The sequence below is a fragment of the Macaca fascicularis genome, chromosome 3, assembly GCF_037993035.2.
Source record: "Macaca fascicularis isolate 582-1 chromosome 3, T2T-MFA8v1.1".
Classification (NCBI taxonomy): Eukaryota; Metazoa; Chordata; class Mammalia; order Primates; family Cercopithecidae; genus Macaca; species Macaca fascicularis.
The window spans coordinates 88520148-88664326 of record NC_088377.1 but is presented as its reverse complement, the minus strand read 5'-3'; the positions used below and the strand labels follow the sequence as shown (position 1 = coordinate 88664326).

General features: G+C 40.3%; 1 protein-coding gene and 3 long non-coding RNA genes across 8 annotated transcripts; 2 read left to right on the top strand and 2 right to left on the bottom strand.

Annotated features, from left to right (window-relative positions):
- Positions 1-3941: 3941 nt before the first annotated feature.
- On the bottom strand, positions 3942-20771 carry INHBA (inhibin subunit beta A). Of its 3 annotated transcripts, XM_045389045.3 has the most exons (4): positions 20646-20771; positions 20091-20146; positions 15321-15889; positions 3942-5924 (listed from the first exon to the last, which is right to left on the bottom strand). In XM_045389045.3, exons 2-4 carry the CDS (start codon positions 20117-20119, stop codon positions 5032-5034), a joined length of 1491 nt encoding a protein of 496 aa, XP_045244980.2. In that variant the 5' UTR covers positions 20120-20146; positions 20646-20771; the 3' UTR covers positions 3942-5031. The 3 variants fall into 3 exon arrangements, with proteins under 3 accessions (XP_045244980.2, XP_065398158.1, XP_015302992.1); XM_065542086.2 differs by lacking the exon at positions 20091-20146; XM_015447506.4 differs by lacking the exons at positions 20091-20146; positions 20646-20771 and adding an exon at positions 18369-18472.
- LOC102114831 (uncharacterized) lies at positions 9268-32825 on the top strand. The gene is made up of 5 exons (XR_010585690.2): positions 9268-9427; positions 25998-26181; positions 29289-29386; positions 31324-31403; positions 32368-32825. It is a non-coding gene; the product is annotated as an uncharacterized lncRNA (long non-coding RNA).
- On the bottom strand, positions 23379-24432 carry LOC141410011 (uncharacterized). Its single transcript, XR_012433212.1, has 2 exons — positions 24245-24432; positions 23379-23946 (listed from the first exon to the last, which is right to left on the bottom strand). It is a non-coding gene; the product is annotated as an uncharacterized lncRNA (long non-coding RNA).
- A 12454-nt stretch (positions 32826-45279) lies between the features above and the next one.
- On the top strand, positions 45280-132460 carry LOC141410010 (uncharacterized). 3 transcript variants are annotated; one of them, XR_012433210.1, is made up of 4 exons: positions 45280-45431; positions 46113-46388; positions 50819-50901; positions 51973-53181. It is a non-coding gene; the product is annotated as an uncharacterized lncRNA (long non-coding RNA). The 3 variants fall into 3 exon arrangements; XR_012433211.1 differs by lacking the exon at positions 45280-45431 and adding an exon at positions 132321-132460 and having other exon boundaries at positions 45567-46388; positions 51973-52007; XR_012433209.1 differs by lacking the exon at positions 45280-45431 and having other exon boundaries at positions 45567-46388.
- Positions 132461-144179: the final 11719 nt, after the last annotated feature.

Here is a 144179-nt window from a genome sequence, read left to right as displayed (position 1 = left end):
AAATTCCAACTCTGTTGGTCCCAGTAATAAGACTAAGTACATTTTTTCCCCATGTATATAGTTCTCTAGCTCTAGTTGCTTCATGCATTTCCAGTTTTCTAACTGGAAAGGAAAGGAGGAAGAAGGAAAGAGGGAGGGAAGGAATTAATATCTCTTTATTTCCTGTGAGTAGTTGCCACTACACTTGAAGAAATGGGAAATCAACAAAAGAATAAAATATAAATATTGCTGATCCAAGCATCTGCAGCCCATTAACAGCCTCTGCCATGGCAATATCTATTCTTTTTCTACTTGAGCTCTCTCACTCCAGCTTTTGTTCTCTCCCACATTCAGTCTGTTTCTCATCCTCTTCTGGATAATTACAGTAAAAACAAAATTATCACCCAGCAAAGGATGTGTCAATATGTGTGCAAAGTTGATCATGGAAAATAAATAAGACATAAAATAAAAATAAAAATAAAAAATACATCCCAAACAGGTCTTTTTATTTAACATAAGGCCAAAGAAGCTATCAGGCGTTGCTGAATACTGTCCACTAACTGTACAAAATATTGACTGCATGCCTCGCAAACACCAAAATATCCGCTGGAATGCCATAGAAATAAATAACTTCTGCTATAAACACATGAAAACATATCAAACTGTTATCTCTTTAAACATATTGTAAATAAAAAAATTACCAGTACTTCTACACAATAAATATTAAGAAACCATTGACATAGTTGAAATGCACTCATATAAATTAACAACTTTAATTACATTAGCCAAACAGACATTGGTTAAAGAACTGCATGTAGTATGCAAAAAAACAAAACAAAACAAAAAAACAGAGTAAAAATCCAACAAAATAAAAACAAACAAACAAACAACATCAACCACAGAACATAAAAAGTTTTAAAATAAAACGGGCTTCAGATTATCTTGGCTTTCATAATTATATTTTTCTTTTAAAGAAAAATATCAACCCATTGTCAATGCACTGTTTTTCAAAGCATTTAAATAGAGGGTAAAACCCATTGGAAATTAATACAGAAGAAATGATTCACTTTATGCATAAAAAATAAATAATAGTATAGCTGAGACATGTGGTTTGCTTCTGCTCTTGAAGATGTGAACAGCTTCTAAGCATTCGTTTTCTCTGACCCATACAACAGCTTCTCAGTGATACAGGGTTTAATTTAAACACATACGATGTCCATCCCCAAGCCTTCTGCCCACATCTACAAGTTTTATTTATTTTGTGGGTTTTCAGGGTGACTAAGTTTTTCTCTACCTTGAAAAGAGAAGTTGCCAAAAGGTGCACAGGAAATCATTTTTTTAAGTGAATATGATAATATAGGTCCATGCTTAATACAACTGAGACATATTTGTTCTCTGTTTTTTAGAGTCACCTCTTAAAAGTCCAATCCCACAATGGTGAAAAAATAAATAAATAAGAAGTATTTGTTCTACCTTTAAGGAGACTGCAGGGATTCTCCTTGAAAATGGAGTATGGAATCAATCTTAAATAAATATGAAATTGGTTGGTCTTCTGGGATAAGAAATTCCCAACTCAGTGTGCTGAAATTCACCTGACTTTTTTGGAAAAATGAAAATAGAAAATGTCAATTTGGTCCATAAAATACATATTACTATTAAAAGATATTTGAAGACAAATCCTTTTCAGAGCTTCTAAGATTGGTGTGGGCAGATTTTTAAGAGCCTAGAGTTTAGCCTTAGAGAAAGAGCGAGGAGATAGTAAGCTAAGATAGAGCCACCCTGGTTTCAAAAAAAAAAACATACTACTAAGAATCCCATATGTTAGCATTTAAAGCCTTTACTTTTGGCCTCATGCTGCTAGGTGAAAGGGTGATTGTTCACAGGGCTTGTATTTTCCAAGATTATTAAAGATGGTAAAATACTATCTTTCAATGTTATCAAAAAATGGTAGCAATTTATACTTCTATTTCAAAGCCATATAAATTTAACAAAATTAAAGTTTGTGGGTGTTTGATAACCCAATCATTCAATATCCAATTAAAATATGGAATAAGTTTCAAATAAAATATGGAATTACATTTCTCTGCTTCTGATAACTGTGGTCACTAATCAACCCCTATGTTATCCCCGATATGTCTAGGACTTAGCTTAAAAAGGTAGCAGATATATTTGAGATGAATGGGAACTATACATGGGTATCAGCTTTCTTTGCAAATTTCTGCTTTTTCCATATCCTTGACCATCTCTGCTACTGCGCAGTGAACCAGGACTTAATTTCTCACACTGTTTCTGCAGGTACCAGTACCAAAGAAGATGCAGTTCAAAATACTGCCAGTTTTCCATGAAATTTTGTAAAGTTGAACATGGCCATCTACTCTTGCCTTAACACTTTTCTCACCACACCCACCTTCCCACATGCATGATATCCAAGGTCAATAGACCTTGATTAGAATCCACTCTCAAGCTTCTCATGCAGTGCATATTGTATTTTCTGCATAAGAAAGGGCGGCCTCTAGAACACAGTAAGTGTATTTGCCCTGTAGTGACATTGCCTACATATAGCCAAGTGTTACAGTATACCAACTGAGTATATTTTTCAAGGAGAGCTAAACCACCTTTTGTAATCTTTGGTTTCTCACTGATATCTTCCTTTCCTATAATTAATTTATTTTAATCTACAAATTGACATAGGGCTAAAAGCTTCAATATTTTACAAAATATTAATTAATGTAATTGTTCCCAATTGTTAGAAACTTTTTTCCTTTTTTCAAAATATTTGCCAACTTCACACAAGTCTGTAAAAATAAGGCTCTGTATTTTCAAAAGCACATACATGAATAATTTATTAGCTATTCTAGGCAAGCTAAATACTAGAATAAACTAGATAAAAACTTGGCTTTAAGCATGTACTTTGATATTTATAAAACAAAGGTTGTTGTTTTTTTTTTTTTCCTCTCTGCATCTGAATCGATACAAATTTACACATGAAGAGTTTTGGCTATAAATTAAAAATTTAGAGATTTTTTACTACTGCCCTCATCTCTGCCTCTTCTTAACTGTTCTCTTCCTTACTCTCCCTCTCTTAACACCTTCTCCCAAATTAATTATCTTTTAGTTAGTGGCGACATTATTTTTCCCAGCTGGTACAGGTAATATTTCTCATAACCAAGCCTTAATCATTTTTTAAAAATACACTTAACTCTAATTCTGACCTAAATATTATATTTTTCTGAAAAAGCTTCTGATTTAAGATTGATTCCAGTAGACACTAAGTTGGAAAAACTTCCGCCCAGAGTTTTGATTATCATCCTGTTTTCCCCATAGGGGAAAACTTGTAGAAGTGGGAGGGGGCACAAAAAAGAGGAGGAAATTTGATCCCTGTACAACAAAAGAGGGCCTTGCTGAATATTCACTGGAATTTTCAGGCTTTTTCCCATCCGAATTTTTGAAATGTGCCCACCTAGTTCAGAGTAAAAGCAAAAACTATAGCCTATCCTTCTTAAAAATACTGTGTTTTGCACACAAACATTCATTGCTTTAAGAACATTAAAAAATGACAGCCTGAAGTGCTTAAAATGTGTATGGACATGGTACAATACATGTATATATACATACAGATATGCATATGCACAAGCAATGTATATATACACATACAAGCATGTAGTTCCATGAATTTGATTGAACTTGATATCCAACAGTGTACAACTACTGTACATCCAGTATGAAATGTCCTGTTTCATGGATGTAAAAGGAGTCAAAAACCAAACTTCTCAGGTCTTTTAAGCCTGAACACAATCCACACTACTCAACCTTGAATCCCAACCCCTGACTCATTGATGGTGAATGATACCAACCACAGACAGACTGTTTAAAGGCTCACACAAATGTCTTTGGTGTATGTGTCTATTTTTTAAGGTACAAAATAATAATAATAATTATAATTATAATAATAAAAATAGCTATTTTGTGTGCTGTAGCAGTTCTTTTATAGCTCACATTAAGTGCAGCTCTTAAACCCCACCCCCACCCCCACTCAAAGAAAATACTTGTTAAATAAGGATTAGACAGGTCAAACACCATTGTAGTGCAAATAGTAAACGATTAAAAAAAAACAACAACAACATTTACAAAATATAGAAATGTTTGGATCCAACAGATGGACAAACATATTCCTTTCAAGTATCTCTCCTTGAAGAAAATAAAAATTAATCAGATTACTTCCAATACAAAAAAGTCTCTCTTTTTGTTCTCTCTCAGGTAAACAGTTTCAAACCTATTAGGTTGCATAGTTCTAAGATCATAAGCACCTTAACGAAATGTAACTTGGTATTCTTTTTTCCTTGATCTTTCATTCTTTCCATACTTGTTCTCAATTTTTTAATGTTGTTTGTTTTGTTTTGTTTTGTTGCAAAAGTGGTACAGAAAAAGGAAGTGTGACCACCTGCACACGATTGTTCTTTTACCAGTATGTGTATATATGTAATGTGTGGGAATGCCTGTGTGTGTGTGTGTGTGTGTGTGTGTGTGTGTGTGTGTGTGTGTGTGTGTATGCTGATATACACAGAGATAAGTGTCACACAGACATACCTTATGACCTGGGTAATTGGGTAGGAAAGTGCCTGTGATGGGCCCTTTCAAACTCATGGCTTTCTAGATGCTATTTGGGTTGCTCTAGTCCGCACTACTGCAGACTAGATTAGTTGACTCAAGGCTCACAAGGGAACCACAAGGGGGGAAAGGACAATACCCCATTTAAACAACTGATGTCATCAGTGTGATTTCAGAAGAAATAAAGGGTACTCCATTCTCCCTTTGCCTCTCAATTCCTGTCTCTTTCACTGCTTCATCTCTGAGCCCTGGCTAAGGATTTTTTTCCACATCTTCCTTCATCTGTTTCATCAGGTTTTGTTTTTAATTTACTTTTGTTTTTTTGTTTTTTTGTTTTTTTAATTTATATTTATCTGGTTAACTCAGAAACCTTAAAAATTTCTTCATTTTGCCACTGTCTTCTCTGGACAACTCTTGCTCCCTTTCCCCCTGGACTGGGCAACTCTATGAGCACCCACACTCCTCCACGATCATGTTCTGAATGTCCTTTTTGATGATGTTTTGACCATCATCATAGTACAACATGGACATGGGTCTCAGCTTGGTGGGCACACAGCACGATTTGAGGTTGGCAAAGGGGCTGTGGCCCCGCATGCGGTAGTGGTTGATGACTGTTGAGTGGAAGGACAGTGAGGACCCGGATGTGCCTGCTATATGGCTCGGGCACTCACCCTCGCAGTAGTTGGCATGATAGCCAGAGGGAGCAATGATCCAGTCATTCCAGCCGATGTCCTTGAAACTAACAAAGAACTGTTTCTTACAGCAGATGTTGACCTTGCCATCACACTCCAAGCCCCGCCGACGCCGGCGATGAGGGTGGTCTTCAGACTGCCGGGCCTGCAGCATGAGGAAAGGTCTGTGCGACTGCTCCTTCTCCTCATCTGCTCCTGCCCCACCTTCACCTCCACCCTTCTTTTTCCCATCCCCCTCCTCTTCTTTCTTCTTCTTCTTGCCCAGGAGCACCAGGCTGGCGCCACTCTCCTGGCACTGCTCACAGGCAATCCGAACGTCCAGGGAGCTTTTTCCCTGATCCAGCAACCGCTGGATGCTGCTGGAGACAGGGAAGACATGCCAGGTGCTCTTCCGAGCGTCTACCACTTTTTCAGAGAGCAACAGTTCACTCCTCTCCCCCTTTAAGCCCACTTCCTCGGCCTCTTCCCCTGTGTCCAAGCTGCCCTGCGGGTGCTTCTGCTGCTGGAAGAGGCGGATGGTGACTTTGGTCCTGGTCCTGTTGGCCTTGGGGACTTTTAGAAAGAGCCAGACTTCTGCACGCTCCACCACTGACAGGTCACTGCCTTCCTTGGAAATCTCGAAGTGCAGCGTCTTCCTGGTTGTTCCTGAAGACAAAAGACAGCATAAGAGAAAACAGTGACACCTGTTAATTCCAACATTTACATGCACTCACAAATTTCAGGCAAGCAAGAGTCTTCTGTGATAGATCCTCTCAAACAGGGGTCAGCGAATGACGGCCCATGGGCCGAAACTCTTTCTGTACTGCCTGCAAACTAAGAATGGTTTTTATACTTTTAAGTGGTTAAAGAAAAGTGGTATTTTGTGACATGTGAAAATTGTCTGAAATTTAAACGTTAGTGCCTGTAAATAAAGTTTTGTTGGAGCATGGTTATGCTCATTTCTGTACATGCTGCCTACAGCTGTTTTTGCACCAGAATAACCCAGAGCTGAGTAGCTACAACAGACTCTGGCTCACAAAGCGTAAATCATTTACTCTCTGGCCCTTTATAGAAAAAAGGTTTTGGACCCTTGCTTTAGAATGAAGAGGGCCTGTGATTCTGTGTCTGTTGACTAATTGCTTAACCTCAGTTTCATCTTCTATAAAATAGGAATGACATAAGGACATGTGACCTGTTATCTCCAGGTTTAGGAAGATCAACTGAGATAACATAAACGAAAAGACACTGTAAGCTCTAGAGAGCTAAGGAAATATCATTCTCAGACAAAAATGCAGCCCCTGGCCTCGCCTCACTATGTAGGTCTGTGCAGTCGGGACACACTGAGTCAGCTTCCTCTTCCCCTGTCACAGCCTGATTCCTCCCCCATCACCTCTTTGCTGGGTCACTGCAGCAGCATGTTCTTTACTTTGCCTCTGCAACACTAAGGCAGGCCTCCTCTCCAGTCATTTCTCCATGAAGCAGCCAAAGGCATCTTTCTCACAGGTGGATCTGATCACATCACTTCTTGAAAGTCCTTTACTGAATTCCTATTGCTCTCAGTATCCAACAGAAAGTGCCTGGGACTTTGGGCTCTGTACATGCTGTTCCTTCCTTGAATGCCAGCTCTTGCCCAGTCCTGGTCTCTGGGGTGTAAGGCCTTGAGAATTCCACCCCCTGTCTCACCCGCAGGCAGTGACACCTGCTGTTCCTTCTGCCTCAAGTGCTCCTGCCCCAACTCCAACACATCACCCTTAGTGCTGCCTTTAATAATGTTTCAATTTTCAGATTGTTTGGACAACACTTCCTCTAGGAGGCTTCCTTCACATCACTTCCACCGCCACCCTCCTGCCAGCCTGGTTTAGAATGCCCAGGGTCTAAGGTCACTATCATAGTCTAATGTTCAGCAGAAAGTAGGCAATGACTTGATTACTTATTAACAAGTGGAGGCGTCCTTAGCATTGAGTTCTATTAAATTAAGAGAGCCACCTTGTACCTCTGAATCCCCGATGTTTGCCTCTGACCCATTAGAGTGCAGCCTAATGGGCACCAGAAACAAATGTCAAATAGCAATCGCTGCTAATGGACAGGAAATCCCCACATTGTCAGGGCAGTTGAATTTAGCAACCACTCAGTTCTAGCCTAACTCTAAAATTAGAAAGTCACCTATTTCCTTCTCTTTTCGTAAGCACCTGTATGTTTAATGATGCAGCAACAATTACTATGAAAGCAGGTATCCAAACTAAAATTTTTTGATTAATCAAATATGTTCTCTCACTTCCTTTTTTCCCCCTTTGTGGCATATGGAAACATACCCTCTTTTCCCTGACCATGGACCTCCTTATAACTGTCCGCTGTACATGTATCCCATGCACAAATCTGTGAACAATCTTCAAGAAGTTCATCTTAGAACTCGCAACTCCCTGGGAGGATCTCCCTGCCTGAATTTCTATAGTTAACGGAAATCCAGCCATACTTATCACTCGAGGCCCTGAGATGTTTACGGTACTATAAATTTTAGGCACAGTTTCAAGTTCTCTGCAGCAGAAGGCAGGCTTTTCTGTGCATTGCGTACTGTAGATTCTGTTCTTAATTTAACACACTCTGCACACTGTGATTATGATAGTGGTAAATTCACTGAGGCAAGGGCCAAGCAGGGCTGCAGATGGATATGAAAGGTTCTCTGGCATCTTTCTATAAACTTACGAGGATGCTGGCCATGATGATGGTGGTGGTGGTGGTAAGGGGAGTTCCTCTGACTCCGACCTCATGTCTTTGGCAGGAGTTGAAATGAATAATAAAGCTGGGTTTATGATTAGATAGAATACAGCAGAGAGCAGTTAGAGGGAGAAGCTGTCTTATTTTAGGAAGCATGATGACTTATTTTTTCAAAATCTGAATTCTATATTCCCCTTTGCTAAGAATTGGTGGGGGTTTGTTGTTGTTGTTTGTTTCTTAACAAAGTAAAGAGAAGATTCCCAGAAGCAGAGCTTAATCATTTACATCTAAAAAGGCAATCAGCAGTTGATTTTAGGGTGGCAGCGTCCTGCCAAGGCCTTAGGAGAAGACCGAGGGAAACCTCCCAAGCCTCGGATAACTGGCCTGGAGGGTGTGCACGTTACCTCCAGCATGGGCACATCTGCCTTGCCCCATGGAGAATGTTAACAAGCTACCTGCTGTTTTCCCTTCTGCTTCTATGCGGGACAGCTTCTGAAATCCTAAACTGCACAGGGTGTCACTCCAAAAACAGAGAGATAGTAGCTGCTAAATTAGAGAACCCAGAGGGCACAAGGTTGGGTTTTGTTTTCCAGGAAAGAGTGTGAAACTGGAGCATCTGACTAGTGCCCCACATAGGGAGGCTCACTGGGTTTTGGGTAACTCATCCCCATGGGATCTACTCTGCTCTCGTCCACACCTGCCAGAAGGGGTCAGGGTGAAGGCCGATGGACAGCAGTACTGACCCGCATGAAGTGGAATTTCCATGAATAACATCCAGATGTTTGGGTGGGGGTGCCGAGGGAGGGTTAGTTGGCTGACTAGAATTAGGGACAGCCGCGTGCAAATTGCTTTTGTAGGGTTAGAGAGGCTGAGGCTGCTGGCTTCTAGTCACACAGCCTACAGGACAGCCCCTCATTTCACAAGAGCAGGTTTCTGATGCATGATCTAGCCCCACCCCTTCTTCACAGGCAGCTGTACTTGGAAGCAAATGATTTAGTGTTCCTGAGAGAGGATTGTACAAAGAGAGTACTCATTAGAGGGGGCTCAATCTGTCAGGTGCTGTTATATTAGGATCAGAGAGTCATCATAAAATGACTTTCATGCTGGTCTTGGCTGATAATTAACTGCATGGCATCGCCTGCATATTATGGAGAGGCATCCGTTTAATTATCTGAATTGAAAGACTCTGTTCCCTGTATTTGCATCCACTGCCTGCGTGCTTTCTCTCTCCCCCATATTTCTGACATTTGGATTTTCCCCCTACTAATTGACATGCCTGTCGCCTCCTTCTCCTGGTGTCCATTTCTGGAACTGCTATTTGTATATTGCATGATATTTTATCAGGAAAAAAAATAAAACAGATCTAATTTCATGAAAATGCTGTTGCCATAATGCTCAGGAGAACAGGGGGAAGAAAGAGATTCAAGTCCTCCTAATGTCTACCTTATATGCAGGTACATTTTACAAGTTCTATTGTATTCTGACTTATTAAGCAGTGCATATTTCTTTCTTTTACATTAGCTTTCATTGCAGAAGGGGGTGGGGAGATGAGACTGCTGGAAACTGACGTGGGATTGATGTTTATCAGGGCTGCAGGCTTCAGAAATATATTACAGCCTCGGAATGTCCTAGGTATGAAAAATATAATAAATAACAGGTCAATTTATTATATTCCCTTTATCTTTATATTACCTGAAAGAGATGGCTATACTGCAGTGACACTTTCAAGATGCCCCAATCCTCCAATCTCCTTGCATAACAATTTGGAAAAGGGAAGGTTGACTAAGGCTGGGATGTTCAGGATCAATTTCTAATCAGTTTTAGTTTTCACTTGAATATCTCATGCTGTAAAATCTTGAAATGAAAGCCTTCCCATAATGCGCCGTGAGCAGGTTCTGCATTAGTTTGTACAGGTGCGACCTAGGTTCCTGCACTATTACCTAGCTAGCCAGATATAGCTGGTCGCTTTGCTAACCTTTCATTACCTACTCTCTGATAATATTCTTTTCATCCTCTGTGCTATTTTTTCCCTCCCGAGGCTTGTGAGCAAGGCTGTATCACAGCCTGCTCTGCCTGAGTAATTCACTAAGAAAGTCCCACGCAAACCCATGTGGGTGATAATATTTCATCACTTAAACCTCTATGAGCTCGGTGGACACATACCAAAGAGAGAGAAAAAGAGGTGCAGAAAAATAGGCAAAGAGAAAATTTGTACCTCACAGGGAATACCTCTGAAATGCTGCCGGGTGGGAAGGATTGGACAGAGGAGAGACTGTGTAAGCTGGAAGGAAAGATACCTGGAAGGGTGTTTGCAGCACATTTTCCTTTGCTTTCAAAATGTTTTGAATAAGTCAATCATGAAGGCATGCCAAGGGTTAAGCAGCTAAGCCCCTTGTTGTTCCCTCCCCCTACACTAAGATGCAAAATGATGGACTCATCCAAAAGTCCAGCATCTCAGATTTGTGGGTGTATGAACATTTTCAGTTAAATAAGCAACACACACATGCAGTGTTTCGATTTGGTTTTGTTTTCCTCACCAGGGTCCTGCCTGAAATATGTTGCTCTTTTACATATGGGCAATAATTATGTCTCTAATGTGAATGTGGAAAGCCTCGTTGTTTACAGAACATATTTAAACTTACCATGGGGTGGGGGTTGGGGGAAGCCTCCCTGTAAAAAGCGTCTGTTCCTTTAATTTTCCATTCTTCATCAAGATTTCACTGTGCCTAGATATGGTATAGTCAATAGTAAGGGTATACACAACTACCATTTACAGGGTGCGTTCTCTGAAGCTCTAACTTTGCATTTGGACTGCTTCCAGGGGTTTCTGCAGAAAGCAGCAAGTGAGGTCTTAAGGTTATTCCTCCTTTGACCTACAGTAGAGGATCTTTCCTGCAGTAGAACTATAGGTTTGGCCATAAATTATCTTGATTAATTTTTTAGCTTTAATGTCCCTCCTTAGGGTCCGTTATTGATTTATAAATGCCCAGCCACAAACATCCATCATCCGTGCCTCTTCCATTAAAATGGTGATGAAAAAGGTTAAATATTTCAGGAGAAAGGGGTTTTAGATTCCTACAAGTAGCAAAAATTCTTAAGGTTCGACCCACAAAATTTCAGAGACTTCTTCCAAAGTTCCTGAGAACTTTGGCACTTTTGATTTTGGACCTAGGAACCAGTCGAGTATGAAGAATTCTGAACTACAGCTAGGAGATCATGTGCAAGTATTTTTTAGCAGAAGAGGGGCCAAGACAAATATGTGTTTTCAAGAAAAGTGCCTGGGAAGGTATTACTGCAGTTCTTTAAATATTACAACGGACTTTCCACCCTGGCATCTCCGCCACCCCCAGCCCAGTCCATCCACTGCACAGGCCACAGACCACTATTAATCTCTTTCCCCATCTTTCCCCACCATTTCTCTCCACACCCTCAGTTCGGAAACAAACGCATCCTCAGAAGCTGAACACCATGTTCCCACAAGGCATTAAAGAAAGAACCTTTTTCCTCCCTGTTTGAAGTCACTTGTCATTTGTCGCTGGTGGAAACTGTTGATAAGGCGGAAAACTAGGCAACAAAATCAGGGGAGACGGAAGATGTTTTTGTTACGATCCGGGAGACCGTATTAGGGAGAGACTTGTGAGCAAATCAGTATCGCTGATGATTCATGGTCACATTTCTCCCTGCTCTGCTTTGTTTGCTTTTGAAATTTATCACTCGTCTGCCTTCCATAGAGCTCCGGAATGTTCACATGTATCACTAGAATTTCCATTTCCTTTCCTTCTGTCTCATTTAATGTATTACAGGTAGTCATGCTTCTCCCATCTCATAAATTCCTAACTTTTTCTGCAGGATGAGAGGGAGCAGGAGGTAACTGATAATCACCAAGATTACTGGGCGCTACAGACGGGGTGCTTCCAGTAGGCACAACTGCCTTTCCCTGGATAAACTGACAAGGAGCAAAAGTCTTTGGAACGCGCCCTCTTGTGGCCACTCTTCCCCATTATTCACAGAAGAGAACGTGTAACCCCTAAAGGCGTCCCTAAGGGATGGGTGATTCACAGAAAAGTTCGGACGATGGGCATGGAATGGTGGGAGTCAGCTCCATTTTGAGATGGCTTTCTTGGGGTGGGGAAAATGGTCATCCAAGCAAGGCTTCTTGGAGCCCTGTCTGGGCGGTGTAAACTTCGAACTCAAATCTTCCATACATAGTATCCTCCAAGGGGTAGACTTAGGTGTTGCACTCAACAACACCTAGGCTACGTGAGCACATCCATTTCTTGGTGTTTTGTTTGTCTTTCTTTTCCTGGTCTTTCTACAACAGGTGCTATCAATTGCTAAGCTAATTACCAGAACCTATATCCAGGTTTGAAAGCATATGGAGACTCAGAGGTACATTATTACTATGCATCGATTGACCAGCTACTGTCATGAGTCAAAATAAAGTAAAAATAAACTGTATCAGCCAAAAAGGCCACTGAATTTAGCTTCATTGACATTTATAGCGATAGCTTGGCTTTACCCATCCCTTCTGTCTTTCCTTGTGAGGAACTCTGTAGGCCTTAAGGTAAACATTGGGGGTTTTGTGCCAGCCATGCACAGAACACACTAACCTTGGTGAGAAATCTTGGGTGATGTGACATACATAAAAATAAAATCATTTTTGTTGGTTGGGACACATTTCAGAGAGCCTTAGAGTGATTCCCTGCTGTTTAGTCAATAACAACTCGCATCAGCTTTACAGAAATCGGGCACTTTCTACCTAAGCAGGATGGGACAAACTCAGTTAAAAGAGTCCCAGGCACTTCAGCTTTTGCAGGCTCTCTACTTCTGTAGCCATGCCTTGGCTTTATCCAACAATCAAGGAGAGAAAAGGCAAAAAGTAAACGTAGCCTCAAATTGAAGAATCCTAAGGTTGAAAGGGGCCGCGATGGGTCTGCATTTGTGGCATGCTCATGGGTGACAATGTCTGGATTCTATGCTGCACAAAATGGTTATAAGGGAAAGAAAAATACATGGCTTTTTCTATTCTCCAAAAACTCTTGACATTCCACATAGTTGGAATGTCATTAAAGTTGAATTATTCCAAAAGCAGCAAGACATATGTCTTTGCTATTCATGTTCATATATTTGCTACAATCATTCAGATGATAAATATCTTTTCCTTGATTAGCAAAATCAGCAGCAAAATGCTCACATGGTTTTCTGCTTGAAGAGTAGACTGTCCATATAGCAATTATTAAATATGTGAAATTATATTAAATCAACTTGAAGTTGATGTGTGAAATTCCTCAGAGAAAAATAAGCAATTGTAATAAACGTTTTCTAAGAATTCAAAGTCAAGTTGTAAAGTCAACCAGGAGTTTCCCATTACAAATCTTAAACTTGACTCAACGTGAACGTCCAATGAATCGCTTTTTAAAAAGTCGCTTATTTTCTTTCAAACTAAACACCTAACCGAGAAGTAAAAAATGACAAAATCTCATACAACTGAGAGAAGATTGGCACTGAAAGGAAGACCACACATAAGCAAGAATGTAAATGGTCAAATTTTTTCACTGCCAAATCTCTAAATGCTAAGAGAGTGATTTGCTATACAAGTCCAGTAAGTCAGAGAGAGGGGCATATTGCTAGTAACAGTCGTGCGGTTAAAAGTGGTCAAAGGCATAGGCGTACTTAGTCGTATGACATAGTTAAAGGCAACTGGATAGGAGCTGTCATTGAATCCATCATGTGTGGAGGTTGGTATATAAAGACACGAAGCAACCCTCTAGACCACTGAAATCTGTTTCACACGCGCAGCCAAATATCATAAATATTTTCTTTTGTATCTTTTCCCACCATGAAAAGTTGAGAAAAAATGGGTGTCAACTTGAAAAGTTCTAACCTAGCTTTCTTCCTCAAAAAGCTTCAGAAGATAAAGTCCTAATGATCATGCCTTTTGGGGCTGGGTTAAGAAAGGGCTTTAGGGAAAGAAAGTAGGACCTTCCCCAAGTGAAAGAGGCTTCTGGTGAGAGAGCCAAACTGGGAAGCTTGTAGGACACCAGTGCTTCTCCTGCAAGGGGAAGCCACACAGCCAGCAGGCTATCTGCACCTCCAGAAGGATGCCCCGGTCTTTCATGGTTTTCTTGAAAACAGAACATCTGAGTCAACAGGTTTTCAGGATTGGAAATTCTGAGTGTTGCCTTAATTGTTTATACTGCTGCGGCAAACTTTTAAACAAAAATGCTGGGAGTCCCTGCACATACTTTACTGGCCATATGCTCTACCAAACAAAACAATGGCATTCCTTTCAAATGGAGTTGGCAAAGGATACAGTTCTTTAGCCTGGCATTACCATGAAAGTAACACGGTATTAACACATCTGTGTGCCTGACGTGCATGGGCTTGCAGGCATGCAAAGGATCTGTGTCACTTAACTATAAAAATAGCCTGGCTCCAAGTCCATGGGCCCATACTTTTGACAGGTATTGCTATTCAGCAACAGGTTAGTGTGGTCCTGGGCCAACGATTAGAACCTATTTATTAAAGTTCTTCCTCTTAAGGATTGAGTGAGTTCAGCATAGTATCTGAGAGTACTTTGTCAAGGTTGCGTTCCTTGGCAGAGAGCTCTCAGTAACTTTAGAAAGAACAAAACTGGTTGTTTTCTTTTTTTTTTTTTTCCTTTCAGAGAGCAAAAGTCAGTGTCCCAAAAGTAACTGCTGGTTCAGTGACAACCGTCCCCCAAAGTAGCTCTTCCCTGTCTTGAATGTGGTGCCTGTGCACTTATAGACAGTTTCTAAAGGTAAAAATGACTGTCACTCATAAATATGCCCTGTTTCTCTAATGTGGCCCCAGATTGGACTTTTAAAGGGGAAGGTTTGTTTTAAGAGAGTGACTTCATCTGTGCCATTCCACTCCAATCCTGGCACACTCACCCCTCTACCCTCAATAAAAACTTGGATGGGGTCCGGAAGCCTCCTCTGCTCCCCAAGCACCCGAAAATGCCGCGGCTTTCATCCGGCTGCTCAGATCTGGTTTCACAGGCAGGGCAAGGCAGCCCCTCACAGTCTGCCTTCCAGCTCAACATTGGCCCCGAGCTTCCTCTCTGTGTGACCGGCTGAGTTTAGCAAGTGTAAGCCAGTCATCTCCAGGCAGAGCTCGACCGAGAATTCCTTTTCTGTAAAGTCCTCTCCCCCTCCCCTGCCTGCCCTCCGTCCGCTAGTCCGCTACCATCACCTAATAACTAATAACCTTCCCAGGCAGTTTCCAGCTGGAGGGAAAAGAAGTTCCTCCTGGGACTGTCAAAGAAATATATTTTACCCTCCTACCCCCCACCCCTCCCCACCCCCTGCCAATGCCAGCACCAACCTGACTCGGCAAACGTGATGATCTCCGAGGTCTGCTCCATAAGTTCATTCATTTCTGCTCTCCTTCCAATGTCATCCTCTATCTCCACATACCCGTTCTCCCCGACTTTGCCCACATGAAGCTTTCTGATCGCGTTCAGAAGCGCCGCCTTGGGCACCGGCTGGGTGACATCGGGTCTCTTCTTCAAGTGCAGCATGTTTAAAATGTGCTTCTTGACGGCCTCCACCATCTCTGGCTGAGAGTTGGGTACATCCTTTGGGAGGGCGGCCAGCGCACAGGACGGACAGTCGGGGGCCGCGCTGTGCCCCTCGGATCCTGGGGTGGGGGAACTCCTCACTATAATCCAGCAACTTGCCAACAGAAATCCTCTCAGCCAAAGCAAGGGCATCCTGGCAGCAAAAGTTGTTGTGATTGCCTTTTTAAAAGGCCCTGCTTTTCCTCCCCCCTCACGCACAGGTTTTTTTTTTCTTTTTTTTTTTTTTTTTTTTTTTTTTTTGTGGGTTTGGTTTTTTTTTTTTTTTTTTTTTTTGGTTTTTTTTTTTTTTTCCTTCTCCTCTTCAGCAAATTCTCTGGAACAAGAACAAAAAGTTTTCTGTGAAGTTTTGTTTGCAGGTTCCTCTCTGAATGCAGTCAGTGCTGTAGGTTTGTGGCTGTCAGGGAGGAGAGTTCTGACTGTCTCCGAGTAAGAGAGAAGGAAGGAGGGAGGGAGGGAGGGAGACAGGGAGGGAGGGAGGGAGAGACAGGGTGGGGGGGAGACAGACAGAGACAGAGAGAGGATGGGAGGGAGAGAGAGACAGGGAGAGAGGAGAGAGGGGGAGAGAAGAGAGAGAAAGAAGGGGGAGAGAGAGGGAGAGAGGGAGGGAAGGGAGGGGAAGAGGGAGAAAGGGAAAGGAAGAGAGAGAGAGAGAGAGAGAGAGAGAGAGAGAGAACGGATTGGCCCTAAGTAAGTGAGTGAATGGAGAGGGAGGGAGTTTGCTGTGAGTAGGGCTGTGATTAGGGAGGGAGGGACAGCCCGTTTTCTGACAGGCTGCTCTCCTTCTGCTCTTAGCTTCCTCACAGACACCTCTCTTCAAATATCACCAATTTCGGGGGTTCTACTTTCTCTTCTAAAATAAATTCTCCTAATTTTGTTCACTATTTTTTTTTTCTTTCTCTGCCCAGTCTCCTGGTTTCACCTTCTTCCTTTTTTGGAGGGGAGAAAAGAAACCCCAAACAAACACAGTGTCTCAATCAACAGGGATGACTTGATTGAAAAAGTCTGTTCCCACCGCTCCTCCACCCTGCCAAGCCACAGCCCTAGGTGGTAAAATGCCCTCCTGACCAGGGAGGTCCAGTGGACAGGTAGTGGAGGTCAGGAAAGAGTAGCTCAGGGGTAACAGAGGGTGCCCGGGCCAGTGGATTGTTCTGGTCTGATGGGATCCAGGGAGATGGTCGTTTCCCCCCATTCATTCATATTTAAATGTTCAGGTCATCAACACTGGCAGGCGATCTGAGGAGAGCGCAATGGAACTTTTGTTTGGGGTCATATAATACACTCCACTCTTCCCAACTGTGAAATGCAGCAGGGCACTGAAGGACCAGAGGGCAGGCAGCCTGTCACAAGCCCAAGTCCCAGAAGCGCTCTCCCCGTCGCCTTCAGCTGCCCCCTTCTGCCGGGGATCCACTCACTCTCACACATTACAGCCTACCACCGCTCGCGGGACTTCACAGAGAAAATGCAAAATTCTCTTGGCCTTTCCCACATCCTTTTATAAAAAGAGTGCACTCGTATGACTTGAATAACTGATCCTATGGGAAAAGACTCTCTAAAATATATTGGCAAATTATTTTTCTCTGTCATGTGGTAGTTTTTTCAGCTTGCCCCAAGCCTGTCCCGACCAGTGCATTCATAGACAGCCTCCTTGACTGCTTCTTGTTCCCTCAAAGGAACAGTGCAGATAAAATCATCATGGATTTTAGTGTGCACAGAAAAAGAAAAATGTGAATTTTTTAACAATGCCTTTCTAAGGCTTAAAAAAATTCTTCCCCCTCCCCTTTTTTCATTTTCTGTCTTATTGCTTTTATCTTGCAGAAGAATCTTTAAGGGGTCCATCTGTTAAAGCGTTCCTTCCCTCTCGGTTTCTTTCCCACACATAAGCCCTCTTGGTTTCTGAAGATACACTCAGCTTATATCTGACACCTAGTGTGTTCATAGCATTATAGTCAAGCAATGCAGTTTAGGTGGAAAGAGTTAATAAATATCATTACTACAAGCATAAGATCTGAGTGCAAGGGGAAGAGGGCAAGAAAATTGTGACACTAAGTTAAAATTACAGTTTTCACAGGTTAACAATGCTCTCTGAATTGTATATACTGTCTCCTTTTCCAAAACAACTATTTGTAAGACTTTTTCTGTTACAAGTAACCTAACACCTTTGGGGTTTCAGCTCCAGAAACATCAATTACTCCACCATTATTGTTGAAACTTTGTCAACATTGCCTAAAAAGCCTCATATTTTTTACGGGGATGGTGAAAGAGAATGGGGGAGGCAGGGGACATTTGTGTTATAATGGTTTTATAAAACATCTTTGTACTATAATACTTAACATCATCCACCTATTTGGAGTCACATATACAGTATCCAAAACATTTTGTAGTCCAATTAAGTTTTACAAGAAAGTCTGAAATACAACCAAAAGTTTAATGACTCTAAACAACTCAAGAGTCCTAATAGCAGCATTTAGATAACTGCAAGTTATCAATATTTGGATTCTCTCTGCATCTGAGTACGTGTGTGTTCCCTGAATTTACTGTTTGCGAATGTAACTCTTAAAAATAGCTTTCTCTTTGGCATATGTACTTGTATATATGTGCTGAGTGGGTTGTATAAACATATAATCTATTTGCATGCTCTAGGACTATTAAAAGCTATATTAACCTGCCTGAATAATATAAAAAGGTACACATCACAATGCACATTGGAAATGCCAATTAGTTGTAAAATTCCTCCTAGCTATCCTATCTTTGAATGTGTAAAGAGCTCAGAAGTAAGAGTTAAAAAGCATTACCTTTCTGGTCCCCACTCTTCCACCAGCCGGCTCTTGTATCATGTGGTAAGAGCTGTCTGAGCTCCTCTTCATGGTATTGGCACTGTGAAGTTTTATACTGTACTACTTATTTGTACACCACACATTGGTACCACTGAAACAGAGGAGGGCTGGGGCTTTGTTTGGGATTGGTTGGAATCAGCATGACATCAGCAGATGACTGGTTTTTCCAGTGTGAGACATTTCATAATTCATTATCTAATGGAAAGCCCTTCCTGGCTTCTGAGACACTACTGGGTGATGCACTGAGCCAGTGAAACCTCTGGCTAGGATTACTCTACCTTTTAGAAAAATATTGGAATCAAATAGATATGTCTCAATGAGTGTGTCCAACTTTCAACTTTTCTTTTACTACTCGCACACACGTCTCGTTATATTCAGGTTCAGTTTTATGTCTTTACATAAAACATCTGTTACTTCATGAAGTTGCTTCTATTTACAAAGTATTTTATTGTTTCTTTCAGGAAAGAAAATTGGTAGTGTTCTTTATATGGATTCTAATTTTGTTTTTTTTAAATAAGCTATTTCATTGAGGAAAAAATTGGGAAAATCTGTATAATCATATGATGATGGTCTCCCCCCACCGCAACCAACTTACACTATTATTTTACATCTTGAAATTGAATGCCTGCTTCATAAATCAAGAACTTTGGAAATAGTCATTCTCTTTAAGTGAACTTCATAAGTATCCTTCCCAGGTCTTTAGAATCCATCCTAACTAACCAAACACACACACACACACACACAACAACAACAACAACAACAACAACAAAAATCCTCATGCATCATTCTTTTTTTACCAGAACTTCAACTCCTATAATTTCTAAATTGTTACAAATATAACAGGAGATTAATGAAAAGAAGTGAACACTCCTTGAAACAGGGGTAAAGCTGGTCAGGCTTTTTGGGGGCGGGGAGAGGTGTTGGCAAGTCTGGTAAATAACACAGGAGGAAGAAGTCCTCTGACAAGAATGGTGAAGGGTTGTTTGAAGGAGTATAGTTGAAGCATAAGCCCAGTTCTCATGACAAGTTGGATAAAATGTGCAAAATTGGGAGCTAATGAGAGCCATATGACCAGATATGTTGTTTTGTATGCAGGATTTAACATGCATAAAATAAACTTTTCACTGTGCCCGCAAGCAAAATATAGAGGCTCTGGCCTCCTGATGTGTGGCTTAAGCAGGTTCCATTAGGACACCAGAAGTTTTCTGTGTAAGAGGGTCTCTCTTGGCTAGATACAGAGAAAGTGTGGGTGCTGAGCTGCATGGGGGTGGGGGGAAGGAGTATTCTAAGAACTGCATATGCAGAAATGAAGTAGGAAAAAAATCATTAAGTTGTAGAGCAAGAGAGTGAATCTGAGTGGCAAAGACAGAAATAGGATTAATGATGGTGAACTCCAAACCTGCCCCTCAGTTTAGCACTAGGTGAACAGAAACCCTTTATAAGAAAGGAACTTCTCCACCCTTCATGCTGAGAATTAGTGGAGTCAATGACCTTCAGGGCATCTAAACTCACCTCTGCCCCGCACATGAACCCTAGTGTCCTGATAACATCCCCTCCCCCCCCCCACACAAAGTTGTGTGTGTGTGTGTGTGTGTGTGTGTGTGTGTGTGTGTGTAGGTGATGGGGGCGGTGGTGCACAAAACAAACCCAGATCAGATCCCAGTTCCTCTGCTCACTCACCGTGTAAACTCAGGCCTCAGTGTTCCCATCTATAAAATGGGATCCATAATATGAACCTGTGGGGGTCAAGGGCAGCCGTCAGATAATAATAAGTGATACTATTTCTGAGAAGCCTGGTGGCTCTTCTTAAACACGGGTGTCACAGAAATCTGCAGCACTCTGACCAGAGGAGCCACAACACAAGTGTGACTCTGAAACTCCGCTGGCCATCTGATGCCACCGAGTGCCCACCTGCCAGACCAGCCTACCAGCCGCGCTGCAACCCCCCTGCAACCACCTGCACCACAGTGGCAATGCCTCCTCGCTCGGTGCAAATCAAGGTGGGGGTGGTGGAGGAAGCAGGCAGGTTAAAATAGCTTCTGTGGAATATTCTAGACTGGGAATCAGCTTTTCCCTGCGGAACTCAAGGGCCCGGGGCACAAGCTGGTCAGCCCAGTCCTGACCAGAATCTCCTTCTCCTTCCTTGGTTTGGTTTCTCTTTCACTTCCCCCTCCCCCGGAGCTTCCCCGCACCCCAGGCCCTTCGGGTCCCGGCTTCTCGGCCCTGCTACTGTACCTTGAGCAGCACCTGCTGGCAGCTTCCAGGGATCACGCCGGAACGCGGCCGCTGCTCGAGCCCAGCTCGCGGGATGCCTGGAGCCAGGGCCAAGCCGGTCTAAGCGGCAGCCTCTATTTTTACCCTGAGCACCAGCAAGGGCAACTTCTTTTAAGAGCAGCTCTTGATTTTTTCCCCCCTTTTGGCAGCTAAAGAATTCAGGGAGGGGAAAAAAAAATCACTGTTCAGTGAGTGCAGCTGGGAATCTCTGAACCCAGCCCTCACTGCCAGGGACTGAAACCACAGCAAATGTCAGGGAGCGGGACCTGCGGAGGGGCCGACTGGCTCCCCGCGGACAGAGGCGAGCAGGGAGCGCTCGCGCACCAGCTAACTGCCCCCTTCTGAGTGCAGAGCGCGGTCCTCCAGCGACTGCACTAGCAAAGTGGCCCGCTGCCACCGCGTTATTCACCTAGTGGAGGCGGCCTGATTTACTGGCGACTTCACAAACCCAACTCCACGCTGGAGCATTTGCATGGCTCTGTTCTCGCCTCGAGGAGCAGCCACTAGCGAACCCGGTGGAGCAGCTTGCTGCGAGAAGGAGCCGGGAGGGAAACTGTGGTACCTTATTTTACTGTAATTGCAAAAGGAACGATGTGCCAGAGATTTATATTTAGAAGTTGTATGTTTCTACTTTTATGTAAATGGAGCAATTAGGGCCTGTCTTGCTGCTGCTAACTCCAATGCGTGTGCATTGCTGGGGAGCTGGTGTTTTCAATCACAATTAGTGAGCTGGTCAAAAAACAAAGTTCGTTTAAGGATAAGAGCTCAATTGTGCGAATGGGGGAGAGGCCAGCGTTCGTGTGCCGGCCTGTGGCTTGCGGTGACACCTAGCTTAGGGCCATGGCCAACCCTATAGTGGTGTTTACCTGTGGCAGCAGCTGTCCCTGTTCAAAGTTGGCATAGATGAGGAAGCAAGAATGTTCACTTTTCTTCTCAAGCAAACCGTCTGTCCTTCAGCTTTCATCCACGCTATTAATTGGTGTCTTTCCTCACTACTCCTTGAGCAAGGAGACAGGCCCAGAAAAGCGGAGCGGGGGGGTGGGTGGGGACATTTTTCAGGGCTCTATTATTTTAGCTGCTGCTCACGGATTGCTGTTATTCAGTCAAAAATATAAGCCAGGAGACGTGAACACCCCAAGCAGGTGACTGGGATGTTGTTCTCTGATTCAACTGAAATGACACAAGGCTGGGGGTTCAGAGGCATGGACAAGAGTGCTGACGAGTCCGGGTGTTTTCGTTCCTTCCTATGAAAAAATCTGTTTCCAAAAACGCATGATTTCTGGTTCATCCCGTCTGGGAAACCAAACATAAAACGTGACTATGGAGAGAAATCAAAAGGTGTTCCCAGCAGCTAATGTGTTATTCTGGGGCTCAGGCCGGAAAACCTGGCCTTCTTGGTGAGGGGTGACTCCCTCAAGAGGCAGCTCAGAATCCAGAGAATGTGGTCAGGATCCAGAGTACTATCTGCTGCAGGGAGACTGCCAGAGTCTGTGATGAAGAAGGGTCTCATCAAATGGTTGACATTGAACATGGGATTGGCAAACACGGCCTGTTTCCTGGACAGCCACAGCCTGTACATAACTTGGGCTGAATGTTAGGTAGAAAGAGTTGGGACAAAGGAGAAGCAGTGTTTCACATTCAAAATTGAACTGGGAAGCTGTTTTGCTTTCAAGTTAAGTCAATGAATGAATAGCTCTAAACAGAGAGAGAGAGGGAAACATTAAAAAGTCCCCTGAAATTCATTGAGAACAACAGGGTCAGAAATGGTTAATCTGAAACTTGACTCCTAAGCTTCACATTTCTTTCAGAACCACTGGAATATCCCACAAGGCCTTCTGCTTCGTGGGATATTCCACAAAAACAGTGGGATACTCTGTTTTTAGAGTATTTGGAAATGCTGTTTTCTGAAGCAAGGGAACCCAGATACTAGAACTAAAACAACTGCGGAAAAGAGAAGAAGGAAAAAAACCCAGTAAGTAACCTATTACTCTTCATTCTACAGCAGTGGTTCTCAACTGGGGCGATTTTGCTCCCTGGGGGACATCTGGCCATGTTTGAAGACATTTTGGTTGTTACAGCTGGGAGGGAGGTTCCACTGATCATTAGTGGGTAGGGGCCAGGGATGCTGCTGAATATCCTACCATGCACAGGACAGCCCCCAACAACAAGAAATTATCTGGCCTACAGTGTTAATTGTTCTGCAGTTGAGATACCCTGATTTCATGTTATAATTGTAAAGTTCACTCAACCTTCTCCCTATCCATCTCCAAGAGGCCTTGGGAACCAAGAAAAACATTGCAACTCTACAAAATACTAATAATTCAAGTGATTCTGCTGCCTCTTGCATCTTATGTTCTCTGATTACTGGAGACTACAGCTACAATGCTCCTCTTGGGCAACATTGTTGCTCCAACCAACTTTCATGTATGGCCTCAATACATTTTCCTGCTGGCTTTTTGTTCTAAACCAAAGCAGAATCTTGGTGGCCAGCAACAAAATGAGATGGGCTGGCCTACACCCAAGTTGTTAGGAGACAAGAGACTCATGCAAAAGAATAAATGAATAAAGGATTGAGTTGTTCATTTTAGCAATTCAGTATCAGATAAATCCATGCAAGAGAGAATTCCCTGAAGTAAAATTCACAAAAGTAAGATTACCCTGCCTTTCTCCTAGAGCAAACGAATATGTTGTAGCTTGATTTTATTTGTTTAATACCTTAGGGGAATGACATACAATCAATATCCAAAGAGATAAAACAGTGTTTTGCTAAATCCTAATGGCTGTTGCAAGCAACATTATATTCTCCAAACTTCCTTTGTAAAAGGAAGTGGTGTGGCTGTTGAAGGAAGGCCATGCCCTTCCAGCCCTTCCAGGTGTTGCTCTCCTGTGAGGACTGGGGAAACTATTGTGAAGGATTCCACCTCATGGAAAATCGTAAGAGTAATCAACAAGTATTGGTGAAATGCACAAAAAGGAAGTTGCCTGGATGAAACTAGCTTAGAACTGAAATCCTGTTGTCCAGACAGTGAGGGCTTACTTCCCTGGTTCATCACTTACCTCCTGAGTGACTTGGGTCCTCCAGAAAGGAAAGGGTAGGTCAGAGATCATTTTAAGATGAAGGGAGCTATGAGGGGAATGTCTTAGACACTCTGACGCCGTGTCATCTCTTCCAACTTGTGAATCACCGTCTCCTCAGGTAAATGGTCATTTTGGAACCAAAGGCCTCAATCAACTTTCAAATGATTCAGAAATGCCTGGAGTTCTTCCCAAGAAGTAACCAAGTGGTACATGTAAAAAAATTCAATATTGAGAGAAATACTCTTTTACAACCACTATAGAAAAACATATATTGAAGAAAACCCAGACTAACTCAACCTGAAGAAATATGCCCTCAACATTCTTCCTGACCAATATATATTTCAAAATTGTTTATCATGACTCAGTTCTAACCCAATCAGGAAACATCTGCTTCAACAATTTATCTTCCTATTGCCCCAGAAGATTGTTGAAAAATACTCCCCAAGGAACACGGAACAGATTGTTGTAATCATTTTTCTCACCTGGATTCCCTTGGGTAATAAGTTCCATTGCTGACTTGAAGACATGGTGGTTTAGCACGTAGATTCCATTGGACTGATAAGAGGGCAGCAATCTTGCTTTGCATCCAGTTTTGCCTGTCCACAAAGATCCCCCCACAGCCTGTTCCCAAATCACTGCTTGGAGGGAAAAAAGCCCCACAGAAAAGCCTGGGGGCAGTCCTGTGTGAATTTTTTTTTAAATCAGTGAATTGCTGCCTCCCTCGTGTCCTAATAGAGTCCAAAGGTTCTGCCCTCTGTGGGAGCAGCTCCAAGGCATGGTCTGAGTGCCGCTGTTCACGAGTCCTGCGGGCTCGCGTGGACACTGGCAGCAGCTCAGCTAGGTGAGCAAATATTTCCAGGTGGCCCACTCTAATTTTAGGAAGGTCAAGTTCGCAAAGGTGAAATAGTAAGTAGGACTTCTGTCACTTTATCAGATTGGAAAAGCAAACTGTAATTAAGCACAATATTCTTAGAGTTTAAAATGGAATCACTGAATTCTACAACCAGCTTTAAACTCTCAAAAAATAACTTATGGCTACAATCCCTCTTCTACTCATTGAGTTCCTCTTAAAAGATGGAAGAGTGTAATGAATGAGGGAGGAGCCTCTATAGTAGAAGGAAAAAAACACTCCAGAAACCTCTCTCCCAAAGGCCAGGGTTCATTTGTGATCCCTTAATGAAACAGGGGCAGAAAGCCAACAAGGTAATTTTGGCCAACTCCAACATCACTTAACTATGAGCTGAGAATAATTAAAATGGTGCTCCCTGTAGAAAAGAGTTCACCCAATAAGTTTCCCAAATTTCAAGGAGCTTTTGTTTTATTAGATGCTGTTAGCTTCATGTTAGTCACAGGAAAAAAAAATGCCCACATACACACGCACAACTAAATGTAGTCAGTTTGCTCAGCTGCTGCTGACGTCACTGCTGCCCACTAGGAGTGAGTTACTGTCATAACCCCTCTTTTATTAATCATAGGCTGGAGGAAGCACAAAGTGGGTGACATCATTAGGCAAAGGACCGGCTAACTCATGCTCCAATTTACTCAGCTTTATTATAACATTTCTCGAGTGTCATATGAAAGTGATTACCATTTCACACTTTCCCCATCTGAGCAATCATCCCTAACCTTCAATTCGAATTCCCAGAGAGAAGCTTAGCTTTTCAGATGGAGGTGCATAAAGGCCAAATCTCACCAAGGGTCCTTGTCCCAAGAAGAAATGTCCTCCTCAGAACGCCTTCTTCCTGGGCTTGAAACAGAGGCAGTTTCTAGAACTGTAGGAAACTAAATAATTCTCCATTGTCTCTGGCCCTGGCAGTGGCCTCTGACTGGGGAAGACCCTGATGGTCCAGACGGGTGCAGCAAGTATGGCCTCCCGGTGACCAAGGGCACAGGCACCTCAGTGCTCTGAAGTATGAAAAATACCATTTGAAGATGAGGTAAAAGGTAGTGGTTGAATGTATGGGTCCTACAGTCAGACTGCCTGGGTTCAAATTTAGGATTCACCATTTTCAAACTGCTGGGCAAATGACTTGGTTCCCCGATTAGTATAATAAATATGGATAAGAATAGCACCCCCTTCGTAGATAGGATTGTTGTCAGGGATAGCTCAGTTAATTTTGTGAGCCACATAGAATGTGCTGGTACGTAGTCACCGTTGCTTACTGGTATTATTTCTCTTCCTTTTTAAAAAAAGCTTTATTGGCTGACCTGAACTCCCTGCATTCTACTTTGTAGAGCCTTGGAAAGATGGGCAAATGCTCTGTGACAAGCCACCAGGGCAGACTGGTACTGGGAAGACCCTACTATACATTTGGCTCTGTCCCTGGCTGGAAAGTTACAAGTCAGTCTACCTCTCTGTGGTCCAGTTTCCACACCTACTACTCTTTATCCCATGAGGAACTTCTGGAAACTAAAAAAGGTATGTAATCAAAACCAAAAGAAGACGTTGGTTCAAGGATCCTCAAGAGCTCAGCATTGTGTTTCTGTTGTTTCTTTTTGAACAGACAAAATTCTCAGAGTGTTCAGTAGCTACACACACACACACACACACACACACACACACCCCACACACACACAAAAGTAGCGTCTCCACAATGTTGCATGCATCAGGAAAAGCAAATGTTTTTACCACAGGCTGGGCTATGCTTCATCCTCTTAAATTAGCATCTTGAGGTCTTTGCAGAAGCCATTTTATAGATGCCTACACTCATCCCCTTACTTGCATTCTCATCCTGAGGGTATTTTAAGGAGTCAAAATAAAGTTTACTTAAGCGTGTGTGAGAGACAGAATGATAGACCAAAAGAGAAGGCTGGGGCTTTGTAATATTTAGATAATGATGAAACTGAAACGGCTGATGCAGAGTGCGGTAATTATATAGGATACTTTATTATTTGGGTTCACCTTTGCTCAGTAGTGAATTATAAGCACTCTACTAGGTGAGAGGTTTGGCTTCCAAAATGAACAGCTGGTGCAGGATGGAACTACTAGACCATGTCACATGGCAAATAAAATAATAATACATAGAAACTTCAGGATCTCCTAATTGGAAGCTTCCTTTAGACAACAAAAGATGCCAGGATATCTGCTGCCCCCTAACTGGTACCATGAAGAAGAGCACATAACTTTTTAAGAAGCAAACTCTGATTCAGATACAGTTAGTTGGCGGCTGAGTCAACCTCCTAAGTTATAGCTGTGAATTTGGCCATTTCCGCAAACCTGTTTGTTGAGATTAAGGCAAAGCTATTGGGTGGAGTCCTGTTCTGTTTCTGTCTTTTCCTGATGGAGAGGCACCCCTGATTTGCAGCAGCTACCCAGGTAGAACAGGTTGACCAAAGCGCACATCACCAACACAGACTGTTAATCACGTGACTAGATAAAACTCTCACGGTGTCATTCAAATTTCCATATCCTTCTTCTATGGAAATTTCTGAGAGACCCAGAAAAGAAGCGTAACCATGAGGGAAAGTGAATCCTGCAGACTTGAATATTCCAGACTTACCAGGTGATCCAGCTGTCCATCAGTGGGAAGAGGCTGAGGCGCCCCCTTCTGGTGCATCTGAATAGGAATAAACTCTGGGTAGAAAGAAATCCTGTAGCAACTGGGTACCTTCTCTGTGATTTGTCCACTTCCAATATCAAAATTGTTGCTTTTTAAATGACATCTATCCTAAGTTTAAAAAAAAAAACCATATTATTTGTATAAAATGTGGAAGACACAGAACAAAAAATGTAAATCACATATCATCCCTCCCAGAAATAATCATTATTAAAATTTCTGTGCGTGTGTAAAACAAAATTGCAATCCTACTGTAATATTGTCCTGTATACTGATATTTTTCACCTATCAATGTATGTTGAGCAGTTTCAATGGTCAAATTATTTCTTGAAAATATTAATGACTGGGGAGTAACCTTTCAAATAGGTGTGTCTTTATTTTTAAACCAGTCCACAATTATTGCATATTGAAGTCATTTCCCAAATTTTGTAAGTGTAAGTATTGCATCCATCCTTTTATGTGTTTAAATGCATCTCTTATTATTTCCTTGAGATGAGTTCCTAGAAGTCGAATCACTGGATCTAAAAATGTGGACATATTTGTGCTGGACGCCGTGGGTCACGCCTGTAATCCCAGCACTTTGGGAGACCAAAGCAGGTGGATCACGTGAGGTCAGGAATTCGAGACTAGCCTAGCCAACATAGTGAAACCCCATCTCTACTAAAATTACAAAAATTAGCCAGGTGTGGTGGCACACGCCTGTAATCCCAGCTGCTCAGGAGGCTGAGGCATGAGAATCACTTGAACCCAGGAGGCAGAGGTTGAAGTGAGCCGAGATGGCACCCCTGCACTCCAGTCTGGGTGACAGAGTAAGATTTCCTCTCAAAATAAATAAATAAATTAAATTAAAATTAAATAAGATAAATAAAAAATTAAAATGTAGACATATTTAAGATCTTTATATATATAACCAGCTGCCCTCCTGAAAGTTTTTGCCTGTTACATTCCAACCAATAGTGTAAGGGCATGACTCTTTCCCTGTGTTTTGGGATGGATGTTATTATCAAAGTTGTCTCCCACCCAGGCCAAATACGGTATATGCTTTGTTTTAATTTGAATTTTTAAATTATTATTTTAAATGGACATTTTGTTGTCCATTTGAACAACTTTCTTTTGAGTCACTGTTCATGTTCTTTGCCCATTGTTTCTTTTATTAATAAGAACCCTATTCTCATTCTTATATTTTAAATAAAATTTCATTGTATATATGTTTATATTATCTATAGTAAAGTATATTTTATTATTAATGAGAACTCTTTTTATATTAAGACTCCTACCCTACTGTCTGCTACATATTATTGTAATTTTTCCCCTGTTAGTTCCTGGCTCTTTAATTTTGTTTGTATTAATAGTGTTTCAGGCCAAAAGAGAGTTTACATTTTTATATGAACTCATCCAGGAATTGCTATCTTTTTGCTAAGGCTTCTCCATCAGGAAATCAAATTGATACTCACATATATTTTTCACTAAACATTTTTTGAAACTTTATTATTTAATCCAACATATCTGGAATATATTTTGGCATACAGAACAAGGAAGAGCTATGACATTTTAGAAATTTTTCCAAAGATTGAATGAGCACCATTTACGAACTTTTCACTTTGGAACGCCATTTTCATCACCTGTTGAATGTGTATAAATATGAACACTAATTTCATTCGATTGATCTGTAGTGTGTTGCTAAGCTTGTGATCCCGTTCCATTCATATCGTTTCCCAGTTTTAATGTTGTTCTTTTAACTCTAGTTCTGTCCTATCCCAGGTCTTTTTATGTATGTGACTCAAGTCCACAACCCAACAGTTATCTTGATTAAAATATAATTTCTTAATGCCAGGGCTTTATAACAACTGTAGATAATTCTAGGTTTTTCTCTACCTGTAGTTACTCAAAGTTTGTCATTTAATGGTAGCATATTATTGAACAGTGTGTTTGTTTGTTTGTTGAGACTGTGTCTCACTCTGTCACCCAGGCTGGAGTGAAGTGGTGCGATCTCGGCTCACTGCAACTTCCATCTCCTGGGTTCAAGCAATTCTCGTGCCTCAGCATCCTGAGTAGCTGGGACTATAGGTATGCACCACCACACCTGGCTAACTTTTTGTATTTTTAGTAGAGATGGATTTTCACCATTTTGCCTGGGCTGGTCTCGAACTCAGGCAATCCACCTGCCTTTGTTTCCTGAAGTGCTAGGATTACAGGCCTGAGCCACCGTGCCTGGCCTTAAACAGTGTTTTTAATTTAAAAAGCTTCTTCCTAATTCTAAAAATAATAGGTATTCATTTTTCAAATACAAACACCATCGAGGAAAAAAGAAAGGAAGGAAGAAAGAGAAAGAGGAGGGAGGTAAAGAGGAAACAAAGAAAGAGAGAGAAGGAGGAAGGGAAAAGAGGGAGGAGGGACAGAGGGCTCCTACAATTTAATCATCCAAAGAAAACCAGAAACAAAATTATGGTTTATGTCTTTCCAGAAATGGAAAGATCTTTCCTCATTTCAGGAACATTTTCTTCTATTGCATTTTTGACAAGTGTTTTTGTTTGTTTCTAAAATTTTCTTGAATGTGTAAATTGTTGATTTAAAGATTTAGTTTTTGAGCGTGCTCTTTAGCTTTCTTTGCTCTTTGTTTCGTTTCTTCTTGTTAGTTGAGGAATTTATGCATAAGCCCTATGTTGCTGTTTATTCTTTTTCTGTTAACTCATTTTTGAATGGGATAAGACAGCAGGTCTACTGTTTGCCCTAAAATAGCATAGATGTGTTCTCATCTATCCTCTTTTCTACTTCTCTCAACACCATCTACATCTTATCTAATGGTTGGGTGCTGATGGCCTCTAGGGCCTAAGACAAGAGCTGAGGTCATGGGTTGGAACTTTCTGTTGACCCTGCAGCCAGGTCCTGTCTTGCCAAGTTAGGAGCGTGTCCCTTCTGTTGGAGGAATATGCTTCAGGTCTCAACCTTTTCCATAGTTTTGGAATGGACTGGGTTAGAAAGATGTTGGAGTTTGCAGCCTTTTTCTTCTGTACTGATGCATGCGTTTAATTCTTCATCGTGTCTCAAGCTTACAGCTCTCACTCCTCATTTCCTTTTCTTACCTATGACAAAGCCTCTGTTCCTCCATCCTTAGATGTAAGCTTATGCCACCATTAACAAAACTTAGGGAGAGAAAACTAAAATCACCCATGCACTCCAGGCTTGGCAGATGCTTACACCTGACTCATTCTTTTGTTTTCGGGTCTTTCCCCCAACGGCTGCCATAGCTGTGTGTTGGCTGGCTGCTTCCCGGTCCCTAGTTGGACCCTGCTTCTCTGCAGTCCCTTGCATACAGACTCTCTCTGTGAGACACATTCTCCTCCTCTTGGGCAGGACCTAAAACAGCCTCAGGCCTGCCTTCCCTCCCATGCAGACCCTATTAGGTCCACAGGAAACTCATGTATTTCTAGCCCACTATTGATAGGAATGTGGTTTCTTAATAAACATAGCCCCTTCCTCTTTTTATCCTTTACTTTGTCTTAGACCAAATTACATTTATTCAGGCATGAGTTAGGCATCAGTGTACAGGGTCCCTCAACTGCAGAAGGTGCTGTTGAAGCCTATGTTAGTTATCTTCCCTGGAGTTGAGGAAGATTAATTAACCCTGCCCTGTTGAGAGAGCTGGGACTCACACACAACTGGCAGGTGCTTCTTCTGAAGGCGTCTCCCAAAATTCACCCTCCCCCCACCCCCTGCCTTGCTCTCCACTCTCTTAAACTTTTATATTCTCAACATCTCCCCAGAGTCTTAAAATAATGGAACCTGTTCTCAGATATCTACTTTAAAGATTCCTTTGCAGTGGTCTCTATCCCCTTCACTCTGGTATCTGATAGCTATCTGGTATTTTGGCTCCTGGGTTAGAATTTCAATTTTAAAACATTATACTAGTTTTAAAACACTAAATGTTCGTCTTCTATTATTGCTTGAGTGAGAAGCCTTTATTGATTTTGGGGCATCATCATTTTGGGATCTATTTCTTCTAGCAACCATTACCTTCAAGATAGAGAAGAGCAGAAGATGAGAAATTTAAAGGCAGAGGCTTGGGAACCTTCATATTTACGAGGTGAGTGGAGGAAGAGGAGCCTGTGAGGAGCTTTGAGGAGTCAGATGTGTAGGAGAAAAACATGTAGGGAACATTGTCAAGGAAGTCAAGAAAAGTGAGAGTTTGAAAATGTCAGATGACACGATGTGGTCAAGTAAGACACTGAAAGAAAGGCCCACTAGATCTGGCAATATTCTAATCAGTGGCAGTGCTAGCCTGAGCAGATCAGCTTTGTTACTTGGGGACAGATTTTAGTGGGAAGAGGAGGGGATGAGAAGACTAAGGAGATGTACTCTGTCAAACGCTGTGAAGAAGAAATTGAGTAATGACTAGAGAAGGAGACACTGAGGATTGAGAGAAAGCCCTTTCAAATTTTAAGATAGAGATTTAAGCTTCTCTTCTGAGAGAAGTGAGCTGCTAAAGGTAAATAACTTTACAATATGAGAGAAGACAGAGAAACAAATTTCCTCCTGAAGTAAGAAATGATGGATTGATTTCAAAATAGACACATGTTCACACCACTCCTTACCACCTCCATCACTGTCCCTCGGGCCAACCTGCCATTCTTATTGATCTAAATATACCACCACACCTGAATAATTGCAACAGCCTCCTAGCAAATCTCCCTATTCCCATCCTTGCCCCCGTAGACTATTGGGAATCCAACACTCAAAATGACCCTTTCAAAAATGCAAGGCAGATGAGGTCTCTCCTTTGCTCCTACCCTCCCGTGGCTTCTCCACTCACTCACTGTTGTGGCCAGAGAGAAGCTACGTGACCTGGCCACATCCCCGATCATGTCTTCTCTGTTTCTCCTTGGTCTCTGTCTTCTTCACATGTGATCCCCCTTGCTTTCCTTCCAACAGAATGAGCTTGTGCATGTCCCAAGCCTTTGTGCTTGACATCTTCTCTGCCAGGAATTTCATCATTTTCCATCAGACACCCTCGCAGCTCACTCCCTGACTTTCTTGTTATTTGTTTCCAGATCACTGAAGCCTTTTTGGACCACTCAATATAAAATAGCAACGGACTCCACCCTGGTACACCCTAACACCCAGCCTGTTTCATTTTTCTCTGTTATATTTATCACCATCTGAGGTATTTGTTTATTGTCTATGTGACAACACTAGAATGAGGGTAGAGACATTGTTTTGTTAACAGCTAAATCTTGGCACCTAAAACTGTGTCTGGCATATAGTACTTGCTTAGTAAATATTTTTTGGCTGATGAATTAATCCTAAGCATAGGTGGTAGGATTAGCCTTAAATTAAACAAGAAGAAAAAAATAAAGGATGGGCATAGAGAGAGATGATAATAACTGACAGAGAAGGGAATTAAGAGAATTTTCATCTCATTGATTTTGCAGCAAAAAAAAAAAGGTAAGCTCATCTGCTGAGAGAGATGTCAAAGCTGGTGGAGGTGGTGGAGTGGAAGGTTTGAAAAGATAGGTGAGGCCGGGCGCGGTGGCTCAAGCCTGTAATCCCAGCACTTTGGGAGGCCGAGACGGGTGGATCACAAGGTCAGGAGATCGAGACCATCCTGGCTAATACGGTGAAACCCCGTCTCTACTAAAAAAAAAATACAAAAAACTAGCCGGGCGAGGCGGCGGGCGCCTGTAGTCCTAGCTACTCGGGAGGCTGAGGCAGGAGAATGGCGTAAACCCGGGAGGCGGAGCTTGCAGTGAGCTGAGATCCGGCCACTGCACTCCAGCCTGGGCGACGGAGCGAGACTCCGTCTCAAAAAAAAAAAAAAAAAAAAAAAAGAAAAGATAGGTGAAATGTTATAACAGTGGCAGAACCAGATAGGAGATGAGGGGGATTCTGAACACCTCCAGGCATTCTGGAAGACATTGAGACTGAATGCACTGTAGTTTCAGGAACACCAAACCACGGTTGTTCTGTCTTACCCAGAAGTGTTCTTCACTGTAAGGTGTAGAAGAGAGAAGGTCAATTGTCTAGATATAGCACTGCTGTCCAGTAGAACTTTCTGCAATCATGAAAAGGTTCTACAATCTGTACCGTGCAATCGAGTAGCCACTGGCCACGTGTGCTTATTGAACATTTGGAATGTAGCTATTGTGACAGGCTGCACACTACACAGCACACGTCGGGCGATCCAGACTCAGGTTCTGGCAGAGCAGGAGCTGAGAAAGGACAACAAAGAATGGGAGTAAGAGGAAATGTCAGTAAAGAAACTGTGTGGTGCCCTCAGGAATCTGAACCAGGTGAAGAAAGATGTGAAGCCAAAAAGCTACTGATGGTTTGTGAAAAATAGCATCATTCAGGAATCAGAGTTATGGATGATGTGAAATGCAGGTATGTTGAGAGAGAGTGAGAGCTGATGGGCATTGGGTCTCAGAAAATGAAATGCTGAAGATTAAGATTTCAAAGGACAAACCATTGTGAATAGTAAAACAGCCCAGGGCATGGGCATGGGATGTGTTTCTTATGTGGAGTGGTTGTGAAAGTCTTTGGTGTTAAGGGATTCAAAGGTCTGTAAGAGAGGGTTGGCTGAATAAAAAACCTGGGGTAGATGTCTGGCACAGAGATGTATAATGTGACAGCCACAGCCTTAAGGCTGTTTATATATGAAGGTGGAAATACGATGAAGATGATGTTCTGTTAGTTATCATTGATCAAACACTCGTTTCTGCTAGGCATGGAGCAAAGTGCTTGATATATATGTAATACCCTTTCACCCTTCAAATAACATTTTGAAATAGGTTTTCTTATTATTGCCAATTACAGATGAAGCCACTTGAGGCTTGGAAAGACCAGATAACTTGTCCAAGGATATACCCTGAAGGTGTGATGGAGCTAGGATTTCAATCCAGGCAGCTTGGCATGAAAGCTCATGCTGACCGGGCACAGTGGTTCATGCCCATAATCCTAGCACTTTGGGATGCCCAAGACGAGTGGATCACTTGAAGTCAGGAGTTCGAAACCAGTCTGGCCTACATGGTGAAACCCCATCTCTACTAAAAATACAAAAAATTAGCTGGGCTTAGTGGTGCTACTGGGTAGTCCCAGCTACTCTGGAGGCTGAGGTAGGAGAATCACTTGAACCTGGGAGGCAGAGGTTGCAGTGAGCCGAGATTGCACCACTGCACCCCCGCCTCAGCAACAGAGTGAGACTCTGTAACAAAAAAAAAATTTAAAAAGACAAGAAAGCTCATGCTGTCCAGCACTAAGCTCCATTACTTTCTTCTTTTTTCTTTATGTCTTTCATGTTCTCATCTGAGCCTTCATACTTGCACAGCAGTGGTCAGCACTAAGAGTCCTTAGTGGCTAGCACCCACCCCCATCCTCATCCATGTCTCCCAGATCAAGGAGCTGCAGGAAAACATGCGTGCTTGATAGGAGGTGGAATGTCCGTGGAGGACTCCATGTCAGAGAAGTTAGCTGGTGGGCAAGGTTAGAGTGGAAACGGAGAGTTATGGCAGCGTATTACAGTGGAACAAGTGGGAACGTAGGAAGGGGTGCAGTGGGAGGAAGAAGGTGGGGATACGGAACCCACTGGATGAGATTCCTGGAAAGGAGAGTCCTTGGAAGGCCTTCATTTGGGATGGTGCAAAAGGCTGACAAGCTAATATTAATTGGCCTTAAACTTTCATACTTAAAATATAATATGTATGGCATGCACAATACTCATATCCCATGCCAGGAGAAACATGTAAGTGTAATGCTTACCTATATTAACAGATATTAGAATGGCACTAAACAGGAAGCATTTTTAAATTTAGGAGTGCCTGGTTAGCATAGTAGCATTCAACCGGTTCTTGCTACACCTGCTTCCGTGAGAGTATCACACAAGATAAAAACTTCCAGAAGCACTGAGATAAGAGTGGGGATGAGCCTTAGTCTACATACACAGGTGTTCAGGATAGGTAATTTACTTTATTTTTCTGTGATTGCATTAAATTCCTACCCTGAGCCTTCAATTTGCCATATGCTAGTAAATAAGCCTCACTCTATTTGAAGTCCTCACATTTTTTTTCTGTATCTAAATTCAGGAATCGGGGAGGGTGGGTGGAGTAGAGCAGAGGGATGAGAGAGCTTGTCTAGTTTTTTCAGTCTTGGGCTAGAGAGGGTAACATGTGACTTAGCACCTATCTTACCTGTGTCCGTGCAGAACCCTTCTTCCTTCCTGTTCTAGGCAGATCAGAGCTAACTTGTTCCTCATTGTTAATTGTGAGGCCCTTTATTATAATGTTTTTCAAGTTCTGGTCAGTATAATAAGGCAAAAAATAAAAATAATGAGCAAAACGCAACAAAGCGGTGACAAAATTATCTTTATTTCTTAGTAGATGGTGTGAGTGTGCTACAGGTATAATTTTTCAGTGCACAAATTCATATGCAAAATACATGACATTTCTTTAGTTCTGAAATCAACACAAATCAGTGGGAAGTCAAATCTCTCTTAAGGTTTTTTACCCTCCCCTCATTCTAAAGTTTCCTGGTCTTGACAAAGGGAAGTTCCTCTGTTCATAGGTCCCCACTGGCTAATGCTGGGGTGCCAGTGCTCTCCGAGAGGCCCCACAAGGACTGAAACCTTGCTGCTCTCCTAGGTACTGCCCAGCTGCCTGCAAAGCTCCACTGCTCCTGTGAGGGTTTTGCCAGCCTCCCACCCACCTCTTCCTCTCCTCCCTTGGCCATGTCCAGTCCATTTTCCTTTCTGCACTGCATGTGCCAGGTACCCACCACAGCCTGTTCCAAATTTAGTAAAAGTCTGCCCTGCAGAAGCATCCGAGGCAAAGATACACAAAGCCCTGGCTTTCTACCTTTCATACAGGAAAAAGGACAATACAAAAGATAAACACAAACCAATATTAAAACAAATTGTATTCACCATTGTGTGACCACAACAAACCCTAACTACGTTAATTTGCAAGCTTACATAAGAGTTCAGCCAGATAACAGAACACAAATATTTTAAAAATAACAGCACTTTATAGGACAAAATAATATACAATACCTAGAAGTTATTTTAGAAGATAGTTGTTTCTCTACTCTCCATTTTACAGATGAAAGAAAAAGTGCATAAACAGAGTGACTGGTCCAATTTTACACACCTATACAGTGGCAGAGCTAGACTACAAACCCAAGTCTATTCAGTTCCAAACTCCATGCACTCAATCACTATAGCATACTGTCATAATAAAGCGATATATTCCAGTATTATGTTATAGTGATTGGGTGATATATGGAGTTATGGAGTGCTATGTATCTATCTCTCTCCTACATTTGTTGAGCATGTACTACTTGCCAGGCACTTTGCTAAAAACTCTTCAAACATGGTATCTTTTAATCCTACAGTATCCACTCACGTAGGTGTTATTAATCCATTTGGCACCTGAGGCAGATGAAGAATGTGATGAACTAAGTCTTCATTCATTCTTCAACTGTGATCTGACGTGTGCCATGAATACCATTAAAATTGTTCTGACAAATATTACCAATAATCCTCTCTACAGAACACTTCAGTGTTCTCTTTTTGAGTGATTGCATCTACTTCCTGGTTTTAACTGATAATATTGGTGATTCCTAATCTCTCTCTGGCAATACCTTTTATCTGAGTTTCAGACTCATACAAACAACCGTATATTGATTTTATCCATTCAGGAGTCTTTTAGGCACCTTTAACTCAACATGTTAAAATTTAACCAACTTCTTTCTCCCTAAACAAGCTCCTACTTTTGAATTTTGATCTCAGTTATTGGTGTCCAATCACCCAAGAGTTCTTTCTTGACTACTCTCTTTTCAGTCTGCACAACTAAATACAATCAATAACCACATCATAACTATTTACCTTATATGTAGTTTTAAAGGATGATAAAACAGGACATTGTAGGTTAGGACCTTAACCCAGGTTCTAGCACAATGAAAACTCTCAAGAAATGTTGGCTATTGTTTTTACTAATATATAAGCAATGACAATAGCCACTAGCACAACAGAGACACACCGACTGTGCCACTGCAGACCATGGCTATTAATTAGATGCTGGATCTTTTTAATTAATGTCCCCATTGTGTCCTTTTTTCTTTTTTCTTTCATATTTCCATATCTTTGCTCTGTATTTAGTGAGACTTCTTCAACTTAACCGTCTATCCTTCCTTTTACTTTTGTTTTAACTAATATTTTTAATTTGTAAAAGCATTTGAATTACTGTTTCCTTTCTGTCTTTGGGTTTAATTTCTTTTAAAATATTTCTAAGAACATTTTGTGAAGGTGCCCTTAGAAAAGACACTTTCTGTTCTGTGCTCTGAATAATTTCTGTTTTCCACATCATCTATTTTTTTGTTTGTTCACCTTTCATAACTTTGGTTTCCCTCATGCCTAGTTATCCTTGGTTGTTCCTTTGTATTCAAGATGGAATATACTAATTATTATAGTGGGCATGTTAATTACCAGAGCTAGAGTGAGTGCCTTTTGCTGTTGTCTAAAAGTATGTTTGTTTCCTGACCTCTAATTCTTGATAGGAAACATGAGTAGGTGATTTTGTTTGGTTTATTTCTCTTTATCTTGAACCCTATGCCTAGAAGAGTATCTGGCACATAATAAGGACTCCCAAAATAAAAGCACATTGTTATTGAAGGGCTTTTCCTATTGTAGTTGGCAAGATTGTTAGTGGACTCTAAAGAGGCTTCTAATGAAACAAAGACACTAACCTAGTCCTGGGAAAGAAAGAGAAATATAGTTTAAGTATAGTTAACCCTTCAAGCCAATGTTCTTTTATTTTCTTCTATTTTTATTATAGAAACTTCCCAAAATCAAATTAAAACAGAAAGGGGCAATGCTGATCTGATAGCTCACACCCTCTGCATTAAGAATTAGATATGAATCCTGAATCCTGATTCCATTTCTATTAGTGAGATCCTGAGATACATCCCTTAACTCTCTAAATCTTAGTTTGTCTACATACAGAGGCCATAAATCTTATCTGCTTGCTTCCCAGGGTTTTGTGGGAATTTAAGTAAATATCTTATATTTCAGTCACCTTAGAAACAATTCATTTTACAAATACACTTTACCAGGCTTCATTTTTAAACTCATGGTTGTACCATAGCCTATGTTTACAAGTGTTCCTCCCAAAAAAGCCTGTGGTAACACATTGCGTTAACTGGCACATATCAGAGAATGTGTTCCTGGGTTGTCAGACATGAATCAAGACTTGATTGAATCAAATTCTCAGGTACTAATCTTTTAATCTTAGCACTCTGTTGATGTCACCCCTCTATGGCCTTCTGTTTGCTTCTAGAGAAGTCTAAAGTAAGCCTGATTTTTTTGCTTCTCTCAAAGTTAGCTTGTTACTGTCTTTTTAAATTTTCTTCATGGATACTTCTCAGCTCTGCTTTATTTTGTTTTTATTTCTCTTCATAATTCAAAAACTTACCATGGTGGAATGATATGTGATATTTTCTATTAACATTTCCTGAAACATGTTTAGCCCTTTTCAGTCTGCACACTTTGGTGGTTTCTTTTAGTTCAAGAAAGTTTTCTTACAATTACTCTGGTTTCTTTTCCAATTCCTAGGTTGGCTTTCCATTTTATGAACCCTGTATCTTTTCTCTGTGAGTATTCGTCTCTTGGTATATTTCTTCTTTTTACTGGAAGAGCTGCTGAAGTGTATCACTCTCATCTGTGTGGAATTTTATTCAATACCCATCTTGTCCTTTATAATCTCTAGTACAGATTTTAATTCTGCAATTGCAAATTTTTTATCCTTTTTATCTCACTTGGCCCTTTTTTATCCTGGATTTCTTTCTAAATTATTCTACTGCTTTTATCTTATCATTCTGTCTTTTTCAGGCCACTTTTTCTTGGACTGCTTCAGGGTATCAGATTTCTAAAATGTCCTTCTGTTAGTAAATAACTTTAAGAAGAATGCTTTTCCATGGAATGCTAAATATCCTGGACACTTCTCTTTTTCAAACATATAGTTCTTTCATTGTTTTGTTTTGTTTTTTTTCTTTTTTCCTTTTCATCTGGAAAGAGAGCCATTCATACTTGATGTTTACAATTAGATAACACAGATTCTTTGGCTTTGTTCTCTGACTTTTGTAACCTGTTAAATACCCTGGAAGGAAGGTAATTAGTAACTCCTAGAATCGGTTAAGCATTCTTCTTAGGATCATTGATTCTGTGATATTCTACATCAGTGGTATACATGAAAACCTACAATTCCTAAGACACACTTCTATAGAGGTACTTCCATTTCTTACACTAAAGGAAGGCTTTACTAAGGGGGTGGTGTTTTCAAGATTTAATGTGTCAGTATTCCCTTGTTTTCTGGAAGTGGCAGTCCCAAGACTGATGCAGAAAGTAACCGGGGTAGAAAAGAGGGGAGAGAGGGAAAAAGGCAATGTTATAGTCCATTTGGAAAGTCCTCTCTGTGCAGTGAAAATGGAGAGAAGATGACTAGTTTTAGTTAAGAGTCAAAAATTAGGAGGAAGGATATAGTGTTTTCCTTTCTTTAATATTTTAAATTTTTAACTTCAATTCTTTTTTTTTCTTAGAAATGGGGTCTCACTCTGTCACCTAGGCTGGAGTGCAGAGGGGTGATCATAGTTCATTGTAGCCTTAAAATCCTGGGCTCACATGGTCTTCCCACCTCAGCCTTCTGAATAGCTGGGACTACAAATATGAACCACCCCACCTGGCTAATTTTTTAAAAATTTTTTTGTAGAGAGGGGGTCTTGCCATGTTGCCCAGGCTGGTCTCGAACCCCTGGCCTCAAGTGATCCTCCCGCCTTCACGTCCCAAAATGCTGGGATTACAGGAATGAGCTACCACCCCCAACCCCGTCTTCTTTCTGATGAAAAGTGCTGTTTTATTTCATGAGTCAATGCATAAGTTAGCCAGTCAGGCCCCAGGAAATCAGAGTTAATGAAAATATCTCCCAAATTATCAGTTTGGTTGTTGGTTATTTAAAGTAACCAAAAAGGGGAACTAGGAGGGTAGCTTTTCTATGAAATAATGAGACAATTCTATGTTTCTGTCTTTTACCCCTGCTGTAGTTCTAAGGAAAAGCAGGTCATGAGGAAGGTTTTTCTGGAGCATTTTGACCAACTACTTTTCTTCCTTCTACTACATGATAAGATTCTGGACAAGAACAAAGGCCTAGACTTTTCCTACTTTTTTCTGTCTCACATGCAACTTTCCAGCCCATTCCCCTTTATTCATACCATTCTCTGTTTGCCCTCCTGTTTCAGTTCAAAATGAGGCCGAATACTTAGTGGTTATTCCCAATCGCAATGTTCTATATCAAATAAGAAAAATGGTATGTCTGATTAATAATGTTTTAAAACACAATAGCAAAAATCTCACATAGAATTCTAACTAAACTGTTAGAGTTACCATTAATGATCACAGCAATTATTAATGTTTTCATGTTCATAACCAGCCTGAGACTCGGTTTTCTGAGCAGAAGGCGTCTCAGAGTTTGTAAACTTGCCACGAAGTCACAGACTCTGACCGCCAGCAGGGTCCTCGTGAGTCATGAGTTCCGCCATGGCCCAGAGTGCCAAAATGTAGTTCTTCTCCACACTTTTCTACAGGAACTGGGGGTGCCTCAGCCGTTGGAAAGCTATCTTGTACTCTGTCCACACTCAATAAATGCTGCTTAATAATGACGATGAGAATATGTGTTCCATCTCACTTTTCTCCTGAACACCTCTATTTAGGGAGCCACAAATATTTCCCCAAGTCATTTATTCCATTGCCCGATTGGCTGCAGAGTCAAAAAAATTTTCCTACTGTCTCCCTTGAATGTTTCCATTTTCTTTTTGCAGCTCAGCCCGTTCCCCCTTGTCTTGTGTGTGGATACTACCCTAAACTATGTTGGTGGTTAGGAAGTCATGCTGGGAGGACATTGCCTCAAATTTCTCATTTCCAGGTAGTCAAATCCAAGAATATGTTCCTGGATTCTAGGTATAAGCTGAGCTTGATTTGCAACCATTCATTATGAGAAAAAGAAAATTCTCTACTTATTTACTTTTAAATGTTGGAAACTCTGCCAAGGCAGAGGACTGAGGAGCTGCAGAGTTGTGTGGAGCGGCCAGGGGCAGAGGCCGCCCGACTGTGGTTGCAGGATGGCCGCTGTCCCTGCTAATAACTGAGGGATCTGCAGGAATGATTAGCTGAGTTTCCAAAGCCCCTTCTTCCCAGGGTGTGCTCCTCAGAGTCCAACTACAGTGTCATGTGTCTGTGCACATGATCCCACAGAGATGGGTGTAAGTGTATATAGCCTTGTGTGTGTAAGTACAACACACCAGCAATTTCTGTTTTAGAGAGGCACTAAAATGTCAGTTAGGATCTGTTTTATCTAGTTGCTCCTGTGCTTACTTCCCCAGCATGAGTCCTTCCTCTTGGAGCTGTGAGTGGGATCAGCCTTATGAGATGTCTGAGTTACAAACTATTCACCTTTTTTTTTTTTTTTTTTTTTTTTTTTTTGAGACGGAGTCTCACCCTGTCGCCCAGGCTGGAGTGCAGTGGCTGGATCTCAGCTCACTGCAAGCTCCGCCTCCCGGGTTTACGCCATTCTCCTGCCTCAGCCTCCCGAGTAGCTGGGACTACAGGCACCCGCCACCTCGCCCAGCTAGTTCTTTTGTATTTTTTAGTAGAGACGGGGTTTCACCATGTTAGCCAGAATGGTCTCGATCTCCTGACCTCGTGATCCACCTGTCTCGGCCTCCCAAAGTGCTGGGATTACAGGCTTGAGCCACCGCGCCCGGCCACTATTCACCTTTGACACGACCCCAAATGCCCTCCCTTCCCAAAGCAACTACCTCACTGCAAGAAATATCTGCTAAAAAAATTTTAGTCTTCTAATTTTAAGGAGTGATCTCTCAACCTGACGGTCAACCTGACATTAAAATTCAGAGATATTTCTATTGATCTGTATTAACTCCTGCGGTAGAGGCTAGGAAGACAGCCCTGAATAAAACAGTCAACCTCCCCTTTTCTGCAGGAAGAAGGCAAACATTAACAGAATAGGGAGCTCATGGAGTCAGCACTCCCGGAGACAAGACAGCCAGATTTTCCTTAAAAAGTGACCCAAGGGCTGAAAACCAAAGGAGAAGTAGGATTTTTCTCAACAACAACATCTTGAGGTCATAATAATAAGTAAAAAACAACGCATTGAATGTGATTAAAGCGTATTTTTTTCCATAGCAATTACAACAAATACAATCTAGTCTGAATTTGACACCGACCCCTCCCTCCCACTGCCACTACCATGAAGCCAGTGGGGTTGTAATCGTAGTTCCCACTGCACAGGCTTTGAGAAGGCTTCAGTGAAATACCCATGGTCACACAGCTACTCAGTAAAAGAATACAAAATAATAAATGAGCCTTCCAATTCCAACTCCAGGAAACTTCTGAGCACAGCCTTCAGAGAAATTGGCTGGGGAGTAGAGGTAAGAGGAGAGATTAGCCTAACCTCAGATGCCCAACTTCAGCAGTAGAACTCGGTTTTATAAATAAATGCAGGGTTTAATGGAAAGACTTCAGAGACATATCCAAGCTCAAATCCCAGCTCTGCCAGTGATTAGCTCTAACCTTGGGCAAATAATTCAACCCAACTATAATATGTGACTCCTTCCAAGCTAGCAGGAAGATTAAATGAGCTACTAGAAGACATACAACTAGTACCTGATACCTTACATGTTCTAATAAATTTGTCTTCTTTTTCCTGTAACCCAAGAAAAGAAGTAAAGCAAAAATGTCGCTTCACAAGAGAGGCACTAGAAAAAATACTCCAAATGGCCAGCCGGCTGTGGAGCCCTCACGACCAAGAGGGAGGTGCAAATATTAATAATACTGGGAGGCAGGAGGGCACCCATGGATGATGCCTGCTCTCCTCCTGATTCAGCTCCAAGACATAGGGAGAGTCATTCACACTACAGCAGAAGGAAACCTAGATAGGATGTGTTCTAGAGGAAACAGGAGCCAAAAAATAAGGAAGAGAAATTGGGCAACTAGATGAAATACTTGGATGTAGGACCCTCTTTTGTGCTCTTCCTTGATACCTTGGCTCTGTTTGCACCTCATATGCCCTGTGACCTATGTATGTGACTGCCATGATTGTCCTTTTTGACAGATAAAAAGATTAAAGGCAGATTTAGGTCCCTCCCAGAGTACACGTTTATCTCAACATGAAGTGCATTTCTGGTCCAATTTCTGTTTCCAGGTTGCTCTGCTCCATACACTTTTTTGCTCCAACTTTAACTTGTGCTACTTTGTAATAATTTATGTTCCTTTATAAGACTCCTGAAATCTCTTTATGAAAAGATAGGTATAAGTGAAGAAATGCAAGGCAAATAAGTAAACATTAGATTTAAAAAGTTGTTTTTAACATTCCCACTCGCCAGCCCTCAGGCTGTTTCTAAATTCAGCTTCTGAAGCTCTAAACATCTACTATTGTTCAGGGCTGTTACGGCATTCCAAGCAAAGTTTCCTTTAAATAAGAAAACCCTATAAAAATGCCCAAGTTAAAACCAACAAACAAGATCTTGTCCTTAGATTGTCACTGCTGCCCTGTGTTGGGTCTTCACTGCAGCGAGGCGTGGGTCATTCTTAGCTGCTTTACTTCAGAATCACCCCCAGCCCCATTCTTCTGGGGCCACCTCTTCCATGAAGGCTGGAAAAACAAAAAGCACCTTTTCCCAGCTTTCACTGTAGGTAGCAAGCCCATGAGACCCATCGTTTCCTGATAAAAGTACAGAAAGTGCCAGCAATTTTCTTTTTCTCCTGACTTGGACACAGATGAGATGGCTAGAGCTGGAGCAGTCACCTTTTGACACTGAGGCAATAAGCCATCATGCTGAGAATGGCAGAGCAAAAAGATGAAAACAGTAGCTTTTGGACTGTCTGGCTCCAAGTGTATTGTTAACTGAGACATATAAGCCTCTGCATGACTAAGTTAGTATTAGTCGAGTTTCTATTCCTCGAAGCTAAAAGGCTTCTCAACTAAGACATATGTAAATATAGATAGAGATTAGGTATAGATATAGATGTAGACATAGATATAGATATAGATATAGTTATCAATAGATAGATTTATCCCTAGAAAATCATTCTTTTTCAATGCAGGCATGTTTAAGAAAATACAGCTTAATTGCTCTACACAGAATGAATCTATCGACTAAATTGTCGTCTGAACCCAAATGTACATGCATAGTGTCTCCAGGTTATTTTCTTTAACATGTTGTACAAAATAACACATCTAAATCCACAGCAATAATAGGGAGACAGACACAACAAACTCCATGCCAACTCATTTTCCCTGAAGATACAATGTAACTGCATGTGAATAATGATCCCTAAATCTAGAAAGAATCTTGAGTAAGATGAGGTTAAAGTATGAGAACAAGGGAGAACCTCAGATTAGTATAAGAATAAATAGCTTTCAATCCCAAAGCAACTCTATTTCAAACAAGAAAATTAGAAATGTGTTCTTATTTTTATCACTGCCATTCTCAAAGCCCAATAGATTGATGATGCAAACAACTTGGAAGACTTTTTTTATCCAAACGACTCCTGGTTAAGCCAGACTGGCAGACCCACATGTCCATCAGTTGCTCCGTCCCCTTCTCTCTATTTGTTCCCTTGATGCGGGGGGAGGTGCTTTCTCCTGCTCACACTGTCCTGGCACTGAATTTCTGGATCCATTTCCCAACTGACATCTGCCTCTGCCCTGCTCCTCTGACTGTTGAGAACATCCTGATTCACCTTCTGGTATTTTGGACCTCAGCTCTCTTCTAATTTATGAGCTCAGTTACTCTTCCAGTGTGACAGTCTCCTAGAACAAATTGCAGTCCCAGCTCAGCTGGACTGAGATAAGGAGGAACTCCAGCCCAACTCCAAAAGAAAAGCTCCGTTTCCCCTCCATCCCCAGTAACAGGATTTCAGACAAAGACAATGAAGCCAGAGGTGAAAGGGTAAAGAATAGAAGCCACATCACTTTGCCCCGGTCATAAATTACCTGTTTTCATCTGTGGAACCATCCTCGTGGAGGGAAGGGAAGACAGTGTACCATGCTGAACACAGGTGAGACCATCGTGAATTGAAGAGGTTTCCTGAAATGGAAAGATGAGGACATATATGGTAAATGGAGGCTTCTGGGTCTTTTCTGAAGGAAATTATCGAACCACAGGGACAGAAAAAAACTGGTTATGTGAAGTTGACCTTTTGATCATGATGAGTTTTAGAAGCAACCCTATGTTCCTCTCCCCTTCTATGCCATCGCCACTTAGTGAGGCTCTAGCAGTGATGACAGATCCACTCTCCCCATAATTGATATCATGGAATGTCATTAGTTACAGGGATTGGGATTCAATAAAGTTAAAGCAGGCTTAGGAGATCCTGTTTGAGGAATTTAATATGTGGGGCCTTGTATGCGCTCCTAAGTACTTTGACCAAACTGAAAATATGTTCTAAAGAGGACAGTTTCCAAACTGTGCAGCAAAGAGGGCAGAGTCTACCTGATGGAACTGTGTTAGTTAGATAGAAATACTAGTCATTAGGGGTATGAATGAGTAAATCTGTGTATACGTTTCCATGCAAATAGAGATTGGGAAGGAGCCATAGTCACCTGCCACCACCCTTTCCTCACTGAACCCTGATTTTGTTCATGTTCACCTTGTATGGCAGGGCAGTCTGGAACTCTTTGCTGCCACAGGGGGAGAATGTTGATCGATCCAGGCTAACTATGGTAATTCTGTATCCTAGACCAGTGGTTCACCCAGGAATGGACATTTTGCACAATTTTGGTCAGTGAGGTGAAGTCTGGAACTTCTGGAGTAGTGTTTTCAGCCCTTAAGAAAATGGAAATAAGAAAAATACCAATTTTTCTGTCTCTAAATGTCACCGTGTGAGGATATGATACTGGGAACAGCCGTCTTGTGATCTTGAAGCAAAGGCCAAGATGATTGCAGAGATGGTTGACATCATTGAGCTCCTGACTGAACTTCCCTGGAATTTCCTGGTGCCTAGACTTCCTGTCGGGTAAGACCAGATGCACCTTTATTTATTAAGCCACTTTTAGCTAGGTTTTTTGTTATTGTTGTTGCTTGCAGCAGAATGCATCCTAGGTGATACAAAAATCATACCTACAGGCAAAGAGTCTGCAGATTATTTGCTTTGGGTGAAGAAGGAGTAACTGAGACTCAGAGGGAAGAAACACTTGCCCAAATTATAGAAGGCAGACCTTCTGGCTGCACTACTGTGTGTTTGCCGCTCTACCACACTTGTAAAGGGAACTGCTTGTTCATGTTAAGGCCATCAGCATTCACTCTCATTTGAATGATTTTCTTATAATGATTAAGGATGCCATTTTAAGTAAAATATTTAGCTTGCCTAACCAGGTAATGGGAGATCTTTAGCCACAAGGTTAGAAACTAGACTCAACCTTGTAATTTATTGCCTACAACTATAAGCCAAGCCGCTGTCAGAGAACTGAGAAAAAGAATAAACAATGAGACAGCGGCAGCCTGGTCTTTCAACGATAGATGGCAAGGCTAGATATGGCCAACGATGACACCAACCCATAAATATTCTATATTTAACCTACAGTTTTAAAGTACTTTGATTGTCATTATTGATGTGTGGACACCCTCAGGGTCTTAAATTCTAAATCTCTTATCTTGTACTGCCATGTTATTAGGAAAAAGGGAAAGTGCTTTAAAAAAAAAAAAAAACAACAAAACCTCCATTTTGCATAGCTTCTTAGACTTTGGCCTCGCTGGTATTTGCATTCTGAGTGTAACAGAGTTGATGCATCTCTAATATGACAGGAGAATCCCAGCACTGAGCTATTCCTGGGGAAAAGAGACTCAGTTTCTGAGTGCAAGGAGGACTGTGTGTCTAGTCAGGATGAGGTGCAGATAAAGGGAGTTCTTAAATCAAAATGTTTCAAAGTCTTGCAACTAGTTATTTTAAAAATCCGTTATCAATAAGTCATAACATACTCTTTATAATGCCAGGGCTACCATCCTTGCCAAAAAGACTTTTCTGGAGACAGTTTTCTCTCCCCTGTAGCATCCTGAACTCTACTGAAGACACGAATTCATGTTGATGGATCACCATTATTGAAGGATGCTGGCATGATTCCCATGTGCTCCCCACGAAGAATCATTACTCCAACGTAAAAAATAACTTCAAACTGAAATGTTCTCTGTGTCTGGAAAAGCTGCCATGTTTGGATCATAGCAGCCCCACCATGGCAAAGACGTCAGCAGTAGAATCATTTGATCCCAGGGCCTAGTTCCTCTAGGAGGACAGCAATGTTACCACTGTTTATATCTTCCACCGCCACTCTGTCCCGTGGAACCAAAGCCACACAGAGTTAATCTTGTGCTTGGAAGATAGTCTTCCCTCAAGCAGTGATAATACTTGCATTTTCTTAACTCTCTAAAACATAAGATCTTCTTGAAACTTTCCTGAGAACTTCTTATGGACTGTGCGGTGGCAACAACCTCAGTATTAACCATCTCATTCATTGGTTGTACATATTTCAGAGGGTGGCCTCTCTAGTTCCAATGTCATTTCTGTCTTATTAACTCTTTCTTAGATGTTTTCCATTGAAAGATATTTGTCCAGTAGCCCACAGGATTATTTTCCAGTGTATTGAAAACCCTTATCGAAGAAGTCCAGATGGGAATGAAAATAGAACTTGAGGATCAGGTGTCTGTGGCAGACTTGGTGTTTTGAAAGCCCAACTCACATCTTAGACAAGAGAATTTCCTTTCCGCTTTTAGTTGTGCGCTGAGTGAAAATGAAAGAAGTGTGTCTGGGGAGGCATGTCCTCATTTAGACACTTATAAGATCTCATCTCATTTTAGTAAAATTTACATGCATGACTAGTAATTAAGTTTTATTAAATTAGATGTTCTCTTTTTCATTTAAAGATGAGTTTTAATTATATAAAACAACAATTGCTGTAAAAATGATTGCATGCATTTATTTGAGCTTTGAGTGCCCTCTACTGGAACAAGAGAAAAAGTAAAAAATCAATACTACCTTGATCCTGCACGGTTCTGTTGTAAGTACTAAGATACTATTATTAGGAAAACAAAAATAACAGTAAGAAATCAACGTATCTCACTCACAGTGATTTAATAGTAATAAAATATTTTTCTAAAAATTACTTTAAAGCAGACCTAACGTGCGCATTTTGTGGGTTTTACATTTATGGAAAGTCCTGGGTGATACTGACAAGAAGCATCTCTTTAGCTGGTTGGGCTGCTCTCTTATTTCCAATGGCTGCTTGTCTCCATGAGTTTTGGGTTTATAGCCATAGCTTCTGGAACAAGGCTGGACTCTGGATTCGTATTTTTTTTTTTCTAAGCCTTTTCCTTCCAAAACCACGGGTGATTTCAACTTTGATTTGGATGAGGCACTTCACTTCCCAACTTCAGTCATTTGATCCCCTCTGCTCTGACCACTTTCCCCCCTCTCTGCTGTAACTTCGTTTGCAGCCATCCCTTGGCCTTTCCGCTCCACCTCTGACTTCCTGTATTCTGCTGTGATCTTCCCTGTGTGGACCGCCAGGTTCCCTCTTTCCATTGTCACCGCCATGTCTTCATAGCTGCTCTGCTCACTGTCAATGTGCCCAAGCCTAATCGCCTTCCCTTGTCTCTATTGAATCAGACTCTCAGTCCCTTCTTATTTCGATGTATTTCCTAACTTGTCTGGACTACATGGTTTATTATTTCCACCACACTGTCATGAACACACTCATTTCCACCAACCCTTTGATCTTCTGCTGTATAAGCCTTGCAAATAGTCTGTTCTACAACAGCCTAGTGATTCATTCTGACCGACTCTGATTTCTAAGCTGTGAAGCACTGCTGAAGGAAGTCATTTTGCTTTGCTCACTGGGAAATGACAAATATTCTATGGCCTTCAGGTGAGACCTCGGGAACACTCAAGAATTTTTTTTTTTTCCTTTTCTTTTCTGCTGTTTGCTTGTCTTTCAAATCCCTCAAGGATTATTCAAACCTTGACTACTTTCTTCATTCTTAAGACTTGCTTTGCTTCTCAAGTTTTGGGGAAAAAATGGAGACTACTGCATCCTTAACTTACTTACCCTGAACTTTCAAATGTGTCCTTTTTTTCTTCAACTTTTATTTTAAGTTCTGTCGTACATGTGCAGGATGTGCAGGTTTGTTACCTAGGTAAATGTGTGTCATGGTGGTTTGCTGCACAGACCAACCCAATCACCTAGGTATTAGCCAAATGTGTCTTTATCTCTATTTATTCTTCCTTTCTGCCACAGGAGATTAGTCTCTTCCCCATTTGCTTTTGATTCTATTCCTTCCTAGCCCTTCTTAGATTTTGTTGCAACAGTTTGTTCAATTTTTCTCTCTCTTCCCAGGCAATTCTCTCTTGAATTCAGAGTATAAACATTCCAGATTCTCCTGAAATGCCCCAGAAAAGGTTATCTCTCTCCCAGTCTTGATCTCCCACAAACTACTGCTCCACATTTTCCTTGTTTCACTGTGAAGCTTTTAGAAAGAGTAGCCTGCACTCCTTGCTGTTGCTTCTTGTCAACCACTTCAGCTTCCACACAACCCAGTTAGGGTTTATTTTTCTATCACTAACCAGAAAAGGCTCCCAATAAAGGTATCTAGAGAAGTCTTGGTACCATCAGATTCCCAGGATTATCTGCTGTGCTGCTCAGCCATCCCTAGCTGATGCTCCAGAACCCAGGACAGCTACTTATGCTCCAATTCATTGTTGTGGCAGCAGGCAAAAGAAAATGACAAGGAAAGGGATATCCCTTCTCTTGAAGGACATGTACCAGAAGGTACATGTTGCATCTCATTGGCTTGAATGTAGTCACATGTCTAACCTAGGTGCAAGGGAAGTCCTTATTCTAGTTGGCTATCTGTGCAGCCAAAAATTGGAGGTTCCATTTCTAAGAAAACTGAGAGTTGGGTATTTGAAATTTTATATACTAAATGCTAACCAAACATCCAAAGAAACTAATGAGACTGAAGTTTTAAAAATGCATATTTTGGTATAACTTTAAGGAATTTTGATGTGATATTTTGTGCAATAACTGCTGTTGGAAAATTATTGATGTTTTGTACACTAATATATGCTAAATATTTTATGAACATGTAAAGAGAAGATATACTTTTAAGTCAAAAGTAAATAAACATATACTAATTTATCATTATATTAATATTTATTTTATGTGCCTACATTTAAAAAAGTAATTTTCTTTAACAGACACAGTGTTAATAACTACAACACTGTTACATTTCCCTAAATGTTTTCCTATATTTGCAAATAAATTTTGTATAAAACAAAAGTGATTTTTCCTTCAGTTCACAATGACTCTTGAGAATATCAATATTAAGGCTTTTCTTTAATATTTTATAGTGATTGCAAGTTACATATATTTTTTATTCCACTTGAATCTCTTTCAGAGTATCAAGCCACACATCTAAATCTACATGTCTCTAATTTTCAAGAACTTTTAAGTCTGACAATATTTGTAGTAAAGAATTTGGTACGTTTTTACTTCATCTATTCTATACTTGTTTTACTTCTTACTTGCCATTAATTGACCTGGGATATTAGATCCATTTTTAAATTACATGACTAATTGTGTAATATGCCATTGTTTTTTAAAGAACCATAGTGACTTGTGCATTTATGTTTCTAATTAATATTTATAAGCAGCGTACCTCACTCTATATAGTTAATGGTTTTAATATTTACTGTAGATCTTTTTTATTCTTAAGTTGTTTTGTTTTACGTTTTCATCTCCATCAGTTGAAGTACACCTTTACTTTGTTTTATTTTAGTAAATATATTCAAGAATTCCATTTTTTTGACTACTTGCATTGTGACAATTGTTTTTATTGCTTAACACATAATACTACTTAATTGGGGTATAAGATTCTTTTTTTTTTTTTTTTTTTTTTTTTTGAGACGGAGTCTCGCTCTGTCGCCCAGGCTGGAGTGCAGTGGCGCGATCTCGGCTCACTGCAAGCTCCGCCTCCCGGGTTCACGCCATTCTCCTGCCTCAGCCTCCCGAGTAGCTGGGACTACAGGCGCCCACAACCGCGCCCGGCTAATTTTTTTGTATTTTTAGTAGAGACGGGGTTTCACCGTGGTCTCGATCTCCTGACCTTGTGATCCGCCCGCCTCGGCCTCCCAAAGTGCTGGGATTACAGGCGTGAGCCACCGCACCCGGCCTAAGATTCTTATAATACGTCCCAGATACATTACTTAGAAAACTAAAAGGAGTCAACTGGAATATTATTAGAACCAAGGCGGAAGTTTCACCATGTGGTTGGTTCTGATATAAGTGTGCATCTGTGGCCTTTCCTAAACCACAGAAACTGTTTGTTGAGAAATGTTAAATGGCGACACTATAGATATGATGTATTTTTTATTCTTTTTTTCTTAATTTTTCCCCCAAACTTTGCCCTCAACCATGGTATAGTGAATTTCCCATCTGTATCTTTCAATAACATCTTAGGCAAATTCTACAATGTTTTCTGTATTAACATGTATCTAGATTAAAGATTCAATCATAAACTTGATTTAAATGACTTCTTTCTTCCCAACACAGGTCTGATCCATGGCGCTAAGGATCTGAAGTGTGAAGTAAGACCTGGTTAGCTCTTTTAATTACACTCTTCCTTCTGCTCTATGTATAGCTTTTTAGGCTTGGAGCCAGCTATGCTAAAACTGCAGAAGGTGGTTCCAGGCTTAAGGGACTAGCAAACAAAAATGTTCTGATGAGGTGAAAAGTTTGGTGTGGTTCTAGAAACTGTTAAAAGCCAAATAAACTTGAGGTTAGTTTTATAAGAGTCCAAAGACATGAGATGTGTTTGAAAAGTTAGGTGGGAACCAGATCATGAAGAGTTTTGAAAGCCATAAAGAGACTTGAGATTTTATTCCAACCACAATGGAAAGCCACTGGAAACTTTTGAACAACGGAGTCACTTGTAATCTAATTTATATCTTTAAAAGGTATCTCTGGCCATTGTGAGGAGAATGGTCTGTGAGGGGTAAGAATATGAAGGAAGACTAGTTAGAGAAGGATAGCGAAGGTCCAGGCAGGAGATGTCAGTGGCCTGGATGAGAGTGGTGTCAAAAAAGATGATGATGCGTAAAATTTGAAGATCCAGACAACAGAATTTGCTGATAGATTAGACACTGCGTGGGAGAGAGAGAGAACTGAATGACTCCAGATATTTGACCTGAGCAACTTGGTGAACAGTGGTGTCTTTAACAGAGAGGGGATGTATTAGAGGAAGAAGAGCCAATATGATTAAAACAAAGACTCCAGGGTTTGGTTTTAGACATGCTTGCCTGAGATTTTTGCTACATCAAAGTGGAAATGTTAGGTAACTAGTTATGCATGTGAATCTGGAGCTCTGGCTAGAGACATAAATGCAGAGCCATCAGCGTCTACATGTGGGGATGTGTGGCCTATAAAGCCATGGGAACAAAAGCAATCACCAAGCAAGTGAGTGAATACATAGAAAAAAAGGGATCCAAAGGCTAAGCCTAGTGAGACGTCAATCTTTGGAGGTTGAGAAGATGAGGGGGAAGGAGCAACAGAGACTGACAGGGAAAGACCAGTACAATTGAAGCAGAACTAGTGTGGTGCCCTGGGAGCCAGATTTAGAAACACTTTATAAAGTGTTTAGAAAGTTTAGAAATACTCTAAAAAGTGTTTCAAGAATTGTGTCAATCTCTTCTTTAGCTCCTGTAATTTTTTGGCTTTATCTCAGATGGACAGATTATTGGCAAGAGCAAAAAAAAAAAAAATGTTTTTCTGTTTCAATACCAAGACTAGTTTAAGAGGTAGGCTTTTCTTTTGTATTTTCTGACAGATACTGCCTTTCTTTTGTGTGATTAGTTTTTTTCAAGATGCCACATAGACATGTTTCCCCTTCCCACATACAATGCAGCCGCATCATATGCACATGTGACTCACGTGATTCCAACTCTATGCACTTGAGAAAAAGAACATGACAATGTCGTAGGTGATACCACCTGCCACTCAATGCATATGCCCAAGAATAGAGAAATAGATGAGAACCTGATGTTCTTCTGGGGTTATGCCCACAAAGCAATACTTTCTGAACCTATGGATGGATTGTGAGATTTTTTAAGATATTTTAATTGTACATAACATTTGCCTTATATGCTGAATCTAGTCTTATGTTAGATATTATTCCACCCTACCTAAGCTGGAATGTGGTGCAAGCTGCTCAGTTTTAAGTTTGTCCACACAAAGGATGTGTGGGATGTTCTTAACTCTGGTCCACTTGGGTCCTGGCAGGTCACTCTCATATCTGTTTCCTCATTATCCAGCACTTGGGCATCTTCTGGGATCTGTATGACTGAGGTGGGGTTTTCTTCCTCCAACCCTCAATTTCCTTGCCACATTAGATTTCGTGAGCTTTCTCTTGGTCCTTTACATATTCAGAACATCTATGTTGGTGGTTACTGTTTCATACACAAAACTATTTTATCAGAGTTCTGTCTTCTTCCTCAACAACAGTGTTTGTATTGAAATGACCACTTAGTCCAAGACAGTACTGTTAGTGGATCTTTTTGATTAGTTAGTTTGTTGCATTTTTATTTTTATTTTTTTGAAAACTGACATCAAACAGCTCTAGTTATTTCTAGTTTTAGCAGCAAAACAAATAATGCTTTTTGGGGAAAAAATACGTAGCCATTTAAATATGCGATATGAGGTGAGCACACCATGATCTTCTTGTGAACATAGCAAGTTGCTGAGGCACAATTTTCCCAGGTGGATAAAGGTGGGCACTGCCCCTCTCCTCTGCATCTATTTGTAGCAACAGATTTCTATTAAGGGCCAAATAGCCATCTAGAAGGAAAGAAATGAAAGCTTTGAGGTTCTGGGTTATTAGAGGATATCTGATATCATGGCATTGTTCTGGATGAGGCCAACAGATGAGACAAGGGGCTCCCAGGCGAGTTGGATTTAGGCTTAACGCCAGGGTCTTATTGTTGGTAGGGTGAGCTCTTTCTGGCAAAGTGGGTTCTGTAACCTCCCCCATCCCCCAAACCAGTGTCCAGGCACCATGATAAGCCCTGGAGAAAATGTCTGTGTCTGAGTATAAAGTGATAGAATTGTATCTTGGAATTTGGGCTGGGTGTGGTGTGAAGCACCCATAGATGAGAATAAACCTGAGTGGAAAAGCAGTTTCTTCCTCACCCTGGATTCAGAAGTAAGGCCAGGTGCTCTTCAGCGCCTTGGGGCTTGCAGCCTTGCCCTAGAATATTCGCCTGCTGACCACACCAGGCAGTGGCAAAGGCAGTAGAGAAAGCAATCCCTCAGGGGAAGTGGCCAGACTTCCCAGTTTCCTCCTCTGCAAAGGGTTATTAATCACTACGGGTCCCCTTCCACTTAGAATGCATTTGAAGCACCTGCAGAGGGAGAGCCTTCTCGCGATCAGTGGAACAAAGGCTTTGAGTCAATGGGATTTGGACACCAGAAGAAAGGAGACATTATTTTGCACCACATGCTGGTGAAGTGGGTCTTATCTTCACTGGAATTTTTTTGTAAAATTTGGAGACTGCCCATCAAGAAAGCTTCCTTGTGAACCCAAAGGTAGTGATATTTTCCTTAACAATGAGGGGGTAGAACTTATGGGAAGCAGAATGCAATTAAAACTCATATCCGATATTCTACTGCTCAACTGATGTCTTATTAAAAATGTGTGCTTGTGGCCAAGGAAGTAGGAGGTGCGCTCTCAGCTGTCAGGCAGAGAAGAGAGAGCCGTGCCCTGGATCCATGTTTAAAGGCCTGCACACTCAGATCCCCAGTCCATGAGGAGGGAGCCGTTTACATCCTCTTCCCACATGACAATCAAAATCACACCACAGACTTCATTTTTCTCACTTCTCCTACACAAGGGCTCATGGTTGGGCATAAGATAATGAGGACAGGCTCTGTCACCCACAGTGTGGCAAGATAAGATGTAGCATAGTCAGAAGAAATTATTTTAGGGCCCCCTCCCCCAGAATTTTCACTGGTGACTCAATTCATCCTCTATGTGGCTAAATGGGTGATATCAGATATAGGATCCTCAGATGCCCTGAGTTTTAATTCTGGCTCTACCACTGACTTCATTTCTGTAATAGGTATACTATCAAATGTCTCCATGCCTCTGTCTCCTTGAAGGGAAAACTCACTTCACCAAATTATAAGGAACGCCAAATTATTGTGAAGTCCTCTGTCAAGTCTAGTTGAGATTTGTATCATTCTTCAACCTGTCCAGCATCAGCCCCTCTGGTGTTTTATGAACTGTGGCTCTCCATCAGTTAAGAATTACCAAGACATAATTGCAGGAATGTTTTAAAATATTACTCATTTTTAGTAGCATTTCAGTAGCATTTATAATTACGGCTGCTAAATCTTTCTTGGCATTCATTGTGTTAAACCTCAACGGCTCTACCAAGTAATGGGTTTTGGAGTTGGCCAGTAAAACTCATCCAATATCTCATAAGTTCTCACTGTACTTAATTCTGTCCTCAGGAAGACAGAATGATTAATCTTGAAGACATCAATTGTATGTTTCACATAGGAACTGAAAAATGCTTAGTGACAATGAAGATAATAGAAAATCTAAGTCACAAAAGAATGAACAGTGGGCTAATGGCATTCAACTACAGGAGAAGAAGAAGGAGAGAACAAGAAGAGGAGGAGGAGAAAAAGGAGGGGAAAGAGGAGGAGGGGGAGGAGGGAAGGGGGAGGGAGAGAAAGAACTAAGGAACACACAGGAACTAAGCAGTTACTCTGTGGACCAACAGTAAACTCAAAGGTCGAATACAGAATATTTTCCTTCTCCTTGTGCCTCTATTTGCTTATCTGGTAAACAGGGATAATAGCTCAAATCACCTGCACTTAGCAGAGATTTATATCTTTGCAGAATTTATAACTATTGTTAGTATTCACTCACTAACTACAATGCTGTAAGTGCTCATTAGGCGTGTATATATATACATAGCTTTCCAGAAAAATGAAATGCCTTCATTTCTTCCTAAATGATTCAACCGATAGAATACATCTTTTTTTGGGTTATATTTTGTTTGTCTACAGTGAAGTTAGAAATGTTTATGAATTGCAGTAATGTCAGAATTTTTAAAAACAGAAACCTCTTTATGTAGTATTTATATATAGGATTATTAACTCCAATAAATTCATGAAGAATTGGTAGATAAAGATTTATGAGTTAAATATTAAAATTCCATGCAGTCACTAAATATTCCCAAAGAAATGAAAATATCTGGGAAGTATATAACCATGTTTTTTGGCCTTTTTTTGAATATAAAAGAGGTGGTTTAAATGACCATTAAATTACATTCCCAGAGAGTTTGTGTACAAATCAAATGATAACAGATTATACATTGACTGGTGCAAATTGCTTCCTAAAGTGAATATTAATATAGGGTCACAATTCTTGAACCATAACCCATGTGGGCCATACTTTGGGATTTGTTGTACTTTTTTGAATGGTAATGTGAGCACAAACTCTGTATTGTGTAACACCCCCATCGGGAGTTGGGGGAAGCATTCAAACACATTAAATTTTCTTCAGTAAAATGTGAAAATATTCACATTAAGTGAGATAAACACTATTAAATTATTTCACATAATTTGATTACTTAAATCAAATAATTTTTTAAAAAGTTTGCAGACTTGTATTTTCTTTCTCAGATTTGTGGATGATTGTGCACCTGTATTCTTTAAAGTGTTTGGGATGCTCTGCAGTCACCTGTGGGGAAGTCTTTGAAAATGTAATGGACACCTGTGGGAGGATATAATATCAAATATAAATAATAGCTGTGGGCTCACATTTTCAGGAATTCACCAAATATGTAAGTCAATGATATTTTTGTCTTGGTTCCCAGGTTTGAAAGTAATTAAATTCCCAATACTACCTAGGTAGTGTAGTAGGTAAGGAGAAAAGAAAGTTGAGGATGGTACTTCAGACACAGGGACAAGGAATCCACAACAGAGAGTGAAAAGAACCTGCCAGAAAGATGGGGGGATAAATCACCTGAGTATGCATCAGTCTGAGCAAATAATCTTTTTTTTTGGTAATATAAGAAATTCCATAATGGCCAGGTTTACAAAGATATGACACATGCTGAGAACTCAAGCATCCATCCAAACTGACGATGTTTGGTAGTCCAGTCTGCAGCAGGGCCAGCTGCAGAGCTCATGCCTCAGCCCTTGGAAAGGACTCTGTGCTGAGAAGGACCCACTTTTGGTTTAATGCTCTGTGGTCACTGACTTTATGTTCATAATCATAGCTAAAGAAGGGCCCTCACATTTGCATTTTGCACTGGGCCCTGCAAATTATGTAGTGGGTTGTGTCCACAGGCAAGTCTGTGTGTGCTAGAAGTGAGAAGACAACCTGCTGCCTAAGCATGGGAGGAGCTCACTGACCACATGGCCAGGGAGGTCTTCACTGTGGCTCCTCTCAGGTCTGCTCCAGGCATATGAACACTTGCAGAGAGAGGAATGATGTGAAACCAGCTCAGTTGTCTCATAGAACTGATATTTACAGGGTTTTTTTGATAAACATAGAAGTTGACCCTCCCTCGTCTTAAAACTTGAAACTTACATTTGTCTCATCGGAGTTTCTTCCTCAGGAAACTGACCCTAAAGTAAGGGTACTGAAACTCACCAGATCACTGCATCCAGGCCTCTTATTTTCTATGATTGCTCTCTTGCCCTTCTCTAACTCCTGTTTTCTTGCCTTGCCCAACATATAAAGCCCACCAATTTTTGTCAGTCAAGGAGATGGATTTGACACTTTTCTGCTGCAGCACCCAATTAAAGCCTTTTTCCCTGGCAATACTTGTTGTCTCAGTGATTGGCTTTTTGTGTGTGGGCATCAGGACCTAGACTGAACCCCAGGTTTTTCAGTAACAGATGCACAATGCACTTTCTCTCCTTAAGAGGAGGAAGAATTTCCTTCACATAACCTCCCTCTAAACAACAGCATTGGGCAGAATGCACAGTTCCCTTTGACAGGAGTAGTGATGAGGATCTTTGCCACAGCCGTAACCTTCTGCTTATGTAGCATAAGGTGGGAAGTCTGAAGGCATCATCTCCTCAAAGTTAACCTAAGCAGAAAGTAATAAGTCTTCACATTTGTTTTGCATTCTGCAATGTACAAAGGAGGTTTACAACCATTATTAGATTTTATTGATTCACTCATGAAACACACACATGCAAACATACATACACCCACCTACACACACCCACACATACATACACATCCCCCACATATGCACACAATTTTATTCTGCAGCCAGCCACACAACTGGATCCTCTCCCATTATAATAAGGGAACCTTTCATCACCTCTTTCTTTTTTTTTTTTTTTTTTTTTTTTGAGACGGAGTCTCGCTCTGTCACCCAGGCTGGAGTGCTGTGGCTGGATCTCAGCTCACTGCAAGCTCCGCCTCCCAGGTTCCCGCCATTCTCCTGCCTCAGCCTCCCGAGTAGCCGGGACTACAGGCGCCCGCCACCTCGCCCGGCTAGGTTTTTTTTGTATTTTTTAGTAGAGACGGGGTTTCACCGTGTTAGCCAGGATGGTCTCGATCTCCTGACCTCGTGATCCGCCCGTCTCGGCCTCCCAAAGTGCTGGGATTACAGGCTTGAGCCACCGCGCCCGGCTCATCACCTCTTTCTTACTTGTCACTGTCTGTTTTCCTCTTTTCTCTCATGGGTGACTCATGGACACTATTGTCCCCCAGGTCTCCACTCCCTTCCCTTCACTTCTTACCCCAGGCCAACTCTGTCACTGCCATCCCACTGACAAAGTTCTCCAGCACTCATTAGTGCTCTAAGGAAAACTTGGCCTCTCACTCCTCAAGGCCAAAGTTCTGCCACAGAGATCCCTGATTTCCAGAGCACATCTTCCCTAAAACCTAAGTTGAGTGTGACACTGACTACTAGCCCTTCATTCAGGGCAGGCTCTCCCTCTTTGGTTTATAGAACACAGTTCCTTTCCTGGCTTCCTCTTATGCCCCTGACACTGCCCTTCAGTCTCCTTTGGAGATTCTTCTTTCTCCCACAGTGATTGGGGCTCCCCTAGGATTTCCTCTTTGACCTTTTTTCACTCTTTGCATTCTTTCTAGGAAACCAGTTCAATACTTCCCTGTGATTTCAAAGGTCATTTATCCAAATATAGATCTGAAGATCTGTATTTGTTCTGACTAGCCATGTGATGTGGGACACGAGATGTAATCTGTTAAGCCTCAGTTTTCACATCCATCAAATGGGCAAAATAATCATCCCTACCTGATACAGTTATCACAAAGCTTCCCTTATTTATTCACCAAAAGTTTTGAATACTTCATATATGCCATTCAAGGATAACAAGAAATATTAAAAATCCTCGTCATTGTAGCACTTCTATTAATGGTGTGGGGCAGACACTGAACTAATGAGCCAATGAATTATTTAATACGTAACAGTGATAGGAGCTATAAAGAATAAAGCAGGGCAAGAATGAATGACCTGATAAATGCAAAGCAATTAGCACAGAAGCTGACATAAATTAAATGCTCAGTAAATCCTATCATAGTCCTCCCCATCACCTGCTGTGAGGGTCTTTAGTCTGTTTCTAGCCTAGATGTCTCTCTTAATGTCCATAGAAACTCAAGTTTAGTACATCTAAAGCTATTTTTTTATTCCCCACTTTGATCAATAGCACCAAAGTCTCAGTTGACCATCAGTTTTACCACCCTAATATCCATTTTTGATCTGCTCCTCCCCTCCAACCCTGTTACCCTGACCTGATTCAGGTCTTCAACTTTTTTGACCGGATCTACTGTGAGAATTATCTGTGTTCCCCTTCTTTAGACTGTTCTGCACTCAATCCTCCACCTAACTGCTGGGATGGCATATTGGTCCCCTGCTTAAAAGTATACAATGACTTGCTATCATCCTCCATGGGCGTAGCTCAAGTTTTTTAGCCCAACCCCACTACTCCCCACCCCTCCCATTTTGACCCTCTAGACTAGGACACTGAAACGTATGAAGCTCTTCCTGCTCATTCAGCTGTTTTGTCTCTTCACCTGTGTCCCTCCGCAACACACTGCCTTTCACCCTTTTCTCTCCCTGCAATGCCTTCCACATACCTTTTGACCTGGCTAACTATTGCTCACCACCCAAGACTCAGGGCCAACATCACCTCCTTTAAGCATTTCTCTGGTTTCCCCCTTACCCCTACCTTATTCCAACTGTTACTGAGTTGTGTATCTCCCATAAGTGTCCCACATACTCTGCTCAAATCTCTGTCTCTTTCACTAAAATCACCAAGTTTCTTTGGATTTTACTTTTGTGTCTGTTTTTACCAGATTCTTATAGAAAGAAAGGATGAGTTTTACTTGTTTTCTTTGGGTTCTTTCAGGAGGACTCCCACCCTCATTTTTCCCACAGGCTGTGTGCTCATGTGTCCTCCACAGCCCATAACTGTCTATCGTGAATTTGCCAAAGTCCGGATTTGTCAGTCTTAAAAAATACCATGTGGGAAATACCAAACAGCCAGTCTAAGTTGGAATGTATGAAAAACTTGCCTCTAACCCTTCAAGGCCATAGTTCAGCCATGGAGATACCCAATTTACATGATTAAACAGACCACTTAGCATCTCATGTTATGGCATCTGCATTTGTATTTATAATGCCTTTACATTTTTATCCAAGAATCATGGAGTAATTTTTGCATTACTTTTATGTAACTAGAGGGCCCAGTGTGAATTTTTAAAATCAAGAGAAATCTCCAGTACAGGAAACTACCAGAATCCAGAATGTTAATACCTGCACTAAATCATTAAAATCCCTTTCCACTGGGCACCTACAGCAGCCTAAGCAACTAGAACAAGGCTTAGCATCTAGAATAAAAAATGAATTTTCTCTTCCCTTTTCCTTTCCAGCAATGTCTTCTCTCTTAAGTTCAGTCCTCACTCTAATGACCATTAGGAAACTCACATTCTATTATGTTGAAAACTGAACAAGTTCCCACCTCACCACCGCCCATCCTTTTCTTTCTTCTGAATTCACATCTTGCTTAATGCACCAGAATTTACACAGGAGCCCCAAGTCAAAATCTTGTCAAAGAACTTTAACTCTTTTCTGTCCCTCCCTCCACAAATTTCATCAGCACCCATGCTCTGCCATTTTGCCTTCCTTAATTGTAGTGTCTGGCTGATGGATGTCAACAAGGCTTTGTTGAATGCCTGTTCTTAAAAATTTGCACTCTCAGTTTCATTGCCGTGGCCTTTAATCTCTCACCTAAACTGCTGAAATAATTTTCCTATCCTGGAACTCTCATTTCTCCAATATCCTGTCAAATTGATTCCTCACTTCAAGCCCATTCAGTCTTCAAAGTCTTCAATATCCTATCATCACCTGCAGAGTAAATGGAAATCCAGTAGCATCGGAAAGAGTGTAGGGAACATCATCCCAAAATATGGCTCCTTGTTATAAAGATTATTTTAGTTAAAGACCCTTAGAAAGCAACAGACTGTAACAGCCCAACAGGTTCTTTTTGCCCACTGCCCAGAAAAGTCAATGCACTGAGAGCAGCAGGTTTTGCAGCAAATAAGGAGTTTAATAATTGCAAGTCCAGCTAAGCAAAAGGACAGGAGACATTTCTCAAGTCTGCCTCCTAGGAAACTCAGAGGCTAGGGTTTTAAAGATTATTTGGCAGGTAGAGGGCTAGCGAATTAATGCTGCTGATAAGACAAGATGAAATAATATAAGTATCTAAATTGTCTTTGTGCTAAGTCAGTTTGTGGATGAAAGTTCCTGGGTGGGAGTCAGTTTCTTGGTCTGACTCACAGGTCTGACTAGAATCATTTGGTTGCCATAATGCAAAAGTTTGAAAAATATCTCAAAGACCAGTCTTAGGTTTTGACAATACTGGTGTTACTGGAAAGGGGTCCTGATCCAGACACCAAGAGAGGATCTTGGATCTCATGCAAGGAAGAATTCAGGGTGAGTCCATAAAGTTAATGCAAGTATATTAAGAAAGTAAAGGAATACAAGAATGGCTACTCCATTGGCAGAGCGGCTGCTTGGGTTGCTCGATCAAGATTACTTATTATCACTTCTCAATTATATGACAAACAAGGATGAATTATTCACGAGTTTTCTGTGACCGAGGTAGGCAATTCCTAGAACTGCGGCTTCCTCCCCATTTTAGACCATATTTGGTAACTTCCTGATGTTGCCATGGCTTTTGTAGACTGTCATGGCACTGGTAGGAGTGTCTTTTAGCATGCTAATGCATTATAATTATCATACAATGAGCAGTGAGGATAACCAGAGGTCACTCTTGTCTTCTCCAAATTCTGGAGAGATTTGGTAGAGAGAAACAAGTGTACTCCAAATTTTGTTCACAGGAGTATACTTTACTCGATTGCTACAAGCTGTAAATAGCTCAAAAGAAAAGTTTCCTTGAATTTGAAAAACAAAACAAAAGATCATCAAATAAAGTGTTTTTTCTTTTCTTTTTTTTGAAAAAAAAAAAAAAAAAACAGCAAAAAAAGTCAAAAGCAAAACAGGATTTTGAGTTAAAGACCCTTAGTTTTAAGCAAAAAAAGTCAAAAACATTACTTCAGTCTTCTATTAGTTCAGTTCATGCAGTTAACTCCTGTTCTGCTTGGTATTCATGAACATTCCAGCTCTCCATGAGAGTCCTGAAAGTTTTTTTCCTCTATTCTAATGTACAGTCTACAAAGTTATTAGAAACCTGTATTCAACAGCACCTGTCAAAGCCCTATAGCTGATTATAAGTGACCTTTTGAAGAGGATTAAAACAAAACTACAATTTTCTGCGGATGACAAAAGTTTTAGGACAGCTACTATTAAAGCCATAATTGACTAGCAATTTTGATTACTTCCATGGAATACAACAATTTTAACATAACAATTACAACTATTAATAACATACAGTAAGTCATATCATGATCATAAGAATTTCCCATAATTTTGGAACACATACCATACCACTAACATATTTACACAAATAAAGCCCAAAGAAAGCCAAATACCATTTCATATTTGACAATGTTTCCGGTATGATTTTTATACCAAATAAGCTAATTTGGACTTTAGGGGACCTGATATCTGAAAGATTAATCATATCAGAAAAAGTCATAATTTATCATTTGATTTTGGAAAGTTTGTCAAATACCAAATCCCAGATAAGTCACTAATTTAGCCAAAATGATAAATCAAAAATTTTAAAAAGGCAAAAACTTCTCCTCATTAAGAGGGGAGACTTAGCTTTCCAAACAATGTGTCTTTTTCCTTCCCTTATTTTTCCTACAGTTTATTCAAAAGGGAAGACAAAAATCTTTCATTTTAAAAAATATTATGTGAAAATCTTGTTCAAGAGAGAAAGTCAATCTTACCCTTGCGTTAGTGCACTATTGATGTTGAACCTAATTCTTAATAAAATCTTATAGATAAATCTATCCAATATTAATCAGTATGACCATAAGGTAAGATTGTTATAAACCTTTTATAACCCTTTACAGCTTGCTGTTGTTGTTAAAGAGTAGAGCAATGTTCTAAGAAAACTCTGTTGTGCTTTTATTCCAATGTTCAGTTTATGGAATGACTGAATAATACCCATTTAACTTCAGCCAATATAGTCACACACAATTAATTTTTCATAAATCTTAAACAACTTATTCAAAGCTTTAGATTTTTCCTATCTCACTTAAAACAATCCTTTAACCCTCTAAACTTAGGCAAGAAATCCACATTCCCATGCCTGCTTTTGGTAAAATTGCATTCTACTTTCCTTACATGCCTGTGTCTAGAACTGTTTCTTCAGTAGTCTCAAATACATGTTACACTGTTAACTCTTAGCAACTTTTATTTTTGGTGAAAAACCTAGATAGTAAGCTATTTTAATTATGTACCGGGGTGGAGCCTAGGGCACCAGACAGAAGTGCAGATAAAGTCTGACTCTTTCCAGCATAACTAGAAGGTATAGCTAACCCCACATGTCCTCAGGCCTTAACGAGCTGTTAAGCAGGCAAGTTGAACTGTTTTCAAAAGCTAAAGAAGGTCAAAAGGTTATGATCGTAAAGCATATAGCAAACCTAATATCTGACTTGAATAATTTAGACTGAATGTCTTAATTTTGAAGATATTTTTATTTTACCAATAATCCTTAAAACTGTCCTTATTTCCCAAAGCTTACCAAAGGCATGTGAACTAAAAGGCATTAGTTTTATTTTTCTGACAAATATTTTATTTAAGCACTTATGATTATTATTTTTATTTTTGAGATGGAGTCTCACTCTGTTGCCCAGGCTAGAGTTTACTGGTGCAATCTTGGCTCACTGCAACCTCTGTCTCTTCAGCTCAGGTGATTTTCCTGCCTCAGACTCCTGAGTAGATGAAATTACAGGTATAGGTTAATTTTGTATTTTTAGTAAAGATGGGGATTCATCATATTGGCCAGGTTGGTCTTGAACTCCTGACCTCAGATGATCCACCTGCCTCAGCCTCCCAAAGTGTTGGGATTATAGGCATAAGCCACCACACCTTGCCTAAGCACTTATTATTTTTAAGCCAATTAATTGGAGATTTTTCATATATGAACATCACATACACAACACACATAAATACAAAAACAGACAGAAGAAGATTCAATAGTTCTAAGATTTTTCATTTGCCAGTTTCTTAATTGGATTATTGGCTTCAGGATGGAGCTTTTGAAGGAACAAGGCTAGGAAAGCATGCAGTTTCTACAGCCCAATAAGCAGGCACAACTGGAAGACAAAACAGATTCCAAAAGTTAATGGTCCAATTTTTATATCAGATCCTAGATCCCCAAAAGAGAAATGCTACAGAAAAAAACAGTGCCATGATTTTACCATGCATTTCATTGCAAAATAACCTGAAGCCTATTCTGTGATTAGCTGATCCCCCATGAGAGTCTTATCTCTCAGTGAGAGGGTGGGAATATCTCCATACCTTCCAAGTGGCCAAGAGCATGTTTCTCTGATCCAAACTTGCAAAAAGCCACGTATTTCCCCATAATTGCCATTAGGTATCCCCCAAAGTATATTTCCTACATAGTTATTACACACCAAAGCTCTTTCATAATGCGAATTTCTGATATCCCCAAAAGTCAAAAACATCAGACAATGCATGCAAAACAGAACAGAGCCTTAGATTTAGAGAGAGATGTATTCACTTTTAATTCTTGAGGTTTCATGAGGAAAACAGATGTTTTTCCCAAAACAGGGTCTACGCCACCTCCTCTGTTTTTTCCAAGGAGTTACAGGTTGTTAGAGCTTGAATAGCTGCTTTTAATTAAGCTGACTTTTAACCATAGTGCTCTTAAAAAAAAAAAAAGTTCTTTTAAATTTCTTATTACTCAACTTTAGCCAGGCCAAAAGGCCAATATTTCTGGCTTTTAAATTTTACCAGAAGTAACCACTCAGGTGCTCAGAGAAAGAAAAATTCAAGATGGTTTATGGATGAGAAGAGAATTAACAGGTGGTGAAGGTCACATATATAGCAACCAGAAAGGACTCATTCCCTAAGTCAGGAACTGAACCCTGAACCCGGGCCACCACAGTGAAAAGACAAAGCCTTAGCTACTGAGCTACAGCCATCAGACAGTTTCCATTGCCCTTCCCAGAAGGAGTCTAGAGCAGTCAATTTTGAGCTTGCAAAGGCTTTTAGTTGCTCAAGATAATTTTTAGGACTATCACATGAGCCCCCAAATTTCTGTCCTCCAGGTGGCAGAGACCAAGAGAAGGTACTGCCACACGGTTAAAAGGTCAAACTTTTCAAGGACATTCTTCAACATGTGGTCTCTGGGCAAGATGGTCACCCTGAGTAGCAGAAAACATAACAAAGGCAAAGAAGAGGAAGGGAAAAAAGCATTCTCAGAGAGACCAGAGAAAGATCCACCCATTGCAGCAACACTGTGGCCGCTCATAGGGGATCTTTTCCAGCAGGCTCATCAGTTCTCAGGTTTTCCCTTTTGGGAAGGCAAAAGCTCCCCATGCCCTACGTTCCTGTAGATGCCTAATCCTATCACTCATAGTCATCAGCAAGGAGTACAAGACAGATTAATCCAAAACAATACTAGTTAACATGCCATAGTGCCAAATCCTTTCTTAGCTGAGAGGGATTTTACTGAGGGGGCCTCTAATCCCCTAAATTTTAGAAGGGAGTCTAATCTTCCTAAGTTGGGCCGCAAACCCAAGTTTGGTCAAATGTCCTTGCCTTTTATTGAAAGGGGCCTTTAACTCTCTTCGTTTTAGGAGAGACTCTAACTCTCATAAGTTGGGCCTCTAACCCAATCCCATCCTCTACCCAAGTAAATGCACCCCACTTACCCAAAGCTGGCCAATATGGGCATTCAGACAATTTTCCTTTGGGTCAGGGTTCTCTTCAGTATCATCCTTTTATGGTCACCAGAAAGATGTTACTGGAAAGGGGTTCCAATCCAGACCTAAGTGAGGGTTCTTTGATCTCACACAAGAAAGAATTCTGGGTGAGTTCATAAAGTGAAAGCAAGTTTATTAAGAATGGCTACTCCATAAGTAGAGCAGCAGCTTGGGCTGCTTGACCAAAGATACTTATTTTTACTTTTATATTATATGCCAAACAAGGGGGGGATTAATCATTAGTTTCCCCAGAAAAGGATGGGCAAGTCCCAGAACTGAGAGCTCCATTTTAGACCATAAAGGGTAACTGTTTGATGTTGCCTTGACATCTGTAAACTGTCATGACGCTGGTGAGAATGTCCTTTAGCATGCTAATACATTATAAATAGCATGCAATGACCAATGAGGATGACCAGAGGTCACTCTCATTGCCATCTTGGTTTTGGTGGGTTTTGGCCAGCTTCTTTACTACAACCTGTTTTATCAGCAAGATGTTTATGACCTATATATTGTACTGACCTCCTATCTCATCCTGTGATTTAGAATATCTCACCTCCTGGGAATGCAGCCCAGTAGGTCTCAGCCTTGTTTTACCCAGCCCCTGTTCAAGGTGGAGTTGCTCTGGTTCAAACATCTTTGACAGTGATGTCATCTAGAGAAGCAATTGCGGAAGTTACAAATCTTGTGATCTCCAACTGCATGTCTATTAAACAGTAAGAGATTCTAGGAACAATGACTGGTTATCTTTAAACTACACCTACATCTTGGCAGAATTCAGGTCACTCCCAAATCCTAAACTTGTGAACTTTCATTAGTCTTACAAGGACAGTTTTGGTTCCCATTAAGGAGAGGGTTTGTTTTGGGAAGGGACTGTTATCATCTATGTTTTAAAGTTAACAAAGGTAGTGAGCTTGTGAGGTTGGAAACAAGATGGAGTTAGCTATGTCATATTTCATCTGAGGTCATATATATATATGTGTATATATATATATATAATGTGTGTATATATATATATATATATTTTTTTTTTTTTTTTACAAAGGTGGTTTCAAGAATTTTCCCCTACCTACATGAAGACCCAAGGTGCCCTTCAAGGAAAATAATAATTTTTCTTTCTCCTCCCTGTTATCTCATTTGGCCAAGAATGTAACCACCCCTGAACAGTCCCTTTCACAAGATAATGTCTGGCTGTCAGGCTCATTTGTTTTCCAAAGCGAACTATTTACAAGTTGATATTCATTCTCCGATCCATTTATTCTCCCTAGTAATCATTTATTGCCCCTCAATAGGATTACCTATATTTCCCAACCTCCTAAATTAGCCTCAGTGGTATATTGGGTAATCATTCTGTGATTTTCCCCTCCGCAGACTAATACATTCATATGCCTTTCCCCTTATTAATCTGCCTTTTATCAGATGATTTTTAAGCAAACTTTCAACAGGCAAAAGGGAAGCTCAAACACATCATCTGTTAAGTTTTGTTCTCTGACCGTTGAGTACCTTTCCATCCTCATCTCCTCTTACGCCCCCATACAGAGTCTCTATTACAGCCAACTACGGCTTTCTCAGAACTCCAGGATTCTCCAGGTATCCTTACCTTCCCACTTGCTGCTTTTTCTTCCTTGTATGCCCCACCCCTAGCTGTGTGCCCTGCCTGGAGAGCTCCTATTCTTTTCTCAACACTTTGTTCAAACATTTTGTGGGATTATTATGACATTCTTTTCCCTTCTATGTACTCTTTCATCTCCAGTCTCTCAACAGAAGGCATTTATGGTGTTGTCAGAGGATTTTTCTCTAACTCTATTAGTAATATTCTTACAGGAAAGGGGTCCTGATCCAGACCCCAAGAGAGGGTTCTTGGGTCTCACACAAGAAAGAATTCAGGGCGAGTCTGCAGTGCAAAGTAAAAGCAAGTTTATTAAGAAAGTAAAGTGGTGAAAGGACAGCTACTCCATAGACAGAGTAGGATGTTCCCTAAAGTAAGAGGAGGAAGGCATCCACCCTAAATACAATGCTTGCATATATGGGGAGATGTGCTCTGCCTCAAGGGTTTGTGATAAAGGATTACTTGTCTTAATTATTATATTTTGCAAGAATTGATATTATCTTTAAAGCAAAATTAGGGATGCCTTTGTTGTCCAGATATTCTGATATCTCAAGTCTGGGTCTGTTTAGTAAACATTATTAATTTGTTCCCTTAACTGTAAACATCTAGAGACCAGGAATGCCTAACTTTCAGAGAATGCAGCCCAGCAAGTCTCAACTTCATTTCTTTAGCTCTCACTCAAAATGAAGTCACTGTGTTTCAGCAACCTCTGGCAATCTCACTATCTTACATTTGCTTATGTATTTGCTGCAGCTACTAGACTAGGAGCTCCTAGCAGCCAGAGCTAGTAAATCCCCCATTTTCTATTCTAAGTATTGATGCCAGTACCTGACACATAGTCAGCACTTGATAAATATTTTCCAATAAATAACCAAATGGTAAGAGCAAAGCAAAGCATCCAGTCATCTAATATCCCAGAAACATTTTTTTCTTTTTTGAAAGATGTAGTTTAGAAGATAGTGAGAAGTTATAGTTGCTTATTGCTGAAATGATCAGGAGTTTATAAAGATGCCCATAGAATTTATGCCTTATACAATGCAAGGCAGTGACATTGATTACCAGGTAATAACCTCAAAAAGAGAGATTCTCAAGAGCTCTTTTGAGAGCTGATAGAACTGCCAAAGTTAAGAAAAGATTAACTACAGAGAACATAAAGAAGGTCTCTAGGGGGCTAAGGACAGAGAAGTTATTTGGCGTAAACTATGAAGGGCTCCTTTCATTGGAGGGCACTGGTGAGAAAATGAAACACTGGCAATGAGAATAAGAGCAATAAAGACGCAGTAGGGGGAAAAAGGCACCAGGAAAAGAAAACAAGTTAGTTGTGACGCTAGAAGAGATATAAATAATCATGTGAATGGGCAATTATCATCCTAAGATTTGCTTCTTCAAAAATATTTTTAAAACAATGAGACAGGCAGTAATGAGATTTTTAAATGGAATCAGGAATTTCCAGTCACATATTTAATTCTTTGATCGAGATAAAGGAAATTAGCTGAGATGTGAACATCACATTTGTCTAAATACTTTATTCTCATGGGGAAAGCCAGGCTGAATTGAGAAGAAAGGACACACAAGACTTGTTAAAGGAAAGGGGTCCCAATCCAGACCCCAACAGAGGGTTCTTGGATCTTGCACAAAAAGGAATTCAGGGTGAGTCCACAGTGCAAAGTGAAAGCAAGTTTATTAAGAAAGTAAAGGAATGAAAGAATGGCTACTCCATAGGCAGAGCAGCCCCAAGGGCTGATGGTTGCCTATTTTTATGGTTATTTCTTGATGATATGCTAAACAAGGGGTAGATTATTCAGGCCTCCCCTTTTTAGATAATATAGGGCAAATTCCTGACATTGCCATGGTATTTGTAAACTGTCATGGAGCTAGTGGGGGTGTAGCAGTGTGGATAACCAGTGGTCACTCTCATCACCATTTTGGTTTTCGTGGGTTTTGGCCAGCTCCTTTGCTGCAAACTGTTTTATCAGCAAGGTCTTTATAACCTGTATTTTGTGCTGATCTCCTATCTCTTCCTGTGACTTAGAATGCCTTAACTGTCTGGGAATGCAGCCTTGTAGATTTCAGCCTCATTTTACCCAGCTCCTGTTTAAGATGGATTTGTTCTGGTTCACATGCTCTCACATTTACTCCCTCCCTTTTATAAGAGAACCCTTAATCCTAAGGGTTGCAGAGAGACAAAGAACCATCTTCTGTAACTTCTTCAGGCTGAATAGAGGCAATGATATTCCTGCCTAACTATGAGTGTCTCTTGCATTCAGGGAAGAGATGAGTTCAATGAGAAAGCATCAGTATGGTAAGGTCCATTCATAACTCTTCAGTTTTGACAACAGGTGATATCTGAAAGATTAATAAGTGTTTAATTTAAGAAAACATTCAGTAGGCCTCTCCTGTCTTCCTACAAAAAGAACTGGTTGGTTGACAGGAATAAACAGCATTAGCCTCAATTGCAGAAACAAACTTAAAAACAACTAATGAGACTAGAATTTAACAACAAGTGTAGCATAGTTCTTGAAACACAGTATTTTTCTCTCCAGTTTCCCATTTTTACTAAAGACAAATCATGGTAAGATTGATTTGCTTTATTATATTTGGCCTGGTTATTTGTATAAAGTGTAGCAAGAATAATTATTTTCACAAAGGATATTTTTAAATGGGCTTTGATGGAACTCTGTTTTATAGAAGGAATCTTACATAAGACTTTTTAAAACCAAGCTCAGCCATGGATTTTTGCCCTCAAATAACCATGAGTTCTGTAAATTCCTTTCCCCTTGTGGTCTCAAGATAACCTGGGGCTCCTGGACCTGTCAGAAAGTCACATTCTTTACTTACCACAGTTCAGAAATCCTGTACAGGGACTGTTGCAGACAAGGTCTGAGGCCAATTCTCCAAGGGGCTTTTATTGGCTTTAAAAGTCAAGTTGGATTCCTTAAAGGAAAACACACCATTTACATTAAAGCCTTGGTAAAATAACCAATTTCTCCAGTTGTGTCCTGTTACAAAAGAAAACAGATTCTTATTGCACTTATGCAAATAACTATATTGCCACAAATTAAGAATACTCAAAAATAGTTTCTAAATTTTGTAGGAATCAGGTAGAGACGAACAAATATGCTCCAAATTTTGTTCACAGAAGTATACTTTCCTCAATTGCTAAAAGCTGTAAATAGCTCAAAAGAAAAGTTTCCTTGACTCTGACAAACAAAATAAAGGATTAGCAGCATTTTAAGCAAAGTTAAAAAGATTACTTCAGTTTTTGATTGGCTCAGTTAATTCAGTTAACTCCTGTTTGGTATTCATGACCATTCTATTTGTTATTCATGAACATTCCAGCTCTTCATGAGAGTTCTGAAAGTTGTTTCTTCTATTCTAATGTTACAATTTCCAAAGTTATTAGAAACCTGCATTTAAAAACACCTGCTAGAGTTCTATAGTTGATTATAAACCACCTTCTAAAGAGAATTAAAACAAGGCAACAATTGTCTGTGGATGATAAAAAGTTCTAGGACAGTCACTATTAAAGTCACAATTGATAAGGAAATTTGGTTACTTCTGTGGTGCACAAAATTTTACATAACAATTATAATTATTAATAGCATACACTAAGTCATTAGAATCATAGAAGTTTCCTACAACTTTAAAATATATACCAATAACACATTTATGCAAATATAGCCCATAGAAAGCAAAACACCATTTTACATTTGATAATGCTTCCTGTATGACCTTTATACCAAATAAGCCTAATTTCACTTTTACATTAATGTACTATTAATGTTAAACACAATTTTTAATAAAATCTTATGGACGTATTTACCCAATATTAATGTTTAACCATAAGGTAAGATTCTTATAAAACTTTTATAACCATTTACATTTTTGTGTGTGTAAAAAAGCAGATCAGTGCTCTAAGAAACACCTATTGTGCTTTTTTTTTTTTTTTTTTTTTTTGAGATGGAGTCTCACTCTGTTGCCCCAGGCTGAAGTGCAGTGGTGCAATCTCAGCTTACTGCAACCTCCACCTCCCAGGTTCAAGTGATTCTCCTGTCTCAGCCTCCTGAGTAGCTGGGACTACAGGCTCACACCACCACACCCAGCTAATTTTTGTATTTTTTAGTAGAGATGGGGTTTCACCATATTGGTCAGGCTGGCCTTGAACTCCTGACCTTAGATGATCCACCCACCTCAGCCTCCCAAAGTGCTGGGATTACAGGCATGAGCCACTGTGCCTGGCCCTATTGTGCTTTTATTCTAATGTTTAATTCACAGACAAAATGAATAATAACCCTTTAACTTTAGCCAATATGTTCACACACAGAATCTCTTACAATTAATTTTTGTAAACCTTCCACAACTTGTTTAAACCTTTAGATATTTTTTCTTACTTAAAACAATCCTTTAACACTTTAGGCAGAAAAAAGTCCACATTTCCATGACTTCTGATAATCTTTCACCAAAAACACATTTTACTTTCTTTACATGCTTTCCATGTAAAATTGTGTTTTTAGCAGTATCACTTACATATTATAATGATAACCCTTAGCAACTTTTATTTTTGATAAAAACCTTGGTAAGTTTGAGATTTTAATTGTGTACTAGGTGTGGAGCCTAGCCTAGGACACACCAGGCAGAAGTGCAGATAAGAGCTGAGTCTCCAGCATAGCTAGGAAACTCCACATGTCCCTAGGCCTTACCTAGCTGTAAAGCAGTCAAGTTGTTCAGTAAGAGTCATAGTGGCTTTTTATGAAGCATTTAGGAGGCCTAACAATCTTTGAATTGTATAACATTTCTTGCATAAATTCCCTTTCACAAATTCTTTCATGACTTACACAGACCATCTGAGACATTCTTGGACTTTCTGACTTGCTCTAAGCATCTCTCATTTTAAACAACCAGTCATTTTACTTCAGGACAAGAATTTACCATACAAGATCCTTTCTTATATAAAATCTCTTTTTTTATAATCTTCTTGGATAGCTAGGGGGCATGGCTAACTCCACATGTCCCCAGGCCTTATCTAGAATCCAATGGCTTTAAAGTAGATAAACTTTTTTAAAAGTTAAAGAGGCAGTTTATGACCTTAAAGCATTTAGTAAACTTAATATCTGATCCACATAATTTAGTCTAAATGCTTTTATCAATACTTTTTGAAGTTATTTTTATTTCCCAAAGATTACTAAAGTTACATGAACTAAAAGGCATTACAGTTTTTATTTTGCTTTCAAGATATTTCAGAGTGTATTTTTGTTTAAGCCAATTAATTAGAGCTCTTTTATAGAAACATTACACACACCACATGTATAGCTACACAGAAAAAAAAAAAGATTACTATAGTAATTGCAAGATTTTTTTTTCTTTCAGTTTTTAAGTTTCTTAATTGGATTACTGGCTTTAGGGTAGAGCCCTTGGAAAAACAGCGCCAAGGGAAGAGTCCCTGGTGCCTCCTGTTTTTCCCAAGGAGCCCAGGCTCTAAGATCTTGAATATCTGCTTTTAATTAAACTGATTTTAACCATAGCACTCTTGAATAAAGTTCTTTTAGAATTTCTTGTGCCAAACAGCCAATATTTCTGGCTTTTGAACTTTACCAAAGGTAACCTCCCAGGTGCTTAGAGAAAGGAAAATTTAAGATAGTCCAAAGAGGAGAAGAGAGACAAGGTCATGCATATATTAAACCAGAAATAAGTTTAACTTAATTTCTGGGTGGGGAATCGAATACAGACCACCACTGTGAAAGTGCAAAACTTTAGCTACTGAACTACAGTACAGGGCAGTCTCCATTTTCTTTCCTAGAAGGAGTCTAGAGTAGTTAATTTTGAGCTTGCAAAGGTTTTTAACTATTTAATATGATTTTTAGATTTAACTATGACTTGAACCCTAAAATTCCTCTTCCCTAGAAGGCAGGGTTAAAAGGTCAAGCTCCCAAGGACATTAAACAAGGTGGAGACTTCATCCAGTTTTTTTGTTTGTTTCAGGGACCTGCAGCCAAGTTTGTTACTGACCAGCTTGCTAGGTCATCTTGAAAAGTGGGCTTATAGGTGTTCTAAGCCTGTGTTTTATCCTAAAGTACCCCTTGACACAGAAAAACAAATTCATAGCACAAAACACACCAGCTTAAGACTAGCCTTAGAATTCTTTTTCCCATTAATCCAAACTTTTACAGAGGTGATAAACAGTGATTTTTATTTATTTATTTATTTTTTGTTTACCATTCATTCAACCACACACAGAGAGAAACCAGAAACTTGACTGGTAAGAAATTTTACCCTTTTGCTGGCATGCCTGTGTGGCCCTAGTGATCCAGCTTGAGAAACCATCACCCTGGGGGCCAAGCCACATCATAAAGGAAATTTTTTTTTTCATTATGGTCAGAGCAAAATATGTGTAATAAAACATAGACATTATCCACTCTGCTTAGCACCCAATAAACTGGCAAGCCTTAAATTTGCCCCCAGATGGGCCCTGTTATCTTTAATCCAACATTTGACTTCTAGTTTCAACACAAGGCCTCTGAGCAAGATGGTTGCCCTGGGTAACAGAAAATACAGGAAAGGAAAAATAGAGAAGGAAAGTACTTCCTGTGGTGGGGTGGGGAAGGTGAAGAGCTTAGGGAGGCCAGAGAAAAGACACATTCATTGAAGCTGACAATGAAAAGTTCAGGCAGCTGCTTGTCAGTAACAAAGGGATCTTTTCCTGCAGTCCCATCAGCTCTCAAGTTTCCCCTTTTAGGGAGGAAAAAGCTCCCCATGTCCCACAATCCTTTACATGCCTAACCCTGTCACCCACAGCCATCAGCAAAGATTGTAAGGAAGATTAATCCAAAGAGAATAGTAGTTAATCCCCCATAGTGCCAAACCTGTTCTTAGCCAAGGGGGATTTTACCCAAGAGGGGCCTCTAACCTCCTAAATCTTAGAAGGGACTCTAACCCTTCCAAGTTGGCTTCTAACCCAAGGTAGGTCAAGCGTTCTTGCCTTTTATTAAGAGGAACCTCTAACCCACTCTGTCTTAGGACAGAACTCTAACTCCCCTAATTTGGGCCTCTAACCCAATCCTGTTCTTTACATAGGTACCCCACCACTTATCCAAAGTCATCCAGTCAGTGCTGTAGACTATTTCCTTTGGGTCAGGAGGTCTCCTCAGTATTGTCCCTTTTGTGTTCACGAGAAAGACGTTATTGGACCCCACCACTTACCCAAAGTTAGCCTTTGGGTCAGGGTTTTCCACAGTATAGTCCCTTCTATGGTCACCAGAAAGATGTTACAGGAAAAGGGTCCTGATCCAGACCCCAAGAGAGGGTTCTTGGATCTTGCACAAGAAAGAATTCAGGGCAAGTCCACAGTGCAAAGTGAAAGCAAGTTTATTAAAAAGTAAAGGAATGAAAGAATGGCTACTCCATAGACAGAGTAGCCTCAAGGGCTGATAGTTGCCCATTTTTATGGTTGTTTCTTCATGATATGCTAAACAATGGGTGAATTATTTATGCCTCCCCTTTTTAAACCATATAGAGTGAATTACTGACATTGCCATGGCATTTGTACTCTGTCATGGCACTGGTAGGAGTGTAGCAGTGAGAATGACCGGAGATCACTCTCATCACCATTTTGGTTTTAGTGGGTTTTGGCCAGCTCCTTTACTACAACCTGTTTTATCAGCAAGGTCTTTATGACCTGTATTTTGTGCTGACCTCCCATCTCATCCTGTGACTTAGAATGCCTTAACCATCTGGGAATGCAGCCTCATAGGTTTCAGCACATTTTACCCAGCTCCTGTTTAAGATGGAGTTGCTCTGCTTCACGCACCTCTAACAGACTGATCTTGACAAGTCACAGATCTCTAGATGAAATTTCCTAATATGCAGCCAGTAGACTTCCTAGTTTTTAAGTATATCGGTAAGAGGGTATTGTACTGGACATCCAACTAGCTACACTTTCAATATACACAAACAGCCCTTTCCCAGAACACCGACCTTCTTCCAGAAGATCTGCTTAGGAACCTACTCACGGGCCCTCTGAATGTGGGTTCAGGGAGCCAGAACCCACATTCTCCTTTGACAATTTTTTTTTAGTCCATTTTGCAGGAAATGGAGTTGTCCTGCCTTGAAGAACCACTGTGACCCATTCAAACCCTGATCTGCTGCAGCACTGTGTTTGAAAAACTGTTAACACCAGAAGCCAGGATCTCTTCTTTTCCTTACCCTCACAATATACTGAGCAATTACTACAAGACCAACAGTGGCATCTCAAAGGTAGCAGGAAATTGTATCAGACTGGGCAGGACAAATTATATTCAAGAATGATACTGAGTCATAATGACAGAAGAAAAGACAACAGAAAATAGGCTAGTAGATTTTTCAGATTCTCCAGTTACCTCTCCAGGAGGTACTTAGAAGCAACACTGGATCCTTTGAACTAAGACTTCTGTAGACTGAGTTTTAATTAATTTGAAGAGGGAGTAGGAGAAAGCTCTGAAATATTTAGTGAGCTTCCTAAGATGGCCATATATTTATAGCTCCAAACTGTTTAATTAGAGGATATCACCAAGGAATAGTTTTCAAAGCACTAGAATCATAACTCTCACATAAATATAAAATGAACATGTGTCAAAGACTTTCAGTTAGCCTATAAATTAATAATGGAACCACTAAGATGTTAAAACTGCTTCAAGTGAGAATGTGATTTACAAAGGCTTATATTCTCTACTGGAGAAATTAGTTTGAATAGTTATGAACAGGAATCATTTGAATTGCTGTGGATGGGAATTCTTTCCAATATTGTCAACCTTCTAGATGTTAACTTCTCCTGTACAATATTTGCTAATAGTTAAGTGAAAGGTGAACATTATTATAAAATGAGATAATTCCCAGAGGAGAGTTCGCTAGGCAATGCTTAGCATTTCACGGAAAGGCACCCAGGAATCCTTTTTTTTTTTTTTTCCCCATTTCCACATCTTTAACATTTTTTAAAACTGTTCTAAAATCAGACATGATAATTATTTTCTCTCCTCAACTGTCCAGCTGCTCCTAAGATATAAGATGCTCATCATTGTTAAGGTAATTTTTAAGTAAGAGAGCTAAAACACTAAAATATACAAAGAAAAAATGCAAAGAAAAATTGTGAAAGACTTTAAAATGAACCCAGAAACTACTAGAGTGCTGTCTAGTGGACCCATCCAAATTATCTTTACCTTTTTTTTTTGTTTTTTTGGTCTTTGGGCTATTTTAAAATTATTTTTGTTTGTGGAAAATGAGTAATAATGCAAATTATCTGTGTTCCTAGAAATGTGTATTCTACAGTTGATTACTATTCTGTGGATAGACCTATTTTCCATATATTTGTAAATTCATTTCAGCATTTTGTATTTGCCTATGTGTGTATTGCATTAAAGTGTTTACATGTGTGTATGACATATGTAACTGGTAGTAGCTTTGAACTGGTAGGAGAAGGCAAAAATATTGATTTTGATCTTCACGGAATATTTATATGTTGACCAAAAAAAAAAAAAAAAAAACCAAACTGTAAAATACCTAAAGAGGTTTATTCTGATTCAATATGATGGACCATGGCCCTTGAAACAGTCTCAAGAGGTCCTAAGAAAGTGTGCCCAAGGTGGTCGGATGACAGTTTGCTTTTATACCTTGTAGGGAGACAGGAATTGTAGGTAAAATCATAAATCAATACATGGAAGGTGTACATTGGTTCAACCTAACAAGACAAGATATCTTGAAGTGGGGGCTTACAGGTTGATATGGTTTAGCTCTATGTTCCCACCCATATCTCATGGTGAATTGTAATCCCCACATGTTGAAGAAGGGGCCTGGTGGGAAGTGATTAAATCATGGGAACGGACTTCCCACTTGTTCTCATGATGGAGTTCTCATGAGATCTGGTTGTTTAAAAGGGTGTAGCACTTTACTCTCTCTCTCCTGTTCCATCATGGTAAGATGTGCTTGCTTCCCCTTCACCTTCCACCATGATTGTAAGTTTCCTGAGGCCTCCCAGCAATGTTTCCTGTACAGCTTGCAGAACTGCGAGTCAATTAAACCTCTTTTCTTAAAAAAATTATCCAATCTCAGGTAGTTCTTTGTAGCAATGTGGGAACAGACTAATACACAGGTCATAGGTGGATTCAAATATTTTATGGTTGGCAATTGATTGAAAGAATTAAGCTTTGTCTGAAGGCTAAAGCCAGTAAAAGGGAGTGTTTGAGTTAAGCTAAGGGGGTTGTGAAGGCCAAAGTTTTAGTTATGTAGATGAAGCCTCCAGTTAGTAACTTTAGAGAAAATAAATAACACCAAATGTTTCTGTTTGAACCTTAAAAGGTGTTAGATTCTTAGTTAATCTCTCCTAAATCCAGGAAAGTCCTGGCTGCATTAATGGAGATTCTCTACAGATGCAAATTTCCTTCATGAAATTTGGCTTTGCAGGGCCATTTTAAAACATATCAAAGAAATATATTTGAGATATAATATATGTATTTCCTTCAGAGTCTGCTATCTGTCACGTCAGTCAGGTTGGAATTTGATACCTTATTGCCACAGAGTCCATTCAGTCAGTCTTATGATCTCTGTTTTAACGTCAATAATGGTCAGTTGTGCCTAAACTCCAAAAGGGAGGGGGTATAACAATGTATGTTCATTCTCCCTTCCCTTCCCATCACAGCCTGGAATGCAGTTTTTCAGGTTTCTTTGTAGTCCCTTTAGCCAAGAGGGAGTGCATTCAGTCAGTTGGGAGACTTAGGTTTTTATTTTTGGTTTACATTAATAAATGTGTTTTTCTAAATTTTAGCTCTGTCAAGATTAAATGTATAATTTAAAAAATGCATCCCAATTTTTAAAAAATCTTTCAAGAGATTAAGGAACACACACATTCCAGACCATTTTCTGTTTTCTCAACTTGATGCTTAGGAAAGTGTTTTATAGGCATCAGGAGAACAAGAAGAGTGGGAAGCCTAATTGGCACATCCAACTCTGGAAACTTGGGATCCAAAGTCATTTATCGGGAGTAATTCTGTATGTGGCTCTGATAGGCCTTCTTGGAGAATTGATGAAAAGAAATTAAGGTGGCGTTCTTGGACACTCAAATGTAGACTCCTAAATAAAGTGGACAAAGTCTTCCCCTAACTTGAGAGCAGAGTGCCCAAGTAGATAGGGAAAACACCTCAGAGTAGAATAATCCCTAGGTTCGTTTTGTGGGTGCTGTATTTGGATCCTGGTTAGAGGTAAGCATAAAGGAAAGATTTTAGTTAGTTTCTTTAAAATGTCCTGTGGTTCTTCTGGAGAGAATTTGACACAATGTGCTCCACAGCAGGGCTATTGCAATAGAAGGTGCTACAATTTCTTTTTAAGAGCCCGCATGCATACACCAGGAAAATTTAAAAGATCAACGCTGGTAGCAAAGAGAATTCTTTCACTGATGATCTGTAGACTTGGAACCAATGTGAGTCATTAGGTGAGTGTTGAATGAAGTCATGGCATGCAGGATAACATGACTTAGTTCAGGCAGGGAAGTAAGACAGCCATAAAGGACCATTTCTGTGGGCTGCCGAGGACTCGGCCAGGGAAATGATGTAGACTTGAGGGAAGTCTCAGAGACTCTGCAAAGTGGGGCCTGAAAATACCAGAACAATGAGTTTATTCCCTGGTCTTTGAATTCCTCACGTCTTATGGTCAGAGCCTGGGGGAGCAGAGTAATATTCGTACTATCCCCGTGACTGTTAGTGGATCCTCAACTTCTCACCATTTCTGAAGCTGGTGTGACCAGAGGAAACAAGAGTTGGCCAAAAGATATGGCCAAAATATTCTAACAGAGCTTCAGGAGAGCATTATAGACATGGATCAAAGGGAAACTTTCAGGTGGATGGAAAATTAAAACAAAGAAGAATAGTCACTTTTTTAAAAATTTATTTTTTGAGATAGGGTTTTGCTCTGTCACCCAGGCTGGAGTGCAGTGGTGTGATCATGGCTCACTGCAACCTTCATCTTCTGGGCTCAATCAATCGTTCTTCCTCAGCCTTCTGAGTAGCTGGGACCACAAGAGTGTGACAGCATGCCCAGCTAATTTTTGTGGGTGTTTTGTTTTGTTTTGTTTTGTAGAGGTCAGTTCTTGGTAGGTTGCCTAGGCTGGTCTCGAACTCCTGGGCTCAAGCAACCAGCTCAATTCAGCCTCCCATAGTGCTGGAATTATAGGCATGAGCTACCTGCTCGGCCAATAGTCATTTTTCTTTTTATTTGTTTTCTTTCTGTTTTTATTTCTTCTTACTTTAAAGGAAAGTAAATTGTGTGTGTGTGAGGTTGTAGACTAAAATGTTTATCTCCCCTTAAATTCATGTTGAAGGTCTAATCCCTAATGTAATTGATGATATTTGCAGACAGGGCATTTTGGAGGTAATAGGTTTAGATGAGATCTTGAGGATGGAGTCCCCATGTAGAGATTAGCGTTCTTATTAGAAAAGGAAGAAATCGGAGCCCTCTCTCTGCCTATACACATACACCAAGGAAAGACCGATGAGCACATGGCAAGAAGACAGCTACAAGACAGGAAGAGGGCCCTCACCAGATACCACATCTGCTGGCACTTTGATCTGGGACCTCTCAGCCTCCAGAACTGTGAGAAATATTTATTGTGTAAGCCACCAATACATATACATATATAGAATACAGCCACCACCGAATCCTATCCAATCCCATTTTCTCTCAGGAAGAAAATATTTTGTGTGTTTTTAGTAGAGATGAAGTTTCACCATCTTGGCCAGGCTGGTCTTGAACTCCTCACCTCATGATCCACCCGCCTCAGCCTCCCAAAGTGCTTGGATTACGGGTGTGAGCCACTGCACTCAGCCCTGTCTTGGATTCTTTCTATGTATTTTCATGTGCTTACATTATTCCCCTTGGAGGTATGTTACTTAACCTCTGTGCCTCACTTTCTTCATCTCTAATGTGGATAATAATAGTTCACTTTCTAAGAAGCAATTATGGGTTTCCAATGAGATAGCATATATAAAGTCATTGCTACAGTGATGGGCACATTGAGAGTTTTCAAACTTTCTTCAGTCTGAATCTTGCTATATAGTTTGGTTTTATTTTCTGTTTTTTACACAAATGGAATCATGCTTTTCATGTCTTTGTGAAACCCGCTTTTTCATTTAGCAATATATCTAAGATATCTTTTATGTCCAAATATGTAGCTCTGCCTCCATCATTATTGTGTAATTTTGTGTGTGTGTGTATGTTTGTTTTGAGAGGGAGTCTTACTCTGTCACCCAGGCTGGATTGCAGTGGCACGATCTCAACTCACTGCAACCTCCGCCTCCCGGGTTCAAGCAATTCTGTCTTAGCCTCCTGAGTAACTGGGACTACATGTGCATGCCACCATGCCCAGCTACTTTTTATATTTTTAGTAGAGATGGGGTTTCACCATATTGATCAGGCTGGTCTCGAACTCTTGACCTCAGGTGATCCACCCATCTTGGCCTCCCAGTGTGTTGGGATTACAGGTGTGAGCCACCGCACCCAGTCATTATTGTGTAATATTTTATGGGATGACTATACCACAGAAAATTTACCATTTCATTTTGTTTAGTTTGCTGTCAATTCATCGGACAGATAATAAATACTTCAATAAACCCTGTTGCATAAACATATGGATTCTTCTCCAGGATAAATGCCTAGAAGAGGAATTCCTGCACAGAAGGCTATGGCCATCACTAATTTTGATAGACATTGTGGTTCTTAAAAAAAAATAACTTCAGGGACAAATTATGTGTTTCCTAACCATATGAATTTGGGTTTTTCTACTTTTATTTCAGTGAGGTCTGGGGACACAGCTTGTCATACTTAATGTGAGGCATGAGAATCCGATTGGTACCAGTGTGTATGGCCCCTTTGTTACTAACACTTTCATACACATTGTATCTACAACAGGAATGTGGAATCACAGTCCTGTCTCAGAAAGAGGGCACAGTTCACTATAGAATATAAAATTAGAGTTCATGTGGATTACAGATAGGAGTCCTAAAAATCCCCAGGTGTAAAGAACATAGTTATAGCAACCAGAATTGTTATTATAAGAAAATAAAATAAAATTTTCTGGGGGCAGTTAGGCTGCCTTCTTACTCTCTTCTTCCAGCCCACTGGGCACCCCTTTAGCAGCTGGTAACATTCTTAACAGAATTAGAGGACAGAAAGGAAAGCAAGCAATCTGCTTCATCCATGCCTTCAACAAGCCTGCACCAAGCCATCAGAATGCGATGTCCCTCTGACACTAACCATCTGTTCTCAAACTCTCCAGCCACTGTTGAGAACTCACTCTTATGTTTAGTGATTCTTAGTGTAAAGTAGCCTTTGCTTTTCTAGAAGAAAATTAAATAATGATGACCAAAGAGACAATGACTCTAGTACATTATTCCCTCAGCAAAAGCTCTTCAGATGTTTCAAGGCATTTATTTTATTGCCAATCATACTTTTCTTTCTTGAAATCTTATCTTCCCACGAAGATAAGGGAACTCTTTAACTCTTCTTTACACTATTTATACGATTTCTTTTCAAGTTTTCTATAGGCCACTTGGTGTGAAACGAAGAATTTTAAATGCATCCAATCAGATATTAGTTTTATAAAGTGTGGGTGTTTTTTCCTTTTGTTTTTGTTTTTTGGTTTGTTTTGAAATATGCTGGTGAATTCCAATAAGAAGTTTTCAACATTAGAAATGTGATACCATATTTACTGATTTATTAGGTACTTATTTTTGTTTGTTTTCCTTTTGTTTTAGCAATTCTCTGCAGAAAAGCAGATAACTTATTTCTCAATTCTAAATGCTATTTTGCCTTCACAGTCCTATATTAACACCCTGAAGTCATACTCTTCAAATAAGGGTGACACATTGTAAAGAAGGAAAATAGAGAGAGGAATGAAGAAAAACATGGAACGATAAGGAGATTAAAATATTTTTTTCTGAATGTCTCCCTAGTTTTAACTAGTTTGTAATTAATAAATCACTTGGAGTAGCCTGACGTATTTGATTATACAAACCACATTTTGTAAGTTTAGCTTGGATCGCAGGAAGTTTCAGTGCTCAAAGATAGATGTTTCTTTCTTTCTTTCTTTCTTTCTTTCTTTCTTTCTTTCTTTCTTTCTTTCTTTCTTTCTTTCTTTCTTTCTTTCTTTCTTTCTTTCTTTCTTTCTTTCTTTCTTTCTTTCTTTCTTTCTTTCTTTCTTTCTTTTTTTCTGGCTTGATCCTTTTTAAAATGGCCCAGGTGAGGGTTTCCTTGCACATACTTTAAGCAGTTTAGAGGTTAATTGTGGTCATGTATTATGGTTTAAAACTCTGTGTCTCCTGGGGTTTGAGTGCCAAGGAAGAGTGGTCAGGGGGAGATTTCAGTGAAGAATATTCCTCTTCCCACCCAACTTCAACTTAACATCGGAAATGTAGACAAGCAGATGAAGAATCCAGATGAGACCAACGTGCTAGCTTTATTATTAATAAAAACGAGTCTGAGTGACATGGTTTAGATATAGGACAAATGGTCTTGCTGAAACTTCTCGAATGGGGCTAACTCAGCCAGTCACAGGGCATGCTGAGCAGGAGCATCTCTGGTGGAGACTGCCCTGAGAAACACCTTCCTCAGGAAGAGACTGAACCAAACCTGGGAAGCCAGGAGTATAACTCTGAGGAAGTTCTTTGACATGATAGCAGGAGGGGTGAAACATATGTGATAGTTTCACCATCACATTTGACTATTTTTTTATTGTGATAAAATACACTTAACTTGACATTTACCATTTTAATCACAAGGTGCACTTTTAATGCAAACCTTTTAAAGTGCACAATTCAGTGGCAATAAGCACCTTCACAGTGTTGTACAGCCACTACCACTATCACCAGAACATTTTCATCACTTCTCCAAAAAACTCCTTATGCATTAAGTAGTCACTCCCCTGCCCCCCCCAGCCTTTGGCAACCACCAGTCTGCATCCAGTCTCTATGGATTTATCTACTCTAGATGTTTCATATACATGAAATCACACAATATTTGGCCTTTTGTATCTGGCTTCTTTCATTTTGCATAGTGTCTCCAAGCTTCATTCATGTTGTAGAATGGATCAGAACTTCACTTTTTATGGCTGAATAATACTCCATTGTATGAATATATCACATTTTGTCTGTTAATCTGTTGGTGAACATTTGAATTGTTTCCACCTTTTGGCTTTTGTAAATAATATGCTGTGAACATTTGTTTACAGGCTTTGGCTTGAACTTCTGCTTTCAGTTCTTTTGTGCATATATGCAGGAGTGAAATTGCCTGTGTTTTGTGGTAATTTTATATTTAAATTTTGAGGAATCACTAAGCTTTTCCACCGCAGCTGCACCATTTTACATTTCTACCAGGAAGGTATGAGGGTTCCAGTCTCTCTACATCCTCCCCAATACTTGTTTTCCTTTTTGTACTCATACAGCCATCCTAGTGTGTGTGAAATGGTAGTTGATTGTGGTTTCGATCTGCGTTTCCCTGATGACTAAGGATTTTGAATGCCTTTTCATGTGCTTGTTGGCCATTTGGATAACTTCTTTGGTAAAATGTCTTTTCAAGTTTTTTGACCATTTCTTAATTGACTTGTTTGACTTTTTGTTACTGAGTTGTAAGTGCTCTCTGTGTATTCTGAATAGACCCCATCATATATATAATTCACAAATATTTTCTTCCTTTCTATGGATTGTCTTTTCCCTCTCTTGATAGAATCCTTCAATGTATAAAATTTTTAGATGAAATCCAACTTATCTATCCTTCTTTTGTTCCTTATGCTTTTGATGTCATATCTAAGAAAACATTGCCAAAGCTAAGATCATAAAAATTTATCCCATGTTTTCTTCTAAGAGTTTCATAGTTTTAGCTCTGAAATCTCACTAATTTTCCAAAAATAAAACAAAACCAAAACTTTTTCTAAACATCAACTTTACTGAAGTGTAATTTACATATGATAAAATGCACTCATACCATTTGACCCAGCAATCCCATTACTGGGTATATACCCGAAGGATTATAAATCATTCTACTATAAAGACACATGCACACGTATGTTTATTGCAGCACTATCTACAATAGCAAAGACTTGAAACCAACCCAAATCCCCATTAGTGATAGACTGGATAAAGAAGATGTAGCACATATACACCATGGAACACTATGAAGCCATAAAAAAGAATGATCATGTCCTTTGCAGGGACATGGACGAACCAAACACTGCATGTTCTCACTCATAAGTGGGAGTAGAACAACGAGAACACATGGATACAGGGAGGGGAACATCACACACCGGGTCCTATTGGGGGATGGGAGGCAAGGGGAGGGAGAGCATTAGAACAAATACCTGATGCATGTAGGACTTAAAACCTAGGTGATGGATTGATAGGTGCAGCAAACCACCATGGCACATGTATACCTATGTAACAAACCTGCACATTCTGCACATGTATACCAGAACTTAAAGTAAAATTTTAAAAATGCACTCATTTTAAGTATACAATTTAATGAGTTAGGCAATTGTCTACCCCAATAAAGACATGAACATTTCCATTACCCCAGAAAGCTTCCTTGACCCCCTTGCAGTCAGTCTTCCCGACCCTCCCATCTAGACAATCACTGATCTGATTTCTATCACTATCACTATAGATGAGCTTTATCTGGTCTAGAATCTCAAATAAACAAAATCATACAAATGATATACTCCTTTGTGTCAGATTTCTTTTTCTCAGCATAATATTTTTTGATTCATTTATGTTGTTGCTTCTATTAGTAAGTTGCTCCATTTTATTACTTAGTAGTATTCAATTGGATGGATATACTACAACTTATTTATCCTTTTACCTTTTGGGATGAATAGTGTTTTTTTTTTTTAATAAAAATAACGTTTGTGTATCCCCTTTATTATAAAACCAAAACAGGTTTTGGATAGAAAAATTAAAACATGTAGGCCACAAAGAGACAAAAAATTATAAAACTCTTATTTTACTATGGAAACGTTAACACTTTGATGTATAGCTTCAAAACTCTTTCCGGGACTGTGTATAGGTACATTTGTATTTATAAGATATTTGAAACTTTTTCCAATTTTTTTCTTGAAATTTACCTAAACCTCCAATGCCGAAATTAAAAAAAAAAAAAAAAAAAAAAGCACTAAGGTCCCCTAATGAGACTAGATACTTTAACCCAAGACTTAGTAAGAAATGACAGAATCCTCACCCCCATGGCCAGGCACCATCCCAATGCTCCTTCCTTCAGGGTCTGTATAAGCAGAGGAAGGGGGAAGTATTGAGGTTGTTAGCTTTGTAGGTTATTTAGATTTAGAGTAAGAATAATTTTGTGTGTGTCTTTTTGTCTAGTGAGGTGGTCGTGCACTTTCCTCTTCAAAGTCAAGTGAGGCAGCTCCAAGGAAATTACTGAAGCAGCTTGGGAGTATTTGCAACAAGGAATGATTAGCCTATGCTCCCATTGGATGTCTACTCAGGTGGCAGACTGGCTTGCCTGACTCTGCCTAATTGGAAAAGGAAATGAACCAGAGAGCAGGGTACCAAGAGGGGGTGTCAGTGGGGCCGCTTGCATCTGCACAATGGCACTGGCATGTCCGGAAGGCCTGTGCCTCCTGTGTGCTCACGGCGGAACCACAGAAGGTACCAGCGGAGAGATCATCTTGCTCCACTTAGAAGGGGATCCAGGAGGAAAGCCCATGTGATTGTGTATGGCGGAAATTGACAGGGCATGGAAGGGTGGATCTATCACATCAGGGAAGTGTGCAGTTGGCAGGCATAGTGAGGCTCCGCTAGGGGCTCTTGAAGGGTCTGCATTTGGATACCCACTCCGTAGAGGGCAGTGCTGTCAGCGTGTTTTAGCCAGAGCAGCAAAGACTCCAGCAAGGAGATGACTGTGACCATGGCCAAATCATCAAGGAAAAAGACGGTCTCTCTTGTCTCCTCCCCTTAAGGAGAAAAGCAGGCCCTCCCTTCACCTTCCAAATGTCTCAAGCTGACAACCAGGGGGCAGGTGATGACATTGGAGTTGGATTGAGATTGGAAATTTAAAATGGAGAATATTTGATAGCTGAAAGTAACTAGAAATATATGGGATCTGATGCTGTTAAAGGAAAAAGGAATGGGACCCAAAAGGCTTTGTGGAAAGCAGTATGTAGAAGGAAAAAAAATCTGATATTAAAAATAACTATTACACAAACATAACAACACACTAGTACTATTATTATACTTGTATTCTTTAGTAAACTGTTTTATATAAAACTTAGCAATGTATAGTGAACACTGACCATGACTATGTGTATTCATCTAAGACATCATGTTTAATAGTGGAATCGTATTCCATTACATGCGGGTACCACAATTTAGAGGGAGACATTCACAGTGTTTTCATTCTTTTAGGACAAATATCATTATCATTAATATTTGCACACACTCTTAAATAATTCCTTAGGTGACAATCTAGAAATAGAATTGCTAGATCAAAGATATATGTCTAACTATTAACAAAATGCCCAATAATATTATACTAGCTTATGTAACCACCAACACTAAGAAAGCCTTCTATTTTTTATTTTTTATTTTTTGACCAGTTAGTTAGATTTCTTTTGTGAACTGTCCCTCACCCCAATCCCATTGTATTGTTTGTATGAAGCAGGCTGGCTACGCAGAACATATGGCTCTGCACTTCACTAGCCACATATATCTGTAGTCCACGTTTAGTTAACAGGGATACTTGCAAATTCATTGTTGCCCTATGCCTTTCAGAAGCTTGGCCACATAAACAGGAATTCATGGAGGGCTAATCTTTCCCTCACAGATACTTCGAATTTCATTGTTGCATCAAGCCAGCTGATTTGGGAGCTGAGTTCCTGGATAGGCATACTATCCATAGTGTTTTACCAGAGTGAAATCACAGGTGATATCATCATTCTATTTTAAGAGAAGTTATAAGCATCCACTCTGTGAAATCTGTCACATGTATAGAAAGAGGATACTGCCTGTTTTTTTTTAGATGGAATCTCACTCTGTCACCCAGGCTGGAGTGAGTGGCACGATCTTGGCTCACTGCAACCTCCGCCTCCTGGGTACAAGCAATTCTCCTGCCTCAGCCTTCCAGGTACCCGGGATTACAGGTGCACACCACTACACCCGGCTAATTTTTGTATATTTTTTTTAGTAGTGACAGGGTTTCACCATGTTGACCAGACTGGACTCGAACTCCTGACCTCAGGTGATCTGCCTGCCTCGGCCTCCCAAAGTGCTGGGATTACAGGCCTGTGTGAGCCACTGCACCCGGCCTACTTCATTTTTTTATTCAAGTCTCCTTTCTATGAGGAGACCTGGGGAAATTACCTTTAGTCTCACTGTAAGAAATGGTTGTTCTTTTCCTGAACTAATTTTATTTAATTATATGGATACTATGACACTTTAAAGGCATTTTTAGGAAAATCAGGTTTTGGCCCACATTCAGCAAGAGGAAAATATTTCATGGCATACATTCATGTAACTTTTTCATTCTGGCTGAGGGCTACTTTGCTCAACTTTTCCTTCTTTCCTTCCTTCCTTCCTTCCTTCCTTCCTTCCTTCCTTCCTTCCTTCCTTCCTTCCTTCCTTCCTTTCTTCCTTCCTTCCTTCCTTCCTTCCTTTCTTCCTTCCTTCCTTCCTTCTTTCCTTTCTTTCTTTCTCTTTCTTTCTTTCTTTTTCTTTCTTTCTTCTTTCTCTCTCTCTCTCTCTTCCTTCCTTCCTTCCCTCCCTCTCTCTCTCTCCTTCCTTCCTTCCCTCCTTCTTTCCTTCCTTCCTTCCTTCCTTCCTTCCTTCCTTCCTTCCTTCCTTCCTTCTTTCTTTGTTTCTTTCCTTTCTTTTGACAGGGTCTTGCTTTGTGGCCCAGGCTAAAGTACAGTGGCACCAGAAGGGCTCACCGCAGCTCTGACCTCCTGGACTCAGGTGATCCTCCCACCTCAGCCTCCTGAGTAGCTGGGACTACAGGCACGTGCCACCACATCCAGCTAATTTTTGTACTTTTTGAACAAGATGATGTCTTTTGTAGGGACATGAATGAAGCTGGAAGCCATTATCCTTAGCAAACTAACACAGAAACAGAAAACCAAACACCGCCTGGTCTCACTTATAAGTGGGAGCTAAATGATGAGAACACATGGCCGATAAAGGGGAACAACACATACTGGGGCCTATTGAGAATCATGGGTGGGAGGCGGGAGAGGATCAGAAAAATAACTAATGGGTACTAGACTTAATACCTGGGTGATGAAATAATCTGTACAACAAACCCCCAAGACACACATTTACCTATGTAACAAACATGCACATGTACCCCTGGACTTAAAAATTCAAAATAAATTTTTTTTAACTTTTTGTAGAGATGAGGTCTCCCTGTATTGCGCAGGCTGGTCTTGAACTCCTAAGCTCAAGTGATCCTCCCACCTCAGACTCCCAAGGTGCTGGGAATATAGGCATTCCTGTGCCCGGCCTCATATATTTCCTTTTTTATCTTGAAATACAAACACATCTTTCTTGTCCTCCTTGAGTCCTCTTTTAAGTAAGTTTGGAATAAATAAATAACATTTATTTTAGGTTGGTACAAAAGTACATTACTTTTAATGACAAAAACCACAATAACTTTTGCACCAATCTAATAATATAAAGTGATCAAAAGATAAATCCCTTAAAAATAAGAAAACTGTTGCGAGGCCGAGGCGGGCCGATCAGGAGGTCAGGAAATCGAGACCATTCTGGCTAACACAGTGAAATACCGTCTCTGCTAAAAAGCACAAAAAAATTCATGGTGCGTGGTGACAGGCGCCTGTAGTCCCAGCTACTTGGGAGGCTGAGGCAAGAGAATGGCATGAACCTGGGAGGCAGAGCTTGCAGTGAGCTGAGATTGCGCCACTGCATTCCAGCCTGGGCTACAGAGTGAAACTCTGTCTCAAAAAAAAAAAGAAAAGAAAAGAAAAGAAAAAGAAAAGAAAACTGGGGCTGAAGTAGCAGGGAACTTCTTTCTAGACACAGAGGCAGATGGGAGGGCCTGTTAGGAAGAGGGCTAATAATTGGGGATAAAGACATTTAGATGCCGTCACATTTCAGTTTGGGCTTTTTAACTGGAAAGACGCTTTACTTCGCAGTTCTTTAAAGGAATCACAGGCTTTGTGATAGAGGAGGGGAGGCTGAAAAATTCCTGTGCGCTGTTCAGCTAGAAAACAACGTGAGGCCCCTGTGAGAAGAGGCAGATGGCTGCGTGCTTGAGACCAGCTAGCTCTCAATTCCACATTCCAAAAACAGAATGACGAAGAGTCCCTCAGGCTTTTCCCTACACTGGTCAGGAGGGTCTGAGAGGGGAAGGGCAGAGCGAGAGGCAGGACAGGATCTCGATGGTTATTGGCCAGGGGAAGGTGCGTCTGTGCCTGGAGCACTTCTTGCTCTGTGTTTCTTAGAAAGTATGGAGGCAAGCACCGGCAAGCACTGAGCAGAAGGGGAGGGCGCAGAGCATCGCTTTCTCTTTGGCGGTTGTTCATTTTCCGCAGTCCTTGTTTTAGACTATTTCTTCAATTGATGAGTGATTTTGGTTTTGTTTTTTTGATTTTAAAATGTTTAACCAACAACTAAAAATCATATGTATTCAAGGTTACATGATGATTTGCGATACCTATGTATAGTGTAATGATTACCACAATCAAGTTAATTAACAGGTCCATCACCACCCACAGTTACTTTGTGTGTGTGTGTGTGTGTGTGTGTGTGTGTCGAGGACACTTTAAATCTTTTCAAACTTCACCTAAATATACAGTATTATTAACTATAGCCACCATTAGACTTCCAGAACTTATTCATCTTATAACTGAAACTTTGTACCTGTTGACCAACACCTCTCCATTGTCCTCACCACCGGCCTCTGGCAGCCACTCTTCTACTCTCTATTTCTACTCTCTTTTCCACATATGAGTGAGATCATGCAGTATTTGTCTTTCCATGGCTCACTGACTTCACTCAGTATCATGCTCTCCATGTTTGTCTGTGATGTCAACCAATAGCAGGCTATTTCTTTTTAAGGTTGAATAATATTCCATCATATATATATATGTGTGTGTATATATATATGTACACATACACACACACACATATACATATCATGTTTTCTTTATCCATTCATCTGTAAATGGACACTTAGGTTGTTTCTATGTCTTGGCTGTTATGAATGCTGCAATGAACATGAATTGAAATACTGATTTCATTTCTTTTGGACATATATTCAGAAATGGTTGGATCATATGGTAGTTCTATTTTTTTTAATTTTTAAAGGAAACTCCATACTGTTTTCCTTAATGGCCGTACCAATTACATTTCCATCAACAATGCAAAAGGGTTCAATTTTCTGATAAGAGTGATTTTTAAGACTGGACACAGTAGCTCATACCTTAAATCCCAGCATTTTGGGAGACCTCCCAAAGTGCTGGGATTATAGGTGTGAAGCGGGAAGATCTCTTGAGCTCAGGAATTTGAGACCAGTCTGGGTAACATAGGGAGACCTTGTCTCTACTAAAAGTTTTTAAAAATTAGTCAGACACGGTGGTGCACACCTGTAGTCCCAGCTACTTAGGAGGCTGAGGTAGGAGAACCACTTGAGCCCAGAAGTTCATGACTGCAGTAAGCTATGCTTGCACCACTGCACTCCAACCTGGGCAACAGAGTGAGACCCTGTCTAAAAAAAAAAAAAAAAAAAAAAGAGTGATTTGGACTTAGATCTGTTTTCTAAAAGATGAATTTCTCCTTTAATACATATAAAATAATTTTAAAAGAGGAACAGTAAATTTTTTAAAAAGGATTAGGTTGGGTGGAGGCTATGGTACTTGTTCCTGGTTGCATACACACAAATACCAAACACCATGCTTCTTATTCTTCTCTTCACTCAGGATAGGCTCAGCTGTAGCAAAGTACATCGAATCTCAGAGGCTTCAAAAGACTAAAGTTTCTTTCTCACTCATGCCACACATCTACTGAGGGTCATGTGGGGTTCTGCTGAGTGATGTTCTCCATCCAGGATCCCAACCAGGTTCCCAGCTGGTAGAGCAGCCTCCACCTGGAACATTGCCTAAGATATTGGAAGGGTACACCAAGGCAATGGTAAAGCTCAAAGTGGCTCCTAATGGCTGGCCAGAATCAGCCTTCATATCTCCTTGGCCAAAGCAAGTCTCTTGGCCACAGCTAATTCCCAGCAGGTGAAGACATGATTTCTTCCATCCAGAAAGAGAGAAAGCCAGAACATCTTGAACAGCTCTGGTGACTATCATATCCTTTTCTTTTAAGCTAAATATGAGATTCTTTTATAGCAACTATGGCAATCAAGGTGTCACAGTGGAGTTTACCTTGCAGAATTGGGCCACTCTAAGTGACCACCTGTTGCCTCAAAGGGTAACAGGTCTAATAGAAAGAAGTGTACTCCAGAATTGTAAGTCTTCTAGATTCTGCAACTGGAAGAGTAAGTGGATAAGAATAGCCAAGAACGTGTAAAGGAAGAATTTGTGAAAGTTGATTTGTAATGAGGACAATCATAAATTCTTCCTGAGTTAGGTCTCCTTATCTGCAAGATTCCCATCTGCCAAGGGGGACAAGATACAACATGGGAATCCCAACGGATGTGGATGCGAAGTAGAGGTAAATTTGCCTCTTCTAGACACACAATATCTGGTAGAAGAAATGGAGAAAAAGGCAAGGGCAGACAACCAGAGGGAGGGGTAGTGATTCTGGGGAAAACAGAAGGTAGAGTATATTCATTCTAATTTAATAAAACTATGGAAGGTGACCCTCTTGAAGGCTGTCTCCACACCCACCAATCAAGGCTCTATCAATGTAAACTGACAATCCATCATGGTAGTGCCCAGAGATCCATGTTTATTTATCATGTTATGGACAGATTGGCATAGGCCCTGAGGGATACTCAAAGGCCAGTGGAACTGCTGTGAGGCCCTTGTGCTGGGGTGATATCTAGCATAGCAGACTCCTCTAGGTTGATATCCTGGGCCAGAGGGAACAACTGGACAATGTCACATTGGTTCTGAGAGGTACATGGCACTTGCATGAGCCAGACTGGAGTTAAGTCAGCCAGGGAGGCTGTCAGGCCCTAACCACATCAAGGATGGCCATATCATTTTCCTCTAGGGACCAGCTTGAGCTGCAAATGACCAATAGGACAAATGGTGTCATCCAGAGGACCCAACCACCCAGATCTGAGACACAGTAAGCCTCCTTCATCCACCCAGACATACGTTAGGAAACTGAAAGAGGAAGAGAGGAGCCCCCCAGAGACTGGGTTTTTGTGTAGAAGGAACTGAATAATTTAAAGAATGTTCAGTTTCTGAAGTCAGACTGAGATGAATGAATGGAGATGAGGGGTCACAAGGAAGATCAGCTCACCGAGAGCGGTAGTTCTCAACCCCAGCTGTACATTGCACTTGAGAAATGCCCAGAGCTTTCAGAAAACACTACCCCCCACCCCTAACCACAACTATTATGTTGGAATTGCTGGTGGTGGGCTTAGATGTGGGTGTAGGTGCATATGTATGCAACAACACATATGTATGTAATTTCTCCAATGTTTATAATGTACAAATATGAATTATCTGATCAAAATAAACAGTGTCACTAAAGGGCATGCCCTGGCAGATGCTCAGGGCTGGTGGAATTGGCTCCAGAACTTTTGCTGTTGACTCCCATTCCCCACTGGGAAAAGCCTAATACCTGACTCCCTGAACCTGGCCTTTAGCTTCAGGCTCTAAAGTCAGATCCCTTCCTTCTCCCTCTGCCTCAGTCTCCATCGACTCAACTAGTCCTGCCACCTCTTTCCTGCTTGACCCAGCCCTAGCACCATACTCACTGGGGTGGCCATTATAGGCAGCTCAATGTAGACCAGTCAGTGTTTTGGCTGGAAAACAGACAGATGTCGCTGAAAGAAGCTGATAGATTTTTCTCAGGACTGGCAGTTATCCACCATGAGGATGAAGGCCACATGGGGTATGGTCAAGGAGTGAGTGCACATCCAGTGAACTGGCTGATTCCTGCTGTGGCATGTGCAACCTGCAGGCCCATGGATGTCAGATCTTCTACAGAAGGGAAGCCAGAATTCTAGATTTTTATCTGAAATTTATCAACATTTAAATACCAGTAAGGCATTCATTTTTTCTTAGATTGTATGTGCCAAATGAAAAATAAACCTATTTGTGAGTTAGTCCCAGCCCCAGACTCTGGCCCTGGCCCCTGGAAAGCCTCTGGAACAGTAGGGATTGCTGGAAGAAGGATGTGTGGAGGCCAAGGATCTGCTGCGCCTTTCCAGTCAGGTGGGTCACAATGAGACGGTTAAGTGTTTGAGCAGACTATGACCACACTAAAAGTGATGCTTCCCCTGGGGCAGTTTTACAAGAAAGATAATAAAAACCAACAACAAAAACAATGATGGTTATAATTTGGTTTTGCATAACTGCTTTAAGGAGGCCCTCAAAGCTTTACAGAATTCTTTAACCCTTTCAACATCTCTATGGGGGAGGAATATGGAAAGTGAAACCTTCATTTTATAGCTAGAGAAACAAATGTGGGGAAAAAAGCCACTAAACCACCAAAAATCTCACATTTTTTTCAGAGGTGGATACAAATCCAGGCTTAAGGACAATATTTTGTTGGTTATTTTGAATCCACTTAAGAAAAGAAAAATTTCAACATGACTTATTTGCTCACATCATCCCTCATAATTCTCACATCCCCTCCAGCCATCCACTCACATCCCCTTGTGCCCATATTTCTGGGCTAAGTTCAGGTCGGTTGCTTTCCATGAAACCTTGCTGGGCTGTCTCAGGTCTCAGCTGACTCTCCCTCCATCCTTTGTGCCCTGGTATTTAGCATGAGGACAATTCATATCACAATTAGTCATGCCTGGTCTCCAGACCAGTTGATCTACCTACTGCTTGACACTGTGTTATTGCTCTGCGTTTTTATTGTGCTTTTTAAATGCTGCTTAACTCCTGTAACTCCTTCAAGGTTGGGATAGAATTTCATACAATGGCTTCTAGGTCCCTCTCAGGGCCTTGGACAGAGCAGGTCTCAGAACATATTTCTCCCATTGCTTCCTTTATCTTAGCATCTGCTTTCAGTTCTCTAAAACAATAGAGTTAAGAAAACAACTGGGTGTGAACAAGCTCCTTGCCAGTTTTATGAATTGCACAAGTCTCCAACTTCTCTGAACTTCAGTTTCCTCAACTGTAAGTTGGCGATAATAGTCCCTGCTTCCTAAGGCTATGGTAAGGATGGAATAATTTAGGGTATATAAAAATGCTAGAACACCATTCTAAACACAGCTAGCATTTTCTACATGTTAGCTGGCTTTTTTGTTTGCTTGTTTTTTGTTTTGTTTTGTTTTGTAAGACTTAACTTTTTAAAAGCAGTTGTACATTCACAGCAAAATTCAGAGGAAAGTAAAGAGTTTCCCATGTGGCTCTTGCCCCTACATATGCATATCCTGCACTATTATCAACATCCCCTATCACAGGGGTCCCCAACCCTCAGGCCACAGAAGACCAGTACCAGTCTGTGGCCTGTTAGGAATTGGACTGCACAGTAGGAGGTGAGCAGTGGACCAGCCAGCATTACTGCCTGAGCTCCATGGTCTGCCAGATCAGCTGTGGCATTAGATTCTCATAGGAGCTAACCCTACCGTGAATTGCTCATGTGAGGGATCTAGGTTGCACGCTCCTTATGAGAATCTAATGTCTGATGATCTGAGATGGAACAGTTCACCCCAAAACCATCCCCCAAACCACCCCTGTCTGTGGAAAAATTGTCTCCCCGCAAACTGGTCCCTGGTGCCAAAAAAGTTGGGGACAGCTGCCCTACCAGAATGGTACACTTGTTACAACCAATCTACCTGCTGCATTGACACATCATTCTCACCCAGAGACCATAGTTTACATCAGGGTTCACTCTTGGTGTTACACATTCTGTGGGTTTGGACAAATGTATAAGGACACGTATCTACCATTATAGTGTCATACACAGTAGTCTCACTGCCCTAAACATTTTCTATGCACCACCTATTTTTTCCTCCTTCCCCTCAAACTCCTGACAACCACTGTTTTTCCTTTACCAGAATGTCATATAGTTGGAATCATACAGTATGTAGCCCTTTCCCATTGGCTTCTTTCACTTAATAATATGGGTTTAAGTTTCCTCTGTGTCCTTTCATGGCTGGGTAGCTTTTCCTTTTGTGATGAATAATATTCTGTTTTCTGGATGTACCACAGTTTTATTTATCCATTCACCCCAACAGACATCTTGATTGCTTCCACATTTTGACCATTATGAATAACTGCGAACCTACACCCATATGTGAGTTTGTACATGATCAAGAGTTTTAAACTCCTTTGGGTTAATTCCAAGGATTGCTGGATTGTATAGTAAGAGTAGCTTTAGTTTTATAAGAAACTGTCAAATTGTCTTCTAAAGTGGCTGTACCATTTCAAACTCCCGTCAGCAATGAAAGAGAGTTCCTGTTGTTTCACCTCCTTGTCAGCATTTGATATTGTCAACGTTCTGAATTTTGGCCATTTGAATAGACATGCACTGGAATCTCATTGTTATTTTAATTTGTATTACATATAGTGTGGAAAATCTTTTCATATGCTTATTTGCCACCTGTACATCTTCTTTGTTAAAGTGTTTGGCACATTTTTAAATCTGGTTGTTTATTTTCTTTTTGTTGAGTTTTAGGAGTTTTTCGTATGTTTTGATAACAACCCCTTATCAGATAAGTCTTTTGCAAACATTTCCTCCCAGTCTCTGGCTTGTCTTTTCATTCTCTTGACAGTGTCTTCCACAGAGCAGAAGTTTTGAAATTTAATGAAGGTCAGCTTATCAATTGTTTTTAAATTATTCTACATTCTTATTATTAGACTAGTGTCAGAGGTACTAAAACTTGCCCTAGTTAAAATGCAGCAGTAAACTTTTAATCTTTTTAGATCCCACACTAATATTTTGGGAGTTTCATTTTATGACATATTCTCTGGTTTTGGATTACTTTCATTCATCCGTTCTTTTAAAAAAAAAAAAAAACAAAAAACAAAAAATACGTATTTAGCGCTTACTATAGGTCCAACATAGGGGAAACCACAGTGAATAAGATATGCAAGATTCCTGCATCCACAAGGCACTTCCAGTCTGGCAGGAATGAGGGTAGTAAACCAATTATTATAGGTGGGATAAATTTTGTAAATGGAGAAAAAGCAAGTGCCATGAAGGGCATAGCAGATGGGACTAACCTGATCCAGAGGGTCATAGAATACCTCCCTTAACCTCGAAAAATCTCCATAAAATTCCCATGACAATATAGGGCTAAGGGATATTGGTATTAGCAGGAAAGCTCCAAGCGTTAAAGCTTCAATGGTTGAAATAAATTGACCAAAATTGAAAACAGTAACAAGTCCAAAAACTTGTTCACTTTCGCCTATGAAGTTTAGATGAAGACAGAGAAGGAATTACTGAAAGCCCAGCTACGCAGCATCACACATGCCAACCATCCTGCCATGTCCCAACCAACTTGCCACTCAGGAAGTGGCAGAGATGGGAAAACTGCAGTATTGGCTATAGCTTCCAGAAGACACCTATATGCACCATAAGAACCAGGACTTCTCATCCTGGGCAACTGTCAGAGTATAGAGGTTTTTGTGTGTAGCTGGGTGCCCTCCAACAGGCGTTCTCAGCATCCCTGTATTACAATTACAGTCCCTTGTCCTCCTCTTGGCTTATCTCTGAGTACTCCCCTGCAATGACCAGAGCGGAGGTATCAGAATAATAGCAGAGATAGACTTAGCTGGGCTGTCACCCAGAAATTACCATAAAACAGATTCATGCTCAAGAGCCTAACAGTGCTGCTTTTGAGCTCCTGGTCCCCCAGTGAGTTATGTATCCACCTTGGATACCTCACTGTCACCTGACTAACTTACCATGACACCTGGGATTGAATCCCAAACTAAACATCTTTTGAGGTGACAGAACATTCCACTACCCTCTTCTGCTATATAACATTTCAAATCGTCAGCACTCTTCTAGCTAGACTTTGGCCTAGAAATGGAAGTTCACACATGCTAAGAGAATGGCTGTTGGTTTAATAATTTCAGTCCTACTGGAAATACCAAAGTTGTCTGGGCCTAGTTCAAGTCATAATAATATATTGGGGCTTGTTTTTGACATTTTATGTGAAACTCTCCAAAAGCCCAAGGAAAATAAGAACTCACTAAACCTCTTCATGCCCTTAGGAAGGAAAAGGAAGTTTTGAATTCTTCTCTCCCGGTTATAAATATTAAAGTATATGCAGGAAGAAAAATAAACCGTTGCTTCATCAAGGCTCCCTGGTTGCTAGGAGCTGGAAGCCAGCATGGCTGAAATGCAAAAGGAAGGATTCAATGTAAAACGGACAGTAGAAAGGGCCAGGCCTCACAGCACAGATCATGGTGGCAACCTTGGTTTAAGAACAAGGCTAAAGAAGGGTGTGAAGGAGAAATTTGGCTGGGAATAATGCATTCAAATTTCAGTTTTAACAGATTACTGTGTTCTGCAGCAAAGGAGCTGAAGACAGAGACTGAACACAAGAAAGCCTGTAGGGAGGCAAGTGCAGTGGCCTGGGTGACAGATCCTGGTGGCCTGGGCTGCAACAGCAGTTGTAGATGTAGAGAGAAGACAGTAGATTTCAGAGGACAGGTCCCCACTATCCCCAGGTCGATGGTGGGTTGGTTTAGTGGAAAAGGTAGAAGATGGTGTCAAGAATGTCATTTAACAGCTGGGAGAGGAAGATGTGGCACTGAGTCCAGAGAAGTAGGGGGATAGCCAACAGCGTGGTGCCACAGAAGCTCAGGAGTGGAGACGAAATATTCCCAGGAGGTTATCATAATGTTAAGTGGGTGACTACGACCTGCATCCTCTGTGGATGGATCCTGCCCACCATGCCCTAAGATTAAATCACACCAACTATAGTAAGAAGTTACCTTTTGAAGAGTCCTGATTAGGTGCCAGGCACGATACAACTTATATAGTCTTCGTTACCTAATTCAATATTCTAAAAGACAACTTCTGTCAGACAGGTTTGATTGTTAATCTTCACTTTCAGAAGGGGACACTGAGGCTCCAAGAGAGCATACAGGGTACAGAAGGCCACTTGGCTGGTCACAACAGAGCCTGGATGCTCATCTAGACCTTTCTGACTCCAAAGCCCAAATTCTTAACCACAATGTTTTGCTGCTTCTTCACAAAGAGTCTAAACATGAAATGCCTAGGAGTTCAACTGAAATAAATAATTTAGTTTCACAGAGGAAAAGAGAGATAATAAACCATATTTCTAAAGCAGCAGGGAACTTTACAAATATGTGTTATTGGTCATTGGGGGTCTGGGTGACATACCGTCCCTGGATCAGCACAATATTGTGTGCTGTTTATTAGAAAAATAACTCACTTCGCCTCTCATTGATTGGTATGTTTGTAGCACGTAAGTTATGAAGGACAGCACACATACCCACAACAACAAATGGAAAAGTAATGATCTGCTTCATTGACAGAGAACAATTTACCTTTCCCCTAAATGAAATGTTATTATTAGAATTTGAAGTGCATTAACATAAAGGAAATGCATTGAGGAAATGCTTTTTGCAGTCCCTACATGTGTTGAACATCTGAGCAGTACCCCCAGGTAGTCCCAGCTCTCATTTTGGCCAATAGCTAAGAAGGATTGCTTAGGGGAAGATGAACTCAGCAGTGATTGTATCTAAATACCATGAAAAGCACAGACAAAAAAGAATGCAGTAAGGGGATGGAGGTTAAACACAGATTTAATGAAAAGAAAAAAAATTATTGAGGCAGCGACATTGGGTGGTGGAAAGGGACTGTACAGTAAGAAAAAGGTGGCTCTGTTTCAATCTTTGCCATCAACAAGTATTTTAAATTCCGTGTCGCTAAATGTTAAAAAAGGACAGCAGTCCTGGGCCTGAATACTGCCTGCTTTCATTTATTTACAGAGTTAGCATTCTTTGTTAGAGAAAGGGGAACATGGGAAGGAAATGAGCGGCTTTAGTGCTGTGTGGGCCATTCGTGGGCATTGCCATGACAGGCTTGCATGGCAAATCGTGAGACTTTAATAACAAGAGCTTTGATTTGGATTTTAATTTTCCAAAAGTGTAAGTCAGTGAAATTAACAGAGCAGGTGGTAGAAAGAGAGCAATGTGGTGAGAGTATAAGCCACTTTGCTTTTGGATGAGGAAAGGAAATAACCAGGGTGTCCCAGATTCTGCTTCTGGTAATTAATGAGGCACCTAAATTCACCCTCACTTTCAGATTATTGAACTAAACTTTCTTCCTGTGGTTTTCATGAGTGCTATATTTTTAATTCAAAAAGGACACTGTCCTCATTTTATCCTCATCCACTGAAAGGCTTTCTCTCCTACACAGTGGCATATTGGGGTGGAAGGGGGTGCTGACAGTGTGAAGTGTCCCATCTGGTGAAGCCATTATAGCATGTTGCATTCCCAGACAGAAATAAGCCTCACTAAGGCAGAGGGCTACACAGGATGCTGCTTATTTGGTTTTGCCTGTTTTGTACAGTAGGATTTTGGCTGGGATGATCAGTGAAAGTCTACTGATTCAGGTATTTGCATATGATAAAACTTAGGACATAGACCCTAAACTCTGTCATGAGAATCATAGCCATTTCTTAATTTATTCAAGATGTATATGGATACATAAAAGCTATGTGTAAATTAAATAGAGATATATATATTACATGTTAAAATTCATATATAACAGAATAAAGCAAGAAAGAATGTTTTTCAAAAATATGAATGCAATAATTTCTGAGATTTTACTGTCTAAATGCATATATATTCCCAGTGATTTTTTTTTTCTTTTTACTTTTTAACACGTAAGTGAAATTAAGCAAGGAAAGCATCAGTTAACATTGCCGCAGTTGAAAAGAAGCAAGGGAAAATCACAGTTCCAATTAGAATGGAGGTTCTCAGCTACACTGAAAACAAACACACAACTGACCTTGGCCCTGTGCTTTACCCTAGAGAAAGTCAAGGAAGAACAGGATATGACGGTAAAGTCTCATGGAAGGACAAGCCTGGGCTGTCCCTGAATATATCAGAGGCTTCTTTAGCAGGGATTTGTAGTGAGGGATGGAGTACAACATCCAAATCCTTCTTGCTGGAACTGTCTCTGCCTATAACCAATGCTGTTTATGACTTGTTTTTCCTACCATTAAGCCCGTTTGAATATTCAATTTTCCAAAAAAATTATTGATATAACAATAAAGACAACATGCTTTTGGCAACCGCTTTTTTTATTTTAACAATTATTTTAAGTGTTTTTAAAAAAATAAAAAACAACTATTTTTTCAGGATTCTGACTTCCATACAGTCAAGGCTTACATGGTTACAGCCAACGAACTTGAATGGAAACACGGTGGTTTCTGATATCAGCCTCCAGCTCCTTTGCATTCAGGAACTGGTGCTAAAAGTGGGGATTCAAGATGAGTTCTTATCTAGTCTAGACATGGTGTGTCCTCTATTATTCATGACCCTTGGGTCTGGTGTACTGGGAGGTCCCTTCTTGCTTCAGAGAGTAGATGACTTAATCTCTTAAACAGGAATCTTTCTCAATGGACTTTCAGGAGTGTCTTTGTTGACCTCTATTACACTTTCTCAATGTTAGCTTTAACTCTGCTGTACCATAGATTTCCATTTCCAACTTAAGAGATTTGTGTCTGATTTCTCTCTCTGGGCTAGGAATTCTCATTATACGATGGGAAAAAGTTATAAAGTATGCCACACAGAGGCAACAACTTATGGCTGGGGGTCCTAATGACACATGGATCACTGATTGAACAGAAACTTGGTGGCCAGACACCTTCTGTGCAACAATAAACATCATTTTCATTTCCACTATGCCCCAAACAGTAGCTCCACATACAACTGCTTAATCACTTCAGCCTCAATATTATATATTATATCATACTATCACCTCCCTCTGGTTTTATCCAAAGACAGTGAAAATTACAGAAACACTACCTCTTGCCTGCTCACATGGCTTTCCCAAGAACATATCACATCACTTCCACTTTAGATGACAAATGAAATTGGTCTCCAAGCTTCCTTGAATGGCATGCCTAGCGTGGTCACTTCATGCAGGAGCTGTCAGCTGTTAACTGGAAAGCACTCCTTGAAATGATTTGTAACTCTGCTATAAAAAGCTTTCCCTCCAGCTAAAACTTGCACTTCTTTCAAGTTTGATGACAAACACACTACTGGCAAAGGCGAGGGTGTATTCATGAGCACAGGCATATGCCCCGGCACACGCACACACCCCCCAAACACTCCCACCTCGATTCTCTTATTTTAAAAAAAGGAAAAGTGAATCTTTCCGAGCATTTCAATACAGTTTAAGGCAGGTGGAGGCCACTAGCCAGGTAATGTTAAGAATTGCCCTTTGGTGCCCACTTTGATTGCCAGCACCTGTATTTGGGATGGGCACGTGGCAAGTGCTTGATCATTCTTTTGAATTCTGTGCTGCTGCATTTGGTCTTTTGGTGGCTAACCTTGCTTATAACAATAATGTGAAAAACAATCCTAGTTCCATTAACAGCCAAAAAAAAAAAAAAATATATCACTCCTCAATCCTGCCAAAATATCTAGTCACTTCCGCTCAGTCTTCTTTCTGCACTTTTCTTTACTTGCCCATGGAAGGAAACCTCCTCCAATGTATGGTAAGACACTTCCCTGACTCCATTGCTCTGTGATGGAGAGCTAGCAGGCTACCCATTTGGGTACTCAGGGACCTATTTGGCCTTGTTGTTATGATACTTACAGTACTTAAAAAGAAATATTTATTATGCTAAGGTACTCAGGCCTCCAAGTCTTGCCAGAGGCAGGGCTCTGGCCCCTAAATTGGTTTCTGAGTTGCTGGGCTGGCTGCAATTAGGACTGCCTATCCCCTACAGAAGAGCAAGGGTTAGATTAGAGCCCTGAGGTGTGTGAAGACAGGCTCTGCTAGCTAACCTTCCCAGGTAGAGTTTCTAGAGGCTTTAAATGCCATATACATTTAAGGGGGAAAGGCAACATTACATAACGTGGACAAGCAAGGCGCCAAAAAGAATGTTAGCATTCTTTTTTTTTTTTGAGACAGAGTCTCGCTCTGTCACCCAGGCTGGAGTGCAGTGGCACAATCTCGACTCACTGCAAGCTCCGCCTCCCGGGTTCACACCATTCTCCTGGTTCAGCCTCCCGAGTAGCTGGGACTACAGGCGCCCACCACCACGCCTAGCTAATTTTTTGTATTTTTAGTAAAGACGGGGTTTCACAGTGTTAGCCAGGATGCTCTAAATTTCCTGACCTCGTGATCCGCCCGCCTCAGCCTCCCAAGAATGTTAGCATTCTTATAGGGTGACACAAAGTGCAGAGGCACAGTGAGCCACATTTTCTTAGGGTATACATTACTTTCTAGATATTAGTGAGCTTGGTAAACTAGATTAATTCATTCAGATCCAGTACAGGAAACAATAAAACTCACTTTGTATTGGGTTACAAACTCATTTCACTTTTGGTTTGATTTCCTTATTTCATTATTTGCTTTCCCTATTTACTGTTAACTATTCATTCTTAACCTTCTCCAGTTTGCACCATCTCATTTGATAGCTTGACCTTGTAGTATGACTTTTTACTTCTAACCTGGGAAAAATGAGCTAATTTCTATAGTCTGGCTGTTTTATTATTTTCTGGTGCTACTTGGATGGTTACCTTACAAAGTTAATACATAACAAAGCAAGTTAAAGTTATCAGAAGACTTTTTTAAACCCTTGGCTGAAAAGAGAGAAGACATTTAAAGCAATTAAAAAATCATAAGTATTTATGAGATATAAAATGCATACTTGTGTTATACAGTGCTAAGTGTTTGTAATCCTCCCAAGGATTCTAGAGAGAAACGAAGACTCTGCAACAGTCTAATTTAGCCATTAGTACCGACGTGGCTATGGACAAGTAACTCAATTGTAACCACTTGCCCCAACAATTCCATTGAGGAAGTAAGAAAACACATCTATATCCTCTTTACTTTAGAGGTAGGTCACCCTATACCATCTTTCAGTAAAACTACAATGCGTCATCTTTCATGTTCACGAAACTTGTTCTTACAATATAAATGGAATCCCATGGTTTGGAGAAAAGTCAATTTGGAAAGCAAGCCATTTCTCCATTCTAGTTTATTCAATATCTTTATTGGAGGTATTCTTCATTAAACATAAATGAAGGTGCCCTTTGAGAGGCATGTGACAGTGATCCCTCTTATTTAGACCTCAGCAAAATCAAAACATAATGGATTAAACCTATATCTGTCAAAGTATTATTTGCAATCCAAAGGTCTTTTAGATCTAAAGCAGAACAATCAGAATGTGACTAAGATAGTAAAGATAGAGTGAAACACTGAATCCCAATGCTCAACATGAACTCCAGGAAAGGGAATCTAAACTACTAGAATTTGGCAGTGTTGACCCAGGGAAGAGGCCCATGTGGTGGTTTGCTATAGAGAGGAAAGACAGAGACAGGTGTCACTATATCCATGACGTCATGCTCGCCAGGGTACCGTCCATCTTATTAGACACCTGACACACAGAAGGAGATGTTCTTGCTCCGTGATCCCCAAAATTTAAGCCTATGTCCTTATATGTGTATGTTTATTTATAAATTATGCTTACTTATTATTATTAGCTAATATCTTAGGGCACAACATCCTCTTAGAGCCAGATCATCCTTAACAATGGATCTTGTAAATCCCTATCTAAAAGGTTTTCTTAGTAATTATATATATATATATATAGTGCATATAACTATAATTATAATAATAATAATTTTTTTTTGAGACAGAATCTCTCTTTTAGAGATTCTGGAGTGCAGAGGCGTGATCTGGCTCATTGCAACCTCCATCTCCTGGGTTCAGTGATCCTCCTTCCTCAGCCTCCCAAGTAGCTGGGATTACAGACACTTGCTACCGTGCCTGGTTAATTTTTGTATTTTTAGTAGATATGGTATTTTGCCGTGTTGGCCAGGCTGGTCTTGAATTCCTGACCTCAAGTGATCCACCCACCTCAACCTCCCAAAGTCGTGGGATTACAGGCATGAGCCACCGCGTCTGACCTAGTGTATATAATTATATATAGTGTACATTTTTGTGGCTAATTTCTCAGATCAGAATCGACTGTTGTGTTTTTAACTTCATTGTGTGGCAGAAGGACTTGAGCAAAGGTGATTGCTCCACGCTTTTTCATACTTTCCACTTGCCTTTCATTATTAGAAGTACCCCTGTTCATTAGTTTTTTCCAGGATTTTTTAAAAGATGTTTGTGCATTTTGTTTAGCCTAAACTTGATAACACAATATAATATAATAATGTGAGGTAACAACATTATAGACGCATAACATGTAAATTCACTTATGTAAACTGCAACAAGTCTCAATGAGAGCAAAGGCTAGGGGTCATGCCTTGACTGTCTCTGTCCTCCCACCCAACATGGAAAGGTGACATGAGAATCTCTGACTTGTACACCCCTGAGACTGCTAAAGTGGAAACAGAAATTTCCCGTACTGTTTTCCTAGCACTCAATGGAAAGTGTTGTATACCTATCGGGAGGCACAGCCTTTGACTAACAAACATTTCGTTCATCATAATGACAAATCCCCTACAGCCAATGAATAAGTCCATACCAGGAGAGAAAACATACTGATCAGGGTTTGCAAATATTCCAGACAAACTGATAGTTAGTCTTTCATTATACAATAGCAAAATACTCCCAGATACAGGGGCAAAGGCAAATTCTTAGACCTGCAAGCAAACTCGGATCCGGGGCATAGTGTAGAGATCAAGAGCATACCACAGGTCGCCTAAATGCCAACTGGTGTCCAGGAGCCTGAGGGGTCATCATGCTCTAAATTTCAGCCAGCCAGTTTGTCCTCTGTACATGCCATGTAGCAAGTTCTTTGATCCATTCGTTGTAATACGGGGGCAGTAAAAAGACCACATAGATCTTTATAGCTGGTACATTGTGATTGATTATCTCTGCTTAATGTTTTATAAGCATTTTGGGGGAGTGCTACTGAGATGGAAAACGTGGGCTTGGGTCTCATCAGACCAGTCTCTGTTTTCTGAACTAGCTCCGGTTTCCTGCAGCCCCCCTGAATGAGTCCCCACCTTCTTCTCCCAGTGCCGCCTTCCCAACCACAGGGCAGCTCAAAGGCAGTCTGAACCAGGAAGCCTTTCTTCTCTCCCATACAATGATTTCTCCCGCCTCTATACTTTTATAGTACTTTGTACCTAGTACAGCTTTTGTTACCTTTATGTGAGTTTCTTTCTCCCTCATTCAAAGGTAAACTCCTTGAAAGCAAAGACCATGCTTTATATTCTTCCAAACACAGGGTGCAGCACCTTGAAAGGCAAGTGCACAGTAGCCGCTTCTAGAAAGGTATTAAATTGGCCATCCAACTTTGAGGTTCCTAGGCACTTTTTTTGGCTATGTTCTTTGCAGATTATTAAACAGCTAATGTTTCAGTTAATACCATAGAAGATCAAATTGCCAAACACATAACTGTATTCAACATGAGTATCTATATAAACCTAATGAACTATCTGTGTCGACTTGATTTAGAATTCAAATTGCTTTCATATTTTCTAAAAAAAACAGTTTGGTCACTTTCACAGTTTGAAAGGAAAAATCTTTCAAAACATGCTTTAAAAAGTCACCCCAAATGCTTTGGCATCAAAATGGGCCTTGCAGAACAACTATTCTGATGCGGGAAGGGTAAGCTAATCAACTGTTTGATAGCCTTTGGCATACAAAGGTCTTACAAACTAAAGAGAGCACATTTGCAGTGTACAATGGGTGTGACAAAAACTTGGTTCAAAAGGTTCTAGTGAAGTCTAATGTCCTACAGGCTCCATCACCCTCAATTCTTGAGTGTTCCTGAACTTCTTTTTTTTTTTTTTTTTGAAACAAAGTCTCACCTTGTTGCCCTGACTGGGGTGCAGTGGTGCGATCTTGACTCACTGCAACCTCCGCCTCCCGGGTTCAAGCAATTCTCCTGCCTCAGCCTCCCAACTAGCTGGGATTACAGGTGCCCGCCACCATGCCCAGCTAATTTTTGTATTTTTAGTAGAGGCGGGGTTTCACCATGTTGGTCAGGCTGGTCTCGAACTCCTGACCTTGTGATCCACCCACCTCGACCTACCAAAGTGCTAGGATTATAGGCGTGAGCCACCGTGCCCAGCCAAGTGTTCCTGAATTTCTACAACATGCCACTCTTTGGTGTTATAGCAACAGTAGCTTTCCCGTAGAGAATATTGATACCTGCAATGGCTCAACACCACTAATGGCCCCAGAGCTGAAAACAGTTTTCCTGGCACAGGCAATAAGCCTCGGTTGGGAGTCCTGAGCCCAAGCAGTGCCTGACTCCACGTTGACTCACCATGCAAGCCTGGGCCAACCACTTCACTTGTGTGTTCTTCACTGTCTCCATTCCATTGCTCAAGAAGAGGAATAATTCCTACTGCATAGGGATGAATCGGAAAATATTGGTAAAACTCCCTGAAATCTCCACTAGAAAAGTGTGGTTGAAAGATAATTACACACCAGTAGATTTTGCCAAGGAAATTATGCAAGCAGGGAAAAACTATTCAGTCAAGAAATACTGTCCAATGCGAATTAGTTCCTAACATATCCTAAGTAGATAATATAATATTTTTCTGTTTTTCACATTAAGGAGCTAAAGCAATTTTTAAAAAAACGGTTTCACAGTCTAAAAAAAAATTTGAAAAATTGTTTTTCATTAATTCATTATTTTTTAGAAACAAAGTCTCACTCTGTTGCCCAGGCTGGAATGCAGTGACTGGGTGAGTATAGCTCACTGCAGCCTGAAACTTCTGGGCCCAAGGGGTCCCCCCACTCCTGCCTCCTGAGTGGCTAGGACAGGCATGCACCAACATACTCAGCTAATTTTTTAAAGTTTTTATAGAGATGGGATCTCACTATGTTGCCCAGGTTGGTCTTAAACTACTGGCCTCAAGAGATCCTCCCACGTTGGCCTCCCAAGGTGCTGGGATTACAGGTGTGACCCACTGCACCCAGCCAGGAATATTTTTCATAAGTAGACATTAAGAATACTATAGTATTAGTAAGACATTAGTATACTATATAGTATACTATATAGTATCCACGAGATCTGGACATAGTCATATGAACCTTCATATGTAATGCTACTATAATTCCTAGAGTGAAGAGTAATTATTACAGAAAATAATAGCTTCCATACTCCTTAAAATAGTGGTGTTGTTTACCCTCATTTGTTTTAAGATTGTTATGATGAGGAAGCCAGTGGATACACAAAACTCCTTGAATAGAAATCAGATTCTAGACTAAGCACGGTGGTACATGCCTGGAATTCCAACACTTTGGGAGGCCTACGCAGAAGGATTGCTTGAGGCCAGGAGTTTGAGGCCAGCCTGGACAACATAGGGAGACACCATCTCTAGAATAAATTTTTAAAAATTAGCCAGGCATAGTGGTGCATGCCTGTAGTCCCAGCAACTCAGGAGGCCAAAGGGGAAGGATCACTTGAACCAAGGAGATTGAGGCTATAGTGAACCATGATTGCACCACTGTACTCCAGCCTGGGCTACAGAGCAAAAAGCTGTGAAAGGAAGGAAGGGAGAATGGAAGGAAGGAAGGAAGGAAGGAAGGAAGGAAGGAAGGAAGGAAGGAAGGAAGGAAGGAAGGAAGGAAGGAGGGAGGGAAGGAAGGAAGGAAGGAAGGAAGGAAGGAAGGAAGGAAGGAAGGAAGGAAGGAAGGAAGGAAGGAAGGAAGGGAGGGAAGGAGGGAGGGAGGGAGGGAGGGAATCAAAGAGAGAGAGACAGAGAAAGAGAGAGAGACAGAGAGACAGAGAGAGAGAGAGAGAGAGAAGATAGACTTCCACCTCTTGTTAAGCATTAGATGACTGTCTTCCACATAAGCCATTTTCCTCCCAATTATTGGTGGTCACCACCAAAGCTCTAGTGTCTGCAATGTGCTGTCCTTGATCCAACTCTTTGATGTGCTAGATATAAATTCACATTTTCACTGAATCAGCATGTGTTACATGTTTGCTTCTTCTTCCCAAATTGCTTTGGTTTTCTGTACAAGTATGCTTACTTTGGCTAAGCTAAGATGTCCCACCTTCTGGATGGCCTTGGTCAGTCTGCTGGTCCCTGGGAGCCATGATAAAGCATGGAAGAATCTGGTTCCAAATTGATATTTGATTGTTATTTTTGGATCTCTCAAGCAAATCACAGGAAAATTGATTTTCTTTAGTGACCTCCTGCACCTACTCAACCTTTTATGTTGCTCTAACTTGGTTTTATTTCATTCTATGTTTAGAGTTTTTGTATATGTGCCATGCGAGATTAATAGAGCTGATGGAAATCAGGTTGACTAATTAGAGGGAGTTTTGGAAGCTCATACAATCAAACTTCATTTCTTATTTAAGACTGACAGATAAAGTGTTATCTTGCAGATGTCGCTTTGGATGTATCCACTTGTCATGAAGACATGAATTACCTTATCCTATAAAGAAGAGGAACTCTTTCCACTTGTATCATATCTTTAAGGTGGCTGTTCACATACAATGCTAAATCATCTCTCATGTTTAACCAAACCATTCAACTATACTCCACTCATGATCCAAATATCCAGTTTCATCATATCACGACTTCAGAATCATGGTTGATCTTGAACTCCAACTTTCCCATAGGGGCATTTGCTCATCCTCACCACCTCCAGTGGTGTGGTTCTATGCATGGCCCACCCCCTTGTGTTTCTCTGCTCGACACCTGCAATAGTCCTTGGGAGACCCTCGTAGTGCAGGAAGGGCACTTTCCTTGAGAACTGGCCTTGGACATGAGCGTTGTCCTCTCTTTGGCAAGTTAGTTCTAAGCTGGTAACATATTCTTCCCTAAAATCCTCATGTCACAACAGAGACTAAACTCCGACTTTAAACAGTTCACCAGAAACTTAGTTATGAGAGGAGAGTGTAGCCTTGGACTGGAAGTGGTGAGTTTCAGGGTCCCCGGCCTGTCTTCCAGGACCCTGTCGCTCAGTCTGTGTGATTCCCCCAGGCTGGCTCCCTGTTCATGCTGCCTCCCCTCCTCCATCACATGGACCTCTAAGGGACTCACTGTCCCCAGAATCCAGGCCCAGCTGCCCTCAGGTCCTGAAAGGAAAGTTCCTTCCCTTACTCAAAGTACCCTCTTCTCCCCCCTTATTTTTCACAGCTGAACATCAGCCTATTCCCAGTTAGACTGACGGTGAGAAAATTTCTTTCCTCTAAAGGAAATCCACCAGAAGAAAAACTACATCAGAAAATAATATTTAAGCCTCCTTACGTGATGAGTTATTCTGACAGATATCACCATGTGGGGGACATACCAAGTGCCTGGCTGAACTGCTGTCCTGGGGATGTCCTTCCTTCCTCAGTCCACAGGCCTCGGCTCTGGAGTTCTGAAAAACCACTCCACACACAGAGTTGCACACGCAAAGCTACAAGAATAGGCAACAGCTAACAGCAAAGGGCCCTGAAAGTCAGACGGGCCTAGAAATGCTGGAACAGGCACCCCCCTCCCTCACAGACAACTGTGTCTCCCAGACAGAAGTTTGGCTCATTCCTTCCCCAAAATTTATGTTATCAAATAGAACACTTAACTTCTCGGTCTAAAACATCTGTGTTCGGGTTAATACTGACTTCACATTTCCCTCTAGAACAGTGGGTGAATATTTGATTTACATTTCTGTAAATAAATGGCAGACTCAAGTGGTTTTCCCAGACCAAAAACAACAATTTGCCTCTGAGGTAAATTCGTGTCCCCACCCTTAGAGACTGGAAATTGCTTGCAGCTTTAAATGTTTTCCTTCTTTTCCCAGCTACTAAAGATCAAGTTTCTAACAATATCTTAGGGCCAGTGCCAGCGAGGGTAACCCATTGCATGTCAGTAGAATTATGAGAATCATGGCTATTTCAGGGGTTCTGCTGACTGTTCAATCATAGATGCCAGTGATTCTCAAATGTGGACCCCAGAGAAGTAGCATCACCTGGGAACTTGTCAGATGTGTGAATTTGCAGATTTCATCTCAGACAGCAGAATGAGAAATTGTGGAGATGCAATCCAACAGCAGTATTTTAGCAAGCCCTGCAGGCACAGCTGAACACCGGTAGACACCAACCATGGCAGAAAGTTGCAACAAGAATGAATGGTTCCATGAGCAGATTCATTGGAAAGACGCACATAATGTCTTCCAGCTGCAGTTTCTGGGTTCTGGTCCTGCCTTTGGATCCTGGTAAGAGGGGTCAGGCCCAGTGGACCCAGATCTCACAAACTCTGCCACAAAAGATGCTTGATTTTTCTTATCTGGGCCAAAAAATTTTAGAAATCTCAGTAACTACTTGAATGATTACAGAAGCAGACCGTGTGAGTTGAACAGAACCCCTAGGCCAGAGAAAGCAAGGATGAGAATGACTGACAGGTTGGGAGAGGGGAGATTTAGGGGAGGGATGTGATTGCCACCTCTGTCCTAGGAGAGCAGAGTAAGAGTGCCTGCTTATCTTTAAGCTGGCTGTCCCCAACGGTCCACAGTGGATATCTAGCAGACCAATTCCTCAGATATCTGTATTCTTTCCTTCTACTTAAGGGATGTGGTTTTAGGAGACCCTTAGAACTACCCAGAAATGCTGAGTCAGACAAGTGAGGCATAAGGAAAAGGTCTCCATCCCTGTCTGTCTCCCTAGGCAGTTGAATCACTGGTCATCCCAGGCTACCCAGGACAGCCCAGAAATCCTGAGCTAGGACACAGTTTCCACCCTACTGTGCCCCGGGAGGCTGTGCAACCCCTTAGGCTGAGGATAACAGGGCTGGCCCAGGGGACAGCATTGCCCCCAGATCATATGGGTGACTCCCAATGAATAGGCTATAGGATAAGGCTATCATGGATAAGAATGCAAGGCAGGCAGTGTAACTTAAATATTTTGGCTTTTAGTCTATGGGCCTTCAATGATGCTCCTCTCCCAGCCCTGAAAATGTTAAAGGTATGCCTACAAATTATTTAGAAATTAAATTCAGCTCTATTAATTAAGTGGTGAGTACCCACCATGTGGAAGGCACGGTGCTCAGTTTCATGGCACACACAAAGATGAGTTAAGTCTGCGTCTGTCCCCAAGCTATGACTAACTGGTAGCCAAAGGCAACCATGAGCACTGCCAACTTACCACACCCAAGGTGTAATAACAACTCCAAGGTAGCGCTAAAGAAACCCCTATGGAAAAAACACACAAAGGAAGAGGGACGCTTGACCTTGAAAAATCCAGAAAGCTCCTGGGAAGACATGGCATTTCAGCAGATCTCTGTGCTGCTTACCAACCCAGACTTTCCTCCAGACTCAGGAGCCACCCTGGGAGAATGCCTCATTTCCTGTCCTTGCTCGACATGAAGAGTAGGCAGCGGAAAGTGGCTTCTAAAACCCAGTGCCTGTCCCCAGACCTATGAATCTACCTCAGGCTGCAGAGGGGAGTTTGGAAGGCCTGGCCAAGAGTGAGGGGCCCAATCCTGGTGACTGCTGTATTTGTGCTTAGCTCTTATTGGTAGACACAGGAAATTATTCTTTTGTGCTACGTCTAACATAAAATGCATCTCCTCAGAATGCCTTTATCACATGCAGGAGTCACCTTGTAATCAAAAAACATGCCTCACAATGCATTCTCTTCTGAAACTGTCTAGGAGGCTAAAATCTTGTTTCCACATTGCAGGGTCATAAACAAAATGAACGAACTCAGACATCGGCAAACTGTGGCCCAGGCACCAAGTCTGGCACACCACCTGTTTGTAAATAAAGTTTTATTAGAACACATCCACACCCATTCATTTAAAGATGGCAGAGTTGATAGTTGCAACAGAAACTGCATGGCCCAGGAAGCCTAACATATTTATAGAAAACACTTGCCATTCCCTCATTCATTCAAAGGCAATCAATATGCAAAAGGAAAAAGCCTTTAAATCTTCACCAAATTCCAATCTCTGCCCCAAGTAGCTTTACTTATAGTTCAAGGTTGGAGAATTTTGTAACTTTAAACAAATGAAAGCCAGAAAGTGAGGCAGAAGGCAGACAGCATCAGTCAAAGTCCTGGAAGAAAATAGAATTCCCCACAGATGGTTTGCATGAAGAGACTTTAATAAAAAAGTCACTTCCAGAAGTATAGACAAAGTTAAAGGAAGGAACAAGAGATGTTGGAGCAGTCAAAGGCAGGCAACAGAAAGAAGCCATTAGTGCCCCTTGGGCAGAAGGGACAAGTGCAAGAAAGGATGTTCCTGGGGCCAAGGAGGAAGGGCCACCCTGTAGGAGCTATAGTCATGCAAGGGCACAGCTGCCAACAGCAAGGCAGCTTCCAAGCTGGCAGGAATGGAGAAGAAACGCCTAACACTCTTTATCTGTCCCCCACTTTTTACTGTTGCTTCCCACTGGAATGGGAATGCAGTCCAAAGTTGTCAATTTTCTGGGGACAGACAAGAGAGATAAGATAGGATATGTTGGGGAGGTAAGTGACCAGTACACATACCCCAAAAAACAACATGATGTGAAGATTAAGAAATGTTGCCTATATTGATTAGGATTTCTGTTGCAAGTAGATAAACCCAACTCAAACTGGCTTATATAATGAGGAAATGTATTAACTCATTTTATAGAGAGATCAGAGGTCTCAAATGTCATCAAGGGGATCTAAGTATTTGCATTTCCCTGCTCTATCCATCTCAATAAGGTCAACATTATTCCAAGGCTGGTTTACCAGTAGCAATTAAGAAAGCATGTCTCCTTGTTCACATCTGGACATGGTGAGGCCGAGGTGGAGATGAGGAAACGAACAGTGTTTAAGGCATTTTCTCTCCATTCCCACCACTTTGAAGCTGTGTTTTGGTGTCCCTCTGTGACTACAGTGTCACATACATATATATGTGTGTACATATATATACATACACATATATGTGCATACATGTATACATACATATATACACGTATAGGTGTATATGTACACATACACATATACGTACGTGTATATATACATACATGTATATATGTACACACATATATATGCATATATACATATACATGTATATATGTATATATACATGTATACATGCATATATATTTGTGTTATACACACATCTATGTATATACATATATAGACAAACTCACATATATTTATATATTTTCTTCTTTCCCTCTAAGATTTTTAAAGCTATCCTGAACTCTCTTTATATTTCATTTTCTCTAGCTAGCTTAGACCTGAAATTCCAGAACCAATCACTGTCCAGGGGAATAAATTACTGATTTAGACTAATCATCTGAAGGAAGGATGAATGGGATTATGGGCATTGGGAAGCCCACGACATAAGGTATTGATACAAACACCATATTATTATCTCCTTTCACATGTGTTTCCTCTCTCTACACCCCATTATCTGTAGTTGTTTATCACCCAGATCTTCATCTGACACATGAGGCTCCTTCTGGCAAACTGTGGGGTGATGGTACCTGCTCTTGTTCAGAGTTAAAACATAACTCCTTACCCAAGCAGTTTATGTGACTTCAGAAAAAGCCAAAAGGTAACTTCTGGAAAAAGAGAAAGTTGCCATGTCTAACTAAAGATCCAATTAGACTTTCTCCCAAATCTTTGGTAAATCATCCTTCCTTTGTAGTTTAACTTCCTCCTCCATAATTAAGATATATAATGGTTGCAACCCCACAGCAAGAGAAATTACATAATGTGGGCTCAGACGGTTTCACAGCTGAAATTAATTTGAAAGCCTTTTAAGAGGTGTTAAGTGTTTTTCACACTTTTCCCTGCACCTGGTAGTTCTTGGGTCCCATTGGTGAAATCTCCCTTTGGTCTTTGATTGATGGGCTTTATATAGACATTACAAAGCAAACTTAGAGCTTGCCTTCATATAGATTTCTCTCTTCATCATGGGCACACTATTGCCACTGACCTGATCCTAACCTTCATCCTATCCAGAATGGCCTAAGATTTTAATCTAGTTTTTACAGGAAAGGGTAAAAAAAAAAGTTACCTATTGTTCCCAGATGTCAAGACGCTGAACAGAGGCACGCTGAGGTAGAGTGTGGTGAGGATGCTTGGCAGTGACTTGTCAGTGGTACATGGCTTCCTGAGATTAGCAACTGTCAGAAAGGCATAGCCCCTTCTTACGCAACAGAATTCACATTGAATGGATAACTAGCCAACTTTGTTTAAAGCTTCATTGAAACTGGGATGCTCTTTATTTTTCCTACATATTTTTAATACTTGGCTGGGCTGATAAAATTGGTGACTCTGGATTATGGACCAAAATAGATTCCCTACTCACCTCAGGATTTAAAAACAAAATACCCATTACACGTACAGGCACAAGGGCAAGAGTCTTGGCAGGTGCTGAAATATCCATTTCTAATAGGATCCAAAGCACAGGAACTCAATATGTTTTAGGGCATTAGAAAGTAAAGTCCTGGCCAGCAGAAATAAGCCAGGACCTTAATGCCTTCTTTTAAAATCCAAAATTCCCTATGCTAAACTCAGGCGCATGTTTATAGTTTCCAAGTTATTTTTCTTGCAAAAAATTAATCTAAAATCTTGACAAACCATAGCATTTTTATGAGTTTCCATAGTGGCTTTTCTATACACATTGCAATAAATTCCCGATGAAAATTATTATTATATTAATCAGCAGTGACTCATTTAAAATTATAGTTTGGGATCGCTTATTTTTAAAAAGGTCCAATTTCATTTTTATCGCTGCCCAAGTTTATTTTTTACTTAAAATTCACGTCACAATTCGGAACAGGAAATGCCACTGGAAAGTTGTTTTTCAAACCAAGAATTTTGTTTCCAAAAAGAGAGAATGAGAGAACAAATGAACATGATAATGCCAATAATTATGTGTTACATGATTTTTATAACCAAGCAGTTTATTACAGCTGCTTTTGTGGGTGCTACAAAATATTTGAACAGGTTTTCAAACCAGTCAGCAATTTAGTAAACACTAGTGATTGTTATTACAGGTTGAGTTTTATGATCTAAGGTTGATGTATTTGCATGGAAACCAGAAGGACACATACCAGGCCAGCGTTCTGCTTCAAAAATGCTACCCAGGGCCAGGCGTGGTGGCTCACACCTGTAATCCCAGCACTTTGGGAGGATGAGGCGGGCAAATCACAAGGTCAGGAGATCGAGACCATCCTGGTTAACACGGTGAAACCCCGTCTGTACCAAAAATACAAAAAATTAGCTGGGCGTGGTGGCAGGCACCTGTAGCACTCGAGAGGCTGAGGCAGGAGAATGGCATGAACCCAGAGCTTGCAGTGAGCCAAGATCGCACCACTGCACTCCAGCCTGCGTGACAGAGCGAGACTCCATATCAAAAAAAAAAAAAAAAAAGAAAGAAAGAAAATGCTACCCGGTACTTGGCTCACCTTTGAACCACTTATTAGGGCACTTCAAGACTCCAAGAGGGAGAAGCTGCTGAGGAAGCAAATAGGTTTCAAGGAACTAAGAAAGACATTTGAATGATCCTTGCAAAGTCAGTTGACAATCTGTCGACGAGCAAAAAAATAGCAGTTCATTTAAAAAAGAAAACTCAGGTGTACACATTTATGTAAATTTATGAGTACCTCACTTAATGAACCCTAATCAACACCTTATTTAATGAAATAACAACCAACTGATATATGATGCTAAAAGAGCCTAGAGCCCCAAAAGGAATGGGCTTAATGATTTTTTTCTCCTTATTTAGTAATACTATTAGAGAAATAGATGAAGAGGTGAATCACATGTCATGCAAGATTAAATCTGTCGCTCTATTTACTTAATCAAATACATTATTGTTGCCACAATAAGCAGTGAATTTAAAAATTTCCTTAACAAACTCATAAAACTATTACCAAGTCCAAAATTTATGAACGTGTCAATAAGAATGTTTTTTTAACAAAACCTGAATTGATAGGCCACTTTCAACTGCCAATTCTTCAAAAAATAACTAATGACAAAATCTCCTGGTCTCAGTCATCTTTTAGGAAGACCACCCTGATCTTAAACCTCATATCAAGTATATTAAGTGTCAAGTTATATGTTTGTCTTTGACTCAAAGAGAAATCCACTCTTTCTCAAAGTCTGTAGGTTCTGTAGGTCCTCTGGGGACAGGGACCATGACAATCATCCCCATGCCCAGCAACATCTACACACAATATACTCAAAATAGCTATGCAATCAATATTGGCTGAAGACCTTACAGAATGACTGAATGAGTGGACATCAGACTGAAAGTATCCAGGAGCGCTCTTCTCTCTCTCTCTCTCTCTCTCTCTCTCTCTCTCTCTCTCTCTCTCTCCCCTTAATAACGATAGAAACTCTGCAAGACTTAGTAAAGCATCATTCTGATGAAACTCAGGGATGCTATTTCCCTTCAGGGTAACAGCCCGTTATGATCTTACAGGACCTGAGTAATGGGCTTGGGTTTACAATACTAACATTTAAGAACCTATTCTTTCTGGGCGCTTTGTCTAAAACAAACAAACACACAAAAAAGCTAAACAAGAACTTAAGTATATAAACTGAAAGAGTAGTCTTGGAGTTCACATAGCCGGTATGTACCTGAGAGAGTAATAAAATCTGTTTTCTATGCACCTGTATTTTTATTTTAACAAGTATAGAAATGTTTATTCAGATAATCTTTTTGCACAAAAAACTCATAATTGTGGCCAGACGTAGTGGCTCATGCCTGTAATCCCAGCACTTTGGGAGGCTGAGGCGGGTGGATCACGAGGTCAGGCGATCAAGACCATCCAACAACATGGTGAAACCCCATCTCTACTAAAAATACAAAATAATAATAATAATAATTATTATTATTATTATCCGGGCATGGTGGCGGGCACCTGTAGTCCCAGCTATTCGGGAGGCTGAGGCCGGTGAATGGCGTGAACCCAGGAGGCAGAGCTCGCAGTGAGCTGAGATTGAGCCACTGCACCCCAGCCTGGGCGACAGAGCAAGATTCCATCTAAAAAAAACCAAAAAAACAAAACACACACACACACACTCTTAATTGTACTCTTCAACCACAGCACAAGAAATTGTTAACAGAAATATTTTATTGTTTTGTAATTAAATGTATCCATGTTTTCTGGGTTTTGTATCATGCTTAAAAAGGCCTTTCCCCTACCAGGATTAGCTGAAAATTCTTTTCTAGCATTTTTGTTGTTTCCCTATTTACCCTTAATCTTGCATCCACTTTGTATTTATTTTAATGTAAGGAGAAGGATAAGAATCCAATGTGATTTTTTCTTAGATAACTGTGCAAAAGCCCTACATTCTTAATTTAAAAAACTGTATTTTCTCACGGATACACAGTGACAGCTTTTCACATCCTAAATCCACATAGATTGCTTTGTCAGTTTCTGTGCAATTCTATTATCTGTTTGTTTATTTGTAGTTGCATGCCTTCATGTTTTAATTACAGTGGATTTATATTGTTAATATGCCTAATATCCTTCCATTATTCTTTTCCTTCAGATTGTTACGTTCTATTTTTTCAGTTATTTTTTAGATGAATATGAAAATCAGTTTATTTAGTTCTAAAACTCTCCCAGTAGTATTTATCCTAGGCTTATGATAAATTTATAGATTGATTGAGGGAAAATTGACCTCATGGGGATGAGTCTTCTATTCAAGAACAAGATACATCCTTTCAAGTTTTCGATTTTCCCTTTGCCTCTCAGTGATTTGAAGTTTTCTCCACATAGATTTTGCACAACTCTAGACTTCTTCCTAGACATTTACCATTTTTGTGGCCACTACATATTTTATTCTATTGTTTTTTAAAATACCAGGTAAATTTAATTAAAGCCATTTAGAAAGAACCCAGCGACTTTAAAAACAGAAATGTTTTGCGACCCACTCAACAGTGGGCATATGAAGTGAAGAGATGATGTCATTAGTAAGAAGTTTGACTGAGTGGGATAAAGGATCCTATGAATTCACAGGGCCACTGTCAGTTTGGGGAAGTTTTCCACATGGTACCAGAACTATTTGGAATCCAGAAGTTAACTTTTGTCTCACCAAAAATGGGAAGAAGAGGAGTAAACAAAGAGTCAGAAAAGAAGGGTGAAATCCTACACAAATAGATAAACTAACAATTTATCTTATAATAAGTAGCAGCTGGGGACATTTTCCAGGAAGAAATGCAGGGGATAAATTCTTCTTAAAATCCGCAGATGCATGAATCTGGGCAAGGGCATGATGCAGGCTTTCTACTGAAGTCTGAATGCTAAGAAATTGCAACTAAAATTTTTACAAAAACCTAATACTTCTCGTCTAGCTTGATGTAAAGAGGTGACCATTCCTGTGCAAATGTGTACCAGACACCTAGAAAGAAATCAGTAGAGAGCTAAAAACCTGAATGAAGACACCAACAAAATAAATGAGATTTAGATAGGGCTGTCTCACCCTACCATTCTTGTATGTTTCATGATATCTATTAGAAGGAAGAGAAGTTGTAGTAAAAGTAATGCTGTCTGTTAATTGTGGTTTGTTACATGCATATAATGACTTTTCTTGAAAATAATTGACTAATTTTTACATAGCCATATTCCATAGTGTGGAATCCTCAATCCATTTTTCTGTTGTCTTTATAAAGTTCTATATTTTAAAAAAAAAAATCCCCTTTGTCTACTGATACAGATGAATACCAACCGGTTTTAAGCTCAACTTGCAGTTGATTTGAGAACTATGGCTTCTACAGTAATTGGTTAAGTGGTAAACCACACCCATAAAACAGAATGTCTTTTCATAGAATACTGTTGTGCCAGGACATATTTCTCCCTAAATCTGCTAACTATTACACTTTCATCTTACGGAATCCTAGTACTACTAACCAGTACAATTGACTCTTGTATATTAGTATTCCATCTAGTCAACTTGCTGAATTCACCTATTATTTCCAAATAATTTATCCATAAAGGCATTTGGGTGTTCTATGTAGACAATAACAATGACAATTTTATACACTCTTTTCCAAACCTAATGCTTTTAATATGTTTTCTTGTGACATTGTGCAAGTTAGGATCTAAAATACAGTGTTGACTAGAATAGTGACAGGGAGCAAGTTTGTCTAACCTAATTTCAAAGGGAATGGTTTCCTTCCAACTTACTTTTAAACAAAACTTTAGAAAGATAACATTTACAATTTTCTGCATAGGCCATTTATTAGAAGAAATAATCAGTAGAAAATGAACAAACAGTGCAAATTTGTGTGTGTGCGTATACAAAATTTTAAAATGTAACATCTCCCTTTAAGTCCAAAGTATTATCCTATGCCATGAGAAATAAGGTCACATTGTCCAAAAGTCCATAAGTCTGATATTGACAATTTTTCCTGAAATAACAGAAGTTATTCTCTTTTCCAGAAGGTTTTTAAGAGTTGCATTGATTTCATTTGCCCTTTTAAATGTATAAGTACAATCATGAGTCTTTATTTCAAGGGCTAAAGGCTATGAGCCCCATCAAAGTCACCCAGGGGCCAAGCGAGGTGGCTCACACCTATAATCCTAGCACTTTGGGAGGCCGAGGCGGGTGGATCACCTGAGGTCAGGAGTTCAAGACCAGCCTGGCCAACATGGTGAAACCCTGTCTCTACTAAAAATGCAAAATATTAGCTGGTCGTGGTGGTACATGCCTGTAATCCCAGCTACTCAGGAGGCCGAGGTAGGAGAATCGCTTGAAACCAGGAGGTAGAGGCTGCAATGAGCCGAGATCGTGCCATTGCACTCCAGCCTGGGCAATAAGAGCAAAACTCCATCACAAACAAACAAACAAGCAAGCAAAAAACGATAACAAAAAAAGAAGTCACCTAGGGAATTTTTAAAAACTAGATTATAAGATCCCAACCACAAAACCATGGAACTGAAATCTCCAGGGTGGAATAAGTGTTTGGGGTAAACATTCAAGTTTGAGAATCACTGAGATCACTGGTTTCTGTTTCTTTATTAATTTAGACTCAGAATAGGAGGACTGACCTATGTTGCACTTTATAAATCTTAAATTTTAAGATTCCGTGGTTTAAAAACTATATTAAATAATTCACACTTATAGTAGAGTGCATAAATAACAACTAGGGCCAGAAACAGAACAACTTAGAAACATAGAAATTCCTGTGTTTGTGTATTTCCAAAGACAATTCTTGCCTCCCCGGAAGTAACCATTATTCTAACTCTTGTGAATATCATTTTCGGTTTCTTCTTTATTGTTCTACACCATGTATGATGATCCTTAAACATAGTTTATTTTTTAATTTTGTATAAACTAGCCGTGCATGGACGTTAACATCTGCAATCCTGGCACTTTGAGAGACTGAGATGGGAGGATCCCTTGAGCCTGGGAAGTCAAGGCTGCAGTGAGCTTTGATTATGTGACTGCATGCCAGCCTGGGCAACAGAGTGAGACTCTGTCTAAAAAAAAAAAAAAAAAATCTAGGGCGGGGGCAGTGGCTCACACCTATAATCCCAGCACTTTGGGAGGCGAAGGCAGGTGGATCATTTGAGGTCAGGAGTTAAAGACAGCCTGGCTGATACAGTGAAACCCTGTCTCTACTGAAAATACAAAAATTAGCCACTCATGGTGGTGCATGCCTGTAATCCCTGCTACTTGGGAGGTTAAGGCAGGAGAATTGCTGGAATCCAGGTGATGGAGGCTGCAGTGAGCCAAGTTGAATGCCACTGCACTCCAGTCTGGGCAACAGAGTGAGACTCCATTTCAAAAAAAAAAAATTCTATAAACTGATTTATATTATATGATTTCTTTTGTCTTGCATCTTTTTTCAAATTATGCTTATAAGATTCATCCATATTGTTATTTAGCTGTAGCTCAGTCTTGTTCACTACTGTGTAATATTCCATTTTCTGTATAACACATTTATTCACCCATTCTGCTTTTGATGAATATATAATTTTTTTCACAAATTTTGGGTATTATAAGCAATATTGCAATTAGTTTTCTTATCCTTTATCTTGGGGCACATATGCATAAGTTTCTTTTGAATGCATATATACACTCATACACTGCCACATGCGTGCACACAATCCTCATTTGGCACAGTGCCGTGTTAAAATTTGTATATGTCAGAACTGTGTCCTCGCTTTGCAGATTCTGTGGTAACTTATCACTGTTACCTTAGTTGTCATAGAACTGTGCAAAATGAGGACACATTTCCAATATACAAAAGTTTCCGTTAACACAGGATTAGATAAAACAAGGTCTGCTTGGGCACATATATATACCTAGGAGTAGAATTGCTGGGTCGTAAGAATTTGTATTCTTGATTTAATTAAAGACTACCAAACAGTTTTCCAAAGTGGCTGTACTAATTTACTTTTCTGTCAGCAGTTTATCAAAGTGCCCATCCCTCCACATCCATATCCACACTTGGTATTTCCCTTATTACTACTGAAGGTGAGCACCTTGTCACATGTGGTAAAAGAAAAACCTTAGACAGGTTAAATGTAAATTAAATTTAAATGAAAGTTAACAAAACAAAGTTTAACTGAGCAAAAAGACGATCCTTAAATCTGGCTGCCCCCTGAACCAGGAGGCTAGGCTCAGAGAGACTCCAGTGCAGCCACATGGCAGAAGAAGATTTATGGATACAAAAAGGAAAGCGACATATAGAAAACAGAAGTGAGGTACAGAAACAGCCAGGTTGGTTACAGCTTGGCTTCTGCCTTATTTGAACACAGTTTGAACAGCTGGCCACCTTTGATTGGCAAAAACTCGGTGATTGGCACAAGAGTCTGACACCATTCTTTTAGACATCCAGTGAGATTACAGTTCATTATGTATGGCGAAACCGCTAGGCTGAACTTAAAATATATAAAGAGACAGCTTTATGCTAATTTTAACACATGTTTTTGTTGGCTGTATGTATTTTTTTTAAAAAAGTGAAACATCAGCATAGGTATTTATCTGGTTTCCTATTGAGTTGAACATTATTCTATACTAGAAGAAATAAGGTAACATTATCTAAAAGTCTGTAAGTCTGATGTCAATATTTCAATATCAGACTTATGGAGTTTTGGACAGTGTTTTCTTTCCCTTATTTATTTATAGACATCCCTTATATATTCTGATATATATGCTGGTATGTTAAATATCTGTGTCTCAAGTGTATACTATTATTCGATGAACAGAAGTTCTCAATTTTATATGTTGTTAAATTTATCAATATTTTCTTTTGCACTTACTGCTTTTGTGACTGCTTAGGAAAAAACCCACCCTAAAGTCTGAAAGATTTTTACTTAAATAATTTCCTAAAAATTTAAGATTTTGCTTTTGGTATTTAGGCTCTTAATTCATCTGAAGTTGATTTTTGTTTACAGTAAACATTTTTGTTTATTGTTAAACATTTGCTCAAATAAATTTTACAAAAATTTTAAACATGATTCAAATAGAGAAATGAGGACTGACTTAATTTTGTGTGCTGCTTAGATGACAGTCAGCCTTTTGCTGATTTCTCAAGATCTTCTCTCTGTAACTAATCTTTACTAGGAAGGTCAAACGCCTTCCTCTAAAGATCCAGCCCTCCCACCAATTCAGCTAAGGGACTTTACTGTCTTCAGTTTATTCATTTGTAAAATCTGGATAATGTATGTACCTCAAAGGCATGTTGTGAGGACTAAACAAGATAACATGTGAATTACTTAGCTCTGTGCATCCCACAAACACCAGAACGTCAGTGGCCCAGCGCTGACACTGGTTGATCCATCCAGAAAGGAATCCTTCCCATTCTGACTTGAAATAACAGTAACAATAGCATCTCCACCTGAGCCACATGAGAAGGGGGTGGGCCTCTGTGGTCATCAATGCCACAAAGCAAAGGGAAGAATTATTCTTCCATTGTCATGGAAATTACTGAAGCAATGTGGAGTAACACCACTGAGACAGTCTCAAAGAGGGCACCCATTCTGATTCAAAGATTGTGTGAGGGGTGTAAAATCTGAGAATCTGGGTTCTCTTGAATTCCTGGGATTCTATGCTGCATTGAATAATCTTTGCCCCATAAAGGTCATGGTAGAAGCCTCAGTCATCTTGATCTCCTACATCACTGTTAACAATCTTAACTCTCTGCCTCTTATTGCTAGAGTTTCCTTTGCACAATCCTATTAAATATGGCATAGTTACCCGAACCACAAGTAATTACACTTCCAGGAAGTTTTCTCACCCAGTTGGAAAAAACTGAATTGGTATCTAACGTCTGAAAACACTGATTGACTTCTCCTCTGTGAGACAATGCAGCCCAACTTCTTCGACAAATCATGAGAAAGATTAAGGGGTGGTGAGAGATGTCTGCCCTTCAACACTTAAGAAATTGTATCTTACTGTGGCTGGTTTTTATCTTGTGTATGTATATGAGTAAGCTCAGCAAAGCCCTTCCTGCTGAAATTGTGGCTTGCGTTTTATCAGAAATCATTTGAGATCTCATGTATGAGGCCAGTCTTTGAAATTTTCATGCTGAAAATGTTTCCAATGAGGAACTGAAACTCCTCTGCATTCCCACATTTTATTTTATTTTATTTTATTTCAATTCAAGGGCTTGCATCCCTCTCATATAGGGATGCATTAGCTTGTATTTCTAGCTAGTGGTAAAGTTTTAACAATTGGCAGCATGCCCTCACCCCTGAACTCATGAGAGAGCTACAGTCCCCATCGACCTCCTGCCTCCACCTCCCTTGCCCAGGCAACTCTTTCACATCTTCTCATTGCCTTCTTTGGAATCAGGTTTCCAGGAATGGTTGGGCCAGATGGAGAAATCAACTGGGAACTTCATGCCTCATTGACAGGAGAGGAGAGGTGGGGAAATCCTCCCAACTGAAATGTTAACTCATTCCCTGTTGTGGTTACTTAGGACTGTCATCAGGAAAGTTTCAACTGCCTAGTGAGGAAGTGGGATGTTTTGGTTTTCATATTTGTGCAATATAATTCCAGAAGAAATAAACAGAGAAAGCTGGTGTGTGTGTGTGTGTGTGTGTGTCTGTGTGTTCAGCACAGAAACAATAGATCATCTGAAGTATATGGGTATGAAGTGAGAAAGTGAGCAAAGGAATGAAACATCACAGCCTGCTGATCACCTTGATCTTCAGCCTTTTCTATATTGCTTTTCTTCAATAGTCATTGTCCAATACTTAGAGCCCAGACTGAAGCCGGAAATCACACAGTGACATCGGAGGGGCGTAATGGAGTGTCAGGGGAGGATTCACCCGATGAATTTACGGGGAACAGTGTTTAGGTACATATGGAAAATTGCACTCGGTTGCCACCGCCATTCTAGGAAATGAAGAGTTGCTCTGGACTGGGGTCTGACAGAACCCAGCCTTTCCGTTTGCCTTCAGATGGTATGTGTGCCCACGTGCAGACAGAAACTTGAATTGGCCAGAAGTGAGAGGTGACAAAAGTCCTGCTGACTTCTATTTATTCAAAGTGGGAAGAAAAAGAGGTAGCTCTTGTTATGCAGGGAACTCCCTGAACTAAAATTATTTGTTCTCAGCCTTCTACGTGCCCTGGGACATGCAGCAGAGTGACGACCGGTCTAGACACCTCCAGACGGCAAGGCCACAGCGCAGGCACACCCACAGTGAAATAATGAGCATGTGAACCTACGTGGGGAAGAGCATGAACCCACGTGGGGAAGAGCATAAACCCACGGGAATGCAGCGCTCTCCCTCCTGATGCCAAACCCTCCATCCCACCCCCTCCATCACATCTTCCCCTCTCCAGAATCTTAGCAATTACCCCATTTAAATAAAAATTTAGATTTTGACCACGTCTTTTCTTCATCTTCTTCAGAAAATTCAACAAAGGCTAACAAAAAAAAGGGGGTGTGGGGTGAATTTTTGTAAATTCTGTTGTCTAGAGACCCTGACTACTCTGGAGTTTGATCCTTGGACCAGCAACTTGAATGCTATCCAGGAGCTTGTTACAATGCGGCTTTTCAGACTCCACCCCTACCTACTCAATTAGAATCTGCACTTTAGCACGTTTCCAGGTGATTCCTATGCACTGTATCATTGGAGAAGCAGTGGTCTAGTAGCTTCTTTCACTAAATCTTTATCACAATGGCTAACAACTAGCAAACCTAAGTTCCAATTACTTTTTGTTCTCATCTTTTAATCTCAGAGGTCCTAACTAATGGTTGGCAGTGTAGCCATATAAAGAAGAGTAAAAGAGGCTGGCCTGTAATCCCAGCACTTTGGGAGGCCGAGGTAGGTGGATCACTTAAGGTCAAGAGTTCCAGACCAGCCTGGCCAACATGGTGAAACTCCGTCTCTACTAAAAATACAAAACTTAGCTGGGCGTGGTGGCACACGCCTGTTATCCCAGCCACTCTGGAGGCTGAGGCAGGAGAATCGCTTGAACCCAGGAGGCAGAGGTTGCAGTAAGCCAAGATTGTGCCACTGCACTCCAGCCTGGGCAGCAGAGTGAGACTCCGTCTCAAAAAAAAAAAAAAAAAAAAAAAAAAGGTGAAAGAGAAGTTAGGCATCTCTTAGTTCCTGGCTATTCTAAGTGTGGTCCTCAGACAGCAGCATCAACATCACCTGGGAGCTTGTTGAAAGGTAGGATCGGAGATCCCACCCTAAATCTACTGAATCCGAATCTGCATTTTAACAACATTCTTCCCCAGGTGATGTGGGCGCACATTAAAGTGTGCAAGTGCTGGTCTAGAACACAATGAGGTCATATATCCTATTTAATTTTACTAAGATTGCTTTTTTTTTTTTTTTCATTTGTATACATCCTTTCCTGGAAAGTTAGATCTAGCAAGATGCAGTAAGGACAGTTACATAATTTCAACTTATTTTTCCTGCTTATTTAGTCCATCTCTCATAGTTGGTGAGAAGAAAGGAGTGATGAAAGTATTGACTAATTACACAGATGGTTGCTGCTACTCTGTTTGCTGTGGGTAGATGGAATTGTCATCCTAAACAAGGTCATCATACCAGTGTTCTGGCAGGGCCTGAGAGAGAAGCTAAAGATTTATTCTTTTCACCAAAATATCAAAAAAAAATTTAAATAAAGCAACAGATCATCTCTGCTATTTACTCTCTGACTTAGGAAAGTCTACAGAAATCACAAATGATATATAATCTACATAGTAATCAAGCTTAAATTTTACTGCTTTTATTTCACAAAATCTCTCCAAGTGTCTTGGTTTTACGTTTGTTAATATGCTGTTATGAACTCATAATGATCACATGTGTGAGCTTTGTATGCATGACAGTCAGATATGTTCCTGTTTTTGGTGGGGAATGTTTTTGTGGTATCTAATAGCATGTGTAATAACTCTGTTTCTAATGCTCTGTGGTTACCGGTAAGCCACGTGGGCACTTCAAACTACACTAATTTCCCATTGATACCTAACGTCTCAAAATGTGAGAAACAGAGTTCCTGATGTCCCCTTTCATGGTCAGCCTTACAGAGTAGAGCAGGGAAATTCTCTGTCTCACCAAAGTTAATTTTAAACCTAAAACAGATTCGTACATGTCCCGGCAACTGTCAGGGCTGGTAATCCTTGGAATCTCTATTCTAGGAAAAGGAACTATGAGAAGTTCACCTACAGAGACAGAGGAGGAATTGATCTTCCTCAGGCTTGTACTCTTAAGGGGAGTGAGGAAAGCATATATCTGAGAAGCAATGACTCTCCAAAACCCAGGAGCCAAGAAGAGGGAGAAAGGGGCCTGCCCTGGATTTCTGCACAGGCACAGCAGGTATTCTGGTGGTCAGGGGTCAATAGTAAACTCTCTAGAAGCAGGAGAAGTCAACACAAGGGCCCAGATTGGAAAACTGTGTGAAAACTGTTGGTTAGTCCTCCAAGCACTTCCTGAAACAACAAGGCAAAACTTTGAAATGGGACTAACAAATCTGCATTGGGCAAACCACAGAAAACTGAATTAGGAATTAATGGGAAAGTATTTGCAAACAAAAGCTAATGAGATCTAGGAAAACTCTGGTTGAGATCAATTCAGTGGGACCTGTCCTGTCAGCACACAGGCCAGCAACAGTGCGCTCTAGGTGAAGGAGGCATAGAGCTCCCCTCAGCTCTGCAGTGTCTTCACAATAGCACGAGTGAATGTCTTGCCTTCCTGGTAAATCAGGAGTAGAGTCAACATTTATCATCGCTGTTCACACCAGGAAACCAGAACCAAGATGTCAAGTAATTTACACCGCACAGACCACCCTCCATCTTTCGGGTTTGCTTATCTTAGGAACTCATTTCAGGTGAAATACATTCAGCTAACAAGACCTTTTGCTTGATTACATAAAGGCTGTTATGCATTTTTATTTTATTTCATTTTGAGTCACTGTTAAAAAGGAGACATTAAGCGTCATTCTCTTTTGACTTAAGAGGATGAAAAATATTCATGGAAATTATAATTGGGAGAAAAAAATCAAGAAGTTTAGTCAAAAGTAGAGAAGAGTTTTTTTTTTTTTTTTTTTTTTTTTTTGGTTTTCTTTTAATCTGAATTTCCCATCTTCAGATATCTAGTTTCTTAAACTATCCATATACATTATGAGGAAATGGAAATGTAGTGTGCCTTCATGGAAATTTGATCATTTCGCAAAGCGTTAATTGGGAAGTTTGGCAAAGCTACATCAACACCTCTCAAACTGAGAGTGTAGTGCTTGATTCTTTATGACAATCTTCCTATAAAGGGGAAACTCCCATTTTCTAATCTTTCTCCAGGGGCAATAGTCTAAGCTCTTGGCCTAATTGAATCTAAATATGCCCCAGGAAGTAGGAGCCAAATCAACCTCTACCTGAGCACTGAAGAATTTCCAAGTAAAATATTTGTATTAATTGAGTCTTTTGAAGACCTGTCTAGACTCCAAAGAGCTGCAGATTTCTTGGAATCCAGGGAGTCTTGAGGACTGGCCTATACCAGTGCCACCGTATTTCATAAAAGCAGTGTGATAGAATTTTAAAGTGGTCTTTTGCAAATTGAAGTAATGAGAGAACAGGTCAGGGAGGGCAGGGATACAGGCATAAGAAAAAGGTCCTGGGGTTTTTCTTTTTTCCAAAAATAATTTTGTTTATTATTGCAAAGAAACAACAACAACAAAAACCCCTGGAAACGTCTTCATTATCTTCCAGTAGGGGAATTTTTAATGTGACAGTATACCTTTGATGGTGGTTAAGAATGTAGGCTGTGGAGTCGGACCGACTCTGGCAAGACCCATCTCTGAGGCTTAGTTTTCTCATCAGCAAAGCATGGAGGTAATCCTGATACCAGCCTCATAATGTTGCTGTAAAGATACAATAATGACTGCAAAGTATTATCGATTGTTATTGTAAAGTATTATTATGACTATGCATAGCTCAGAGTAGTCACTTGATAAATGTTAGCAATTATTGTAATTCTCATGATTATTTCCATCTAGGGGAATACTGTGCAAGAATGAAAAATGATAATGTGGAGAGTAAATATATGTTTATCAATGGGTGAAGATTACTCCTACCACCATGACCACCACTACTTCTACTAACTTGATAAACATGACTCAAATACATTTCTAAGTGGACAGAAAAGGGAACATATTGTACACATCTTTGTATAGTATGATTAAAAATGTGAGAAGTCAGGAAGGAAATACTTCCTTACTTATTATGGTTGTAAGTAACAGGGCTTATCTCTGAGAAGTAGTATTTTGGTGATTTTATTTTTTTCCTCTGTGATGTCTGTGTGTGTGTGTTTTTAATGAATGTGAAATAGTTTTTAGGATCTATAACTAAAAATGAATCAAGTTGCTATTAGAAAAGTAAATGTTCGGCATCCCTGTGCTCTGCCAGTCCATGGCAAAGGCTGACTCTGCAGTGAGTATGTAAAGTAGAGCCCCCTGCGCTGACGATGCCAGCCCCTTTTGGCCTGGTGGAACCCTCGGGGTGGGTGCAGGTGATGGGAGGGTTGGCAGGAAAGCTCACAAGACAGGCACCTAATTGTCCCCAGGTGTGTCAGAGACTGCTTCCTGGAAGAGGTGATAGCTGAGCTAAGTGCTAATTGTTTAGGATGAAAGGAAGGTGCCCAGACAAAGACCAGAAGGGAGGGCAGCCCAGGGGGAAAGAGCAGCATGGATTAAACTCTGGAGGAGTGACAGACAGGCCCACTCTAGGGACATCAAGGATCAGTATGAACCAGCACAGAGTACCAGAGAGTGAGGCCAGGAGTGATGAGCAATGAAGCAAGAGGGTGTTACTGTCATGCAGGCGGCACTGAAGCCTTTGAAGCATGCTCGGCAGTGAAGTGGCAGGATGCAAGGAATATTGGTGAAAGCTCAGTCTTCAGAGCTTCACTGGAGTCTAGTATAATTAACTCTGTAAAGGAGCGTGCCAGCCTTCACCAAGAAGGGGTGCCCAAGTCAGGAAGGAGAGTTGGGCAAACCTGGAAGTGGGAATGCTGTTTGTTCTGCTTGAAAGATGAGGGTAAGTTAGCAAGGACAATGTGCTAGATAGAGAGATGGGATGGGGAGCACAGCAGGCTGAGGACAGCACAGAGGAGAGACGTGGGGCTTGAGAGAGCACAGCTCCTTAGAGGAAGAGTCACCAGTATGCAGTGTGGCTGCAATGTGGCCTCAGATCCTGATGCCCTCATAAGCCTAGCTAAGAGGTTGAATTGCTTCTATGTATGGAGTGCTGGTACCTGAGCACCTGCCTCAGATCTGCTTGTGAGCTCTTCCAGTGTGGGGTCCTGCCAGGCGTCACTGTACACCCCAAGCCCTTTGGAGGGAATCACTCTCTCCATTGACTACTCTCACCATTGAATGCTGCCAAGATTCTGCTCTCGAGTCCACCTCCCGTGCCCAGCTCCCCTGTGCATGACCAGCTGGAAACTCCAACAGGATTGGAGCAGACTGCAGTAGTGCCTCTCATCTGTGTTTTCTGCTGCAGACATCAAATGCACATAGCCATAATGTCAGCATTGGCTGTGTCACTGTCAGGTCGAGCTGATTTGAATCTTACATCCACCATCTCTTTGCTATATTAACATAAACAAGGCATTTAACTTCGAAATCTCAATTTCCTCATCCACTGTAAGAATAAAACTTCCTTTGCCGGGCGCGGTGGCTCAAGCCTGTAATCCCAGCACTTTGGGAGGCCGAGACAGGCGGATCACGAGGTCAGGAGTTCGAGACCATCCTGGCTAACACGGTGAAACCCCGTCTCTACTAAAAAATACAAAAAACTAGCCGGGCGAGGTGGCGGGCACCTGTAGTCCCGGCTACTCGGGAGGCTGAGGCAGGAGAATGGCATAAAAACCCGGGAGGCAGAGCTTGCAGTGAGCTGAGATCCGGCCACTGCACTCCAGCCTGGGCGACACAGCGAGACTCCGTCTCAAAAAAAAAAAAAAAAAAAAGAATAAAACTTCCTTCATATAAAATACGTTCAGTACAGTGTCTGAATCACAGAAAGTATTCAAGAAAGTATGGCTATTATTGTCTAAATGTTTGATAGCAACTTTACATCATGATGTATTTTGCCAACTAAACATATATTTTTTCTGTGTGTGATACGACCTTTTGTTTTTAAAGTGAGTCCTCTTAATTTAAAAGGCTAAGACTATACTCTAAAATCATGAGTTCTACAGTTGTGATTCCTGCCACTGCTTTTTCACCCCCCAGCCACAAATCCTGTGCCAGCGGTTTCCACTCTCCTGCTACTGAGTGCTCACCCCACATTGCTGACCACCTGCTTCCTGCTGCGGTGGACTGAAGCGGCCCCTGCTCCTCACCGAGAAAGCTGCTGGAAGCTAATAATGGAAGGTCATGTTAAATGCTGGTGTTCTCCTGGTGGGGGTCGGGGGCGGTGGCAGAGAGGTTTGCTCAGTCTGTGACATGATGCCTCAAACTCAGCAACAAGTCCTTCATATCTGGGTCTCAGCAATCCCGCTACTCAGAACCTTGACCCACCTTTCAATATCCACATCTTACCAATACAAAAGCCAGAGCCCACATCTTCTCCATAGAAATAACTAGCTCAGGGCTATAAAAGTATTTCATGTTGAGGCAGATAAAGACCTTTACACACCCTAAACCCTGAGAAGATTAGGGTATATTCTCCACCATATATAATTCAAATATAAACAAACATAAGGGACTACATTCAAGTTCTGATCTTTTTCTATGACTGCTTCAGTGTGCTTTTTACATGTCAAAACCTGTTAATAAGCAAGTTTATTTTTTTTTTAATTTATTGTCACTGCTGATACATTTGGCTTTATTTCTATCATCCTACTTTGTGTTTTCCTTTTATCATGATCTTTTTCCATTGGAATAGTCAAGTTTGCTTTATTATCCTTTGACCACCTGTGGGTTTGGAATTTGTTCATTCCATTTTTAGTCTTCTAGTGGTTACTGTTTGCAGTGACTTCTGACACCAAATTCCCAGAGTTGGGCCGTACTTCACAGGTTCAGGGCATAGTCCTTTGCAAGATTGATCTCCCTTTAGACACTAGTCACAAGTTTGGGTTTCCCAGGCCATCTGCACTTCCAACCAACTTGCTGCAATTTGGAGGGTTCTTTCACTGACTCAAATTCTGTAATGCACTAGAATGACCCACAAAACACAAGGAAGCCTATACTTCCAAGTTTTATTATAAAAAATAGAAGGGAATACACATCCAAATCAACCAAAAGAAAAGAACATAGGATGAGGTCTGAGAGAGTCCCAAATGTGAAGCTTCCGTGTCCTCAGGGAAACATCATCCTCCCAGCACATTCGTGTGTGACGATGGGCAGAGCACTGCCAACCAGGGAAGTTCAGCTGAGCTCTGATATCCATGGTTTTCAGTGGAGCACGACTACAGAGGCAGGATTGATTGAGTCGCTAGCTGTGGGATTAAGCTTGAGCTCCAGCTTCCGTTTCTCCTCTGGAGGCTGGACTGATACCACGTGACTCAAAGCCCTAATGCTCTAACATGGCTGGTCTTTCTGTTACGGCCAGCCCCCGTCCTGAGTCATCTCATCAACCTGAACTATCTTGGGGTACACCATGAGTCACCTCCTGAGCTTAAACTCAGGTATGGTCCGAGAGGTCCACCCTAAATATCAAAGACTCCTATCATTTGGGAAATGCTGAGGGTTTGGAGGCTTCCTTGCAGGAACCAGGGAAAAATTCTGTATTATACACCATTATTTTTTTTCTGATTGAAAATGAGTTTAATTTCATTTGGCTTTGTTTACAAGTCTTCTTTTCCACCTTATTCCATGTATATACTATCATAAAAAATATTTAGGTTAGAATTTTTTCTTTTTTTTTTTTTCTGAGACAGAGCCTCACTTTGTCACCCAGGTTGGAGTGCAATGGTGTGATCTCAGCTCACTGCAGCTTCTGCCTCCTGGGTTCAAGTGGTTCTCCTGCCTCAGCCTTCCGAGTAGCTAGGATTACAGGTGCCTGCAACCACACCCAGCTAATTGTTTTGTATTTTTAGTAGAGACAGAGTTTCACCATATTGGACAGGCTTGTCTGGAACTCCTGACCTCATGATCTGCCTGCTTTGGCCTACCAAAGTGCTGGGATTACAAGGAGTGAGCCACTGCACCAGGTCTAGGTTGGAATTTTTTTCTTTGGTATAATGTTTGTTTCCCTTTGTTCCCCTAAAATAGAATTGCATCATATATTTTACTCTGCAACCTATTTTTGACATTCAAAATTTTTAATTTTTAATGAACTTCTCAAGTATGGAAAAACAAACAGCTTTTGTTCTATGGTAGCGTCTCTTTATTTAAACAGCTTTATTGAGGTATAATTGACATATAATAAACTGGATATATTTAACTGCACATTTTTAAGTTTTGACATGTATATCTGTATGAAATCATCACCATAGTCAAAATAATCAGTTCTAAAAATTTCATTTCTTCTTTTATTTATTTTTAGTTGACATATAATAATAGCACATATTTATAGGAGACAGAGTGATATTGCAATACATGTATACAATATATAATGATCAAATCATGGTAATTAGCATACCCATCACCTCAAATATTTATCATTTCTTTGTATCATGAACATTCAAAATCTTCTCTTGTAGCTTTTCAAAAATATACAATAAATTATTGTTAATCTTATTTCTCCTACAATGATATAGAACACTAGAACTTATTCCTCTATCTAGCTGGAATTTTGTATTGTTAACCAACGTCTCCCTATCCTCTCTTCCCCTACCTCTTCCAGGCCTCTAATAACCATAATTCTACTCTCTACTTCTATGAGCTCAATTTTTCTTAGTTCCCACATATGAATGAGAACATGCAGTACTTCTCTTTCTTTGCCTGACTTATTTCACTTGACATAATATCCTCCAGGCTCATTCATGTTGTCAAGAATAACAGGATATCAATGTACCTTATTGCTGAACGGTATTCCATTGTATATATGTACCACATTTTCTTTATCCATTCATTTGTTGACAGGCATTTAGGTTGACTCCATTCTGAATAGTGCTGCAATAAACATGGGGATGCAGGTATCTCTTTGACATACGGATTTTCTTTCTTTTGGATAAATGCCCAGTAGTGGACTTGCTGTATTGTATGGTAGTTCTGATTTTAGTTTTGTGAGAAACTCCAAATTGTTTTCCATAATGACAGTACTGGTTTACATTTCCATCAATACTCTGTGACAGTCCCTTTTCTCCAGATCCTCACCAGCATTTGTTATTTATTTATTTGCCTTTTTGATAATAGCCATTCTAACCAGAGTGAGATGATGTCTCAATGTGGTTTTCATTTACATTTCCCTGGTGATTAGTCATGTTCAGCATTTTTTCATCTACTTAGCCATTTGTATGTTTTCTTTTAAGAAGTGTCTACCCAGATCTTATGTCCATTTTAAAATCAGATTATTTGGTTTTTGGCTGTTGAGTTATTTGAATTTCTTGTATATTCGGGATATTAGTCACTTGTCAGATGAAGTTTGTAAATATTTTCTCCCATTCTATAGGTTGTCTCTTTGCTCCTTTGATAGTTTCCTTTGCTGTGCACAAGAATTTTAGTTTGATATATTTCCACTTGTCTATTTTTGGTTTGGTTTCTTTGTACTGTATTTTAGATTATTTTGATAGATCTGTTTTCCAGATTACTAATTCTTTCTTCAAAAGTGTCTAATCTGGAGTTTAAAATCAACCACTAGATTTTTCTTTTCAATAATCAGAATTTTCTTTCCTGGAATGTCTGTTTTTGTTTGTTTTTTTTTCCAAAAAATTAGCCTGTTTTTATTTGATTCTTTGTTAATATTGCCCTGTTCTTTCATTATAGTTTCTTTTTTATGTCTTTAATTTAAAATTATTTTCTATTCTCTTCAAATTTTTTATTAACAGCTTAGAATGTTAATTCTCCCATTTGCTTTATGTGTCATGTCTCCCTAATGATAGTGTTTTCCTTTATGGTTTATAATATTTTATTAGAGCCTGACTTTTGTGGAGATTATATGTGAGAATTCCATTTGTCTTTGGTAATGTCTATATAAAAGGACTGATTTAGTTAGGCCTCAAGAATTTCACCAGTTTATTTATTAATTTCTCACATAAATTCCCCACTATGGGAAGAATAAATATAGACTCCTATCCTCAGAACATATTTAGAGTCAGTCTCTATTTATTAAAAATGACAACTCTTGTTGTTTTTCAAGTCTTGTGGATGGAGTGCTTTTTACCCCCTTTCATAGATGTGGCAGGTTTTGAGGCTCAGTGAAGAGAAGCTAAATTCCAGCTTCTGACCTTTGGGTGGAGGCTTGGCTTCTGTCCTCGACCAGTCCCTTCTGTCTGAGCCCCCAGGGCCTGGATGCTGCTTCAGCACCAACTTGGGCTGCCCAAAGGTTTGCTTTGTCTCTCTCTCTCATATAGAAATTTATCTTCCACCTTTCAACCAGGAAACATGTTAACTCTTTAGAGTGGAATATACTTTATTCCTCATTTCTATTTATGTATGGGGAAGGGCCTTTTTACATCTGCCAGTGGGCCATTTTTTTTTTGCCAGTAGTCCTCAAAAGCTCTGCGTGTGTCCCTGCCTTGATGACAGCTAAAAACACATGTAGGTGGGCCTTCTGGGTCTGTTTTTCCAATTTCTTAAATTGTTTTGGCACAGCAAAAATCAGCACATCTCAACTAAACTTAAAGTCTACATCTCTTGGACGTGTATCTGCTAACAGCTAGTTTCTATCTAAATGGGATGTATTATAGTTTCCTAAAATCTCCTCAAAATATATGTAAAAGTACATTTGACAAAGACATGTGAAAGGGAACAGACTATGTGTGTGTGTTTGCACCATTGATTCTCATTTTTAATGAATTCCATATTTTCAAATCCATCTACTCTGTGAAATGTATTTCTAACTCCCAAGTCAATACTCTGTGCATTCATGGTCATTTACAGATGTGCACGGAGTGACAAAAATTCAAATAGCCGGATGGGCATAATTTCATCTGAGATTGGACAGGGTGATGCTTTACCTTCTTATTTCAGTTCTTATATTTTAAACACGTGTCCTTTTGGCTATCAATTTCATGACACATTTTTTGCATTTTTGTGCTTTTTCCTCATGATTTCACTGTTTAAAATGTCCCCCAAGCATAGGACTAAAGTGCTGTTTGGTGATCCTAAACACAACAAAGCTGTGAAGTGCCTTCTGGAGAAACTACGGGTGTTAAATAAGCTTCATTCAAGAATGAGTCACAGTGCTATAGGTCATGAGTTCAATGCTAATGCATCAACAGTGTATGTTAGATGAGACGCCATTAAACAGAAACGTACTTAAAGTTATGGATTGATCTGTTGGTGAAAATGTTGTGACCAGAGGTTCATAAGCCCTAACTCTGTATTTCTGCCCGGAGCAATGGTTCAATATTTGCTAATTCAGTGTTTGCAGTGACTTTATAGAACATAACCACTGCAGATAATGGTGTTTACCTGTACATTCATACAAAATGAGAGAAGGAAGACGAAAGAAAATGATTGCATGATTATAGTTGTCTACACTTTTTTCTTTGAATTTTTGTTGTTTTTAATTCCCTAGGGAAAAGGGGGAGAAAGGATGGAAGGAAGGGGGGAAGGAAGGAAGGAAGGAAGGAAGGAAGGGAGAGAACATTAAGTCACCAAAAAATATACTTTGATGATTCCACTTAGAAGGGAATTTCAGGTCTCACACCCCTTCAAGTTGAGAAGTTTTACTTTACACCAATCTCAACTCCCTCTCTTCCATTGACATAGATCTCCTTTTAGGGGTCACAAAGAGCAAGGTATTTCAGCCAAACATGAAAAATCCTTTGAATTACCTCCTCTGTAATTCACTCCTAGAGTTACAGGGTTATTACCCTGTTTCTTAGATTATCATAAACTTAAGAAAAAAATCTGAAAGATGCATTTGTGAGCTCTTTTAGTTTGTGAAACTTTCCCTCTCTCATTTCAGCTGTTATTTTTCAGAGGGAAATTTCATTAACATTACTGCTGTTTTGCAAACTAAGTAACAGCTTATACTGAGATAACAATTAAGGTTCTTGTTTGATAATCATTCATGGTTAAGCATCCAGGGCTAGCTAGGAAAGAGGGATAAAGAAAATGAGAAAGAGTGAGAGACAGAGAGAGAGTAAAGGGGGAGGAGAGACAGAGAGGGAGGAGGGGAGGGAGGAAGACACCACCTCAGAGCTCACATTTAGCCAGACCTCAGGACCTGCAAGGCTGTGAATAGTGTGCTATATTTAGCCTACCAGATATTTCGAGTAGTTCTGAAATTGGCAAGCAATGTTTTTCCATGAATTCTCTATAATAATTTTTCCTAAGGCAACTCTAATCAAAATATTCCCTTTTCATTTTGTTTTTCCAAGTCTAGAGTGAGCCACTGATGCTCTCCCTTAGAAGGCTGGAAAAGACTGCTGAGAAGGGCAGTCCTAGTCTAGTCAAACCCAAACTTCCCTGGCCTCAATCCATGTTGTGTGTGGGCACTAGGGACAAAGTCCCTCTGATGAGAGCAATGGTGAGCCATAGGATTGCTTTCCCACAAAATGCAATGGGCTCCGGGGACTTCAATCCCATACTGCCGATTTATTTCCCTGGGGCTTCCATCCTCCCAGAGGGAACCCATGACATCACCATCAATGAAAGCCTTCACCCCATGTCACAACTGTAAGCATATCTATAGGCACCGCCTGAAAATCCCTCTCCCAGTCTACTCCAGGACCATAAACACATAAGCTGATTCTCAGATATAACTTTTTTTTATTTCAGAAATCAAAGGCTTAGATTGAGAGTATCCTCACCAGCAGTCTTGGAATTGCAAGAATGCACATGGGTGCTTTTGGGTTGGACCTCTCCTCTGTTCTGGGAAAAGTTGCCTCTTGTAACTACCTGTCCTCATACCAGCCAGCCCTACCTGTCCCCACACTCCATACACTTGAATACAAGGGGAAGGAGTGTATGTTCTTCATCTTGCTTATGGAAACTGAGGGAGTGTAGCAAAGAAACATTGGTGAAGCCAATTGCAGTGGTGATATCATGGTAAAATAACAGGGTAATAGCTTCTTCCAGGCAGTATACCATCAACCCAATGGCAAGAGCACTTTGAGTCAGAAAGGAAGAAACTAAAATATGATCAGGAAGTTTCTGTGTGTGTTACAAATGACAGGCTGGAGGAGAGCAGACTCCAAGAACTAGAAACTTAGGAGCTTATAAAAGGAATCAGACATTTGTAAATATCTGACACAAAAGAGAAAATTATAGGAAGTAGAAGACTAATGATTTCAGTGGTGTAGAAAAAGCCAGTGTCTGCTGTCTTTAAATGTTGTGATGATTCTGATTTAAATCAGATCACATCATGCTCCTACCTAAACTGTAAGGTTTTCACTTGGAAGAGAATCTAAGCATCTTACCAATGTCATCTTACTCTTGAGACTCCAGCCACACTGGCTCCATTCTGTTCCCAGAATATTCCCAGCTCTTTGCCTTTTCAGAGCCTTTCTACCATGGTTCTCTCCTTCTGGGATGCTTTGCCTCCTTCTTGTGCTTTAGCTGTGGCATCCTGTGCCACCCTATGACACTGTGACATGGGCCTTCCTTACTCCAATCACCACCACCTCTTACCCACTTACCCTCTCACATCACTGTTTACTTCCTCACTGGCATTTCTTGCAACTGAATAGTGTTTTATTTATGTAATTCTTAAGTCAGAATGATTTATTACTGTGTCTCCACTGCCTGATAAATAGTAGAAAATCAACAATTTTTTTTGAATGAATAAATGATGAATGGGGAATGAAAACAATGAATTAATTTATACATCTAGGCTGCTGTAAAAAGTAGGAGTAAGTTGAATTTCTGAAATAGAACCAAAGACTATAAGGCATTATTTAAGCCCCAAGCAGTTTGAAATATTTAAGAAAAAACATTATGTGATACCCTAGAAAACAAGACCATTGTGGTACTTTTTATTTTGACTTCTATTTATTTTCACTTTAAAATATTTCTTTAGAAAGTCACAAAATCACCATTTACTTTGTTCTGAATCAGATGCATCACCATCTAGAGTTGAATTTTTTTTCTATGAACATTGCATGTGAATATTGACTTAAGTAATATTTTCAGCAGCAAATGTCTGATGACCTTGTAGGAAGGCCTCTCTGAGCAACGCAGTCGTTATGAATATGAATCACGCATCATAACTGCTCTCCTGAGGCACATCATAGTGCATGGATCAAGGCTCCATGTGGCTCCATGGTGCTGGGTGCTTGCCTCCTCCTAATTTGAATGAAGTTGGTGTCTCAGGAACAGCAGAAAAGTGAAAACAGGAGTCTGTGTAGTAGAGTAAAATTTCTCCTTGCAGGTTAAAGCTCACAAAACCTTGCACATTTGTTTCTTTTGATCATTATCTTTTAAAGAACAGTCTTCAAAAAAAGTACAGTGTGTGTGTGTTTGTTTGTTTTTTGAGACAGAGTCTTGCTCATTGCCCAGATTGGAGTGCAGTGGTGTGATCTCAGCTCACTGCAACCTCCACCTCCCAAGTTCAAGAAATTCTTCTGCCTCAGCCTGAGTAGCTGAGATTATAGGCATACGGCACCACGTCCAGCTAATTTTTGTATTTTTATTAGAGACGAGGTTTCATCATGTTGACCAGGCTAGTCTTGAACTCCTGGCCTCAAGTGATCTGCCCACCATGGCCTTACAAAGTATTGGAATTACAGACATGAGCCACCACACCTAGCCTAGAAAAAGTATGTTTTTTTAAAGTCAATTTTGACTTCTGTTTATTTGTATTTTAAGTCAAAAGGCTAAGATCAAAAGGCTAAGACATTTTGGCCTCTATGACAAGCTTCTGAAAATATTTCTTTGACTTTAATTAATTAATTTCAAAATAAAGGCATTTCTAGCCAGTTCACACAGGATATAAAACAGACATTGATGTTAAAAATATAATACCTTTATTATAATACAATATATACAATCAACTTTTTTAAAAAGACGGACATTGATACCTATGGAGAGAAAAAGGTGCCAGCTGGCATGGGCCATCCCTAAGAATCTGACACTACACCATTGTCTTTTCTGGAGCCTAAATGCTGGCATTTGTATTAATAATCACAACTGTGTATCTTCCAGGTGAGGAAAATCTGTTTGAAACAAAGTATGTGCATCAGGGCAAAGGAATATAGGAGTGCATATAGAAATGGGAACATTCGTTTCTATAGATCAATACTACTAACATAAGTCAATGAACAAAGAATTTGCGAATGTCACTAACTTTATTCCACATCCCTAAAGTAGTTATGTAAAACAGGTGGGTTAATCTTTTAAGCGTGCTAACAGGATATTTAAATGATTTATAATTTTCATCCAACAGCACCCAGATATCTTATAAACCCAATTAAATAAATATGAGGCCTGTTATATGGAAACTGAGGGAGGGTAGCAAAGAAATATGGTAAAACCAATTTCAGAAGTGATATCATGAAAAATGTTTACATATATTTTATATATACATACATTTATAAATATATATACATATATTCTTAAACCTGTCTTTTGGAACTTTCTTATAATATAGGAACTTCTCCTTGAAAGATACAAACTATTTTTTTAACTCCTTAAAATAATGCTGGTCAAAGTAAACCATTTGGAATTTAAATTTCCACCAAATACAACAAAAGAAAGCTGATGAATTTAATCTCATTTATTTTGATTTAAGGAGCAAAGAAGAATTCTGGTTTTTGCAGCTTCCTCAGGAGTTTGTTTCCACAAAACATCCTTAAGACACTTTCCCACCACATGACAGTCTCCATTATTATTAGGCACTTGACCAAGATGTATTTAGTTTGGCAGCCTGCCAAGTAAAGTTCACCAGGTCGTGGTGGTACCAAATTTGACAGAAAGCACAGCAAAGGAAAGGGTATTTTCAAATTGCTATTTTCATATCAAAAATAGAAGACCAAAAGTCTCCCTTGTGAAATAAAAAACTTTACTATCATTCTCTACATTCCTCTGTGATGGCAAATCCAGGCATCCTGCCTTTGCTTACACCTCCCAAACACAGGGGAAGAAATCTTTCTTGTGGTCACAAAAAGGATCCCTGACCTGGAAGACAAGAGTGACTGCAAAATCACAGTGGCTTGTCCAGTAGAGCTCCACAGTATCTCTATTCACTGTGTTCCCTCTCCTCCCCAAGCCTCTGCTTGGTTTTGAGTTGAGGGATACCCCTGCAACTCCTTCTCTGCACTTGGATTAAACTGACAGCACTGTCTCTTCTGCATAATGCTACCTTCTAGGCAACAGAAAGATGAAAAGTGTTGCCTTCTTTCAAAGAGGATGAAACCAATGAGACTTCTCCCGCCTCTTCTCAAGCTCCCTTTTAGATAAGCCTTTGTCAGCAGGTGGCTCACTGCCATTTCTTCTGAGAGTCCCAGTAAAGGGGGAAGAGTCCCTAAGGTGTACAACATCCATGGGAAGTGGCCAAAGAATAGACACCTGCTTGACCATGGGTTCCTTAGATGAATAACAATCATGGTAACCTCACCACATAAACATTTCCCAGCACCTAAGATGTGTTGCATAAATAATTTATGTACTGAAACTGTTTAACTGGTAAAAATGAATTATTAAATTGCTACAGCCCTGACATGGATATCTGCTACAGTCAATTGCAGTATTGTTCATAATCGTTCACTTCCACTTTCCTGGTAAGAGGATCGCATATCACCACCAGTGTTTCTGGGCCTGCAAAGTAACGTGCTTGTGTGAGCAGATATAACATACCCCATCACAAGTTTCCATCCATTCTTTTGGTCTTTTCCCTCTAATGTAAGAAGGATATACCCCAAATAGGGGCTGAATCTTTAGCATTGCTCCTAGAAAGAAAAGACGTGTGGAGGAAAGCCACAAAGCCCACTGAGAGCAGCCAACATGTAATGTGAGCAAGAAATCAATACTGTTGTTCCTCGGTATCTGTGGGGGATTGGTTCAGGAACCCCCAACAAATACCAAAATCTATGGATGTTCAAGTCCATGTATACATAAAATAATTTAAAGTATACACCCATACATTGGTTATACACACATACTATACTAAGAAATGTATCAATACCAATAAATGCCCCCAATGGGTTATGTTGGTGACAAATGTGCTCATATCTACCATATGGTATAGTATTTGTGTATAATCTATGTACTGCTATATACTTCAAATCATTTCTAGATTACTTATGATACCTAATGCAATGTAAATACTACATAAATAAATAGTTGTTATACTGTATTATTTAGGGAATAATGACAAGAAAAATGTCTGTACATGTTCAGTACAGACAAAACCATCCATTTTTGTTCCCTGAATATTTTCAACCTGTGGCTGATTGAATCCATCAATTCAGAACCCATGGAAATGGAGGTCTGACTGTATTTATCAGCCATTGAGACTCGGGTTGTTTGTTACTGCAGCAAAGCTAACCTGTACACCTGCTACATCTATACTATCATTTATGAGAGCATCCAGGAACGTGACAAAATCTTTATGCTAAATAAATATGACACTCTTAGGACCACAAAATTAGAAAGGTTCAAAGGTACCTGTTAATACTCCGGGCTCTAGAGTCAGATCTGGGTTGAAAGCTAACTGCTGTTTATTATATCTGTGAACTTCAGTAAATGATTTCTGATTTCTCATCTGTACAATGTGGATATGAATAGTAGAGACTTCGAAGAATTATTGAGTGGGTTTATAGAGATGACATATATAGAAAGAGCTTAGATAGACAAGCTTGCACAATAAGCGGTGGTGTCATTGATGAGTTCTCTGGGAAATAGGTTCCAAGGGTCAGTATTAGTGAGCAGGGGATTTATTGGGGGAAGGCACTCAAGAGCAGAAGCTGTAAGGCAGTGAGAACAAAAGGGCTGAGCAGAGGATGGTGAACTGCAGTGGAATTGCAACAAGGCCTCAGATGGTTCCACAGAAGGCTCTGGAGCCAGGATGGCTCTTCATAAATGCCCCAAATTGAAGTA

Bases quoted from the DNA above. Each gene is read 5' to 3' on its own strand.
- INHBA (XM_045389045.3), bottom strand. From the start codon at position 20,119: ATGGGAACACTGAGGCCTGAGTTTACACG. The intron at 15,890-20,090 runs GTGAGTGAGCAG...TTCTTGTTCCAG, and splicing joins CTGAGGCCTGAGTTTACACG to AGAATTTGCTGAAGAGGAGA. The intron at 5,925-15,320 runs GTTGGTGCTGGC...TTTTGTCTTCAG, and splicing joins CATCACGTTTGCCGAGTCAG to GAACAACCAGGAAGACGCTG.